This window comes from Anguilla anguilla, chromosome 5, assembly GCF_013347855.1.
Source record: "Anguilla anguilla isolate fAngAng1 chromosome 5, fAngAng1.pri, whole genome shotgun sequence".
Taxonomy (NCBI): Eukaryota; Metazoa; Chordata; class Actinopteri; order Anguilliformes; family Anguillidae; genus Anguilla; species Anguilla anguilla.
The window spans coordinates 46,026,022-46,145,462 of NC_049205.1; the positions used below are offsets into that span (position 1 = coordinate 46,026,022).

Genomic DNA, 119,441 nt, shown 5'->3' on the forward strand with positions numbered 1-119,441 from the left:
AATGCCTTGGTAGAAGAGCAGGTATGGTTTCAGCCGGAATGGTTCGTTCCACATTCAGTTCAGAATGTCATCGAGTTTGACTGCAGAATTGTTTATTGAAAGTTCTTTGTTTGGTCAGTTTATTTGTATTGAGATTACAGATGAGGTCACTTGAATTTCCGGCCCAGAAATCTTCCCAATGGCCAATTTATTCCAATCTTGATCTTAAAATGGAGTGCTTGGCAAAGGCCTCCCTAAGGAGAAAATGAATTATGAGCTGAGATTGTGTCCTTTATTTAACCTAGTTCATTCAGCCCTGCATATGGTACAGTAATACATTTCTGCTACCACACCCAAAGTCAACAGACACTGGAAACACAACGGGAATCCTGTTTGCGTGTCACTAAAATAACAAGCACCCTATATGAACAGTGTCATTAAAACTGCAATTAGCATAGCCAAAGTTTAAAAAAGCTAAAATTATCATCACATCTGATGTGGACAGATGGTCAAGTATACTCTCATTATATATATCTTTATAGTGTCTTCTCAGATCAGTATAAAGTTATGTTGTTGTTCTGTGGTTTTACTCAGAATATGTGGGTGTAACTACTCAATCTGTGCTTAAAATAGTCACCTTCCTGTCTGTATGGTCTGGGGTTTTGACTTTGTCCTCTGCTTATTTTGTTATAGTTTTTTTAAAACCACATTTAGCTTTGCTATAAAACTGTTTATCCTACTGCACATATTTCTATATAATATAGTACAAAATAGGTTTTAAATTGATTTTAATTGATTTCATTAAAGTTTGCTGGGGATAACTTGCCATGGGTCCATTACCATAGCTTTTCTTTTTCTGTTAATATTCTCCTTTTCTTCATGAATTGACATTACAGTAGCATTATGTGGCCGAACTACAGTTTGTAGCATATTGGCAATAAACATGATATAACATCTTTAAGCAACCTATAGTATCAATTAACTTGATGGCTGAAAAGATCCTTTAGATTCTCTTAAGAGAATGCATGGGGTTTGGTTGCAGTCTAAAAAAGACAATGATGATGACTACACAGAAAATTCACTGCACTACTGAAAAGTTCAGTGGAAGCAATACTGTCTGGGACCTTTGTTTAAGTCATAAAGAACGCCTGCATCTGCTGTATTCACAGAGCTCTGCTGAATTTCCATTCAGTCTGCTAGCTTTGACTGAACTTTGTGCCGTAGCTCCAACAAAGGGTCCACTGTAAGGACTCGTCTTTTCAAAAGGGTGTACTTGCATATGCTAACACGTTTATCCCAGAGCATCAAACAGTGCATGGCGTCCTTCCATTATCGCCTGGTAAGGAGAAGATGTGTTACAGAAGGAAAGAGAAGAAAGCAAAGAAAGCTTTGATTTATACTGTAGCTTTACAGAGGCCATTTGGTTACCAGTATAGTGAGCAGAATAAGCCTGACTGCTAAGTCCAGGCAGTTTTAGCAGCCCTTAGTAAGTTACAACAGTGGACACCTTTCTGACTGTCTATTCCATACCACAAATTGTAGTGACAGTTCAGTTGTAGTAATTTTACTGTTCCAACAAACTTTGAGAATGTATTTGAGCTGGCTGGTCAGGGGATGAATTAAACATGAAAACCTCATAATGTACTGTAATCAGCCCAATGACTATTTTCCACAAGAATAAATAGACCTATTTACTTTTCTAATTTTGCACTTGTCGATTTGCCAGATTTGTGTTGTTCAAGAAATGTGGTCCCTCTGAGATCCAAGATAATAGATAAAATGTGTGTGTCACTTGCCTATATGAAACTATAAAAGACTCAATCTGACTGGCCCAACACACATTGGACACAACATGGCTGTACTCACAGGTCTTGGTTATCAACACTGTGCTTCCAGTAGAAAATTATTCAGTTACTGAATTTTTTTTTCATATTGTGAATTCATTCTGAAGGTTTATTTCATGAATTGATTTTGCAAAACGTAAGTTAAGGCTAGGCTATAAGACGTAGGCCCTAGTTTTGGAGTTCTTTAATAATTCCCTGAAGTTAAACAAAAGGGCCATAAAATGTATGTATTTATAGGTTTTTGTGTCGTCCTAAATATGTCACTGTGTGTTTTTGTTTGCTTTTATCTTTACCGCTGCTGCATTGATATATCGCTGGCTGCGATTTGTCTCTATGCTGTTGTGAAAGCACTGGACAGATCTGTTTGCCAGGGAACAATAGGGTAATTATGGTTCAGGGGTTCAGCGATATCTGCAAACAGTGGCAGTATGGATTTCTTTAAACACGGCTGGATAATATTGCAGTTGTGCTCTGCGTCTGCGCGGTGAGAGCAGATCCTGTTCACGTCTGAAGAGTGGCCCTGGAACAGCCTATTTTTCATAAAAATTAGACTATGATAATGAGCTTTTCTTTTCAGGTTATGACCTATGATACTGTCGCATGCCTGAAGTATGAAATGGAGAAATTCACGTGCACATGCATGGCCGTTACTGTTATGACTCAACGACTGAATGACCAGCAGCGCGTTTCCCCCCCAGAGGAGGAAGGGGTAGACTGGTGATGGAAGCTGCTATCGCGCTATAGCGTCTCACCCTGTAACGTCCGTCGGCTCTGTCCCGCAGACACCTCGGAGGAGTTCTTTGAGTACGACGCAGAGGAGTTCCTGGTGCTCCTGTCGCTGCTGGTAACCGAGGGCCGGACTCCAGAATGTTCCGTGAAAGGACGCACGGAGGGGCTCCACTGCCCGCCGGCGCAGTCCGCCCTGCCAGTCCACTCCAAGCACGAGTGCAGCGACAAGGTGGCACAGGTAAAGGTCCTCTGTAAGGGAAAGGGTAGTGAGATAGATTCAGAACAGAACCTGCCACCTTCACCACTGTCTGGAATGTTCCTCTGTAGATTAGAGTGTGTCAGGTGAGAAATATTTCAGGTTTTTTTTGGGTACTTTAGTAAAACTGTATGTGATTGGGCACAGTCATTAGGCTAGGCTCTGCAGTCATAGTTCATTGGAACATGAGTAGGCTGACTGTGTGTCCTGCTCCGATAGTGCTGCCAGGCGAGAAGGACGCGCTCAGAGGTCATGCTCCTCTGGAGGAACAACATCCCCATCATGATCGAGGTGATGCTGCTCCCAGACTGTTGCTATAGCGATGAAGGTCCCACCACGGAAGGGAATGACATCACCGACCCGGCCATCAAGCAGGACGCGCTGCTGCTGGAGCGGTGGACCCTGCAGCCCGTTCCCAGGCAGTACGTCTTGCTGGGCCTTTCTCTTTGCGCAGCCGTCAACATTAGCAAAGCTGCGGCAATCCCGTAAATGCATCCTCTCAGATGAGGTGGTGTTCTCCACAGACGGCCTTACCCAGAAGGCACAGGGTTCCTGAGAACACGCTGGATGGACAGTAGTCCATCAGACGGTGCATGTGCATGTATGCAACATGCTCAAGAGAAAATATCTATTAGACTGACATAGCAATTGAGAGAAAACTCTCCAATAAAAGTCTTGTGAATGATGTGAATGATGATTAATTACTCACTTTATCACTTTGATATTGCTTCCTCTATGTTTGTAAAGGGGGTGTTTCTGACAGGTCGTATCATATTAAGGCAAGAGGGTTTTGAGGGGAGTGCTAACATGGATCTCTTCGGCGTCTGTGAACAGGAGCGGAGATCGATTCATCGAGGAGAAGACCTTGCTGTTGGCGGTGCGGTCCTACGTGTTCTTCTCCCAGCTCAGCGCCTGGCTGAGCGCTTCGCATGGCATCGTTCCCAGGAACATTCTGTATAGGTGAGCTTCAAAGTAATAGGGTCCCTGGGAAATCAATATAACGCCACCCATGTTAAACCTCAAAACAGAGTTATTTTGAGAGCGCGTTGGCTTCAAAGTGGATGCAGTCCAGTGGCGGTGAATGCGCAACGAATGCAGGAGGAGGTCTTTTTTAGACATGGCGACTGATCCTCTGCCGTTTTCTGTGTCTCCTAGGATCAGCGCGGCTGATGAGGAGCTGCTGTGGGACTTCTCCCAGCCCCCCACTGAGCACGCCTTCCCCGTCCCGAACGTCTCCCACAGTGTCGCCCTCAAAGTCCGCGTCCAGTCCCTCCCCCGACAACCCAACTATCCGGTCCTCAAGTGCAGCATTCACACCAGCCTGACCTTCTACGGGAAGAAGAGCTACGAGCAGGCGAAGCCCAGGCAGGGCGGCGACGTCACCGACGTCGACCAGCGAGGGTCGCCGTCCCGCCATGCCCGGTCCCCTGCCCCGCAGGCCATGGCCCATTCGCGCCAGTACCCGCAACTGGAAGACCTTCCCTCTGGCAAAGCGGTGAAATGGTTGTATTCCAGACTCCACGGTTCCCCAGAGGGCTACGGACCGTCAGTTAATGGGGCAGAAGGCTATAAGAAGCCCACTCCGGAGGAAACCCTCAGAGCCTCCAAGTCTCCCTCCCTGCTAGATCCGCTGGCTCCCCCCAGGCCTGGCAGCAGGCCGCCCCTGATGGAGACCAACCCCCTGATTGGCTCCCTGCTCCAGGAGAGGCAGGAGGTCATCGCCCGCATCGCCCAGCATTTAAATTACTGTGACCCCACCGCCCCCCACATCCCCGACAGCCTGTTCGCCAGTCCAGAGACGCAGGGCCTCAAATCCCTCTGGACGCCCCGCGAGGACGAGGACCTGTTCAGGAAGAGCAAGGAGTCCTGCGGCTCAGGCCAGGCCCAAGCCCCTGGCCGGGACCCCCCACAAGGCGCCCGTGATGGGAGGAGCTGGACTTCTCCCTCAGACACGCCCCAGGGCTTTGCCGGCAAAGCCAGGACGGACGACGAGCCGAGACCTTCCTCTAAACCAGCCGCCTGCAGGAAGCTGCTGCTCCTGGACCCTACGGAAGCTTCTAGAATATCAGAGGCCGTACAGGACATTTCCAGGCTGATCCAGGACACCTTTCAGCAGTCCCAGAACAGGTGTACCAGCCTTCTGCACTGCACATACAAGACCCACAAAGAGGGCAACGCACCAAATAAAGGCGAGAGTGGCCAGAGCAAAGGGAGCGTGCCGCAGCAGGGCTCCTCTCCAGACACCCTTACTGCGAACAGCGGCGACTCGCACATTTGCACAGACTCCACAATTAGCAGAATTAATGTCGCCGACAGCACACGACAAGACTGCCCCCACCGACCTCAGGACCCCACCTGTGTAAAACTTGAAGACGCTGCGACGAATCCGGAGCAGAATGCGCCGCCCGGTTTCCAAAACGCCAAAAAGGGCCCTGGCGCCCTGCCGAGCGGTGAACGGTGTTCTCAACGGCCTGAACGCTCCTCTCCGAAAGACGTCACCCTTTCTGAAGACCGCGAGAAGCCCGATCCACAGGGCGGTCGTTGGCGGGACGAGAACAAGGACCCTTCTGCACGTGGCACTTTGGGCAGCCTTAAGCAGAGAGCCAGCGGACTGGAGCGGGCGGTCCACGCGGAGGGGGCGCAGAACGGGGACGTCCTGGTGAGTCATTGTGCTGGAGCTCTATCAAACCCAGCTGTCATACACACGGCGTGTTTCTTTTACTCTTCTGGAGGTGTATAATGAGAGGGATGAGTCATTTACAATATTACACATCACTTACATCATGGCTCCCCCCAGTGATTTCTTGACACGAATCCTGTAAAAATCTGTTCATTTCCTTTTTTATTCAATTTTCCAGCTACTGATTTGCTTATAAGGTGAAAAGTGCATATCTGCCATGGTTCTGTTAAATGTTGTTATGATTATATAGGGTGTAATATAGTATAGTATATATGGGATTTTTCCCTCCCTGATCTTTATTTCTTTCGCTGTGTTGCGCACAGAGACCAAACAGCCAGTCTCCCTTGAAACCTTGCAATATTTGGAAAAAGCAGAATCGTCACTCCCTGGATGGGACTGCCATAAAAGCCTTCCACCCCCGCACCGGACTACCTCTGCTCTCCAGCCCTGTGAGTGTCACCTTATGAGTGTATTATATTAGACATGAAGATAGTTAAGTTCACTTTAATCATGGTCTAACCTTTAGTTTCCCCCCTGTGGTATGTCACTGTTCTCGTACAGTAGCCTACATGATCTAACACAAGGCTATTTGCTTTATCATTCCTTTACCAAGCCTGTCTGTCATTTATACTTATGTAAGATATAAAAACGCTTCTCGTAAAGATACTCTACCCCTACTATCCTAATCAGCATTGCGTACATACTGTCTGATATATGTAAGGGCTGCACTGTGGTCACTCAGTAATAAGAGCTTCTCTCATTACATGTGGCTTCTTTACCTTCCGATATCATGCCTCCAGGCAGTGTATGGTGAAAGGCTCTGCTCTGATGCCATTTTTACGCATGTTGAATGTGAGCTAAGTTAGAGGCTGATTATCAGCAGAGAGGCCTTCCTGTTTCATGCAATGCCGTCAGGTGCAGCCCTGAGCCAGATGTCTTAACTCATTTTCGTCAGCTAGGCCAAAAAGCCCCTGCTTCCTGTCTGGAGAAGGTAGCTCTGTCCAGGGACAAAGCCTCCATTTTCTGCCGTTGTATCGAGTGCATGACCTGTGGGTAGCGTCTGTACGCTGTGAGTTAGGCTCTCAGGCTCAAACGTGCCTTTTTTTTAGACACTCCCTGATTTCACAGTCAGTTAACACATAGCAGGCCCTCTTCAATTGGTATGCTTTTAAAAGGCCTAAGGGCCCTTTTTAGGATGTTGATAGTGTTTTTTAAAGTAACGTACTTCTGTCTTCGAGATATTTACACATGAATAGGGAACACTGTGTTCAGTTATGATTGATTGCTTATTATTGTTAATGTGTGCTTTTTGGAAATACATTAGTGGAACTTCAGCTGCTTCTTATATAACTGCGTTGCTATAGAAATCTTCCAGAACAATGCTCACTTATAGTGTAGTAACTGCCTGGGGTTTTTCCACTGGTGTTCCCAAATAGAGACAGTTATGAGACATGGGCACTTACTCTGAGCATCTGTCATATAGATTATCTTAATGCCCAAATACTCTCATATAACAAATCAGCTACCTACCTAAATGTAAATTGTGAATTTACATAATGCATTTACTAAAAGTACTTTATTTGCATTTAATACTTTGAATGCAGTGGCAGTGTTCAAAGGGTCATTGCATTAAATGTGGATGCTTTATGCAGAATGCTTTCTTTAAATGTATCCATAATATTATGAGCCATGTCAAGAAAAGGACCGTTTTAAGATGTTTTGTCTTCACTTGTAATTGAACGGGTTTAAAATGTTCTTTTTCAGGTTCCTCAAAGAAGAACACAGACTGGCTACTTTGATTTAGACACATCACTAATTCGCTGCAATGGCTCGCCATGGGCTGCCAACAGAAGGTATGGAGTGATCGTATGCAGTTTGTCCACCATTGACTTTGCAAGCACAGATTATGGATCAGAATGCACAATCTTGCATTAGTTGAAAATGTATTTATACTGATTTGTGTCAGATACTTTATCTTCCTCATTAAGTTGCCAGTCAATATAATTACTAATGTACTGCCGTTATGTCCTGAAATATTCTAATCAAATTGGCCAACTGGCCACATCTAATCTCCTGATATTGTGTGCTGGGCATAGTTCTATGCACTAAGATAAGAAATTAATCTGTTGAGTGCAGGGCCTTTGTTTCTCTCCGATGGTTAAACCCTGTTTAGGGAGGACATTTTGATTTTTGAACGGGATGTCAGTCAATGTACTGACCCTCCATGCAAATATCCTTGTTGAGATGTGCTCTGATTCTCCTTTGTCTGACCATGTGTGCAAACTCTGAAAGCCTGGCCTTCTCATGAACCTCTTTTCAGAGTATGCTTGAACAGACACAGTGACGCAGATGAGCCAAACCAGCAGCTGTTCAGCACAAGCGCTCCCCCCGCGAGCCTCAGCCTTTTGGGGAACTTTGAGGTACCTACTGTACTTTACACAGAAAAATTCCCATACACAAATCTAGGAGAAGTCCAGTTCTTCTTTCGTAAAATCATTTTCGGAAGAAGGTTTTTTTTTGTTACAAACCTGTAACAATGTTAAAGTTGTTTTAAAGGTCTTAAATTAGAAATGGTAACCCCCCCCCCCCCCCCAAATAATGAATAATTTAAAAATCACTTAATGAAAGCATTTAGTTCTTGCATTCCTTCGTTTCTGTTGTTTAAGGGATTCCAGCACCAAAAGGACTCAGTATTTTGGCAAAAGGTTTTGCGAAGTAAAACAAAATGTGACACAAATAGATTATAAATCATACACTCATAGATTTACACTCAAAATTCAAAGGTTCTGGAAGGAGACCCCTTTGTGGTTTGTTTTAGCATTGGGGATACTGATGCATTTCGGAGTAATTGTATGGTTCGAAAAATGCAAAACTGATAGATTGGGATGTCTACTGTAAGACTGAAGTGAAATGCATTGATTACCTCATTAAAAATATAGTAACGATGCTCAAGAGTCAGGCCTGAAACGACTTGTTTTAGCAAATTTGTTGCACTTACTGTCAATCCCAGAATCCTCTGCTTAATAAATTATACAGGTAGTGATAATGTATGTGAATTCTATGCCTGCAGGAGTGTGTGCTGAACTATCGTCTGGAGCCACTAGGAACGATTGAGGGCTTCACTGCAGAGGTGGGTGCCAGTGGAACGTTTTGCCCCAGTCACATGACCCTTCCAGTGGATGTGTCATTCTACAGTGTCTCCGATGACAACGCACCTTCCCCATACATGGTGAGATGCCCTATGATGTTTTGACATCAATTCATTTGAATGGTTCCCAGTTAACATCTTGCAAACACTAGATATAAACTGTTTAAACATCAAATTTCAATTATTGTCTGTAAACCAGCCCTTGTAAATGGGAGGCATAATGATATAATCTATTTTATCATTCTCTTCTTATTTTGTTTAGGGGGTAATAAACTTGGAGTCCCTTGGTAAAAGGGGTTATCGAGTCCCTTCTTCAGGAACAATTCAAGTGGTAAGATTCTCATTTCTGCATTATTTCAACTTCTTTTTGGATTTTTTTTTCATTCCAGTCATAAATGGATAAGTTGGCAATCTGTGATGCTTTAAATGCAAATATCAAGGAAGGAAATGGTAGAAGCTAGTGAATGTAAAAAAAATAAAATAAATTATAAATAAATATGTATTTATCACTTTTGCTTTTTTACATTCATATTAGAAACCAGGCTTAAAGATGTTGTCTCTTGACATTTCTCACACTTTCCAGGTATGAGTGAGCTGAAAATTTTCAAATGACATCCCCTTAATTGCTCAGTACATGCTATTGCTTTTATGAAGTCATAAGCCTATAATACATTAAGAAATCAGGAAACTGCATGTATAATAGTGTAAATGCAGTTAAAACTAGTTGTGGACTATGTCTTATCTCAGTGTTTTGGAGTGTTACAATAATGTCTTAATTACTAGATTAAAAATATGCACTGACACAACCCAGAGAACAAAGGAAAGAGAACAAAGCACAGTGCAGTATTGGCATTTGAGTGGGAAGTGGATTGTTGTGGAACTGGAGGAAAATGTGCCCTCTAGTGTTGTCAAGAAAAATAATGGGTGATCACGATGGTACATAATGCATCCATAGACCGTGCATGAAACTGGGATGGCCTATTGTGAGCTCAGCAATTTAAATCCAGTTTAAACCCAGGAAGTAAGAACAATGCAATCATGTATTTTCCTGAACCTTTTCAAACAAAAAGCTAGCTTCCCACATCCAGCTTGGTAAGAAACATCGCATTGCCACACTAAAGTGTAAAACATGATCAGGAAGATTTATTTTTGTTACAGTGGAAAACAGTGGCCCCATCTTCTCTTCTCTGGGCTTCATATTCCTGGACGATCTCTTCAGCTGTTGTGTACTCTCTGTTGTTATATTTTTACACTATTTCAAAAGGCTGTACTGTAGCTTTTCAGGGAGAATAGTATTAAATAGTATTGGTTTTTTTGTAGGTCATTCAAATAGATGCACATATTAAGTCTAAACAAATTAAGTATCATGGAGTTCTTAGAAAAAATTATTCATATCTGCTTTCTGGTTTCCATTCCTTGTCAGACCTTATTCAATCCCAACAAGACGGTGGTGAAGATGTTTGTGGTGGTCTATGATCTGAGAGAGATGCCTGCCAGTCACCAAACATTCCTCAGACAGAGGACCTTCTCTGTTCCCGTAAAAAGGGAAACCAATGGACATGTTAGCAGGAAGACCCTCCCCCTGAGACAGGAGCGGACCTTGCGTTACCTCGTTCATCTGAGGTAAGGATACAAGCCCCCCCCCCTTCCCAAATCAGCGAGCTTACAACCTATTGACGTTATGTAGTGTTAAACAAATTTCATGTAGTCTTCTGTGGCTAATTATTTACTTTATATTTCTCAAAGGTTCCAGAGCTCAAAATCTGGAAAGATCTACCTCCACAGAGACATCCGGCTCCTGTTTTCACGTAAATCAATGGAAGTGGACAGTGGTGCTGCCTATGAGCTCAAGTCGTTTACAGAGTCCCCTGCTGATCCTCGGTTCTCTCCCAGATGCTAACCCTGTCTACAGTCTATGGACCTTACATTAAATGAAAATCTTGACCTACATATTTGCACATGTGCACACATATATGTGTATGTGTGTGTAAGCCAGTTGGAAATAGCTTGGTGGGCTATTGGAAAGACCCAGAAGCCTTTTAATCTAAAATAATTTAATGGTTGGTTTGATAGGTTCAGTGCATCATTTCTGATCAGGCTGATCAAATCAATTTTGATTACCAACCAATTCCAGTTTAAGACCTAAATATTTTCTTCTGAGGATATGCAGCAAAATGCAACTGACCATGAGCCACTTTGATGAAGAAAATAAACAATCAAGTGAGACAAAGACAAGATGACATCAAAAGAGCACTGTGTATTTCCACAATAACTGGAAATAAAATTAGTCATATTCAATTCTCATGTTTTGTACTGTTACTGAACCACTTTACTGGAAGTGTTGCAATAGAAAGAAAATACATTAGTAGCTTAGTGTTTACATGTTTACTTTGTTGGTTATTTAATATTTAAAATATTTCATTTACTGCACATGTAATGTCTGTTATTCTAAGCATAATGATGTAGTGACAAACTGCGTAAATCACACTATGTATTTTTGACATTAATATTGAGATCTGAAATATATATTAAAACCATGTTTAAAAGTGTACCTCTCTGTTTATTTGTGGTAAATTGAATTTTTGTTTAGCAGCTTTGATACTGCTGTTAAGACATGACACGTTCCACTATACTTGATTAGAATTTATTTAATTATTATATCAGCAGACATACCATTTTGGGGTGCTAATTACTCTGTTGTGTATCCATTCTAATAACAGAAAACCCCTTGACAGACAATAAAATATTTCCTTGCTGAATAGTAGTATTAGTAGTAGCGGTTGTGTTTGTGTGGCAGTTGTCTTCGTGTTGGGTTTCCTGTATGCAGTAGGTGCAAGACAACATAAGTCCAGTAGCAATATTTTAAGAGCACATCCTAGTCCTTTGAAACCAGCAGAAACACAATAATTTAGTATTGAGTAGCGTTTCCATAGTGGCACAGATCCATCCTCTATGCCAGTTATTTTGATCTCAAAGATTCATAATTAGAATTTGAAATGGGGGCGACATAGCTCAGGAGGTAAGACCGATTGTCTGGCAGTCGGAGGGTTGTCGGTTCAAACCCCGCCCTGGGCATGTCGAAGTGTCCTTAAGCAAGACACCTAACCCCTCACCTCTAACTGCCCTGGCGAATGAGAGGCATCAATTGTAAAGCGCTTTGGATAAAAGCGCTATATAAATGCAGTCCATTTACCATTTATTTGGTTGTATTTTAAAAACCACACTGCATTTTAAAATGCTGCACACATTGTGGTACAGATTGACTTTAATTGATTTACAAGTAGCCAACTATATAGATCGGATACGGTGAATTTGATGAACCAATCCGGTCACTTCAAAATAATCAAATATTATAAGAAGAAAAATCGATTACTGCGTACACTACTCGCACTTCTCGGATAATTAAAAGACACCCTGAGCTATTTGAAAGTCACTGTCCCGGTTTGTCCTGGATCGGCTTATGGAAGTGCGCAGGGATAAACCAGAGACGGGATAAACGAAACATTACTATAGTGCTCTGAGCATCAGTATCCACTTACAAGTCCCCTGTATAGTCGTCAGGTTTGTCCTTTGCACTGATCTGATCAACGGTCTAGTGACGTAGTTAAACCTTGACAGTATCGAACCAACCAATCTGATTGGTGGATTTTGAAAGTTCAAGGTTTATTTGCAAATTCCTACGTCACTGAACTACAATTCCTATATTTTATTTGAAATTTAAACTAAAATGAAATGAACTAAATAATTTAACCATGCATCTATAGAACCATATTTTGCTTCATACGTTTAAAATGGAATGTAACTTCACTCTGAAATATGAACATTTTATATATACATTGGACATGGAAAACCATTGGCTAGGGGAATGACGTTTTAAATCGCGCAGCCATCTTTTTGCGGGAGGAGGTAAAAAACATAAAGCTGTAACAATTTGTCAAGGAAGGACGGAAAGGGTAGCTCTGTTTTTTTCTTATATTAATTTCTATTACTTTGCAACTATGTCCGAGAATATTGAAGGAGCAAAGATTACTGATGAGACTTCGACTGAGGAACAACAGGTAAAAGACCGCAGAATCAGCTTGTTTAGCTAGACTACCGTTATTTGTTATGAGTTAGGTTAATTGTTAGCTTGCAGCCTAAACCTGCTTGTTAGCTAACGTAAGTGCGTGAATAATGATTTAGCTAGGTCATTAGCTGGTTCCGTGATTTTATATTTATCTGAAGGTTAACTACATTGCTCCTTGGTCAAATAAATGACCAAGCCACAGCGTGCTCATTGCATATGAAGGCTCGTGTGCCGGGCAGATGAGGGCTAGCCAGCTCCACTGTTCGTCACGACATGTTCGGGAGTACGGTGGTTGCTGGTATTTTATTTTAAGATGCTCGCTTTGCGCTAGCAGCTAATGATTATGGTCATGATTGGCATTTGATAGTTGGCAACATTAATTATACTTAAACTTTTTGACATGTTGCTTGTCCGTACACATGTTTCTGACACGTTACTGAGATTAGCTAACTGGTTTACTGAGTGAATGGATGCAGAAACGAACAGCCAGGTAGAACCATGATTACAGTGCCTACCAAGCCAGCCGTGCTAACGTTAATTGGCTGTTGGCAAAGTTTTCTGAAATCCTGAAATGGTTTGACATATCCGAAGTAGCTAGCACTAGGATAACTTGGCTTGCTAGATGCCATTCCCAGTTTGCGTGAAAATTACCTTGTTAGTTAACTTATTAGTTACCTTGATGACTTACTTTTATTATAGTAGTAGTTCATAGAAGGAAAAAAAAAACAGTTATGTTAGAAATTATTTACAGTGAGCTGGCTATCAAGATGACTGAGTATCTATTTAGTAAACAGGAAATCTTCAGACCAGAAAAGGACCATGTTGAAATCACAAATACTGCTGTAACGCTGTGTAACCTTACAATTTCTTCTTTTTTTTCCTTTTCGTTTGTAGCTATTTTATTCCAGTGTGTCTAAGTGACACGTTTCAGCAGGTTGTAACTTGCACAAAAAGGGCTTCAGTACATCCTTTTCACATCTTCTAGCTAGCATTTATGTTTCTTTTGCAAGATCGCTCTAAAACAAATAGGCTATAATTTACAGTTTTGTTGCCATTTATATACCCTGCCAGGCTTTGACCAGGCCAGTTTTTTGCGAAGAATTGTGTTAAATGTTACTCCCATAGGCCCTTAGTGGCCATGTGGAACATGTATACTGTAATGGTAATTTATATTTGCAATGGATTTGATTAGGCTTGCGTGGAAATTTTGCACCTAAAACAGTTTTTAAATAGTTGTTTTTAAAAAATATATATCTTTATACTAGGGGTGTGTGAACATGTGGTATTGTGTTCTGAGTGGTATTGTGTTCTGAGCTCTATCTTAAGGTGACCACCCTTGATCATTATTGCATTTTGACAGGACCTCATGTCATTTTCCTGTTCCATCTCCTACCTCCTTTTACCTGAATGCAAATGTTGTATCTTTTGTGTTATTCTCGGTGTGTTTACACTTGTGTTTTTGATCCAAGTCTATATAGTACTCCTGAAATAGTTTATTTCTGTCAGCTGCCATTAAAAAGTCTACTTTGCCATTGGAAAATGAACATTCACTTGATCAGTGTTGGCGTTATGGAGGTTAGTGGTTTGATGGCCTAAATACTCAATATGGGTTTTTTTTTTACTCTGTACAAACTGGTTTTGGGCCAGCACTGTAAATCACCAGGCGCAAAATGATTTTTGTAATGATTGACACCACCTTCTTCCTCTGTCTCTGAATAGGAAATGGACGATAAGGTGATCAGTCCAGAGAAGATGGAGGAGGCTAAGCTGAAGGCCCGGTACCCCAACCTCGGAGCCAAACCCGGGGGCTCTGACCTCCTCAGGAAACGACTTCAGAAGGGGGTGAGTTCTAATGCATTTCTCTGTGTACTCTGAAATTGTGATTCTTAAACCTGAGGTCATAAGACTGGATCCGTATGATTTAAAAAATGAAAGCAAAAAATTAATGCGTACTCCAAAAAAATGTACACATTTAAAGTAAAACTTTGCACTGTGTACGTGTTTATTCATATGATGAACACTTTTGACAAATTCCATATGTGAAGGTGTATTGACTGCCTTTTAAAGTGATGGGTCTCAGAAAATGGGACTCATTAAATGGGTCCTTGGCTTGGAATGTTTGGGAGTCCCTGCTCTAAAAGGATTCTAAAATTCATATTGTGTATTAGTATTAAATTGAATGACAGCGACATTCTGTGTTATATTAATTTATTCAAAAAGGCATTGAATTGAAATGGCTTGTGCGCAAATGTCTGCAGTAAGGAACAAGACTGTCGTAAGTTTACCATTTCTGGCAGAGATATTTTGCCTTACATTTGAACTGAAATTAGGAATTCAATTTCTTATTGGTTTGTATGATACTGACTCCACAGTCATTCTTTTGTTTGTTTTTGAGCCCCTATATTCAATAAGAAATTCTCTGTAGCCAGTTTATTCTGATTCTTTTTCCACATCTTTTTTTTGTGTGGAATTTATAGATGGTCTGAACTTATGTATTTCAACCCATTTCTGTTTTTTATTTTATTTTTTTAAGCACCAATTACTAGAAGCTCTGAAAAGGATCTGTCAGCAGGAGGCAGATTGAATTTCACAAACTCTTGAAAGACAGTTTAGCTTTGAGAAAAGCAAGAAGAAAGGAAAGTGGAGTATTGATTTTGTAGTGCCCTGTCCTGAGAACTTTAAAGATGAAAGATGTATTTTTTGAAAAACATCATTCTTTTGATGCTCATAGCTACCACATTCTCTTGAATTCCCTCAGTAAATACACCACCAGACAAACTGGCCAGTCTATGTTGTTGGTAAATATAGGCTTAATGTCCCGTGAGCCGCACCAGGGCCTGATTGAGTGGTATTCAGTGTAGTTATGGTTATGGCCAATTTCTTCAAGAGAACAACATTGCCGTAAGTGCCCTTCAAAGCGTTTGTGTACAGCAGCCTTTGTGCATTTTGTAAATGGATTCTGTAAGAGGTTTGCAGTCCTGCAGTTTTGTGTCAGCTGGACATATCAGCTCTTGTAATGTGCATCTGCTTTCCCTAACATTGTATTTATTAACCTCTCTTCAGCAAAAGTACTTTGACTCGGGTGACTACAACATGGCCAAGGCCAAGATGAAGAACAAACAGCTACCTGCAGCCATGGCGGAGAAGACGGAGATCACCGGAGACCACATCCCCACCCCTCAGGACCTGCCTCAGAGGAAACCCTCTCTAGTGGCCAGTAAACTGGCTGGTTGATGGCAGCCTTAAACGGTGCTGCTTAGTTCTCCGTTCTGTTCTTTCATCTCCCCAACTTTATCTTTGTCCTCTTTCATGTTAGCTTTCATTCCTTTCCTCATTTCACTTCCATTGAAAGGAACATTTTGAGAAGTGGGCAGAGTGCAGTGAAGTAGTGCTGCTAAAGAACAACTCCAGTGGCGTCTGTCAGCTAGCGACAGAAACAGTCGAAAGCTATCAGTCTGCTCAAATGTTAACTGTACTGTAGTAATATTAATTGGAAGTGTACATAGCTCCTTGTGTGGAAGTTACGGGAGGAATGAATTTTAGAATATTTTACATTTTACTGTACCATTCCTTATGTCCTCATAAATTATGAAGTAATGTGCTCGAATGGTTTAATATAACCCCCAATATTGTCAATTCACTCTTTCTAGTCACGGCCATGTTCTTTGTTTTATATACTTTAAATATAGGTCAGAAAATAAAAGAATGGACCACACGGCTATTGCTTGAGGACCATATTATAAAGAGCATGTGTGACACTAGATTCTAAAAAAGGCTGCTGTTTGTTTGCTCCAATCTTCAATTACAAAATGGCCTTAAACCCTCAGTCAGCATTATCACTCACAGATTCTCTTGGGAAATACATCCGTTTGTGGGAACATCCAAGTTAACCTAGTTAGGAGTGTGCTGAAAATGGATCTGAAACCAGTCTCCTTTGGATTTTGTGGTTGGGTAACTCACTAAATGAAATGTTTGAAGTATGCATGTGCATTGACTGTGCAGTCACTTTTTGTGCCATTTTTGTAAATAAAATAGTTTTGCACTAATGTCTCTGCCCTTTTGCCTTCCAAACAACTGTTCGCAATTAATCCACAATGTAAAAAAACTATGGTACCCTCTGCTACACAGGAATCTGCCGTTTAGGTTTCCATTTACAGACAATAATGCCATGAGTGTACTATGGAGGTGATTTACATCTGACAGGTAAAAATGTGAGTGTTCGAGATGTGTGTTTATGCTGCCTGGAACTACAGTATTTTTTTGTCTTGCACATGACTTGTTAGCTGGTTATTTCTGGCTTGCCCTCCAGGTACATGAGGTTCACTATGTAGTACAGAACAAGCTATATGGTTATAGCCTGCTGAGATATTGGAAAAATTTTAAAGTATGACAACGCCATTCAATTTGAAAACTAAGCAAGGAAGATGGCTTGTGTAGACAACTAATCTAAACATCTTTTGAGGTTCATAGCTCAGATCTGCCAAATGGATTGGTTTATGTCTTTGTGGTGTGATCGATTTTTAACAGCTTTCATTACACATTCAGTAATGATTTTGTGTAATGAAAGTTTATATGAAAGCCGTGCATAAAGTATTACTTATGTTGTCTGCTTCTATCTATGTTTAACTTGCTAAATAAAATAACTGCCGGTTGTTGGATAGATTTTCTCGGAGACTTAATTTACGATTACATATGCTTGAAAATGTCTGAACATAAAGGTTTGAACCTTACAAGTTAAGGTGAATGTGGCCCCACGATATTTTTGGCCTTCAAAGTAGCATTTTGACATAGCTAAGGTCTTCCACAAGTTTAAACAGAAAACCAGACAAACATACACGCACAAATCAGATTCACATAAATATTTATTTTTACCTACATCTGCTGTAAACACACAAAAAATGTGATCTTGAAAATTATGCTAAATGACTTAGTGCTACATTCACTGCTTTAGCACATTCGGTGAAAATGAATCACTGCCGCTGGGAGGCAGCACGCACTAGTTTTATTACAAACCCATAGCAACAACGGATTTTACTGAATCATTTCATCCATCATACCCAGAATGCACAGAGACTTTAAATAGCGTGATTTTAAACTATGGCGATACTTGCTTCATTTTGAAAATTTCCACGTTTCGTTTTTAAAAGATCATTTTCATTCAGAGAAAACCTTATGTTGAAAGTAACGCATTTCTGATGCTGTATCCTGCCTACTAAAACAAGACTGGAGAATGGCTGGGTCGACCGTCATGGCAGCGTCTGAATTGTACACAAAGGTAAAACAGGATTGGATGTGCCCGTGCTACATGTAGCGGCATATTGTTATTTTACCCCTGTGCTGTAACCATTTTCTGTTATCTTTAATTGGTCTAGGATTTGAGCAAATACATCTTTCTTATTGCAATCAGTGTGAACCTGTCACCCACGATGGAGAAAATGTGCCTTATTTAACAATAGCTGAGAATGAATGGAGGGCTTTTTTGGTTTTCTTGAAACGAAAAGCTGTCATACTTGCTATCACGTTTAGTACCGTTACCCAGTTAATTTGTAGGTAGCGAACGGGATTTGTATATGAATACGTGTCAATGCTTTACGTGTACTCAGCAGTGGGATTACTTAATTTTCTGTTGTTAAAGCCAAGGCGAGAACTGCACTCGAGCAAGAACTGGCGCACAGAACCCGGACACGGACCTTCTTCAATGTTAGCGTTAATGCTGCATAGGCTACTGTCGTGTTCGGTTATTAGCTGTTATAGCTAGCAAGATGGCAAGACGTCTGCGAGACGCTGAAAATAACCCTGTCATTTCGTTTGCACGCGCATAAAATAATGTTACCAGCAATTATGAAATCTCTTTTTACATGTGTAGCAACAACGTAGTTTTTGCATTAAGAAATAACGTTTATCCACTGTTAGCCGGCTCGCTTTATACACCTCGGAATGCTAAATGTCGAATATTTCATGACTCATTTTTAACATTTCATGTTAAAGAAAAGAAAACAGAATTGTACGCTTGACTTTAACTTTGTACCAGCGGGGCTTCGTTTTGAGATAACTGTCTTATTGTATAGCCTACACATATCAGACAGACTATTGTCCAAATGGAATGTATATTTCATTGAAGGGATTATTGCAAGCACCGCTGTGAAATGCTGCTGAGGCTGGCTCCGACGTCACCGCGCTGATGACGTTTGTTTTGATTTTTTTTTTTTTCCAAACTCCATTCTTCCAAAGCTTATAAACCGCACTGAAATGGGTTGCTACTGTTCTGTTATCAGAATACGTTCGTTTTTCAGGGCGGCTTAAAACACCGTGCAAGTTTAGACGGCACTTAGAATGGAATATCTGTATCACGCTCAATCTAAAGTATTGTTGCCGTATGTCGCAATCGTAATCAGCATGAAAACAATTCAAACAATGTCACAATCCACTGCACACTTATGCTGGTGAAAAGCCACGGGTTCTTGTAGGGCAGGGGTGCACAACTCCGGTTCTGGGGGTACTTCACGAAGCATGATTACTGAATTAGCTGGATAACTGCGCTAAGTAAAAGCTCTTTTTACTTCAGTCCGCGTACCAGATTTGGGATAGGTCAGATCAAGATATGATTGCGCTAATTAGGACCTAATTAATTAAGAAAATCCTTCAGCGGATCGGCCCTGTTGCTTGCTGTGCACCCCTCAAACGGATTGCTACGTAGCATGAGCTGTCACCACCTTAATTCGTTTATTCAAATGATTTCTTTTTCCCACGGAGTGGGATAAGCACGCCAAATTGTGGTCACTCACTAACTCACTCATGGACGACCTTTGAGGGACGTTTTGTGAGACGCATGCGCAGGTGGTGCCAGCTAAAATGTGTCTGCGGAAGTGAGTTGCGCCGTGGGTCTGGACGGTTACGTGCTTGTTATTTTCTTCAATCATTTATATATTAAACTGCCTGCTTCAACTAACTCTTGCCAATGTGGCTTTCATTGGGTATTTCATGTAGTATGGTAACATGAAGCCCTGGGTAGCTACATTTGAAAGGTGTCTTGAAAGCAGTTATGTGGTTGATCAGGGTTGATTTCAGTTGGGATAATAGTGATTGTTTTTTCAATGGTTAATTTTGGCTAAATACATCATTTTCTACAAAAAAATAATAAATATTAATATACATTACATTCAAGTATTTATTCTCTCTTTTATGGTGTGCCACCCAGATTTTCACTGAATTACTATGATTTATTGCAGTTTTGGAGTTCCAAATGTCAAACGTTTCAAGGTGGTGTAACCATATGAACAGAAGCAGACAGCCACAGTTCTCTAAAAGGTTCTAATTTTGGCTGTTAGAAAAAAAGTTATTTCCAGTGGATGCAAATAAGCAGTAGCAGGCACTGAAAGGGGTCAAGCAAAATTGTGTGTAGGCATTGACATTTTTACAGGCTTTAGGATGCCCACGGGACTACTAACATGTTAAGTATGACTCTGTATCCTCTCTACTGCTGTAGCATGTCAAGGCTTTGCCTCTCTTGGGATTGCAGGGTCTAGAAGGGGATTTGTCATGGAAAATACTATATGTATTCTGGAACAGAACACCTTGCTAATATATGTGAAATGCCATTTAGAATCACCAAAAATGTAACTGCATTCATTTTACATGTCAGTTTAATTTGAATTATGTTATAGAAGTAGAGTGTAGACCTATATAGTGAGTCATTCTTTTGTTGTCTACAGAATGCTGTGAACACTTGGGCTTGGAAGTGTGCTTTGTTCCAGACTTTGAGCATCAGATTTTACTGGATTTTAGCTTCAGCTGAGCTTTTTTCCCTCGTACATTTCTTACATAACTGCAGTCCGCAGTCACAGAAAAACAGATTGTGTAATGAACAAAAATAGTGTACTTGCTTAAATCCATTACTGAAATTCAAGGACAATGCTGAATGTGATTACATTGAATACACACTAAATATAGCTATACACTGACAACAAATGGCCTATGTGACTTTCCTTCCTCATTGTAAGGGTGGGAATAATATGTCAGCAAATTAAAACGAAACCTGACTTGAAGTGAAAGCTGTTAGCCTTGCAGGTTAATTCCATAGTCTTCTGCTGGCCTCAAACTGTTTACAGATGCCGGCACTCTCTCCAGCCCCACTTTCATAACCTCCCTACGGCTGCTGGTGCTACCATGTCCTCTAGCCTAAATGTAAAATGTAGGCTAAGTTTTGCCTCACATATTTATGGGACAATTAAACAGCCTAAATGTAATAGAGTGGCTTTTGATCTGAGTTTAAACCAGTGCAATCCACAGAGGCAATTTTATTAATTTACGCAAAAATTTCTAACAGCAGTGGGCAAGTGATGCTTTTTGGGTGTGATGCATTACATGTCTTTGTGTTGTTTTTATGTAATGCTTCCTCTTTTAGTAGTTGACACATCTGCACAAAGGGTTGGGCCCTTTCATAAGGGTTTCACAGCTGATGAAACTAAGACATCACTATGAGACATGCACTGCAAAACAACATCTCTCTTGATGTTCTGTCTTGCTGTCACTGAGTCGTGTTAGTCTCACTAGTGGACAGATTTAGCAGTGATGCAGCTTTTCAAATGATTAAACCGATATGCTCAAGGAATATTTTGTTAAAATATGTGACCTTTATACTGCTTCATGAAGTCAGCTGTCTGTAAAAAAAAATGTTGTAGTAGTTTTGCAAATCTGTTATGAGGCATTATCCTTACACACTTTCAGTGTAAATTCTAATGCTTCTTTAAGAAATCATTGAATTGGTTCTCAAAATTGTATCTGACCACTGATACAGCATACCTTCATACATCACGGTGGAGGTTAGGTGTTTTGACTTCATGTACAGAGTCTTTATAATTTGGGTTCAGTATTTGGATTACTGTATTTTCTGCAGATGGGTAATCTTTGACATCAATTTGTATTGTGAGTGGTGCTGTCTCTAGCTTTCATGGAATTTCTATTTTAATATTTTCATTTCTTAAAGAATCTGATTAGGATGCTATAATCTGTCAAAATGGCAAGGAAACTAATATATCAAGTGGGGAAATCATTAAAAGGGTGAACGAAGCATTCCACGACACTGCTGTGGGAGCAATGAGCTAATGAACTCAGAAAAAAAACAAGTAGATTGCAAAGCAACTCTGCTGAGGGTAATGAAGTATGTATTGCTGAATTTTCTAAAGAAGTATTAGTGTACTTCCCCCTAGTGTCGATGACCTGTGACCTGTGTGTTCCTGCAGTATGCCCGGGTGTGGATCCCAGATGTAGAGGAGGTGTGGAAATCAGCAGAGCTTACCAAGGACTACAAACAGGGGGACAGCTTGATTCACCTGCAGCTGGACGATGGCAAGGTAATGGAATGGGAGAGCCAGTATGGTCCATTGTCATGGATTTGTGTTGCAAATCTCAGTGTCCTCAGTTGCGCGTTTGAAGGTTGCAGTTGGAACAGTGTCCAGTAGTTTGCTGTGTGTTTGCTTATGTGTAAATTTTGTTGTTACATTCATTCCTCCTCCACAGCTTCACTGTCAGCTTTTAGCTTGTCTGTAGGAGGCTGGGGAATTGCCAACAGATCAGTGAGTGGTGAATTGAAAAGATAAGTGGATTGAAAATATTTAGAGATGTGCCATAAACAATTTTACATTATTGAAACTAATTAGGCCTCCTGAATCTGTATTGTCGCATTAGGTTTCCCATAAAACAAGAAAGTCAAGGGATGCAATGTTAGCTGTACCACAGGGAAGTGCAATTTTGATGAAGGTGTTATAAGGTATCCGAGGCCCCAACGTGACTGGTTTCATGTTGTTTCTGTACTTCTGCTGTTCAGATACTTTTCCTTCATCACAAAAGAAACATACTTTTTCCCCTTATAGTGCATTTTACTTAAGATTAGATCACATACTCAGACAGCCCTGGACACTGGGAGAGGAGATATCTGAAAAAGAAACAAGCTGTGATGCCATGCAGGTTGTTCTGTTTTAGTACTGCTCGTTCAGGGTACTCTGCAGGTGCAGTCGGCTATCATTTGGCCCTTTCCTGTAAACGGCAGCAAATTCTGGATCATACTGAAAGCAAAACATGTACAGGTGTAAGTGTAACAATCCTGCCGTGCCAGTGAGGGTAGACGTGTGCCTACCCTCACTGCTTTATCAGAGAGGAATGCAGACATACACACACACACACACACACTCACACAGTCTTGGGTGAGCTTGCTTTGTTCCTACCTTGAGTGGCCATAAATCAAATGTTCCTCAAATGAAAGGAAGTCTAAGGGTGTATGAAGGAGCGTTATAAAGAGTAATATATATGGATGCTGCAACTATTGCCACAGGGTACATTTCAGCTGTGTCTGTGATATCTCTTTTCAGAATCAGTTACCGTTTCATGAAGTTTCATTTCGTTGCATTTTTCCTGACATTTTCATCACCTGCTGGATTGACTTACCTTTTGCTTTAACCTTACAGCCAGCCCAAATGAAAATGTCTGGTTTCATAGATTTGTCCTGCTTTGAAAAAGACTTGACACACACTCAGACAGTGCAAGCTGACAAGAGGCTCTCAGGGTGACAAGTTGTCAGATCTAACTTCTTTGATTGGTCAGCAGGGAAGGCAGCTTGTTTCCTAAGGCACATTATAAAAGGAGGAACTACGGTATATTACAGTTGTTTTTCTTATATTGCTAAGTGTGCAGAAACTGAGCATTGTTTATATAATTTTTTTCTAGAAAGTTGACCACAAATTAGATCCCACAACCAAGAACCTGCCTCCCCTGCGGAACCCTGACATCCTGGTGGGAGAGAATGACCTCACGGCTCTCAGTTACCTCCACGAGCCTGCCGTCCTGCACAACCTCAGAGTTCGCTTCATTGACTCAAAGCTCATCTACACCTACTGTGGTAAATGTTTTGCGAGTTACACATATACCTTTTCAAGACTGTCTTTGTATGTAAAAGAAACATGCTATCATAGTGTGGAATCCAAATGACCTTTACAAGGTCAATTATTTAATTCCCCTAACTACTTCCAGGCATCGTTTTGGTGGCTATAAACCCTTATGAGAATCTGCCCATCTATGGGAGTGACATCATCAATGCCTACAGTGGACAGAACATGGGGGACATGGACCCCCATATATTTGCAGTGGCTGAGGAGGCCTACAAGCAAATGGCCAGGTCTGTTAACTATCTGTACCCTCTCACAACATGTGATTCTATCAAATTATGTTCATGCTTTTATTATTCAGTTTCTTTAGTTCACACTGCTGATGGACCTCAAAGTAAGAACTGTTGGTTATCATGCTGTCAGCACATCGTGACTGATCTGAAGAAGATGTGGGTGTCATTATTTTTGTAGTGAGGAAATGGTATCACCTCCTTTAGCAACTGGAGGCCTGTATGAGCTAGTTGCCAAAGCAGTGAGTGCCATGGTAGTGCCATGCTTGCCTTCTCACAGGGCATTGTGGGTCATACACTGACTACTAAAATTCAGTCTCAGGTCTTAATTGACATTTTTCCCAATGCCGTTTTTCAATTTCATGTCCGATAAGTCCAATGAGAACATGCAGAGCTTTCTGTAGTAAGTTAGCTGGAAGTACAAAAACGTTTGACTGGGATTTATACATAGTCATGTTATTATTCATTCCAGGGTGTATGAAGTTTTGTAGTACGTAGTTTTGTCTGCACATGAAAGTTCTGTAGAGGCAAAAGCCAATGAATGAATGGGGACCTCCAGCTGATCTGTTGTGCCTGTCTCCCAGAGATGAGAGGAACCAGTCCATCATCGTGAGCGGGGAGTCTGGCGCTGGGAAGACCGTCTCGGCCAAGTACACCATGCGCTACTTCGCCACGGTCAGCGGTTCCACCACCGAGGCCAACGTGGAGCAGAAAGTGCTGGCCTCCAACCCTATCATGGAGGTGAGGGAGGCCTGGTGCACTCCTCTGTATTGCTGTCCTGAATGCTAACCTGTCTGACAGTGCTGCATCACAACTGCATTAAATCTGGGTTTCAGGGTGTCATGTATGTTCTGTGTTTAGATGGTGTTACCAGCATGTTAAGGTTCACCAGCATGTTAAGGTGCATGTAATCGTTTAAAAATATCCTTTACCATTTTTCTGCAGAAGTACAGTATATATGCTACTTTAATAAGTAGTGTTAACAAAGAGTTCTCACATGGGTGCTTAATTGATTTATTTGAGTGTTTATGTGCTATAATAGTGTCATAGCATGTTTTTATTTCAAACCTTCTGTTTTAGTGTTTAGTGGTTTCTTTGTTCAATCCATATTGTTGGTTACATTTTACCAAAGAAAGGTACACCTAGTTAGCAGGTGTAAAACGTAATTTCCTGCTGCAAATTTTCACATGTATATGAAGTGTTACTTATGTTTGATTTGCTCAAAGGTAACTATCTGAACCAATCAATGCAGCCTGCAGCTCACTGCAAAGTAATACATGACAAATTAATTGGTTTTATTGCTGTGGTCTTTGTTCAAAGGTACAAGATTAGAGCCAGAGAGATGATGGGGTAATCTAGCAAGGTTGATGAAGTAGATGGTGATCTTGGTGGAAGTGACTAGTAAAGCTCTTGCCTTCTTCTTCCCGTGCTTTGCATTAGCTGGATATGTGGGTGGAAATGAGCTCTAGTGAGTCAGCACATGCCCAGTGCGTCTGTGTGTGTGGCTGCGTGCGTGAGCTCTGCTTGTCTGCGTCTGCAGCAGGGCCTTGTGGGAAGGGCGAGGCAGGGAGTGGAAATGCTCTCCCCAGTGCCCATATGGCTGGCTCCTCTGCCCTTGTCAGGGTAATTGCATCAGCCTCCTCCCCCTGTGCTGAACTGGCAGCCGGAAATAATGTGGAAATGATAGGAATCAGCTTCTCCCTGTTTGTGGGTTTTTTTTGTTTGTTTTTTTTTATGGTGTCTAACTGCAGTGCACAAATAGCACCAGTGCAGGCCGTGTGCTGTGGAGCTGGTTTCTGTGTGGCGGGGCTGTATCCCACTCGCTAGATTACGTCAGCTGTTCGTGCCACTCCACGCAACGTAGCGGTTATATATGGGGTGATTTGCATACTCCGGTGCATTGCTGAAAAGCCTCACTGTGCGTGAGCTGTGCTGAAGAGATCTCCCCCACTGCTGAGGATGAGTTCATTTCCTCTGCATGTCGCCTGTTTAATGTCTCCTCGGCGACAGCTGGCTGACGTAAATGCGTCCGTCACCTTCGCGTATTCCGCTGTCAGCTGTGGTGACCGGCCCAGCTGGGGGCTTCTGGGATGACTGGGGATTCTGTCCCCTGGTCGAGGCTCTGGAGCCTCCGGCCTCTCAGGTTAACACGTACAAATGCTCCGGCTGCGTGGCCTTGTCATCGGGTTCTGCTGCCAGGATTTATTCCATGTGCTCCCTGTAAGGGGAGTAGTTCCTAGCTGAAAATGTAAGGTTCTCCGTCTACTGGAAGAGGCTCTGTCTGGGCTTGCACATGTGCTTGACAGGAATAGCATAGAGGTTCCTACTATCCTTAGAGATTGAATGTCTCTAAGGAGGTGGCCTGGCGACTTTATGTGTGCCTTCCGCAGTGAAAGCTGAAAGTGGTTTCCTGATTGATGCCTTCCCCCTGTAATGTCTTGGATGCCCCTTCCTTTATAAATGCGCTAACCTCTTTTGGTGGAATTGTTTCTTCTTTTTTTTTCTGAATTAGGCAGTGGACAAACTGAACACAAATAGGCATTTTGTTGATGTCAGTCTGCCGCCCGTGTAAGCATTACCCGCAGACTATTTATAGAAGCCTAATTCCACCCTGCTGTCAGTGATACTGAGCTTAAAGCACTTTCCCCCGCTCCCTCTGTGAGCATCTCTGCAGAGACCTGGCTTATGCCGTATTGGTTGAGCTAGCGCTTTGTTCCCTGCCCGGCCGCTTTCTTCCCACAGGCATCAGCTCCCCCAGTCCCCTGCAGACCGGAGCCTGAATACCCATGGCTCTGAAAGACCTGTAACAAGTCCTCCAAGCCAGGGCTCCTTGGAGAGGCCAAACAGTCTGCTGCCTACAATAAATAACAATCCATTTCGCTTACATTCCACTTCTTGGTCAAAGCTATTTATAGCAAGTAAAATGTGCAGTGTAAAAGAGCACAATAAAATGACGACAGAACAAACAAATATATAAAAATATTTATAAATATAGATATATTATTATTATAATACAATATATATTAAACCGAAGCACAGTTCTAGCGATGCTACTCCTATGGAGATTGGGAGGACATGCTTGGCCTGGGGGAAATTATGGCCTTCAGTCCCATAGTCTGTTAAAGAGCACCTGGGGCTGTTATACGACTCATTTACTTAACTTGTTTTAGTAATAATTAATGAGCCCAATATTCAAATGTGAGCTTGAAATACATTTTTAGCTTTCTGGGGGAAAAAAGCAAGTATTTTGTAACGAATCCCTGGACAAGTTTTTTTTTTAATATCTAAAATCCATGGTATTAATTTTCATACATTTTTTTAGTCTTAATATCAATGCCATTAGTTAACACTGGCAAACACAAGGTTATAAACAAGCTTTTTAATGAAGAAAACATTTAATCAAACTATGAAAACCACTCACTAATTGCAGTGAATAATTGTGTTTAATTTAGGAAATATGATTCCTCATTCTCATTTTATCTTTATTTATATATTTGATCTTCAGGCTATTGGAAATGCTAAAACCACCCGGAATGACAACAGCAGTCGATTTGGGAAGTACATCGAGATCGGTTTTGACAAGCGGTACCACATCATTGGGGCCAACATGAGGACCTACCTCCTGGAGAAATCAAGAGTGGTCTTTCAGGTGAGTGACCCAGCCTGGCATTGTCCACACTTCTGTCAGAATATATGCACTGCTAGCCTGCGACTCACTATAGGTGGCACCCTGTTGATCAGTTCTGTTGACGACCAAAAGAACCAGTGTAGCAGCATAAAAAGGGATGTGCGAATGTGATGATAATACTGTATTTTTAATAGATAATTAACCTTTTTATTTTTTAGGAAAATAATTTTTAAAAAGTTTATTTTGATTGTGGTTGGCATATTCTTAAATGTCTAGAAATATTGATATAATGTTGGCTGCTTGAATGATTCCCCCATGTCTCAGGAAGTAGAAGAACAGAATCTGTGTTTATTATCCCATGCTATGTGGCTGAATCATTCACGTTTTTATGCGCAGATGCATTTCCAGGTGTCAGTCAGTGTTGTTCGGGCAGAAAAGTGGATAGGACTTACAGTGTGAAGAAGCGTGTGTTTGTGTGTGTGTGTGTGTGTGTTGCATGATTGTACCCTAGTTCCCCTGTCACTCAGTGCCCAACCCAAGCGCACAGCTGTGTTGAGACAGTGCCAGGTGGCCCCAAGGAGCCCGGGCAGGTCGCTGACTGCTCCTTTCAGCCATGTTCTCGTCACCAGCTGCAAGACCACTGCAGGCTGGCAGCAGTAGGCAGTATACTCCCCTATATCTGAGTGGTTACTGTCTGTGGGTCTGTGTCCCTGGGGGAAGTCGAATAAAGGGCAGCTGTGTCAGCCCAAAATATACTACAATTGTGAAAGAAATGGACTGTGACATAGTCCTTGGTTTAGAGCTGAGTCATCTCCTGCTGTGATCACCTGTTACTGTTGTGATGGGGCATTTGGATGGACTGGTACTCAGTCCAGTATGCTAAATGGGCCCATGGGCCTGTGGTTACCCATTAACATTTATACAAAGAGTATATAGAACTTTTGCCGAATTTACATAGATGGGTGTGCGTGTTACATGCATGATCTGGATAGCTGTATCAATTGCATAGTTGTAGTTTCACTCATTGATCATTTTCAATTCATTGATCATTCATTGTTATTACGTCCCAGAGTGTGGGAAGAAATTAATTGGGCTATATTTCTGTGATCTGAAGTGTTGAGCATTTTGAATTCCAACAGTGCTATACATTTGTACTGAATGTTAGTAGTGTTGCCATTTATTGTATGAATTCCTTTCGTCTATCCTCATTTGCAGGCAGATGAGGAGAGGAACTACCATATCTTCTACCAGCTGTGTGCCTCATCCCATTTACCTGAATTTCGAGATCTTAAGTTAGGTAGGTGTTTTTCATTGGAAGCCAAAATGAGGAGGAGGCGTCACTTGCAGCAACTGCCTTTAGTTGTTTTATTCTGCTAAAAACTTGATTACTTTTATTATCTCAGTGCAGTATTTGCCCCAAGCTCCTTAATTTCAGTTGTTAGGTATGTAATGTTGAGGGTAGTCAGTTGTTTTTCCAAACCACAAAATAGACAGTGAAGTTTGGTATATTTTATTCCAGCATTCAATTAAAATATTAATGAAATAACATGAAGTAGGACAAAATGCAGTGGCGAATAGATTTTTGAGTGGGCAGGCTGTAGACATGGGTTATCTGAAGGAGCATCTATGAGGGTGGCAGGTGCGTCTCCAGAGAGCAGGAGGGTGAATGGGTTTATCTGCGCCCTCCTACGGAGGAGACACCTGCCCACTCTGCTGACACCATCACGCTGATCTGCCACACTGCTTCTCAGTTCTGCTGGCCGACACTCTGATATTAGGGGTGCTTTGGCACAGATGGGCTTCTGGTTCTGGGCAGCTGGGTAAAGTTACTCGGCAGTTCATTGAGAAAATCTCAATCTCATATATCTAATGTATCTAAGACCTGCCCATCTTTTTTGTAGACAGAATGAATGTATCATGGATCCGCAAAACCATTGATTGGCTTTTGAAAACATTACATTACATTAGGCTGTGGCCATGCATGCATTGCATGGAAAAGCCCCGACCCCGATGTCCGATTTACACCGTAGACCTGGTCTGAGCAGGCGGGTGGCAAGGTCGCAAATCACGCACCAGATGGACTGGAAAATTGCAATGAGCTGCACCAAAATTGTAGTCCGCTTCTCAAAATTGACTGTCACACCCCCAGCAGAAAATGTCCTCCCACTTTGGTGCACAGTGAGTCAGGCTCAGGTGCATCAAAATCCGTGATGAAAATACCATTTCCCCAGTACGACAGCTAGCAACACACCAGCAACACACACCATGTATTTAAAATTAGGTTTGATATGTTGCTCAATATTGGTGTGTCGGACGACATTGCTGACAATCTCCAGGCTTACCCCCTGAACAAAGTGGCATGTAGCTTAATTTCCAATGGATCTCTGGAATTTGGAGTATGAAAACAAACTGTTGTGATCCCCAGCGACCACAGATGTCGCTAAATTTATCAAAACGGAAAAATTACGGAAAGGAGCTTTTAGGGATTAATTTGAATTACTTTAAAAATTGGTTGTTACCAACTCAAAAACATTTGATTATTATGTTCAGAATCTCATTATTTTAAAGGTGAACTGAAATGAACATGGTCATTTAACCTAATTGGCCTTGAAATCTCTTTTGTTTGACTCGGTGATACCTGCCATTAGTAAACAATGCTTGATACTGTCGCTGTTCTTCACCAGGTAAAGCAGATGATTTCCACTTCACTAACCAAAGTGGAAGCCCTGTCATTGATGGATTAGATGATGCCCGTGAATTGTCCACTGCAAGACATGCTTTTTCTTTGTTAGGTAAGGATCCCTGAATATATAAAACAAAAGTATTGTATTGAGTGTGTACTGATATTACTCCATTGTGGAAATTAATATTGTTAGTTTAAAATATACGTTTATTTTGTAGTTAGGTCTATTCCTTAAGAGTGCCAGCAGATTTAAAAATTGAAGACCAGTCAAGTTAGGAATGGCATATTGTGAGCTGTCGTAAGAAGAAACTTCATTGACTATAATTTCAATGTGTCCATTGTGAAGATTGTGTTGGAAATCAGTCATTTAATTTTAATTCAGACAAATTGGGCTTGTTCTTTGACTTCAGTGTCTTTCCTTTTTGTTTCAGGAATTAATGAATCCCATCAGACAGGTATCTTCAAGATATTGGCTTCCATCCTCCATCTGGGCAATGTAGTGGTGAAAGATCGAGATGCAGACAGCAGCACGATAGAGGTGGGTACGGGCACATTGGAACATGATGTGCCAGAGCATCTCACGGGCATGATCCTCCTGCCGATTTCAGTCTGAGCACAGCCTGTGACGCACTCCCAACATTCTCTCATTTCAGCCTAATAACAGAAACCTGACTGTGTTCTGTGAGCTCATGGGCATCACGTATCAGGACATGTCCCACTGGCTGTGCCACAAGAAGCTGAAGACCGCTACGGAGACCTACATCAAGCCCGTCCCCAAACTTCAGGCCATCAACAGCCGGGATGCCCTTGCCAAGCACATATACGCCAAGCTCTTCAACTGGATCGTCGCCCACGTGAACAAGGCCCTGCAGTCTGCGGTCAAGCAGAACTCCTTCATTGGGGTTCTGGACATTTATGGGTGCGTTCCCTCAGTTGGAAAGGCAAAAATGTGTTTGAGTAAAAAACCTGTTTGTCTGCGTAGTAGGATCTTATTAACTAGATTGGGGGAATAGTTTCCCTGATATAAATACCGATCTGACAAATACAAATTTTCATTCTTACATACTTAAATCTATAAGTGGGTGTTGTCTATTGAGGAAGTCACAGAATAAAGCTTTGATTGGTCTTGCATGTATGGGTACTTTAGCAGTCTGGCCATGTAATGGTGCTTACTTAAATCCTACTGTACATTACTTTCAATTTTTTTGTATTTTTTCACCGTTTTCTTTACAGGTTTGAAACATTTGATATCAACAGCTTTGAACAATTTTGTATAAATTACGCCAATGAGAAACTCCAGCAGCAGTTCAACATGGTGAGTGTTGTTTTCTCCCTGTGAGCTTTTTGAAACACACCCATCAACCTCCCAGTTAATCAGTCATCTTTGAAGTGCTGGCTGTCATCTCAGCTCTCCTGTGTTCATCAAAGGGTTTGGTCATTATTAAAACCGTCTTCAAGCCTTGGTGTTACTGTGAGGCTTTCGCATAGAGCAGCCATTTTCTGCCATTGTCAGTATGTGAGACAGATGTTCAGATTTTCCATTATGCATTATTTCTGAATTTGTGGTGCGGGCGATACTGCTGCCAACACGATGTAAGATATTTCTAGAATTATTCGACAGATGGTTTGTCTCAGACTTTGATTTGAATCCAACCTCTGTCTGGCTTCTCCTTTGTGTTTGATGTGCTGACTGTTCTTAACACATTTATATTTGTTACTGATTTTGTCAGATCGCAATGATAAAATTAATCTCGTCCTTGATTAAATTACAGTGAATCAGAGCAGTAACAACTGCATGTACTGCTTTATGCCCCGAAACTACTGCTGTAATTTTTCTTCAATACCCTCCCCTGAGCTTGGTTTCTTGGCTATTGGTTAGTCATGTGAATGATATTGTATTAGAAGATAATGGGAATGAATCATCAAATTTTAAATATAAATTATACTGAACTGGGATTTTTTTTAAGGTGGGTTGGCTGTATCCAGTGCAATTTGTGAATATTACTGCACGTCCACAGGTATTCTGGTGATCAGGTCTGAGACGGATGCTCATGAAATATCTGCCTGCTCCCCTTTTCTCTCTGCAGCATGTCTTCAAACTGGAGCAGGAGGAGTACATGAAGGAGCAGATCCCGTGGACCCTCATCGACTTCTACGACAATCAGCCCTGCATCAACCTCATCGAGGCCAAAATGGGGGTGCTGGCCCTTCTGGACGAGGAGTGCAAGGTTGGACCCCTTTATTTTATAATCAAAATGTACACGCACTGTGGCTCTGGATCCAACTCAGCTCTATCGTCGCGCCAGTGTGATTGACGGGTGGTCAGGCATGCTTGCTGTTGGACCTCTTCCCTCACCCCATTGACCTTTTGACCTCTCCCATTCTCCTCCAGATGCCCAAGGGAACTGACGACACATGGGCTCAGAAGCTGTACAACACACACTTGAAGACGTGTGCGCTTTTTGAAAAGCCCCGCATGTCCAATAAAGCTTTCATCATCCGGCACTTTGCAGACAAGGTAGACGTGTTCCTCAGTCTCAGCATTCTGTTTTCCTTGCACTGTAGAAAAAGCCCAGAGTGTTAGTCAGATATCCTGTGAGAAGCGTATTCGGTTTTGAAAGTTTTTGATGCCTTTTTCTTACGTGACCATAAAGAAGTAAACTGTCAGTGTCCGGTGTGTTATGTGATTCATTTGGGTATGGTAGTGATATGAAAAGTTGGCCTACCACGTGCCACTTGGGCCCATTTTAGCCTCAGTGTCGAGTTACTGTCTGTGCGACATACAAAAGCAAAGGGCTTTCAGAGTTCCTTCTGATCAAGGCACAAGGGACCTTCCCACACATTGAAGCCATAATTTCCTTTAGATTCCTGCAGTCGCTGTGTCCCCCTCCACTCTTTGCTCTCAGAACACTGAGTTCATTCATTTCCCCCCAGTATTCCAACTGTGTACCCATCACAAATGTAAAATCGGCTATCTTTCACTTGTATTGAATATACATAGCTGTTAAATGTCAGCATATTTTTGGATGTGTGAACAAGGGACTTGTGTTATATCAATTAGTGAATTCACGACTGCTGTCTGCAGTCATAATAGTATATTCACTTTCACTAAGGACTGTCAGTCTGACCTCCTCCACTTCTACAATGTGTTCTTCTGTCCACAGGTGGAGTATAAGTGTGAGGGATTCCTGGAGAAAAATAAAGACACTGTCAACGAAGAACAGATCAATGTGCTAAAGGCTAGCAAGGTTTGTCCTTCTTGTTCACCTTCCCAGCCTGCAACTCTATCCTTAGACTTGCTTCCATATTCCTTTATTACCTCCTGGAGGTATATTACTGTTTTATCAGTCTGCATTGGAAACACACTCTATAGAATGTCTGTTCCTTTTTGGTTAGAAGATATTTGTTCATTTAAGTACCCCTTTTTCTAATGATGATTGTTATTTACACTGGACAAGAGTTGTTCAGAGACATGAAAAGAAAGTGCGGATTTGGCTGAACCCTGTTGTTTTAAGATGCATGACCTCAAAAATTGGTTGCAGTGCTGTAAAGGTCAATGGCAACACCGCCACCTGCTGGTCATTTTGTGATTATTAATCTGCCAGTTGGAAAGCAGGCACTATGACCAATCTCCAGATATGTAAAATATTTAGAATCTGGTTACAGTATAGTGCTTTTAATGAATATAGTTTTCGTGTTTATTCATAGTTATATTTTTTCTTAGATATTATTATAGTTTGACCAGGTGGTTAAATTATGTTCCATCTGCTGTACTTCTGTTGACTCCAAAACATTTCAATTTAATGCATTTTATGAAAATGAATTGAGGAACTACTGATTTTGAAGTTCAAACCTCTGATATATGCATAAACTCAAATATATGTTTTCACACTGAGCAGTCAATCTGGTATAATGTACAAAACCAATTTAATTATTTATGTTGACACTATTTGTGGTTGTGAATGAGTACTGATCTGTCTTTGAAGTAAAGCTCCGTGACTTCACATATGTGGATTACAAAAGCAACCAGAGGTCAGCGCTGATCCAAATCAATTGGCATCACATATTTGAAATGTGCTGAAAATAGAAATGATTTTAGTACTGAAATTGCTGTGATAGAAGATTGCCCTTGTGTTTTCTCTGTTTGCAGTTACAGGATTTTCGATGTACGGCATGTGTTAGGGTTTTATAATTCCTATAGGAAAAGGGCTAAGCTTTTAAATCCAATCTTTGATCCTGGCATATGATTACGCGAGGATGAATTAATGAAAGGCCAGCAGCCACTTGCTGGAGTGTTTTTCAAATAGCGTGACAGAAGTCGCTGCCAGCCCATAGGACCAAAATAATCTCTCATAGATGTTGCTGTTATTTGTGTTCCTTGTCTATTTATATGTGAGCATCAATAAACAGACATGTTTTTAAGATTAGCGCTCATTTATTTTTGCAGTCTGTGGATGAAACCCCTGCTTTTCTATTTATTTTGATGCCACAATGATAATACCTGCTAAGGTCCACCATGGAATCTAGTGTTTCTTCTACTCCTTGTGACGCCTTTGAAATGGCTATTTTAGAGGAACAGCATTGCTGTGTTTCTTCAAGGATGACTGCAGTGGTACTTCATTTCTATTGTGAATTGCCATCAGACGCTGTTGCAATTGAGTTGAATATTTTCTTGAGTGAAAGGAAATTGAATCTATTCATAGCTGAAACATAATAAAAAGCTTTCCTGGATTTTCAGTATTGAATCTTTTTTTAGAGAAAGGAATGTGAAATACTGAGGCAGTAACTGATTGTGGTAAGGATTTCAAAATGTCGAAAGAACCAATAACATCTTTAACCTTTTCAATTTAATAAATGTGACAGAAATGTTATTTTACCAACATTAGTGAATTAATGATTAATTTCAGACAATGAAGTGTGAAAGCAGAAGGTCCTTCATTGTATCCATATGCATGCTATATGTACACCTACATTTCTCCTTGTTTTTATTTTGTTCCATTGCACTGTGCTATATGGAAACTATTCCAGCTACCTGGCATCGACAAATTTGGCTGCCTTGTGAGATATGTTATATTTGGTACTTGCATTTACAGCATGTTCAATTGCTATAGTACAGCATTGAGTACGCAAATACTCTTCCATATGCTTGTAATTCAATCAGAAATGTGTTAACTGCTGACAAAATAAGCTGTTTAATTCCAGTAATGATTCCTAATATATCCACGCTATCCTTCAGTGTTGGCAAAGGATGTTGGTAATCATCCAAGGTAGCCTGGATGCTTCCATTTACTCTTATTCCTAGTAAAGTGTATATATAAAGGCAACATGTATAATTTATTATATATATATATATATATACAGTATATAAATAATGTAGACCGTGCATTCCTTTTTTGGGTTACTTCTTAATCACTTGTGCCTGTTGTTTGTTTGTTCATTTTTCCACTCGTTGTGTGTCCCCATCATGACTACCCCTGTGCAGAGGAAGGTAAAGCAGAGCATTGCTGTAAAGCTGTCATTTCTGACTTGCTGTTTTCCCTCTAACCCTGTCTAACTCGCACTGGGGGAATGGCCTTGTTTGTTTGCATCACCATGGTTTCAGAGCTGTTACAGGCAGGGTGAGAGCATTTGGAAACTGCTGAAATGGGGAGGTGGGAGTGGAGGGTAAACATTCCCTCTGAATTTTGTGCTGTGTTGCAAAAGCATGCTGCTAAAAATGCCATTATACACAGAAACAACATCCTATATAAAGCCCTGTGTAATTTGGGTAAGGCCCCATTTACTGCAAAAATTAGGACCTTTTGAGGGACATTGACACTATTTTAGACGATCATGCAGTTATCCACTTAAAAGCTTATTTTGCACTTAACCATTTAAAATGAGTTATGGTACATGGAAAAACTTCACCACTGTGAATACAGTGTGTGTTGGCTGCTATATCTCTTACTGTAAATCAGTGGGCCCAAACCCAGAACCAGTCCATCATCGATGAATGATGATCTTACGATGGTCCAGTACACAATTATACAGGTGTAAAAAAAAAAAAAAAAAAAAAGCAGTGGTTGGTATCAACAATATGCATGTTATGACACCAACAACTGGTTGAGCTATTGAAAGACATGAACATGTGATACTGTTGATTAATTGTTTCCTGTGTTATGCCCTCCTTGCTGGGATAGTTTAATCTCCTGGTGGAGCTGTTCCAAGATGAAGAGAACGCCACCTGCCCCACAGCAGCGCCCTCTGGAGGCCGTACCAAGCTGAGCGTCAAGCCAGAGCCGACCAAGTCTTCTAAAGATCACAAGAAGACTGTGGGGCTACAGGTGAGATCGACCAGTGTCAGAATCTTTTACAGTAATTCAGTTGGCAGTCTTGTTCTTGCAAAGCTCATATTATGTTTTTGATTGTTTGAAATAATCATATTTCTTGTCTCCTAGTTCCGTAACTCTCTGCAGCTGTTGATGGAGACCCTCAACGCCACCACTCCCCACTATGTGCGTTGCATCAAGCCAAATGACCTCAAATTTCCTTTCACGTGAGTTCATTACCCTCAGCCACAGAGTATTACAGTTAGCATGTGTCCACACCAAATGGGCACAATAACACTGTTTTTACCAATACAAATAACTGTGAAATATTAGAAATGGGGTCTGCTGCCTCTGACCATACTTAATTTCCTGGAGTGTGAACTCAGAAGTTTGTTCTCAACCACAATAGTGGGCTGCCTGTACCCTCCCAAGAATGTTTTTGCATGCGAGGTACAGTGTGCTGTGGTCCTTTTTGATGCGTTCAGTGTTAGAAATGTCTCCCTCAGAGTGCCATTTCCAGAGTAACTGAAGCATGCATCTGGAATCGATTTACCTTTTAAAGAAGAGTTGGTTGGTTGGTCTCGGTCAAACTTTGATTCGTAATGCAGGGAACTTTTGTATTCTCCAGGTTTGACCCCAAAAGGGCTGTGCAGCAGCTCAGAGCGTGTGGTGTTCTGGAGACCATTCGGATATCAGCTGCTGGCTTCCCATCCAGGTACACCATCTCCAAACCCTGACCTCCCCCACACTCTTTCGCATACTTCCCTTCCAGGTAAAGATTGAGCTTATACCTCACAATGTCAAAGGTTGGCAAGGGTTCCATGACTTACCACAGCATTGGCTCCTTAAAATGACAGGCCAGGGGCTTAAAGTGTGACTGTTAGTGAGAGTTCAGTATCTCCTCTAACTGGTGCATGTTTTCAGGCTTTACATGCTATGCAGATCTGTCCAGCCTCTGAAACTATCATACATCCCTGCCCCACTATGTACTGTCACTGCCCTTCGCTGAAGTGACACTGTAGCCAGCACGGTACATGGTCAGGTCAAGTGTGAACAAAAGCAGCGCTTTGGTTTGACAGTCCTCTGTTGCCTTGATGTCAGGTGGACCTATCAGGAGTTCTTCAGTCGGTACCGGGTTTTGATGAAGCAGAAGGATGTGCAGACTGACAGGAAGCTGACCTGCAGGAATGTCCTGGAGAAACTAATAGAGGTAGGAGGATGTGGGCATTGTTCTCATAGAAGGCAGCCACACCTGCAGGCCTTATGCTACCAATAGCACAGTTGCTAACGTGAGGAATTCCCTCAAACAATGCATATAGTACGAGCGACTTGAAAGACTTAGCCCAGTGCTGCAATGATTAAGGATGTACTCTAGTAGCAGAGGTCAAGTCCTAGCTTGTTAATTTATTAGTCTGTTTAAGGCCTTAGTTATTTTAAAAGGTTTGCAGCTATATAGCGAACTCAAACATTTGCAAAAAAAATGTAAACTCTGTAATGTTATACGGGCCTCTTTGTTGAGGACTCTGAGATATGGTGAAATGCAGGGCAGCTGCTTGGTCATTGAAGACCACTGAAGACCTCTGAGGCATCTGCTGTCATTGTGTGCCTATGACGACTAATTCATCTTTTAACCAGCCCAGTATAAGGTTTATTTGAGTGTTAATGTGCATACAGTAACACAGAATTTGTTCTTTCCTGTCATTGCACTCGACTTGTAGGATAAAGACAAGTACCAGTTTGGGAAGACGAAGATCTTCTTCCGTGCCGGCCAGGTGGCCTACCTGGAGAAGCTGCGAGCTGACAAGCTGCGGGCTGCCTGCATCCGCATCCAGAAGACCATCCGCTGCTGGCTGGAGCGCAAGAAGTACCTGCGCATGAGGGACGCTGCTATCACCATACAGAGACGCGTGCGGGGGTACCAGGCACGATGGTGAGAGCAGAGAGAGACCGTAGCCTTTGTTTGGGTCCAGTCACGACAGCTTCAGTGTCGCACAAGATCCAATCACAGCTGCTTCCTCTTCATTCAGGGTCCAATCACAGCTGCTTCCTCTTCATTCAGGGTCCAATCACAGATGCTTCCTCTTCATTCAGGGTCCAATCACAGCTACTTCATCTTCATTCAGATTCGTTCTGGGACTGGAAATTAAGCTTTATGAACAACTACCGACAGCGATGCTGTATTTTAACCCACATTTTTACATGTCTGTTTGTCCCTTCCTCCTCCTTTGATTAGCCTCGCCAAGTTCCTTCGCAGGACGAACGCGTCCATCGTCATTCAGAAGTACCAGCGCATGTACGTGGCGAGGGAGCGCTACAAGCGCCTACAGACCGCTGCACTCAACATCCAATGCATCCTGCGGGCCTACCAGGCCAGGCAGCTGTACCAGAGGGTAGGACGCACATCACACCGCAGATTCTGTAGGCTAAACAGATAGTCAGTTCTTGTGTTCATTCCATGCTAGATCGCTCCTAACTGCAGGAGGTTCCATTGTGTAAATGAGAGCTTCTGGTGCTATACCACAGTTTATGAATATTCATGAAAGTGTTCATAATTATGCCTCAGTATTATACTTGGTCTGCATGAATATTCATAAAATGTGTCAAAATGAAAGAAAGCACTGTTGATAATATGCAGTTGAGTATCTGGGTCTGCACAGTCTGTGACAATCTGAGATCCTTTGCACCACTTTTGCATACTTTCTGAAAGAAAGTGAGATCTGGGTGACAGCATCACAACTTTAACTGTGGAAAGCAGATTTTTTCCTGAAATACTCAATGATCACATAGGGCAATGTGCTGTCTGCTAATTATATTATGGCAGACAAACAGAAAAACCAGTGAACACAAAAACTCTGCATTTCCCTTTGCTGTACCTTAGTATAAAATTAACGTACAAACCACATGAATTGCTTAATGTGTGCCTTTTATGTGACATCCAACATATGAGCTTATGGCTGGAGATAATGTATCTCTGGAAGTCTAAGAAATCATTTTAAATTTCAAAAGGGTGTTGGCCTACTGACGTGTAACACCAGTATGTTGTGGTCTCAGCAGCGTAGTGTAGTGATTAGCAAATGGCAGCAGTATGTTATCCAAAATGTTGCAGGTTCAGATTCCTTGCTGCTGTTGCTCCTCGCAGAGTTGTCAGTAGGTGAGCTCAAGTGTGGCCTGTAAGACTATCCATGATAAAAATTATTGACTATGAAATGAGAAAGTGATTGTCCTCTGATCCCACTGAGACTAGGTCCACTGATCTCACAGACTTCTCATCCTTTCTCTGTGCAGCTTCTACGGGAGAACAAGGCGGTCATCATCCAGAAGTGGGTGAGGGGTTGGCTCGCCAGGCAGTGGTACAAGAGGTCGCTGGCCGCCATCGTCTACCTGCAGTGCTGCATCCGCCGCATGCGGGCCAGGCGCGAGCTGAAGAAGCTGAAGATCGAGGCGCGCTCCGTGGAGCACTTCAAGAAGCTCAACATCGGCATGGAGAACAAGATCATGCAGCTGCAGCGCAAGATCGACGAGCAGGTGCGTGTTCCCATAGTGACACTGCCAATGAAGATCTTGTCTAGCTACCACACAGGTACGGTGTATTTTTTCAGTTTCATTTTCCAAGTTCTGCCATTGGATACACTCATTAATTGCAAGGGAACTCCCCCTAGTAAAACGTGAACTTGAAATGCAGAGAATGGTAAATAAAGAATATCTCATTTGTTTACTGTTTCAAAATGGCATACTTTTAAAAATATGTTTGTATGCTTTTGAGCTAGAGAGCCAGAAATCCCATAGTACAATGCTCCATTGTGTGTGCAACCAAAGGTCTTAGCCTCTTAGAATGTGAATAACAAAAATGTTAGTAATTTTGTAATAAGAACCAAATCCGATATTTTGTTTCTCTTCAGTGGAGGTTACCTTTAACAGGGTTTGATTTCAAAGACAAGGTATGGCCTTTGTGAGCTTGTCTCATTGAAAGTAAAGCTGAGTGGTCTCCCTTTCAGAACAAAGAGAACAAGGTCGTGAGCGAACGACTGAGCGTGCTGGAGAGCTCTTACACTGCCGAGAGCGAGAAGCTGCGCGGCGAGCTAGCCCGCCTCCGAGGCGTGGAGGAGGAGGCGCGGAGCAATGCCAAGCAAATCACCTCCCTGCTGGCGGAGCTGGCGCTACTCCACAAGGAGCTGAAGACCACCCAGAGCGAGAAGAAGGTGATCGAAGACCAGGCGAAGACTTACCGCGAGAAAATGGAGCAGGTGGGCAGTTCTCTGTATGAACTGGGAACTGAGATTTCCAATAAAATATTTCCCTACTGCAGTACTATCCTGCGCTACTCCTGGGAGTGCATTCTTTAATTTCTACTGCCTCTAATAAATTAGATGTGACTGCAGTGCTGCGTAAATCTGGTTTTTGACATTGGATCTCTTTTAAGCCCATGGACAGAGGTACTTAATCTAAGAAGTCATGGTTGTAACAGAAAAAAATAGACCAGAATAGGAAAAATTATCAGACAAATCATTTACATGCCCTTTACAACTTACCAGCTAAATCAAGAATAACTATGTTATCACTAATTTGAATGAAGACCTGTATGCACCATTTACCTCAAGGACCAGGACAGGGGAACATTGCTTTTCTGGGTGCTGAATGAGTATGGGAATGGTACTGCAGTCTAAACTTAATGTTATCCTCCTGTCCTCTCCTGACAGATGGTGGCTGAGCTGAAGGACCAGAACAGCCTGCTGAAGAGTGAGAAGGATGATCTGAACCGGCTGATCAAGGAGCAGAGCCAGCAGATGACTGGTAATCATGCTCTCACTGCCTCTCATATGGCCATCATTTGCTCACAATGTTCTTAATGTTGAAACTACTTTGTCACGTTGCTGCAATTTGGCATCCTTGTTTAGAAACTTATTTAATGCGTCTGAAAATGGCTGAGCTGCACTCTTCATACTGTGACTGTGAAAGTACGTACATTATTGTTCACTTGAAAAAGGGCTGTTTAATAGAATCTGCTTCTGTGAAGTGAGCAACTTGTGGAAGCTGCAAACAAATGAAGTTTCTCCTAATTCAATATACTATGAATGTGATTTACCTACCCTTTCATGTCCACTCTACACACTCACAGAGAAAATGGAGAAAGCCCTGAAGGAAGAGACAAGGCAGTTGGAGAACGATCTGAACGAGGAGCGCTCGCGCTACCAGAACCTTCTGGGCGAGCACTTGCGACTGGAGGAGCGCTACGACGACCTGAAGGAGGAGGTGAACCTCACGTTGGTGAGATACTGTAGACCTTTCTCACATAGCATCTTCTGTGGGCATACAGACCCAACATGAGGTTTGGCTTTTACTATGAGTTGGCTAAAGCGCTGTGGCTTTGCTCTGCCAGAACGTCCCCAAGCCGGGTCACAGGAGGACCGACTCCACCCACAGCAGCAATGAATCAGAATACACCTACACCTCTGAGTTGGCAGAGTCTGAGGAAGGCTCCCATGGAGGAGAGGTGAGGAACAGGGTCCTGGTCGTCCCCCCATCTTTTGCTCACTCAGCACAGACATGTCTCTCCCTGTATGGTCATCTTCCAGTTAAAACATGACTTACTAATGTTTGCGTAGGTCGATCATACCGTCAGCATTATGTGCAGCCTATGTGTGTGTGTGAGTTCAGTGTTTTGGGAGGAGAGGGATGGATTATGTTTTGTAGGAGTACATAAAGAAAATTTATAGGCCAGCTATCCCGACGCGATAGACGATTGTTAACTCCAGCGACTCCACAATGCAGCCTGTAGCTAACTCTGTTAGCTAAACAGGAAATTTATTCTGTAACATTAGTTATGATTTGTTTTGCGAGTGGATGTTTTCTTTCTGAAGCTTGTCACTGTCTGAACGAGCTGCATTAATATGGTAAGTTAGCGTCGCGAGCTGAAAGTAGGCTACTTTTGTCATGTGCTGTGTGACTCGGGCTAGCTACAGCTGGTAGGCAGCTGTTAGCTAGCAGGAGTTATGTATTCCTGTTTCCACAGTAATGTAAGATGGCTCTGCATTACCATATTCAACTGTAGCCAGTGCTACAGTATTTTGTAAATCCACAGATCCTTTCTGTGGTGACTATGATTTGGATTGTGATTGATTGTTCGTGCTTGTTGTTGTAAACTTTTTGTATGGATTTAATTTGTTCATTCTAAATTCACGGAATTAATTGTGCTTGCGTTATTGTATAACGCTAAACATTTAGTAACGTGCATGTCATTTATGTAGCCTATTAGCCCAGGATCACTGAATCTAGTTTTTCTGTAGTATTATTACTTGTTATTGTTTGTTGCGTCAAAATTCATTAGCACCTGCTACAAACAATCCAGGCCCCCCGTAGCTCCCCCAGGCACAATTCTCTTTCGCCGTCGCTGTTCCCAGTCCATGTCCTAACTCATTTGACGCACTGTTGGACTCTTCTCAGGATGTCAGCAAGGCCTCCTTGGATGTGTCCCTCTTCCTCAAGCTGCAGAAAAGGGTGACCGAGCTGGAGCACGAGAAGCAGTCTCTGGTGAAGGAGCTGGATCTGAGAGAGGAACAGTTTCAGCAGGCTAGGGCCAGGGTATAAGCCTTTTATATTTCCTGTGTTCATTTTCTCTGCTATCTTCTCTCTACCTGTGCTCGGAGAGGAAGAGAAACCAAGAATAACATCAACCAAACACATACGGTAGCATGCTAACAGCTGATAGAGGCTGCCATTGCCCTTAGGCATTTTTTTAAACTCCGGGGTTGTAGCTATTCAGTGCGTTGAAAACATCCATGTGGATTTCAAGGAACAGAATTGCCATACTGTACTGAATAGACCTTTGTTACATTTCCTTCTTTCTTTGTTTTTTTTCTCTCGGAAGGATGATGAGGATTACAAGAAAGCGCGAGGAGCAGAGCTGGAGTACGAGTCTCTCAAGGTAAATTGAAAGAGAAGTGCTCTCAGGTCTTTAAGCTCTGTTGTGGGTTGCTTGATTAAATGGGAGCTTTTCCCACACTTGGGATTCATCCTCAAGCTTTCCGTTTCTTCTCATAATTGATTAGGAAAATTAAAAGTCTAGCTCTAGCTGAGGGGGCCCATTGTGACTAAGTGCTTTCATTACCATCTCTGGCTTGTAAATCATCAAATGAAATTCGCAACCTCCAGTGAAGGTGATCCAGAGAAATCTTTGGAGCGTACCCAGCTGTTTGTGAGTAATAGGGGTGCTTCAGATTTATTGCAGGAGGACAGCGGAACTGCAAGGGAAGGGGGTTGGACTGCAGGCTTTAAGCCTCGAGCTGGGCTTTGGAAGCTCTAACCAAGCAATTTCCTCCATAGCGGCAGGAGCTGGAGTCTGAGAACAAGAAGCTGAAGCGCAATCTGAACGAGATGCGGGAGGCCATGGCAGGGAAAGCTGGAGCTGGGCCCGGAGCCGGGGGCACCTCGCCCTACAGGGTGCTCCTGGAGCAGCTCAACGCCTCCAACGAGGAGCTAGAGGTTCGAAAGGAGGAAGTGTTGATCCTCCGTTCCCAGCTAGTCAGCCAAAAGGAGGCCATGCAGCACAAGGTATGTCTGCTCTTATATGCAGTCAGTGTGGAATTAACGGCATAAAACAGTTTATATGTAAGACAAGGTGGTCTTAAGAGTATGAAACAGGAAACACCCACACAAGTTGTGTCTGAAACTATTCCTATTAAACCTCCTTTTAGGATGTGTTGTTTTTAATACTCATTTTTCCCATTGTTTTCTCCCATAATGCCTTGCTTCCAGGATGAGAAGGTAATTCTTTCTTCTCCTTTTGTGTTTAACTATCTGAAATATGCATTATTCAGCTTTGAGTGGAAAACATTTTGAATATAGCAAATGGCTATGTTCATTTGTTCATTTTTAAACCGAAGGAACTTAATTTGACTTAATGTTGTTGAGCAGTTTTCTTTGGGCAATTAATTTTACCACGTGGTGTAAGACTAAAATAGGAATTCATATTTTCTAATGATTGCACATTTTATGCTGCGTCTGCTCTTCAGCACTTCAGCACAACTAGATTGTAGAATTTGTCCTTAGGCCCACTGTATAGGACTGAAAATGTAATAATATCAGTCATTTTCTGCTTCCAAATTGGGCCAAGAAGGGAGGAAACATTGACTGAATGTCTTGTTTCTATTCACCAAATGAAAGAAGCAAGTCAAAGAGCATCCAGAAATCCTGTTGTTGGTGTAAGAACAAGAAAAAAAAAAAAACTGTTTCCAAACTGCTGTTTCACACGTTCTGCCTTTTCCCCCCTTTCACAGGAGACCATGACGGATACCGTGTCGTACGTGGAGGACATCCGGAAGATGAACGCGGGCGAAATGGCTCAGGCTTACACGGGGCTCAAAGACACGAGCAGGTACCTCCCGCGGCCTCCCCCCTCGTGCCCCAGCCCCCGTCTGGGTCCAGCTGGGCGTTATTCGAACTGCCCGCGGTGCTTCCTCTTAACGCCCCCAGGGGACGCTGCGTCACGGGGAGGCCTGCCTCTGCAGGGTGGCAGAGGGGCAGCGTTTCTTACATTCCATACCCCAGACGGTGTTTGCTCAGCGCATACCGAGCCTATCCTATCAGAGGAGGGACTGCAGGTCATCTTAGGACGCTGCATTCAGCGGAACTGGAGGGGGAGGGGGGAGGTGGCCAGGCGTAGTGAGGCGTTGTATAGCTTGTGATAGCATCTGAAGGTTATATCATACCCCCCTCACAAACCCCCACAGAACTCCTCTTCCACGTTGTCTGTCATTTTAACTGGCCCATTGCTCCATAAAATTTAGTTTGCGGTGTAACCGTACTGCAGTTTTTCTCAGGTTTTCTCTGCCCAGTGGACATTCTGGGTGATAACAGGCCTTTTCTCTGTTACATTTTCTTCATACATTGACTTATATATGCCCTTAATAATAATAAGACCAGCTTTCACATACTGTTAATATGCTCAGTCCTCTCGTTTTTCATCCCATACCACATTTTTATTACCTCCTTCAGTTTTATTGCAGATTGGGAGGTAATGGTTTAGTCAAAAAATGTAAGAGATCACCTGTCTGCAACGTATAGGTGATGATGAATAAAGTCATTTTTATGTTCTGGAAAAGCGCTGTAGGCTGTAGCTTTAGTGCCAGCTGACAGCTCTGATGCTATTAAATTATTTCTGCATTCGGAGTAATATGGAGATAAAGAACTGTTCATATTACAACCAAAGAGCTATTTATATCCAGAAACATGCTGAGTGTACAAATTATCCAGTGATGTCATCGGTGCTGTGGTGTCAGGTGCCTCTCAAATAGCATTATACAATCTGTTTTTCCTGGCGCTCAAGAAGTGACTTAACAAATATCCTTTTCAATATACAGTGAACTCCACAACATCAGGGACAAAGACATTTTCATGATTTGTCTGAACCACAATGTGCTTGTGATCCATATAAATTTTTTCGTCCAGATCGCCCGGGTTTTTGCATAATCCCCTTGAAGTGAATGAGCTCATGATTAAGTTCAGGTAATTGACGTGTGATTTTGCACCATGCCTGAACATGATGCCTTTTTGAGATCATGTATTTGAAACTTGTTAAAAGTTCAGACTGCAGTTACTCATTAAGCGGCCCTACTGTACAGGAAGTCAGGTGATCTGCTCTACTGCGTATTCCTCTGACAAGTGCATGAAAAATGGCCACTGTTAGTAACTCACTGCATCAGAGAAAATGGCTCTCCCCTTGTTTTCTCAGCAGCTCAGCTCCCTGTCTGTCCTTTATTCTTCTGCAAACACAAGCCAGCTTTAATATTGTCTCAGTTCTTTTTTCGGGGGGTTGTTGGGTAAACACAAGTTCAGAAGTACATTAAATGCATTTAACATACAACTAATAATGAAGGCTAAAAAATTAAGCATCCATCAATATGCATGCTAAGAAAATTTTTTATTACTCTTGTTAAATCAGTAGACCTGGGCTGTGTTAAGTGTCTCAGAGTAGCAGTGCTGATCTAGGATCAGATTTCCGCTGACCACATTATAACCTGATCCATTATGATTTAAGACACAACTGGTCCCAGATCAGCCCTCCTATTTGAGATCGTTTGTCAATGGATATGCAGACGTTCTTAGTAGAATAATCTTTATCGTTGCTAGGATGGAATCAGGGAGTGTGAGGCTGTATTAAAGTGCATGCTATAGACCACTTATCAGTCTCATCAGTATTTTTGCAATATAGTGGAATGTCACTTGCTTATTGGTTCCTGGGGATGTGTATTACTTATGGCCAATTGCTCAACCTTCATTATTATCTCCGCCAGGTGGAGCCTGGAGGGGGTCATGCGTTTGGTCGCGCGCGTGTGTGTGTGTTTGTGTCTCTGTCCACAGCTAATCTCGCATACTACTGGGCATATTAGACTAATACTTGTGTATGCTGACTGCAGGCCAAGGACCTGAATTCAGTCAACGACAAGTATTTTATTTGAATAAATTGCCATCATTGTTGTCCATTGAAATACATTGATTTTGAAACTGAGGCTTTTTTCCATTAACAGCATCGTAGCACATAGCCAACATTTTTTCAAATTGATTGGCTTTAAACAAGTGAATTTAGAATATTTTTCATATGCAGTGCATTATTTTTTCAACTCATTTTTGATTTGTGTTATTCATATCAGTTATTTCTGTTTTATTCATTCTGTTTCATCTTCAGTTTGCAGTATTGAATTGAGTACAGCTTGACTGTACTGAATCAAATGCAAATTATAAATCTGTGTCACTGATTCTTGCTGGTTCCTCAAAAAATATCAGAATAATCTTTGTGTTGGATCTTTCCTTTTCATTCTCAACTCACACCCCCACTCACCTCCATCACCACCCCTCCCCCCTTTTTCTTTTTCTTTTTGGTTTTCGTTTTATTTCTTTGTTTTGTTTGTCAGATCCCCCACTCCAGACTACCATCAGCTGAATGAGGATGGAGAGCTTTGGCTGGCTTATGAAGGGTTAAAGGAGACCAACAGGTTAACAATGTTTCAGAAAAGTGTGTGCGGGGGGCTGTGGGCCCTTTCTCTCTCTCTTTCTGACTGTGTCATACTCGTTCCCTGCTGTTATTCGGCTGTGTGTCCTTTACTAACCCACCTGCCCTACTGCCCTCTCCACAAGTTTCCGTATCCTTTTACAGCATTCCCTCTATAGCTGAGCTCCTTGAGCAAACCTCTGTATACATTGTGCACACACTAAGTCTGTTCACAGTTAATATTCTGTGCTAGGGCAGAGACCCTTGGAGGACCACGGCTTTGTTCTTTTCTGTACTAATATGGTTCTAAATGCCCCCCATCCCCCCTCATCCCGCCTCATCGTGGTCTCCCTCCCCATATCTGTTCCATCTAGGTTACGTAGAGCGTGTTTGGAAGTGTTGGTCCAATTATCTCTGAGAGATGTCCTCCATCATAGCCTTAGTGTAGCTGCGTGTTTACTGGTACGTCCCTGATGTCTTTAGGAGTCTGAATGCCTGGTTTGGCCCTGGCTTGCAGGCGCAGTCCGCTGCATGTGTAACGGCTGAGATTCGCCTTTGTGTTTTTGTCTTACTCTGTAGAATAATTTGTTCCTTTTTTTGAGTTCACTATCAAAATTCTGTTTTAAGAATCTGTTATCTGTTAAGGATCTGTTATTTTCGAACGAACATGCATCTTCAAAGACGCCATTCAGTTAAAGATCTCCATTACAAGCAAGTATTCTCTTCTAATGCTATGAGCTCTGATGATTAAGCGAGAAACGAAAACACAGAGGCAGAGCTTAAGGCCTGTTCTTAAGGGCTCTCGAATGAAAGCGGCAGCTGCTTTGCTACTCTGCATCTGTAGCTCCTGCTGAATGGCTAAAGCTCCTGCCTGCTTCCATCATGATTGGAGGCTTACACTGTTGCTAACTGTCACTTCTCTCCCTGAACCCCCAAAACTCTTCCCCCTCTCCTTCTCTCATCTCTTCCCTTCTGGCCTTTCCTGTCTTCTCAACTCTCCTCTTCCCTCCACTTCTATTGTATCTCATTCCGTTCCCCATTCCCCTGCTCGCATGCCCTCCTCTCTCTCCTCTACTGGCCTCCACTCCACCCCACACCGCTGCCTTCTCTGCTCCTGTCCCCCTCCTGTCCTTCGCAATCCTCCGCAGGCTCTTGGAGTCCCAGCTGCAGATGCAGAAGAGGTCCCATGACGGCCAGATGGAGGTGGTCCGCAAGGAGCTGCAGAGCCTGAAGGAGGAGAACACTCGCCAGCAGCAGCTCCTGACCCAGAACCTGCAGCTGCCCCCGGAGGCACGCATCGAGGCCAGCCTGCAGCACGAGATCACCCGCCTCACCAACGAGAACCTGGTGGGTGCCCACTGTCTGCCGTCGAGCTCTGTCCCCCTACGCAAACTAAACTTTTTTTTTTAGTCGCCCTCATATTCATACTCAGGTTCCTCCTGTCTGTCTACATTGTGTACTGTTGATAGCAGTGTTAATACTGAAATGGGTGTTTGTTGTTGAAATGTTAGTGTCTCCCACTCATTCACCTGTTCACTGACTGATTGGCTCACTGTAATGAGATTTACTGGCAGAATGAAAAATACTGGCAAATTTACAAGTAATGTTTGGTTATTTTTTTCCAGCCCAAATGTTTTATTCTTACGTTATGTGGGTTTGCTGATTTATTGTGTTTAATTAGGTCATTCTTACATGCCATGCTGGATTTCAGATATTTAGGTCAGCTTAACCACATTATAAAATTGGCAAGATGCTGCATATCATCAGCTTGGTTGAGTAAAACTCAAACTTTATCTTTGGCTGTGTGGACTATATCTGTTATCATTATCTGCAGTATTTTAGTATTGTTAACCCAGCATCTTCTGCTGTTGATTATGCATTCTGTGGATTTCACCTCACAGGACGTATATAGGGATGACCCAGACAAATATAAGAAGAGGCTGACTTTCATTGATCAGCAGCGCTTTGTATGTAGGGAAGTTGGTGTGTGTGTGTCACTAACAGCATAGCACTGGGTGTGCTTCACAAAGGGGTGTGTATCAACAGAGCTGCACTAACTGCAAGAGTGATCTCTGTATTTACCCACAGCTGTCTTATCCTACACCCACCCTTTCTGATAAACACTCAGGTTGATGTAGGCACAGGTTTTCCCAATGTAAATAATATTTTGGAATATCATAGTCTATACATTATAGCTTTTGTGGAATGGTTGTTTTTAAAGAAGCTCCAAAAATGAAATGTATGTCCAGGTGCCACCGTGAACTACAGAGCTTGTGCTTTTGGTTTGATGCCGAATCTGAGGCACATCATCTCTCTCATGTGAGGCTAACAGTCCCTAATCTCATAGGAACTCCTGGGCCAGCTTGAGAAGCAGGAAAAGATGATCCGTAAATTAAAGAAACAGCTCAAGGTCTTCTCCAAAAAGATTGAAGAACGGGAAGGTGAGTGCCAGTGCTGTAGTTCTCAAGTTAATGTCATTGAAACAATCCCTTCTAAAACACAGACATTTTTTTAACTACCGATGGATGTTTTTGTATAATACCGAACATTTTTACAGAAATTCCTGCATTTTTGTGCCTGAAACTTAACCACAGCCCCCCGCTGTTCTTCCCTGTGATCTGTTTCAGTGGGTCAGATGGACAGCATTTCTCCTGGACAGATAATGGAGGAGCCCATCCTCACAGTGAACATCCCCCGCCGGGAGAAGGACTTCCAGGGCATGCTGGAATACAAGATGGACGACGAGCCCAAACTGGTGAAGAACCTCATTCTAGGTGTGTGATTTCCCGCCCAGATCACAAGTCATTATGTCTGTGCTCTGCTCTGAGATGCTGAACATTGGTGATTGAGTAGAATTATGCCCCTTCCCACACTATTATAGGTTCTATGTAATGCAATACATTATTATTTTTACAGCTATGTTTTCTGGTCTTATGAGTATTACTATAAATTAGCTTGTCATTCTGAGGGACTGCAATGAGGCTCTGCTCACCTCTTCAGCCTGTTGACTCTCTGTGTCCTTGTTCGGCCCGGGCAGAGCTGAAGCCTCGGGGTGTGGCGGTCAACTTTATCCCAGGCCTGCCGGCCTACATCCTCTTCATGTGTCTGCGCCATGCCGACTATCTCAACGATGACCAGAAGGTGCGCTCGCTGCTCACATCCACCATCAACAGCATCAAGAAGATCCTGAAGGTACGTGAGGCTTTGCTCTGTGCACTGTCACTTGTTCAGTGTGGCCATTTTGTCTTTAAATACTTTTAGGTTCCTTGCACTGTGAAATCCTTGAATCGTTGTGCACATTATCAAAGGGGGCTCACAAGCGTCAGTGCAAACCTGTCTGTCCAGGCTTGTTTTAATGGTAACACCAGATGGCTGAAAAGGGACATGGTTGAAGCCTTCGATCACATTCACCGGCGTATGCATCAGTTGGAAGAGGGTACTGTAGAGTCATTGATTTTGAGCTAGACTACCACCATGGGGCCTAGTTCGCTGAGGTTGTGTCAGTTACAAGTTAGGTAGACTTACAACAGGAACTTCACTTTCATGTTACTGTTCAGTAAAGTAAGGTTATTCATACTCTACCCCGATGGACATATATGACACTTTAAGAGTTGATTATCATAACTTGTCCTGAATGTTGCTGTGGAACAGGCAGTGTAGTTTTTTTGCCAACAGTTTTTTGGCAAATGTGTTTGGTTTGACACTTGCATACAGCATAGAGTAAATTGCTATCTGATTTTCATAACCAGTAATTTCAAGCCTGGAAAGAAAATCAAAGCCAAACCCTGTCTGTCAATAATCATTATGTGTTAGTGGCGTGTTGTGTTTGGTGTTAATATTGTGCCAGGTTAGAAGGTTCCGAAGTTACAGTGTACTGTACTTGACTATCAAACAGAACACAGCTTGGCACAAAAGCATGTTCTCTCAGAAAGATATTGTGTTTATGTTGCAGTCTGTATCACTCAACAATATCACATAAATGTGTATCACATAATTAATCGAAACGACCTGGAATTATCTACATTTCCTCTTTGAAGAACTTTGAACATTTCTCTCTTTTTCTGGTTGTAGAAAAGAGGGGAAGACTTTGAAGTGGTCTCTTTTTGGCTGTCCAACACGTGTCGCCTCCTGCACTGTCTGAAGCAGTACAGCGGAGAGGAGGTGAGGGGAGGCCCGGCCTGCAGGAGTGGTGTGTAGCCAACGGCCATTTTCTGCTGCCTCTCCTGACCTGCTTATTGTGCTCTGTGTCCGTGCAGTCATTCATGAAGTACAACACTCCCAGGCAGAACGAGCACTGCCTGTCTAACTTCGACCTGGCCGAGTACCAGCAGGTTCTCAGCGACCTGGCCATTCAGATTTACCAGCAGCTCATCAGATGCATGGAGAGCCTTTTGCAGCCAATGATAGGTAAATCAAGAATCTCTGTATTATTCCACGGGAGTATGGCTTGCTTCTGAGACTTTCATTAAAATGCCCTTCTGAAATCATATTGCGTGTGCTGTACTAACACTGTGGAAATTCTAGGAAATTATTGTATGTACCTTTTTGATCCATTAACTTTGGAGGATATGAATCATTTACTCCTCATGCAAAAAATCTTGATTATAAAAAAAGAAAAAAGCTGTACATCTTAATGACTCATTCACTAAATCAGCCCAGTAATGTTAATATTGACAGTGGTTGTGTACTGCCAGAACATATGATACACAGTTTTTGCTACCTGATAGCACTGGAAATACTTTATGATATTACCTCAGTTTAAGTATACTACCAAATCATATATTTCCTTAACTTAAGTTGTCTATGAATCCTAAATACATTCTGTCATTAGCTTTGAATCATGCTGCTGTCATTTTCATTGCTGTGGTATGGTGACTCAAGCCTCTTGTGGCAAAATAAATACGTAAATACTTGATAAATACGTAAGCTGACCAATTTGGCAGGAGAACTTTAGCTCCTCAGATTATGTTAACATTCTCTAAATTATCATTTTATTTGCACTGTTTGGGCAGCATTTTAAAGAAAAATGGCATCACAAGGTACAAGCACAAACATTGAAATGAGGAGCCCTAGGAACTCATAAATGATATATACTGTACACCATTGTATCCACGAGCCCTGTGTCCACATAAACGATATGTATTGTGCGATATGGTAATGTCTTGATTATCACACTCTGTTTGCTGCCCTGTTTGGCCTATAGTCTCTGGAATGCTGGAGCATGAAACGATTCAGGGCGTGTCGGGGGTGAAGCCCACGGGCCTTCGCAAGAGGACCTCCAGCATCGCGGACGAGGGCACCTACACCCTGGAGTCCATCCTCCGCCAGCTCTCCACCTTCCACTCCATCATGTGCCAGCACGGCATCGACCCGGACCTCATCAAGCAGGTGGTCAAGCAGCAGTTCTACATCATCGGCGCCGTCACCCTCAACAACCTGCTGCTGCGCAAGGACATGTGCTCCTGGAGCAAAGGCATGCAGATCAGGTGTGTGCAGGATGGCCAAACGGGCAGCGGGCCCAGGAGGCCCAGTTTACACCTGCAGCAGGGCTTCCTGATAACACTGAGCTCCACATCATTTCAATTCAGTCCATTCAGGAAATGTTATTTCATTTAATTGACTGAAAAATCTTTATAGAACATCATGTGAGATTTTCAGGTCTTGAATTTAGCAACAATTAATTTCTGGAATTGAGTGAATTACCGTGGTTTTGACCCCAACAGGTACGCAGCCGTGCACTTGCCAGCCAGTGTCTGCAGGCTTTCGTATCAGCCAAACACTTGGTCTGCAGTTTCATTGTCTTCACTGAACTAATTTTGCTTCTCCACAATTATACAGTAGTATATACTAATATAGTAACTTGAGATGTATATATAGTGAGCTTGAAGGTTACTGTCCTTCATAACTAGGATTAGATAGGGCTTGTCTGAAAGGAAATGGCTCAAAACAAGCAAGCTGAGTAAAATAAGGATAGATTAGGTGAAGTAGGTGAGAGTCCAAGTGAAATAATGGGACGGGAACAGTCTGTGTGGAAATGTGTGTGTTCGTAGAGCTTCTGTTGGTCACTGCTGTCCCCTCTGGCCCCCTGAACACCAGGTACAATGTGAGCCAGCTGGAAGAGTGGCTCAGGGACAAGAGCCTGATGAACTGCGGGGCCAAGGACACGCTGGAGCCCCTCATCCAAGCTGCGCAGCTGCTGCAGGTGAAGAAGAAGACTGACGAGGACGCAGACGCCATCTGCAGCATGTGCAGCGCCCTCACCACTGCGCAGGTACGTCTGCCTGGGATACCGTCTGAGAGTGGAGAGAAATAAAGCCCTTCCGTCAGATGTAATCATGTCTGTTTGTCCTTTGTGGCGTTATAAGTCACTTAATAATGAGACTAACATTAATCGCTCCACATTAACATTTGAAAGTGCTGAGTAGTTCTGTTGCGTTTTCTCACCAGATTGTCAGAGTGCTGAACTTGTACACCCCTGTGAATGAATTCGAGGAAAGGGTTACAATAACATTCATTGAAACGATTCAGGTGAGTTCTTGGGAGTGTGTGTTTATTGCACAAATTGGCTGTTTTTCAGTATTTGTTGATTCTGTGTCTCATTGTTTTTTTCCTCCTCTTTCAGAACCGTTTGCCAGACAGAAAGCAATCACCTCAGCTCCTAATGAACACCAGAGTCATCTACCCTGTCACATTCCCCTTCAACCCCTCCTCTCTAGTCCTTGACACCATCCACATTCCTAACAGTCTAAACCTGTCCTTCCTAGCACGCGTGTAGAGGCAGTCTGAACCTGGCCTTCCTCACGTGTGTAGAAGCAGTCTGAATGCAGCCTTCCTCACACACATGTAGAAGCCCGGTCTTCTTCACATGCGTGTAGTCTATATCTTCTGATCCCGGCCTTTCTCACATGTATGTAGTGGATGCCTGAACCCAGCCTTCCTCCCATGCAGGTGGAGAGTGTGAACCTGGCCTAACTTGTGTGTATGTGTGTGTGTGTGTGTGTGTGTGTGGAGGTCCTGGACTCTTAAAGAAACCTAAGTCTGGATATCTTGTACAGGGATAAATAGTTTGTGACTGCTGAGTAATTAAATATGTACCCTGTGGTAACAGTTTGAACACTTTGAAGTACCCTTAACAGGGGCTGCTGGGTGGTTCACCCTGTTAAGGCACATTTTTTAGTGCATGGATGGTCCCTACAGTCTAATAACGAATCGGAAACTTGCCAGTGCCAACTGTGACCCAGCAGCCCCAAAGGGCAATGCACAATATTTCTAGCCTCACCCAAGGTTTCATTTGGCCAGAATGACAGCATTTCGTTGCACAGCAGCAACCCCTGCTGATTGATGGGGTACCCGCCTGTCTGCCTCTTCAGCTGCAGGTGAATGGTCTTCCACCATCTCATGTCTGTGTGGCAGACTCGCGAACTGCAGAATAATGAGAAGCAGCAGCTGACATAACATTCCTCTCCTGAATAAGTAGGAAAGGTTGCGGCAATGAGCGCTGATAAAAATACGATTGGGCATTCCAAACTGAGGAGAAAAAGGAGTACTCAAAGCAAGCTGGAAGTTGCTTGGGTTTTATTACTTGATATTAACAGTATAAATATGTGCACTGGTGATCTCAGTCTGGGATTCTGATTGGTACATGGTGGTACACTGAAAAAATGTGTGATGAGAAATGCATTTTGATGTATTACATTTGTAAACATTGCTGAACTTGTCTGTTCTGGTTAATGCATCATAATGGCCAATGCCTATACCATAGTACATAATCCAATATTTTGGATGTGTATGTTTTTCTTTACTATATATTCTATATGTAGTACAGAAATCATGGATAGGTGTTTCTTGTGTATTAAATCATTTCAGATTGAAAAGGAATACTGTCTGCATATATTTATTATACATGTATACCAGATAAACATGAGTATAAAAATGATTAGTCAGTTATTTAAGGTAGATGTTTACTTTTCTGTACATACATTGTGATTTTTTTTATTATTGAGTACACTCAAATTATAGCCGTCTTGTGTAACTAGCATATCCACAAATGTTGTACTCCAGCATTACGTTTTTCCGGTTTAAGGTAAATAACAATGTTGTTTGTAAATCAGAGTTTGATAATGAGAGGATTCATTGTTACTAATGAAACCAACTGGTCAAATAATTAGTGAGTCATGGTAGAGGCCCAAATCTTTAGCCCCATATTTTTTAAAGCCTTTTTAAGTGGTTGATTGCCATATTAATGAAAACCAGCACACCTGCAAAGGTGTGTGTGTGTGTGTGTGTATGTGCGTGTGTGTGTATGTGTGTACCTTGAGTTAGAGATATTATTAGTCCAATTAATGTTCTGTGAGTGTTGCCCAAAATAAATGCCTTACACTGACTGTGGGAGGAGTCCCCTCAGACATAATCATTCTGGGAACAGCTAATGAGCTCCCTTTTAGTTGTTCTACCATGGGATTGAACATCTTTCCAGCACAAACTTACGCTCTGTTCAGTGTATGACAGGGTGCTGTCTCGATCAGGAGACCTAAAAATGTTTTTGAACCCAACACCTGCAGTCACTTTGAAAGCATTTTTGAAGCATATCATCAAGCAAGTAGGATGAAAGTCATACCTTTTACAGATTCGTTGGCAACAAACTAGATGTAAGCACTACTGTGTGCACTGTCCTTTTAACTGCTTAAAGCTTTATTCCCAGAAATCGTAAAAGCTAAATGGACCATTTGCCTACATTCTCCTTCATTTTCTGAAGGTTGAAAATGTCGCTGCATTGTCTGTTGCTGGGGTCATATTTGTGCACACTGGATAGAATAAAATACATATTTCAAATCAATCTGCATGCTATTAGTTTTACAGGTTATACAGAGATTTGTGGAATGTGACACTGGATCTCAAAGCTCTTAACTTTAAGAGCAAGCCTGTAATCAGATATGGTAGCTGTTATCTTGAGACACTATAGACTTACATGTTCTTCATCATCCCTTGCCTTACACATTGTTTTGTTTTAGTGAAAATAAATTGTCCATTCTTAAGGAAATTACCAAACTGTAGGCATACTGTTTCCTCCCATTTCTTGTGCCGTCAGTTCTTGAGTGATATCTTTTTCCTCACAAATGTTAAAAATCTGACTTTAACACCAATTCACTTGTGTTCTGATAGAAAATAATAATGACTATTTTGCCATAATATGACAACTCACAATAATGGCACGATAAATGAATGTCGTTCATAATTTTATGACACTTGTGACATTAAACAGGATTAAATACAATAATGTTAAGGCGTTCTCATCAAACCGAATTTTACCACACTGGCTAATAATAATAAACCCTGGAAGCCATTTATATTTGATTTACTCATGCTGCGCATGCTGCAGTGCGTAGTCAGAAATACATTTTTTGGAAGGCCAGTGAAAAATTGGGTAGACTGACTAGGTTGTTTATTCATTTCAGAGAAGGGGAAGAGATGTCTGTTGCGTAGTTGTGTAGTTTTAAACAGTAGCCTTGTTAATCTGAAGATAATATTCAATAAAATATATATATTTTTTTTTTAAATCGACTGAACTTATAGACTGAAGTTTTAATTGGCTATAATACAAAGATGACAAGCAGAGAAAACGAATAAAATGCATTATCTTAAAAAAGCTATATAGACCATGACATCTCATTTTCAACTTTTCATTAAAATTAAGTGCTTTCTCTTTGAATCTTGCAATACTACCACGGCTGTGTAAATATGATCAATACATAACACAAATGCCAGATACCCAAAATGATTCGCTGAAAGAAACAGGGGTAATTATTTTGTTGTGGTTCAAGTCCATAATCCTGCATTAACGCAGCTTCTGTTCCATATTCACAGGGCTCAGAATCTTAATGGGAACGAGTAGGCTATAATATAACAAATTCGTGTTCACTCTACCGCATTGGTTGATTTTTCAAAACTATTACATTCATTTGCATCACACACTTAAGACATCTGAGAAATGGAGTATTAGGAGACGGGTATTCTTTATTTATTGATTGATTTATTTTAATCTGCAAACCGCAGCTTTATACCAGCACCATTGTGCATTTTACAAAATGGCCTCCTTTCCCCTTTGGTTCTTTCAACCTATGGTAATTTCTAGCAGATGTGCACTTGGCTTTACTTAAAGCCTTTTGCACAAAGACAATTAGCGGTTTTAAGGTGGACCTGACAATTCTAGCAAATTCATAACTACTTGAAAACTGGAAAGATGCGTTTCCTTACCGAGGAATATTTTCAACCATTTAAAAAAAAAAGTTTATTGTGAAGATAAAACCTTTTTCTTCACAAAGCTTCTGCCATTATATTATGCGAGTGGAGGGCACAGGTGTCAAACCTCACTCCTGGAGGGCTGCACCGTCTGCTGGTTTTTGGGGTGTTCACGGCACATGTTTTAAGTCATTCATTTGCTAAGGAATCGACACACTTTGTTCTCAAGGCCTTAACTGGCAGCTGATTGAAAGGAAAACACAAAGACCCAGACACTGTGGCCCTCTTGGCATTCAGTTTGACACCCCTAGTGTAGCGTGAATGCAAATGAAATATGGATTATACTGGAAAATAATGCACTACTGAAAGTCATTTTGAATGTTTTGTTTCCTGTATTTCATGTACTGTATCTTGAGATTTTTATTATTAACATTTTTTTTTAAAAGCCTTACCTGATTATAGAACATATAGCACACAATCTGTGATATTCATTTTTTCCTTTCTGTTGTGTTTTCTTACATTTGCAGTGTTTATAAAATATTACATAGTGTCTGTAAATAATTATTAATCCTTGATCTGACATAGAATGAATTGTCTTTGCCTTGTGAGATGCCCTTCATATTACCTTAAACAGTGTATTTTTATTTTGGTGGGGAGTTTAAATAAATGCTGACAAAGGAAGGTTTTCTTTCAAAGTATTGCATATTTAATATTTTTCAGCTATTAGTAATTATTACTGTTTTGTTTTGTCCATATCACAGAATTGATTGTACCACATTGATTTAACATACCCTTCAGACGCCATCCACAGAGGTATAAGTTCATTAATTTTTACAATTTTGGTTATTTAAATACATTATTACATTCCACATGTTGAGTTTTGAACTTGAAAACCTTATGTTCCGGTGGTTCCAAAACCTCTGCATGAGCATCAGATGTGCTTGAGATGGAACACATTTGGGAACAGGTTTGGGAACCACTGTTCTTTTGGTTTTGTTACCATTGCACATCAATTCATTATTGGAACAAGATTTGTCCCTGACATCTACATGTGATCATCATTGGTTTTTCAATATCAGTTTTATATCTTTACTTGAATATGCAATTTCTTACTGTGCAATTTCTTACCTGTATTGCTGAGGTTCTTGACAGCTACTGTCACATATTGTTGATTGACACCTGCCAAACCGTGGCACACATCCTCTGTGGGATGTACCTGTAGTGTAGGTGGTAATATTTATCTTAGTCACTGCTAGATATGTATAGAGTCTTGAAGATAATTAAAGAGTTTGCTTGTGAGAGCAATTGTATACCCACTTTCCTTTCCATGATTCATGATTCAGTGTCATAAATACAACGTGATTCAGCTTGTTTTAAAGATTGGCTTTGAAATATTCCCAACCTTTTTTCAGGAGGACAAGACCGATTGATTATTTTAATCCAATAGTGTTTTAGGCCTTCATAAGTTTAAATCCCTAAACAAAAAATAATGAAAATGTACAGTCCCTTAACACACTGTCCACCTCAACTGTTCATCTGAAGAACTGGTGTTAAAATGTGAAGATCCCAAATTTGTTGTTGTAATTACTATGTGTTCACCATGGTAAATCATGTGATGAAAGTACAAAACTTGTCATAACTGTATAGGCAAATAAAAAAATCCTAAAAGTATGGGAGCTGTGAAGTGAAATTTGTTATTACTGCTATACTTCGGGCATTTGGATTTGAGATCAAAAGACAAATATGAGACAAAAGTACAGTCAGTTTTTATTTCATGGTATTTGCATGCATATATGTTTAATTTTACAGTAACAGTCATTTTTGTGTTGAGTCCCCCTATTTTCAGCTGTGCAAAATTAAGTTACTGGATGACTGACAGGTATTAACTGTTTGCTCAGGTGTTTCCTTTTACATTAATTGTTCACACGTAAGAGTAGTCAGTGTCTACTTTGAGGTTTCAGCCTTTGTTTTTCTCTGTGGAGATTGCATTTGGAGATTGCGTCATGAGGACCAGAGAACTATTGCTGAAAAACAACCACATTCACTTTTGAATTTCCACAATTTTTATACAGTACCCAATGTACCACACCATCAACGTCTTCCACATGACATCAGCTTTCCAACAACACCAAGCATGATTACACTGTATATGGAAAACTTGAGTTTTACATAATGCTGATCCAGTAGAATGTTTTGCGACTCTATCAAACCCTGCTGACTCCCTGTCAGCACTATAAACACAGTCTGTTTTACTTCGGCGGTTATATAAGGGTTATACTTCTGTAAACCACCCTACACAGACAATAATTGTTTATGTCATAGTTTTTAAATGCGTGTATGTTCACCATTTTACAGAAATGGCTGTTTTTGTGTTGAGTCCCCTATTTTCAGCTGCAAAGGTATGTCAATGGATGAACCTACAAGTAAATCAAAGCAATAGTGTAATATTTGGTTGCATAGCCCTTAAATGCAATAACTACATCAAGTCTATGGCCCACTGACATCAGCAATTGTTTGGTATCCTCTTTGGAAATTCCTTTCCTGGCCTTCACTGCTTTGAGTTGTTTGTTTCAGGGGTTTCTGTCTGTAGTTTTCTGTTCAGAAATATAAATGTATGCTCTATTGGATTTAAATCAGGTAAATGACTTGGCCAATCCAAAACTTTCCACTTTTTCCCCCATTGATGAATGTTTTGGTTGCATAGTGTATTTGGGGTTATTGTCTTGCTGCAGGATGAAACGCCAGCCAATGAGGTAGGAGGAATTTCTTTGGACACAGCCATACAGAATCTGTTGTACAGTTCTGAATTCATCATACTGCTGTCATCCTCTGTTACATTATCAATAAAGATGAGTGAGCATGTTCCAGAAGCAGCTATACATGCCCAAGCCATGACACTACCTCCTTCATATTTCACAGATGAGGTCGATCAGTCCATAAAACTTTGTTTCAGAACTCTTGTTCCAGTACTGTAAAATAGTAAAACATGCACGCATTGAAAGACCATTAAATAAAAGTTGACAGCTGGTAGGCCTACTTTTGTCTCAAATTCCTCTTTTGATCACCAATACAAATTCCTTAAGTATACAGCAAAAATAACAAATTTCACTTCACCGTTACCATACCCTTGGATGGCACTGTAATTTTTGCTTTGTTCATATCCACGAATCATTAAAAACAGCCATCCATATAGTAAAATGACTGTTGTGATATTGTACATCGAGATACGTGTTTCTGCTCCACACTGCATTTAAATAGATTTTTCCCGTGCAATACACAACATATAACCAAAACAATTTATTACAATATCAGTAAAAAAAGAGGCTTAAAATCAATTTGCTGTAATTAGTTTTAAGTGCGCGACCGGGTTTGTCATGTAGCGTATCCTGTTTGACGTGTCCTCGCTGTGTAAACAAACACGCCCGGTCTGTAAAGCTCCTGTCACAAGACGGCATGGGCGGAAAAAGGAGGAACAAAGTCCGCAGAACAGGTAGGCGAGTGAGGCCAGCTTGCGCCGTCTGATCAGTTTCCCAAAAGAGCCACTGACGCGTTAAAAAAAATCTCCATGTGTTGGAATCTCGCTTTCTAGTAAAAGAGGAACAAAGCGTCGAAGCTGGATGTAAACACTTTCCTCAATAAAACGTTTCCCTATCAGAAGTTTTTGAAGAAGGTTTTTGTTTCTGTTTCAAGAAACTGTTGCCATGGCTCTATCCGAGCTATACACCAAGGTAGGATTGTTTTGAATGAGCTATAAAGTGACAAAAGTTTGGTGAAGTTGTAACATAACGACATATAACCTACACGTCCTTGTCTGTTACTCTATGGATACCCTCCATCTGGTTTTACAAAATTAAATTCTCCTAGTTGCTTTGGATACTCAGTCTGCTCTTATGGAATGCTGTAACATATGGCGAACACTAAGGATGTTGGTACACTGACTGTTGGGAGGACGTAGGCGGTTCTCCATTGCTGTCAGCAGCTTGTTGGGTATATGAGACTCAAGTTAACTCCCTTCGTTTATGTTGTTATTTCTGATATATTAATCGAACCCCTTGCTTTTATGGTTACAAACCGAACTGCTTATTTGACATATTTTGTAGCAATAAAGACAACAGAATTAGGAATCGTGCTAATTTAATGGCTGCGTCTCAAATTATTTGGAGAATGTAGCTCTGTCAGTTTGAAATGATGTAATCTCACTTTCACCTTACCTTTTCTGCTTAGTACAACAGAGTATGGATACCGGATTCAGAGGAAGTATGGAAGTCAGCAGAAATCTTAAAAGACTACAGAGCTGGGGATAGTGAACTCGAATTGCAACTTGAAGACGGTACTGTAAGTAGGGCTGTGAATTACGCTGACATATTTTTAATATGTAAATATGTGCAACGAATAACACTAATACGGCTCATAGGATAGTTAGTCAGATCAAAGTGCATGGTTCTGAGTTATTCTGTGAAAGAAAATTGCTGTTGGTCAAATGCTTCGAACTAAATTAAAATTAAAATGTGGGCTGTAAATGACCTACTACAGCGTATCTGATTATTATATTTAAATATTGGTAAGAATACAAAATAAAAATAAAAAAGGAATTCTTGGTGGGAAGTTTATGCAATTTTAAGCTCTTGCAGTAGATGCCATTTAAAATCTATTCTTATTTTGTGTATTGACTATTTTGAAGGAATTGAAATATCCTCTGGACTCACAACTACCTCACCTGCGGAACCCTGACATCCTAGTGGGAGAGAATGACCTCACAGCTCTCAGTTACCTCCACGAGCCTGCCGTCCTGCACAACCTCAAAGTTCGCTTTGTGGAATCAAAAATCATCTACACCTATTGTGGTGGGAACAGATTTAAAGAGTCACCATCCTTTAAACACATTGCCTGGTTCAAATTCAGTTGAAGGATTTTTCATTGTGTCATGTAAATGACCTCATGCCACAATGTATCAAGGCTTTTAATTTTTTTGTTTTGACTTTCAGGGATTATTCTTGTTGCTGTTAACCCATACAAGCAGCTGCCCATTTACGGAGATGCTGTTATCCATGCATATTCCGGACAGAACATGGGAGACATGGACCCCCATATATTCGCTGTGGCAGAGGAAGCGTACAAACAGATGGCTAGGTATGAACTTAATGTGACCACAAATTCCACATTACTTTGTTGGTTCATACATATTGCAAGTGAGGGTATTTGTTTCTTTAAACTGTTTACAAAATTATTCAGAAACAACAAAGCTGCAGACAGAAAATGGATCTTTAGTGCTATGGTTCACGGTCATAGTGGATTGTCATAAGAGTTTCATTTTCGTTTCTAGGAACAACAAAAACCAGTCCATTATTGTTAGTGGAGAGTCTGGAGCAGGGAAGACTGTTTCTGCAAGATACACCATGAGATATTTTGCAGTGGTCAGCAAGTCTGGCAGCAATACACGTGTGGAGGACAAGGTTCTTGCATCTAACCCAGTAACAGAGGTAGGTGCCCATTGCGAAACATAACCAATGTTTCTATTCTAACTTGCTTATTTCATGTTTCTGTTTCATTACAATATAGAGGTCAAAGACCATAATACCGGAGGCCATGACATGGTCAGTTTCCATTTATGTTCAATGAGAAAGTTGAATACTTATTTCTTGTGTTTCATCAGTAATGTTTTGTAATTTGCAGGCATTCGGCAATGCAAAGACAACCAGAAATGATAACAGCAGTCGTTTTGGGAAGTACACAGAGATCAGCTTTGATAAGAGGCATCAAATCATTGGAGCAAACATGAGGACATACCTTCTGGAGAAATCCAGAGTAGTTTTTCAGGTATTATAAAAGCATATGACCAAAGTCAAATTCGTTTAGAAAATGGTTTAAGTAAAATAAAATTTTATTTTGTATGCATTTAAAAATAGTTTAGAAAGGTATCCCTGTGTGCCAGTTTTGTGTTTTTTATTAATTGCAGAAAAATGTATTTAATAAGTGGCAGTCTTTACTAGAGGTCGGAGATTTATTGTTTGGCAAATAAATATGAAAATAGCTCTAGCTTTTTCTGATAGTTCCTCTTGCTGAGACTGAAATAAAATGTAAATAAGTACCAAACTGACATTGCAACTCAAAATTCTTCATTCATTCACCAAAGGAGCGTTGGTGGGTTAAAAGTGTATTTCCATCCAATAATTTGGTCTTTTCCTCAGTCAGAGAATGAGAGGAATTATCACATATTCTACCAGATGTGTGCCTCTGCGGACCAGCCAGAATTTAAGCACCTGAGGCTGAGTGAGTATCTGTGGGTGGAAGGTGGCAGGGTAGGAAACTCATGAAAGACGAACTGTCAAAACCGGTTTAATAAACTCTACTAGCCTGCAAAAAAGCACTTAGCCTATCTGTTGTAATCCGAATACTCTTGCCATATGCCACATGCCATATATGGAGGTGAGTTTTTTCGGATCGCCTTTGAGTGACTTCATTAAATGTATATTAATAGAAGTTCTGCACACTTGTGTAGAAGCATCTGCAAGTTAAAACGGCAATTCATGCATGGGGGACCATTTAAGACCCACTTGGTGGTGTGGCTATGTGGCTGTGCTCCTGTGTGCTATGTGTGTGTGTGTGTGTGTGTGTGCGCGCGTGTGTGCATGTGTGTGTGTGCGTGCCTGTATGGTGGGGGTGAGAGTAAGGGGGAGGAGCTCTACTTTTGTAATCATCTTTTGTTACCAATGTGCAAGTGAATTATTTTATGAATCTAGTGATTTAACTCTGTATTCAAATACAAACCTCAATAGTGCCTGAAGTGTACAGACACGGTGCATGCTTTGCGGCTATGGATAATGCCTTTGTTCAGCAGGGTAGAGACTGCAATAGCTTGATTGAGGATGCTGCATAGTTTTGCTCTTTTTTGTCCCTGTCAGTGCCTAAATATGACATACTGGTCTGTATGAACTCTCTTGGGCAAAGGTTTGTGTAGTGACTATCAATACTACTGTCATCTGATAAATAATTGAAATGTTTACTATGAGTGTTTGTTTGGCAACATTAAGATTATTTTGTTTGGTCAGATAAAGTATTTGGCATGCCACCCTCTTTTATGTTGTATAGTAATCCCTTATATATCCAACATTGTTGGGACAACGGAGAGGATCAGAATTTGAGAATGGATTGCCTTGCAACATTCAAAGTTCTTTTTCCACCAGGTTATTGGCTTTAACTGTTCATTCCAAATTAACAGAGGTGAATGCGCCATAGTGTCAGATAATGTGAAGGATTGCTGCGCTGTATTTGAAACGCACTTGAGAACGGCATCCCTGATTCTTCCTCTTTGCTGGGCATGCAGTGAGCGCGGATGAGTTCAGGTACACCTGCATGGGGGGCCAGACGGACATCGACGGTGTGGATGACAGGGCGGACATGGCAGAGACACGCAGGACCTTTTCTCTGTTGGGTGAGTGTTAGTGACTCGCTGAGTCAGTCACAGGATTGTAACTGTTATCAATCACACGCAGATGCTGCCTTGCCCAGTGCTCCCGCTCCTTGTATTTACATGTGATTAATGCTGCGGCCCTTCCTTTGTAGGGTTAAAGGAGGACTTTCAGATGGATGTCTTCAAGGTTTTGGCTGCGATTCTGCACTTAGGCAATGTAGAAATCAAAGCTGTCGGGAGTGACCAGTCGTCAGTCAGTGTGAGTTTCATTTCCCCTTATTTTGAAGTGTGAAGAGGGAAGGAGAGTGAAGATTATAGTCGCATTTGACTAGCATCAAGGTTCATAAATCTAGACTTGTGAGTGCCATCATGGATCTTCTATGAATTCTCATCTTGGGAACTTTGGTGACTGTTTAGGTGTGGTGCTATTAGATGTTACATTATATATTACACATTAGACAAGTCATCGTTCAGTTTGAATTTTATTCCCCCAGTTTTGGCATGATCGCAGGGTAAGAGGATGGTTATTATATAATTATAATAATTATTTTAGACCAGGGTTACTCAAATCTGGCCCATGAGGCCAGTAGTACTGCTGGTTTTTTTCTACCTGATAATTGATTGATAGATTGTTGCCTCTGATTTACCCCATCTGATGCATCAGGTTTAAATCATTTCTGATTAGAGGAGAAGAATTATGAAAACCAGCAGTACCCCGGGCCTCATGGGCCAGATTTCAGTACATCTGTGTTAAGACTATAATGGATAATTAAACGTACGATGGGCATCAACGGTACCATCTAGATTTGCTTCAGAATTGTTCCACTCCCACTGATAGATTTAGCACAATGACTGCTAGCGGAACCATAACCCGCGTCTCTAACGGTGCTCCTGCAGTCTAATGACCAGCACCTGGCAGCGGTCAGCGATCTGCTGGCAGTGAGTGGCGAGAGCTTGTGCCGCTGGCTCTGCCATCGTAGGATCGTTCTGAGGGCCGAGACGGTGGTCAAGCCGATGCCCAGGGAGCACGCCACAAACGCCCGCGATGCCCTGGCCAAGCAGATCTACGCCCACCTGTTCGACTGCGTCATCCACAGCATCAACTCCGCGCTGCGCGTCCCCGGCAAGCCGCACACCTTCATCGGAGTGCTGGACATATATGGGTAAAGAGGACAGTAGCATTGCACTGGTGCTGATGGGAGCTTGTTTTTATCTGGGCTGACTCCTAGCATAATGCGAGTTTTGATTGCATCACTCTTATTCGGTGATTCCCACCCCCTTTCCCCCTTTGTTTCAGCTTTGAAACATTTGAAATCAACAGTTTTGAGCAGTTTTGCATCAACTATGCAAACGAGAAGCTGCAGCAGCAGTTTAACCTGGTAAAACCTTTTTCCCGTGTTCTTATTATGGTTAAACCACAATGCTTCAGTGTCTATTTATAGAGCGCCAATTGTCGTGCTGCTGAATTAAACATGGTTATGTGCCAACAGCACGTGTTCAAACTGGAACAAGAGGAATACATGAAAGAAGACATCCCTTGGACGTTGATTGATTTCTATGACAACCAGCCTGTCATTGACTTGATTGAAGCCAAGATGGGTATACTGGACCTGTTGGATGAGGAATGCTTGGTGAGACCTGCTCCAATTTGTTGTGCTGTGTAAACAAGCAGGAAAGAGGAAAAATAACTAGCAGGTCTATTGCTTTGTTTGAAAATATTCTTATTAATGTGCGTTTGTAGTATTTGTACTTTGTCATGCCAGATACATTGTACACACTATCCAGTGTATTTTTGCTTTTATTATCCAACCATTTCTGTGTGAGATTATTGAGGAGATTGGAGGGGGAATGCAATGGCCATAGAAACCTACTGCAGCTGTGAATGGTTATTTCTCAGTTGTTCCTCTGCTCTACAGTTTCCACAGGGCACTGATCAAAACTGGCTTCAGAAACTTTACAACAACCATCTGGATAAGAACACCTTGTTTGAAAAACCCAGGATGTCAAACGAAGCTTTCGTAATTAAACATTTTGCTGATAAGGTAAAATGTTTTTGAATTTTTTATTTATTTATCCAAGCCAGTTCTGTCCTGCAGATGGCACCCTTGTATTAAAAAATGTGTGTTCTTCTTCCTGCTTTCACAGGTGGAATATCAGTGCTGGGGCTTTCTAGAGAAGAACAGAGACACAATGTATGAAGAACTAGTCGACATTATGAGGGACAGTAAGGTACCAGCCAAAAATCAATTTTGTGCACATCAGCAGTTTAAATCAATTCAGAGTTGGGCACCTAAACAGTGTACTCGTGAAGAGAAGGTAGATACACGCATGGGTTGGAGATTGTGCGGGTGTATCATGTCCAATCGTGTTAAGCATGTTCAGACATTGATTTGCAAAATAGATTTTTAATTAAGAATGCACAAAATCACTGATGTGATCTTGAGCTTTTTGTACTTCAGTATCTTGTGCTTATGTGGGTGCATGTATTCCCATGGTGCAAACTGTGGACTTGCTTTGGCTGCTCTGAGAGGTGTCACTGCCTGCTGCGGCCTTATGGGATTCTGCAAAGTGGCTGTTTTCAGCCAAAGTCATTTGTTGATTAAAGCTTACCCGCCAATGATCTGACACATTTTCTGAGGCGGTTTGCAACTTAATTTTTTTTTAAATAATAAATGATCAGTTTCACCACAATCATTTCAACATTCAAGCCTTCCACAGAGAGTGCAAGAAGAATGTACTCTCATTACATTGATCAAAAAGAAACAAACTTGTACTGCAAATCTGCTCTTAACACAGTGAGGGGTTAGTTACTTAATAGCCTGCTGTTTCAAATGGGCTTTGAAAACAATTCCAAATACTGGAAGATTTATTTACCATTGTTTTGTTGTCTTTTATTCTTTTCTAATTAATTTTCAGCTTTGATGTTGAACGCCTGTAATGTAATGTAATGCAATGATGAATTATGGTGATACTTCACTACCAATGCACAGAAACCACCGCTTTCTTTTGCCAATGCTTTAATTTCATATTTTTGCAAGTCACTTAGAGGAGTCGGAGATACTAGAAGTGTAAATAGAATTCCAGAGCCAGTATTTTGTCCTCCCATGGGTGTGTACTTAACTTGAGCTAATGTGCATTTTCAACTATATGCGGGGAAGCACCTATCAATATTGAAGATAAGCATGTGTGCAAGGCGGGTCTGCATACCTGTGTAGATAATGCAAGTACTGTCAACTTGGCAAAATCAGGCTTATGCAGGTGCATAAATCTGCCTGAAGTTTGAATAGGGCCATTAACTAAAGAGTTAAAGATTTCTACTCACTAAGTCTTGAGAATATTTGACAGGCTGGTGGCATTGTGGTGTATCCAATTAACCCCACTTTATTTTTTATCAGCTTTTACTGCTGGCAAGCTTTTTCCAAGAGGAAGAGCTCACTACTGCCTTAAACAAGGGCATCAAAGTTAGGCCTGCCAGACCGAGCCTTAAGCCTACCAACAAACAGCTGAAGACTACTGTGGGCAACAAGGTACTAGTGCTAAAAGTTTAAATAATGTAAGGTGAGAGCAGTTTCGCCATTCTGTTCTCTCTGCTTTACTGCCTGTGTGTCTCCTGGGTCTTGTTTGTAGTTTCGCAGCTCTCTGTATTTGCTGATGGAGACTCTAAATGCCACGACTCCCCATTATGTGCGCTGCATTAAGCCTAATGAAGAGAAACAGCCGTTTGAGTAAGTTCACCTGCGAAATCTTCAGGAGTTTGCACTTGCATTAGAAAGGTTTCTATGATGAAGAAACTCTACCGCCTTTTATTATTTGTTGCATTTACATCAAAAAAGAAAAATAGGAACTTTGCAACACAGACGCTAGGAGCATGCCAAAGAAAAACAAAAACACGTCCCTGTGAATTGTTTGGTTATCTGATGTCATTATCCAGGACATCTCACACAGCTTTCATTTACTATTACCATTGAAAAAAACATTTAATACATTTATTCACCTTGACATGTCTGTATAAATATCTTCAAGTAGCTGTTTCAGTAGCATCGTCCCAGTATTGAAGCCTGTAACCTGCATGGGCTAATGTGGAGTGTTGGGCTGTGTGGCTTCCTGGGCAGTGGAGCATGGTGCTTGTCTCTCCTGTTTTATCAGGTACGACTCAAAGAGAGTGGTTCAGCAGCTGCGTGCCTGCGGCGTCCTGGAGACCATTCATATCAGCGCCCAGAGTTACCCCTCAAGGTGACCTCAGATCAAGCTTTGCCTTGTTTTTTTCACCATGTGTAGTGTTGGTTTGGCCTCCCAGTCTATGGCCCATACTGAATAAGTTTGCTGCTTCAGTGCAGCGCTTCCTCTAATACGAGCACATGCGCATGTTCTGTGGTTTTACACTGAGTTTATTAGACTTGGGGCAGTCTCCCTGGGCCCTGCTCTGCTCCCCAGCGGCAGTTGAAAGGGAATTTGCCTTTTGATTGGCAGGTGGACCTACATTGAGTTTTACAGCCGGTACAGCATACTGATGACACAGCCAGAGCTGGAGATAAACGACAAAAAACAGACGTGTAAGACGGTGCTACAGAGGCTAATTCAAGTGAGTGTTGCTCCCATTGATACTTGCCAAAGAGGTTTGAAAGATGAATAAGCTGAGCTATTTTTAAAGCCTAGGAGGTGTTTTATTTTGCTTCTTGCTTTTGTAGTGGCTTGTGTTCAAAAGACCGATTTTATGTTTTATGTGCCAATATCTGTCCCATGTCCTCCTGCTCAATGTTTTAGGACTGCAACCAGTACAAGTTCGGGAGGACCAAGATCTTCTTCCGGGCGGGCCAGGTGGCCTACCTGGAGAAGCTGCGGTCAGACCGGCTGAGAGGGGCCTGCATCACCATCCAGAAGCATGTCCGTGGCTGGAGGCAACGCAGGGAGTACCTGCGCATGCGCCACGCAGCCTTCGTCATCCAGCAGTATGTGCGCGGGAGGAAGCGCATCCGGTGAGCCTAGCACTCGTCCTGAGGAGCATATTCTACACTACTGCACATTCTTAGTTCTGCATAGCACACACACCTACATGCACATATATGCATGCACCTGTACACACACACACACAAATTAGCAAAGCATGGCTGGTCCAAGGTTTTAAGGTTTTAAAGTTGTATTCCTCATTTGCAATGTTTCCCTAGCAAAGCTATCACGGCTGCTGCCCTGAAGCAGGCCTGGGCAGCCGTAGTGTTCCAGAAGCACTGCCGTGGTTTCTTGGTGCGCCGCGTCTTCCTGTTGCTGCAGGTCGCCACGGTGACCATTCAGGCCTTCACAAGGGGATGGTTGGCTCGTAGAGACTACAGAAAGGTAGACTGTAATATGATGTTACGGTGGAATAAAATGCCCATCTGTGTGAGTGTGCGTGCGTTCGTACGTGCATGCGCGTGTGTGTGTGTGTGTGTATGTGTGTGTGTGTGTAGAGCCCCATTTTTCCTGGAAGTGGAAGTTAAATCCCCTCCCTATGTGTGTGATGGTCTTTCAGATGGTGGCAGAGCAGAAGGCTCTGATCCTGCAGAAGTACGCCCGGGCCTGGCTGGCCAGGCGGCGCTTCCAGACGATCCGACGGCTGATTCTGAATGTGCAACTGTCCTACAGGGTCCAGCAGCTGAGGAAGAAGCTGGAAGAGAAGGTAAAAATGAGAAATTGTCCAGGACACTGGCATCCCCCCATACTGTTTGTGAAGACTGGCATTGCTATCTTTGGTTATAATACACACAGTAAGTGTTTCCCTGTCATCTGACAGAGTAAAGAGTATAATGGCCTCCTGGAGAGGTTGACAGGCTTGGCCACTTCCCATGCTAATGGCATGGACAAGCTTCAGAGGCTGGAGGCGGAGCTTAGCAGATCAGCCAAAGAGAAGACATCTCTGGAAGAAAGAGAGAAGAAGTCCAAGGAGGATGCTAACCAGGTGCCATGCAACCAACCTAATTCTAAACCAGCTTCATTTTCTCTTAATTTATTGGCAATGCAATTAAAACCCCCATGCATGTGATATGTGGGCTTCAAAATATTTTGTTTAGCCTCTATACTTATTTATGTTTATTGTAGCATTATGAGAACAGATGCCAACTTTGGTACTATCAATAGATTATTCATGAAAGTTGATGAGGTAATTGAGTCCCAAAGTACAGAATATTAGTAGCACAATTTATTTAAGTTATTTATGTATTCATTAGGCAATCAGTCAGCTTCAAGCTCAAAATCACAGCCTTTTGCAAGAAAAACAGGACCTGGAGAAGAAATTCTCTGATTCAGCTAAGGAAATGAAAGGTAAGAAAAAAGGTCAAATGTGCGTTAATGTTGTTCTTAGTAAAAAAACCAAAAAAAACAAGATTGACCTACTTGTTAAATACTTCAATTCGTATCTTTTCTGCCAGAAAACTTTGATAATTTAAAGAAAAAACTCCAAGAGGATCTAGAAAGAGAAGAAAGACAAAGAAAGTAAGATGTGCATTCTTGATTAAATTTTGTGATCAAAGATGAGCTGTGATACTGTGTGTTTGCAGTGTTTTGATGACAAACAGTTCTTCATGACATTTTTGTCAACAATGATAGATTGAGTTCTCAGAAAGTGTATAGCCGTTGATAGAAATAATCAGCCAGACATAACATACAGTAGTGATGTGCAGCTGGATGATGTTACTGTTTTCTCTGATTCAGGCAAAAGGTGCAGCTAAATGGCTTGTTCCTAAGAGGCAGCACTGGTGTTACTGGCTGAAAGTTGCTTTCTGTCAGCATTTGTCCAAAATATTTTGTCATCAAAAATATGACAGATAAAGACGTACCAAGGTTGATTGAAAACCTGAGACAAACAATTCCAATAATGATAATATGGTACAATAAAATGGTAGTAGTTTCGATGAATGCTCCTTTAATGTTCTTAATTTCCCATGTCAGGATTGTGGAGAATAACTTTGAAATCCAGAAGGAGGACTATGAAAAACATATACAGGCCTTGAAAGAGGAGAACAGACGACTGAGAGAGGAGAAGATCGCTCTCCAGCAGCAGATTGAAGAAGCGGGCCAGGTCAATGATGACATACAAGCGCAGATGATGCAGCTCACAAAGCACGTCAAGGTAAAGCCAGGAGGTGCCACTTTTGTTTTTGCTTTTATTACAGGAGAATCTTGGTTCATGGCAGGAGTTATGAGAATAGGACCTTTTTTAATTGGTTTTCTTTTCTCTTGAACAAATAAATTGAAGACTAAACGGTCGTAAACACAGACCTTAGATCTAGGATAGCATTATTCTGTATACATTTTACAGTTTTAAATTCTGTTATGTTTGTAACAGCCTAATGTACCATTCAGCATTTAAAATACCTTTGAATCCAGTTATTCAGATTAAAGCCCATCCCTATTTTCTAGAGTTGCAGATACACATATATTATGGCTTCTATTGATACCATAAACAACACCATATAAAGGCCTTCATAATCAAGAGATTCGTGGCATCTATGGGTAATCTGTGCCATAGATCACCTAACCATATGATCTGTCCTGTGGTACATCTAGAAAGCTAGCCCAGCTTTTAAATTGTCTTTATATTGGCTGTACAACACCTGAAAATGGAGCATACAGTCCAATATTTAGCCAATAATCTTTTTGGAAAAGAAAATTTGCATTCACATTATAGGTGAGTAGCAGAACATATTCACTTTTGGGGAAATCATGTTATAGGCTATTGTGCATCTTTGAAGGTTATACCAGAGTTGCGGAAAGAGATCCACACTCTGCAGCTCCAGAGAGCTGAGCTGGACAGAAAAATGAAGGAACAAACACTGGAAGTCCAAGGTACACTCAAACAATGTGCATTCTTTTCTCCGTTCATGTCAGTATTGTTTGAAATTACTATAAGATCTCCTAATAACATTACCTTAAGCACTACTACAGTTCCATTTCCTCCCTTATATTCTTATGATATGTGATATTTGATCAGTAGGTACAAGAGTTGGCATTATTTTGACAGTTATTTGGCATTTATGGTATATATCCCATCATAATGTCCCTATTATTTTCAATAAGATGTAGTAACTAATGATATTCTGTTCTTCTGTAGTGAAAATGACTGAGGTTACAAGACAGCTCCTAGGTGGTGTACAGGAAGAGATGCACATTTCCAGGTATACCTTTGGTGGAAAAGGCATCTTCATTCTGTCAGAATATGAACCCCAGGGAAAAAAATCTGGTTGGACAGACAAAGCATATCTTTTCAGGGCCACTGAAGTGGTCCACTTTCCCTCTAGGTTATTTTCAAGATTGACTCCCCCTAGAAGTCTCATATTAAATATACAATTGTATATATATTTTTTCATTGATCATTACAATGCACGTTTGTGAGTGTTGAGAACCCTGTGTGACCACAATAGAAGTGACACACTATTCAGTTGTACTTACTCAATTCATTTTATTCATAGTTTAAATGAAAATGGTCTTGAGCAGATTAATGAAGATGAGACATTGTTCTCTGCTTTTGCCGACCTGGGGAAAGCTGCAAGGTTTGTAGCCTTTTTTTCTGTATTAAATTACATTGGAGAAAAGTCTCAAGATATTGCATTCAGTCGTCTTGGCACAGCCCTGGGAAATGCACGTTCTCTGAACATCCTCTTTGTCTGGCCTGTTCCCAATCCATTTGACTCAAAGGATGGTTGAGAGCCACTCTCAGGCAGAGAGAGAGCGCTACGTAAGTGAGATGGAGAGCCTGAAGTATAAAGCAGAGCACCTGGAAAGCGAGAACAGCCAGCTGCAGAAGCTCTTCCAGGAGGAAAACAGCACTAACGACAACATCCGAATGGAGGTCACCAGGCTGACTTCTGAGAACTTGGTAGGGTTGAGTGTTGGGTGCATATACACATATTTGCACACACCCCCCCATTTCATTTCCTCATTTCTTTCCTATTTCCTATGCTGGGAAATAATATTTGGCTGGACCTCAACTGTCGCTCCTTCCAGGCTTCCTGGGGGTGCAGTTTCAAGACCTCAGGAACTTTTAACAGGTGTCCCCCCTGGTTCAGTCCTTGGCCCTCTCCTCTTTATACCGAATCTCTTGGCTCTGTCATCTCCTCACATGACCTTTCTTATCATTCACATCATTCCTATACTGATAATACACAACTCTTTGAACCCCCCCCCCCTTCTGGATATATTGTGATTTCTGGATGTACCTCAGCTTGCCTGCAAGGCTTCTCAAGCTTCATGGCTAATCATCGACTTAGCTAAAACCCAGATTTTCTACTACTCTACTTCCAAACTAAGTCTCCCCGCTTGCCGGACCTATCCCTCAGCCTGGATGACACCACAGTGTCATCCTCTCCATCTGCCAGGAATCCCAGAGTGGTAATGGACGGTTAAATGGACAGTCCACAGATTCTTCCTGTAAAACATCTGGGAAATCTGTTCCTTCCGCACCACCTACCTCTCAACCCCGCTCGTAGTCTAGGCACCGATCATCTCCTGCTTGAACTACTGCAAGTCCCTCCTTACTGGCCTCCCTTCCTCCTCCATCAGACATCTGCAACTCGCCTGATCCACAGCCTCCCCAGATTTGTCACTCCCCATCTCATCTCGCTCCACTGGCTACCTATATCAAATTCAAATCCTTGGTGCTGAACTGTCAGGCAGCAAAAGGCACGACTCTGGTATATCTTCAAAAGATCATGTGGTGGTGGCATGAGCTTTCCACTGCAGTCAACACAGCAGAAACCCTGCGCATATTCCCATGCAGACTGGAGACTCACCTCTGCACATTGCATCACAGCTCCCCTGACTACCTTTACATCTTTTTCCCTCTTTCTTTTCTTTGGATTTTCTTTTGGACAATGCTATAAATATTGTGGTGTGAGGTTATCTGACTAATCATACCTCATGGTTACAATCCAAATTGTTGTCTGTTAGGTTAATATTACACTTGGTGATTAATTGAATGGACCTCTGTGTCTTCTAAGTGATACTGCATTTTTGCATTGCTGAGAGTAACTCTGATGTTCGCTACTACTGTTTGGCGCTCGGGATAAAAGCATTGTAATGTATGCAAAGTCTGTCTTGTTGAAGAGCACAAACTGAACATGAACTGCAAAGGAAACTATGATTCTTGCTCCTGTATCCACTGATCATTGGTGTAATGGCTGAAAAGTTTAATTATGCAGTATCATTTTTTCATTAGGATGCTGCTGTGATGGCACTGATTTCTAACTACTGATATGAACGGAGAGAGTGGTGTACACATTGCTGGGTGTATGAGCCACTTGTCTCTAGCTAATGTGTGTGTGTGTGTGTTTGTCTCGATGAACAGGTGATCCCCCAGCTGAAGCAGCAGGTGTCAGAGCTGCAGATGCAGAAGGGGGAGCTGGAGACCCGTCTGAATGCACAGGGCACAAAGATGAAAGGTGCTAGCCAATTACAAAACAGTACAGAACAGCAATACAGTCACACACACAACAGTGTCAGTGAACCTGTGAAGCACAAGACCTGCCAGTCAACCCTGGAAATTGTAATTTTCTGCAGCCTTTTTCTCTCTGGATGCGTATCAACCTGGCTCACATAAAATTTTTACTTTGAGTGAACTAATTTATTGTACTCCTTATGAGAGCGTTAGTCATAAAAACACTGCATGATATCAGCATTTTGCAGTGTACCTGGACCAGAGGGAAGAGCAGGCTGTTAACATGGTGATGGGAGAGTGAGGCTCTGGAAAACTTTACATGTGTTGAAGCTAACATTATCTACTGGTCTGTTTTAACCAATCAAAGTAAGATTTTTTTAGTTTATTAATTTTATTTACAGTTTATGTTTTCTTTTCTCCTGCAGAAAAAATGGATGAAATTTCGACTGAGCTCAACAGTACTCTGAATGAGGAACTGGACAAGCGTAGGTGAGGGGCAATTCATGGATGAATGTGTGATTGAGAGATTAAGTCAAAATGCAGAAAAATTGAAGCTGCTAAAAAAAGTTTTGTATATATCCATTTTTGATAGAAATTAAGAACTCAAAAGAATTTATAAAATTGCTGCACATTTATAAATGATATATACAGCCTCCTTCTGTGAAGTAATACAGTAACAACTAACAAGAAAATGAACAGAATTTCACCTAGCTTATGTCTAGCTCTTATGACATGCACAGAAGTACCCATCTGTATTCTATAATGTTGCTATAATGACTAATTGAGTACAGCTTCTGTCCAGTTCCTTGGTTGTGTACAGCAGTCTTCATCAGGCAGTTGGCAATGTTCCGTGAACTACAGAACTGCTGTTTACTGTATGCGTTTGCTGCTCTTGCGTAGATAGTGTTTATTTTAAATGACTGCTTTGAATCATAGCATTGCTGTTTGAATCCTGCAGGTTGTTGGAGCGGCAAAAGGCAGACTATGAGAGGGAGAAAGAGGAGATGGAGAGGAGGATAGAGGACATGGAAGAGGAGAATAAGCAACTGAAGAAACAGCACCAGACAGAGAGCGAGGCCAAGATCCGGATGAGGCAGGAGGCTTCGCGACTGATTGCAGAGAACATGGTGTGTGTGCGTGTCTGCATGCATGTATATGTGCATGTTTCACAAACATAATCTGGACTTTTCAAGCAGATATTTAACTGTTTTCATTTTGAAGATTACCTTAGATTTGTGGAACCAGTAAAGCTGGTTTTAAAAGTAGTTTGTGTTTCATTCCAGGACTTTGAGGAACAGCTTGACTTGAAGGACCGGATGATAAGGAAACTACAAAAGCAGATCAAAGCCCTAAGGGCATCAGAGATTGGTAACTGAGAAAAAGCACAGATTTTACTATTTGATATGAATACTTCTTTCCAGAATAATACTTTTGGTATTGATGAGCATTCGTGTTTACATTTATTTCTCCAGCCAATCAAATCCCAGCAGCTGCTGTCCCAAAAGAGTACCTCGGAATGCTGGAATACAAGAGAGACGATGAATCCAAGCTTATTCAAAATATTATTCTAGGTATCGAGACAGTGCTACCATCTTGGTCTTTGATTTGGCTGCCAGTGTTCTTGTTATGCTGTTATCAATGAGTATTAGCCATGTTTGCATGAATATGTCATGGAGAGTTCTTGTGTGATGACACTCACCAACAGACAGAAAGCTTGATTACAGATTTAAAGTAGGGTGCTGGATGGAGGTACATGTAAAGTGGTACAAGAGTTACATGTGTAACATGAAAATGTTACATGTGTAAAAAGTGTACACTCAATGACAGATCTGAGGTGGGATCTCTCTTTGTGAATTGGAATGTGTTAGTGCATTTGGAGGTCCTGTTGAAGTTGGTCATGTTGAGTGTTAGCTGTCTTGTATAGTGGTGGTATTGGCTATGTGTAGGAGTGTTCTGCTGAATTTGATTTCGTGTGGATCTCCTGCGCTCACTGCCCTGTGCACTTCTTACAGACTTAAAGCCACGGGGGGTGGTGGTCAGCATGATTCCTGGCCTGGTTGCCCATATTCTCTTCATGTGCATTCGTCACGCCGACTACCTTAGTGATGATGGCAAACTCAAGTCGCTCATGAATGCTATAGTTGGTGGTATTAAACAGGTCGTTACGGTAAGACAGCATTTTGTCTTTTGTAATTACCTAAATTCAACTGACAGATTATCAGCATTGAGTTCTCATTCTAATTAGTGTTGGTATTTTGCTTCTGGACTGACCTGAAATCTGTTCAATCCCTTCATCATATTTTTGCTCACAGTGATAAATTGTTTTGTGCATAGGAGTGCAGGCCATTGATGCATAGAGAGAACTTATGCGCTTAACATGATCCAGTGTACCAGCATACAGAGGATATCCATACACTGCACTACACAGACCTTAGAAATACTGTAACTGCATAGAAATATTTCACATTTCCTGCTGGTATTTTATTTAACCCGGACAGGAGATGCAGCTGTGATTTTGAATGATTGCTGTTACCATGACTGTCATTGTCCTTCCTCCCTAATCCAGGACCACCGGGAAGACTTTGAGATGCTGTCCTTCTGGCTGGCTAATACGTACCACCTGATCAACTCTCTGAAGCAATACAGTGGGGAGGAGGTACAACACTGTGCAAACAGGAACAGGACTAATCTCCATCACTCATGTGCCCACAATGGGCACAGACTGTACCTTACATCTCCCCCCAGTTCATCTGGCACAAAGTGTATAGAAATTTATTTTTACACAGTCCGGTATCAAATCCAGATGGTGGAATTCTCATTTAATCTCTGTGAATGTTTTCACAGTGATGGAAATTCAAATGCTGTACATACATACTGTATACTGTATGAATATTACAGTAATATGAAATTAAATTCTTAAATTTGTGTATTAGAACACGCAAATACACACAAACAATAAATTTGGGTTTATAAATCAGTTTGCAGTCAACTTATTTTAGGTTACCTTGGATTCATTTAATTTATCCTTGAATTACACTAGACATTTGTTTTTTACGTAGTACAGCATGCATTATATGTCATTATATGAGAGTGACCTGAAGATGTTGGTTTTCTTCCTTAAAGGAATTCTTGAAACACAACACCCCTCGTCAGAACAAAAACTGCCTGCAGCATTTCGACCTGTCCGAACACAGACAGATCTTCAGTGACCTCGCCATCCGCATCTACCACCAGTTCATTACTGTCATTGAGAAAAACCTCATTCCTATGATAGGTGAGAGGAGTATTTAATGTCATATGTGTACCTCAAATAATGAGTGGCAAAAAAACTCCATGTTGTTATGGTGACCTTGCAATAGGTCCAAGAAACTGAGACGTAGGCATACAGTTTTGTTCCAACTGAATGGCGTTCAGTGCAGGCTTCCTCTTGTGGATGCGTTAGTAATACCCACTTGATTGCAGGTCCTTTGATCATGTTTTCACATTGTACAACTAACCTGCTTTATAATACTTCAGAATTGGGGATAATACCTTTGTAATGGTAATGGATGAGAAATATATGACACTTTCCATAGTCCAAGCAGTTTAGGTTTACAGACAAAAATGAGACTGTAGACTTTTAAGGGATTAGTATATTTCCCAGACCAATGTGATTGTCATATAAGCCAAACAAACAAAATTAGTAGTCTCCTCTAATATAGATCAAGATCAAAGGACATGCCTAGCATTCCATCTACTCAGTAAATGTGCCATTGAATTTCCCCTTCATTTTACTTCAGTGCCTGGGATGCTTGAGCATGAAAGCCTGCAGGGAATCTCCAGCATGAAGCCCACGGGATTCCGCAAGCGTTCTTCCAGCACCTACGAGGACACAGAGGCCTACACCATCTCCTCTATCTTACAGCAGCTCAGCTACTTCCACTCCACCATGAGCCAGCATGGAACGGACCCTGAGCTCATCAAGCAGGTGGTCAAGCAGCAGTTCTTTCTTGTGGGGGCGTCCACGCTCAACAATATCCTGCTGCGCAAGGACATGTGCTCCTGCAGGAAGGGCATGCAGATCAGGTGACATGCTAGGAATATTTCTATGAGATTTTGTTTTTATTAACATGGTTGCTTTTTAAGCTTATGCTTGCTATTATATAATGAAACTCAGGCTACTCATTTCATTCAAAAAACAGACTGCAAAAAAACTAGATCGTCAGACAAGTACAATTGTATTCATGTGTCAGTGTTGCATTATGATACAGCAACAGTTATCATATTTTAGGGGTCCAAGCATGAAGCCTGCTGTTTTTGTTCTGATTTTTATTAGGGGTCCAAGTGATTTGGCCACTGAGGGATTCTGACACTGACTGGCCACATGATAAGTGGATTAATATTGGCTGTGTGTGCTTGGACCCTGTGTATCACTGCTTGCAAATAGTTCATTTGTTTTTTTCTGTTACCACTGCTCTGTTTTTTATCATAAGGCGGTTTGATTAATGACGTGTGTGTGTATGGCAGGTGTAACATTAGTTATCTGGAGGAGTGGCTAAAGGAGAAAGATTTGCAGCACTCCAACGCCATGGACACCATGGAGCCACTGTCCCAGGTTGCCTGGCTTCTCCAGGTCAACAAGTCCACCGATGAGGATGCCAAGGAAATCTCCACAAAGTGTACTGAGCTCAACGCTGTGCAGGTAACAGCCAATATCAGCAAGCTTCTCCACCCACCCCTTTCACATGGGGGAATCCCAGTAGCAGTGTCGATTAATGGATAGGGATTTGGACTTGCAACACCAAGGTTGTAGGTGGAATTCCCAGAGCGCTTGCAGGGCCATGTGGGTTGGCCACTGCCATTGTACCCCAGAGTAAAGTACTTAACCCGGATTGTCTCCGTAACTATTGAGTTGTGTACATGGATTGTATGTATAAAAAAACATAATCTGTGGAAGTCATTCTGAATCAGAGAAATCTGCTAGATTCCTTGAAAAGAATTACACTATTAAAAGTTAAACTCTCTGTAAATTTGTCTGTTATGTTGTCACATTCCAGATTATCAAGATTTTGAACTCTTACACACCCATAGATGATTTTGAGAAAAGAGTGTCACCGTCTTTCGTTCGGAAGGTTCAGGTGAGATTTCATTGAATATGCATGCCATCTTTATTCTAACTGAACAAAAGGTATGGGCAGATAATTACACATTTTCAGTTTCATTTTAGTATTGCAGGTGATTTGACAATTTTATGTGATTATATATTTTGCTGCAGTCATTACTACAGGGTCGTGGAGGATCCACACAGCTGATGCTGGATGCTCAGTACCACTTCCAGGTCACCTTCCCATTTAGCCCCTCCCCTCAAGCCCTGGAACTGGTCCAGGTTCCCAGCAGCCTCAAACTGGGCTTCCTCACCAAGATCTGATATCCACACTCACCCACCCATTAATCAGTCAGTGCTGGGCTCATTTTAAAGCTAAGTGTTTGGTCCTAAATCATGGATTAGCAATACATATTTCTGTATATAAAGTGATCAGATGTATGGAGGATGTCTTTGTAAAAATCATAATTGTTTTTAAATCTAATGTAAAATGTTTTACAAAAATGCATTGAGAGATGTTCATGCTTCACTGCCTTTAAGTGCTGATCAGTCAGTGTTAATTTCACTCCAGATTGTTTTTACTTATCATTAGTAATTTTGTAAGGATGAATTATAATTGTGTACTCTGTGATTGAGATGGAGGGGATCATGATCACGATCATCACTGTCTTTGTTAGAATTGTAAACAATTTGATTTCCAGGACTGTGACATAGAATTAAAAAAGGATTGTGGTGTCCTTTTTTAATTCTGTGTATACAAAATGCATCAACCTTCCCTGTGTAATACTGTAGGAAGTTTTCATTGTCATATGGTTGCACATGTGAACATTCAAATGTAATATTCACAACAACTAAGGTCAAATCTCTTCCTGTATTGCTAGTCACAACATTCTCTTTCTTTTAACATTGAATAACTGTGTGAACATGTTTCAGATATAGTTTAAAACCCCACTAACACACTGAAAGTATTCTAATGTACAGCGTGGCAATGTATAAACTACATACAGTAGATGTAAATATTAGATGTATAGACTATTCATAAAAAATAAAAAAATGATCCAAATATTTTAATATAATGTTTCAATAACCTTTAGTTGTATCTTTTGTTACACCGTAACTAAAATAACATTTCATCTCAAAGCGTTCATTTATATTTAAATATCTTAAATTGTTTGTTGATTCTGTGAAGTCATATAATTTCCTGTCATCTTTGATGTGATTGATACCATGTTGTTTTAGCGATGCGTTGCACTTCTGTTCATTTACTCCGTTTATGTAACCCCAAATAGTCACAGTCTCAATATCTCGGCATTTGAAATGAAGTACAGTATTTAAAGTCAAAGGCTGAAACAAAAGTATGCTCGACATTTTATAGTTCTTATGAGAAGATGCTATTTTTGTCAGTTGACCCTATAACCTACACTAATGCCAAGGCAATGCAAAAACTTTAATGCTTCTCTAAGTAGCTTACAGTTTCAGTACCACAGGTTCAATCTGCTTTCCCTGTCAGACACAGCACAGGCTTCTGTGAGTGTAGGTCCACTAAAGCATCTTCTAAGGTATGGGCTTTATTTTACTTTTGTTTAATGTATGGGTCTGTCTGGATTGAATTGTAATGCTGTTATTGAGGCTTCCATTTAATGTGTGACACTTGACGATGAAGGTTGAGATTAGTCTGTTTGATAGCTAGATATAACGCAAGACTTGTTTACTTTCTTGAGAAATGTGTGAATGTGTTTCAGTTCATTTTAATTCACTTTAAGATTTTTGTCCAGCTAAAGTAAATCCACTGAGATGCATGTACTGCATAGAGCTGGCTGTAGAAACAGGCCTGTTCAACATCTGTTTAGGCTGTCAAGACAGTGTTCATAGAATAAAGCACAATGAATTAAATGCTTGGAATATTTATTTGATCACACCGAATCATTTTTATTGTCAGTGTGACTGTATTACCTTCGTCAGAATACAGTCTAATCTTTAATGTGTGAAAGCAATAACTGATGCTATGATCAGGTATCTAAGCACCAGGGTTGGAGTTGTTTCTATTTCAATTTAGCCAGTTGTAATCCACTTCCTGAATTGACGGAACTGAAATGGAATTGACCTCAACCCTGCTAAGCACCCACCACAGAATAGAGACACTGTGCATGATTACATTTATATGGAAGTAGTAGATGACAGTTAAAAGCTGAATCCTATTCTGGTCTGCAGTGGGAGCGAACCAAAGAGTTAAGGCTCTAATGTACAATGTAAATAGGATTCCCCCAGAATAGGAACACTGCCTTTTGCTTGTGCTGCGACGGCCTGATCCTTATCGGGCTGCCCAGGAGATTATACCCTGCTTATCCCATATACAGCTGTCAGCTCACTAGCAGACCACAGTGTGCTGAAAGAGACCAGTGGGGAAAGGGCCATCACTGTAGTATGAGGTGCATGCTTCTCTTTATCTAGAGAACTGGTCATTTTATTTTAGACCAACGACTCTAGGCCTGGTATTATATAGCAAATGGATTCAGTGCTGCAGTGATGTATAGCAAGTGGATTCAGTGCTGAGTGCAATCAAATTGACATGTACACAAATGCGCATTAAAAATAGCACATGAAAGATTTCAGGTTGGCTCAAAGTATTTATCTGTGACAAAGATAATGTTTTGAGCATAATTCAGAAAGTTATATTTTTTGTTAATCGTGTGTTTCACATTCAGACTATTTTGATTGTTCTAAGGTGTTCCATGTTGAAGCAGTGTCATGGGAGGAAAATTTTATAGAGACTTTCAGACGTGAAGCACCTCATGGACGTTCAGCAGGCTGAAGTTTCTCCACAAGGGGGAGCAATTAACACTCATGGAGTGTCACAACAATGACACTGTATGTCATTTTGTATTTTTCCCCCTCCTGTTTCAGGACTAAGTGTGTAACCATTCCCCAAGATGTGTGACCAAACTTTCCTGGCCGTTACATTCGGCCCTTGCGATAAGTGCTCCCTGACCAAGCCTCTGATGAACATCTACCTGAAGAATGAACCAATCAATTACTGCTCCCTGTGTGTGGAGGAGGTAGGAACCTGCCCCATCACCCGAATCTACAGTCCATTTTATCACAACACAGCTGTACTGCACCATTGGAGATCACACCTTGAACAAACATTCCCTAATTATGCTTCTTTATACACCAGGGTATCACTTTCGATTTCAGGTCTAGTTAACTATGATTTCATTTGATGACAGAAAAACCGAACGTCGGGCCAGTGGCGCAATGGATAACGCGTCTGACTACGGATCAGAAGATTCTAGGTTCGACTCCTGGCTGGCTCGATTCTTTTTCATCGAGACTGTTCGTTCGAATGGACCACGTTGCAGGCTAATATTTATAACACTAGCGTGCTCAGGAAATGTTCCGGTAGTTCAATACGGATGTTTATTATGTAAATATACTATATAAAGTATATACTCTTAGGTGATGAGACGCTCGTGTGATTCGTTTGGGCTTTTGTGCATGTTCAACAACACCCTCATGATAATAACGTTGTACCACCGTGAACCAATTTAAAGCCTCATAGACTATCGTCCGCGGCACTAGTAAGCGGCAGGGTGCTTACCGGATACGCCAGACCTAATCTCACACGCCAGCAGTGTACCAGATAGCTCAGAGAGCTACTGTTATCGCGCTCGTTTAGAGAGGTCCAGAGCGCTGACGTTCTGACAGCCGACACATGCCTTCACGAACCCTTACACCAATAAGAGCTCGGGTAAGGGGATGTTATATTATGAATACCATTGCATGTGTTCCATGTATTGCATGCAGCTCAGTATTAATTAAGTTAATACAAAACACATAACTGCGCGTCTGATTGTAGTGAATGAATGTTCCCAGAAGATGCTCCTAATCGACTATATCAAACCCTAGAAAGTGAATTCGTTTCTGAATTTCATATACTCAACAAACTCACTGGAATTGCATGCGAAATTGATCATCAACTCAATATCCAAAATAGGAAAACTGTAAGTACCACAACAACCCTATTCTGCTGCTCGCCTTGTTTGCTGTTGAAAGCAGCGTCGTGCAAGTGACGTCATTGCAGCTGCATCAGCTGCGAGTGCAAGGCAGAACCTTGTCACAAGCACTGTCCGCGACAAAACATCTTATTCCTTTCGCCTCACTTTTCTTTTAAAGATGGCATGTCAGGGACTAGCGCCAAATGAGACCCTGACGACACTGAAAACGGAGTCGGATAACCTGAAGACGAAGCTGGAGGAGGAGAGAGCCAAACTACACGATGTTGAACGTGAGTGCTGGGGATGAGAAGGCCCTCGCAAATCACATCTCTTCTACAGAAGGATGTAATGATGAAGGCAACCGAGCTGAAAAACATAAAACATTTCTAAATCGTAGCCTAAATTGTATGGGTATGTGACAGATCATTTTCGGATTCGGTTTATAATAGGCTAACGCTTTGATTAGAGAAGGTAGGTTATTGCCTTGTTATTCCAACGAATGCTCGATGTTGGAGTGAACACTGTGAATTATAGGCTACCGGTGCTTTTTATGCGTGTGGATTAAAATTGGTAATGGTAAATGGTAGGTTGTTGAGCTGAGTAAAACTGACGGTTGCGGGCGAAAGTCTTGATCACCATATTTGAAAAATATTTTATTCAGAAATGTTCTATTCTGTCATCTCCATGGACAGGAAATACAAGAGGGGTGAGCATTTAATGATTATTCAAATGAATGCACTGACAGTGTCCTTATTGCAAACTCACCAAGGGGTATTATTATTTTGCGTCTGTAGAGACACTGGCGAGAATGATTGGCCGATTGTTTAAAACGATCAAGTAGTCTGTCAATGTGTACCACATTGTTTACCATCGCACCGCGTTAGATAGGCTATCAGGTTCTAGTAATGCTAAACGTAATACAATGTGACAAAAGTGAACACAAATTGTAAGAACTGTTACACAAATATTTGAGTGGAATGGCTAAATTGCTGTTGCATTGTTAATCCTTGTCTCTGCTTCTGATCAGTGCATCAGGTGGCAGAGAAGGTGGAGGCGCTGGGACAATTTGTCATGAAAACAAGGCGAACGCTTAAGGGCCACGGAAATAAAGTTCTGTGCATGGATTGGTGCAAAGACAAACGAAGGATTGTCAGTTCCTCTCAGGTGAGCCCAGGCTGTGCGCGAGCATTCCCTCTTGTGTACAGAAAGCGATCCCTCACAAATCTGAATCCTGATCACTGGGATAATTGGGTACATGTTATGTTTCGTTTTGATTCCCTAATTCAGTAGTAATGGATTGCCTCTGACAATGGCATTGAATGTCTGTAAATATGTTTTTTAAAGGTCAATATTTTTGGCGTGCAAGGCTTTTGGGTCGTATTAACATTTCATAAATCTGGCTATAATAGCACCCCTAATGCAGCAGCTATTCCCTGTAATGCTTGGCATTAAAATCCAATCAAATCCTTTCCTAAACCAAGAATATACCAGGAATCGATTGTATGTTGTATCGTATGGCCAATCAGAGCTCGTACCAATAAGGGACCGCGTCGGTATTAACATTAGTGTAACCAATCGCAGCCATATCTATACTAGGAACTTACCAAAAAGCCAATAGTATTGGAGTTCACATAAAGTATTGTATGAGAAAGTTAGAAAAAGCGAACTGGCAAGCTAACAACACAGAAGTCAATGTACCAACTATGACATTAACTAGCAAGAAAGAAATTAGACTAGCTAGCTAGCAACATTAATATTTTGCTTTCTAGCTCATATGACACTGCACTTAACTTACAGTAGGTTAGCTAACTTGAGTTCACTGTATTCAGGTAGACTGAAGTTACTAAAAAATGTGTTGACTGGGTATCAGTCTTCGGTTATCTGTAACTAGCTAACGTAGACCTAGCAGCAACCTCTAGACTTCTTAACATCTTATCACATTAACAGCCGAGACAAATATCTGGTTGATATGACGAAATCATGCTTGGCTAATTTGTGACCATCTCAGTGGCATCTCGATTCGAGTTTTCGTGGGGTATCTTCTACAATTCTTGGTGTTCCCTGGTAGACTAGCTGAACAAGGACGTTTTTGTTGCAATGGCTCCCCGAGGAAGCCGTGAGTCTCTGTAATTCTTGGTAGTAATATCCAATCATATCCCCGTTCGCTACGAAGATTCTACCAAAAATGGAAGGTGGTAGCCAATCAGTGCGCGTATCGCTACCAAGAATTGAAGGATGCGACCAATCAGAGCGCGTATGTCCACCAAGCTTTTAACAAGAATTAACCAATCGCTTGCTCGAGTGTGTCGGGCTGAGAGACGTGCGAATCTTGAATGAGTTAAATCGCTGTTTTATTTTCCTGCGTCGTTAGGTAGCCTTAAGATGACTGAAAATTTCACAGAATGATAACTGGGAAGAAGTTATGACAAGCAAATTTACTTTGCCAGCTAGCTGGCCAGCTACGGATAAGTACGGTAACGTTACCAAATGTAAAGAAGTATTAATTTTAACAGTGTTTCAGCAAGCTTGTTACCTTGTCCTGGCGTGTGTAATACATGTCACTGTCAGCTTCAAATAAAGTAGCCAAATAACGTTCACGGTAGACGATATAATCTGAAGAACTGTTCTTAATTTACATCGGCAACAACAAGGTAAATATATTTATAACCTTCAAGTGCATTTTCTCTGGCATTTTAAATGGCTTGTTTTATGAGTTAATTTAGCAGTTTTTATGCATTTAATTTCTCTGAATGATCCTTTGTAGCTACCTATTTGGATTGAACTCTGGCCATTTTCTGTCATATATACTATAATATAGCTAACAAAATAACCAAGCTCACACTAAGAAAGTAAAATGTCTTAGTTTGCTATACCTATAGCTTGCTACATATTTATTTATTTATTATGCACCTGATCAGTCATTTTCATGTGTATCACCTGTCACAGTGTCAACTATGTTTTTTTAAGGCCACTATAGTGGCACTAGATGGGACCATTTCTTTTGATATGCCAAAAAAATGAAATATAAACGCAACTGTCACCTATCATGGTTTTACAGTACTGTACAGGGGCAGTATATAATACAATGGCAACTGTAATAGTGTTGATGTTACTTTATGCTACTGTACATGAAATGCTCGGTCACGTTTGCTGAAATTTAGAGGGCCTTGTGGGAATTTTGTCCTTTGTAAAGTTAAATTTGTTGTTCCAAAGTTTAAGTCAATAACAGTTTATTAATAAAATCAAAGTAGTCTCCTTTACAGCATGAAACATACCGGGTAAAAGCTGGACATTTACAATTATACTTGTGTTATTCAAGCAGCTGCTTTGTAATATAAAAAAAATATTGTATATGCAAATTGACACTTTTAATAGCCTATATGACGATTTTACTCGTACTGTTACACTAATAGTTTTATTCCCCTGACATCGTTTGTTAACTTTTTAACGGCGTTTAGTTTCCAGCTTTAAAAAAAAAAGGGGGAAAAAGCGTGATTTGCGGTGCCCTCGGTTGTATTCTAACGTAGGCTACGTCATCGCGAAGTCATTTTCGGTTACTCGTTTCTATTTTTGGCAGCCCAACGCGCTATTTCCTTGGCTCAATGAATAACGTATCTGATGCAACGCAGACAGTTGTTCGACTTCTAAATCGCTTGGAGCTTTTTCGAGACGACAGATTCTTAAGAATCAAATTTCATCCTTGTGTGTCAGTTGATTTTCGGTGTGGTTTGATGGTGGTTAAATGAACTGGCACTCAATTCGATAACTTACAGTTCTTTCATTTTCTAAAGTGCAAATCTTTAATTGATTCAGCTGGATATGAATACAAAGTGCAGATTCAACCGAATAAATCCGAGATATGGACATGTGCAGCCTCTGTCCATGGTTCTAGTGCCTATAGAAAAAAGGGACTTTTTACGTTCTCTGCAAGGGTTAGTTGAAATTCGTCACATTAAACAGCAGTTCACAACGGGCCAGTGGCGCAATGGATAACGCGTCTGACTACGGATCAGAAGATTCTAGGTTCGACTCCTGGCTGGCTCGGATTCATTTTTGCGAATTTTCTTAAAATCTTTATCGTCTTGCAGAATAGAAGGGCTAAATGAACGAACATTAAACTTAATTAAATTCCAACTGAACGGATGAAAGAGGAAGTATTTATTGGTACACAGACTGAATTTAACACTTTGAACTTAGTCATATACATTAATGTTATGTTTAACAGTAGTAGAAGGGTGATCAGTTATTTGTGTGAGGGTGGCCAGACCTTATGCAAAAAGCAGGACAGAATTTGTCTCCCCTGCGCCATAATGAGAAGGTGCCATGTACTATACAATCACAGTATGAACATGAAAATGTATGGCCTTTTTCATCATTTGGGTATTTTTGTCTAGTATTTACATTGTTGGATGTTGTCATTCAATTTGGCATTCATTCAATATAGTTGAGCAAATGATAGAAAATGCCATTCTGAAAACCTTCCTTTTATTACATAAACACATCAAATGTATTGACTCACTTAAAAAGCTATTTTGATAAAGGTTGTACATGGCTATTCTAAGGTTGCAAATTATTTACATTTAACAAGGTTATATTTCCTCCCCTTGCAACTGTACTTGCTTATATAATGAAAACATATGTCTATACTTTCGTATAGTTTTCATCATAAAAACAATATTTAAAAACATTGTCCTTGACAATTAAGTTTTACTTTTCTTTTAGGATGGAAAAGTGATTGTATGGGATGCTTTCACAACGAATAAGGTAACCCTAAGCAAATGTCAATGTTCATGTGTGTCATTTTCATCTGTATCACCTGTCACTGTGTCACCTATGTTTTTTAAGGCCACTATGTGTGGGAAAAAATGAATTAGTCCATGTATAATAATACATTAAAAAAATGACCAGACATGATGTTGTCAACCAGAAAAAAAACAATGTTCTTAGAGCACCTTTAATACATGCTAAGGGCTTTTTTCTATTAAACCTATCTAGTACCTAACCTATCTAGTTGAATGATCTCTAGCATGTTTAAAGTAAAGCATATTTAGTGAGCTTACAGTATCAAGTCTGTTTTGGGACCAGGAGCAGTTCAGGAGTGCTCACTGTGTTTGTGTGTGTGTGTGCGTGCGCGTCTGTGTTTGTTTCTGTGTGTTTAACAGGAACATGCAGTGACCATGCCCTGCACCTGGGTGATGGCATGTGCTTACGCCCCCTCTGGCTGTGCAGTGGCCTGTGGGTGAGTGCCCCTCCTCCTAGGTCCTAGTGTAAATTCCCATCTGCACACATCAGATTATCAGCAGCTTGGCTTAAAGAACCATCTCTAATGGCTAAACCTACTCAGTCTTCCCTCTGGAAACTGTTTTCATGGAAAGCCACATTCCATTAACAAGCTCTTCTAACAGCCATCTTGTGCAGCTTTGATTTGTGTGAAATGAATTTATTGAGAAAAAGGTTATCAGCATGGACATATACCTAAAAAGTGCATTAAAAATATTTCTTACAAGTAAGGACTAGATACATGTTGGTTAATTTCTTTTTTAAGAACAGGAACATCAGGAACCTTCATCCTTATTTCAATTCTCATACCTGCTCCTTTGTCTTTTCAGAGGTTTGGACAACAAGTGTTCTGTGTACCCTCTGTCTCTGGACAAGAATGAGAACTTGGCTGCCAAGAAGAAGTCTGTGGCCATGCACACCAACTATCTGTCAGCATGCAGCTTTACGAACTCTGACATGCAGGTGAGGCTGCCTTGAGACTACTCAATTGAGGAAAATAAATACTACAACCCCAAAACACAAACAAATACACTTTATAGCACACACGCATACACACGCACCCACACACAGTTACTGGACTGATTCAGGACTGTGCTAGCCATTTATCAAACTCACTGAAAGAAAAGTTCCAAATGTATTACACAGATGCTGTCACTTTGTCACTTCTACTTGTGTATGTTATTTTGTGTGATTATAGAAGCACTTGAGGCATGTTGAACAAGCAGGAGTCCCTTAAAGAAGGCAGAGCTTGTTGAATCTTTACGCAGCAAGTCCACAGAACTCTTCCATTCGAAAACAAACACTACTTTAAATGTACCAGAGGAACAGATCTGCGCGCTTTTGAATAATTCATAACAATTAAGCCAACCCCCTTTGAAGCTCCAGAGTCACATGTGATGGCCTACCAGTTCATATCTATTTATAGACTCTAGGCAGCAGTTATCTGAAGGATAACTGAAGTCCCTGTTTAAAACATATATGCATTAATTGGAACAGGATTTTTGTAACGCTGTATCTTAACTGTAAATTAGAAAGACTTTAAAAAGACAACTGAACACTCTCAAAACAGATGTGTTAAAACAACATATACCATAAAGTAAGCATATTTTATGTTACTTACAACACAACCTGTTAAAGTCTCCCTTTGTGACACATAAATTGTAGATTTTTAATACAAACGTAGTAACTTTGACACAAAATGTGTTGAAAGTAACACAAAAGTGATAACAAAAAGCGTGTTGGATATGACACATTCTTTTTGAGAGTGAAGTCAGAGGTTCTTCATCCACTGTACTTTTCCCCCAAAATATATTCATATTTGAATTACATTCATATAAAATGCTATACATACTAATTTGTTCTGGCTATGATGGTAACAAAATGTAAAGCATTTTAAAATAATGAAAACTTTGTAGATGGAACCCTATCTAGTGTCCACAAGGGAGAACTGCAATACCAATTCACGCACGCTGGCTAGTTGCTTTTGGTGGAAACTCCCGTCCCTGCGAGTTGTTGCCAGGTTCTCTCGCAACATGTGTGTTTGTAGGCGGTGTTGGCACAACGCTGACCATAGCATGACAGCAAACTGGTTAGTGTAGTATCAAAAGTGTCAAGCGATGAGTCGAGATAAGTATTGAGTGAGACATTTATATAGCAACTTTTCAATATATTATAGCAATGGAACTGCACAGCATACGCCTACCGCGTGTTTGGTTTGGGAAAAAGTCACTCAACAGCCAAGGGACGTGGTTATGGCAGAACAGAAGTTCGTTGGGGAAAAAAGGCGACACTAGTCTTGTGGATTCCCAATCTCCAGCAGCTAGAATGGTATGCCACAGCGCGCTAACCTGCTGTCAGTGTACATGTTTTCCGGTGGCTAAGTCACAGGGAAACATAGTTTGAAGGACATGATTTTCGAATGGGTGTTTTTTTTTTTTATTATTAAAGTGAAAAGCAGACATGCATCTGGATGGTCTGGCCTAACAGATTTTGTTGTTGACCGGATGAAAATTTCGGTTTCCAGTAGGTGGCGGTAAAACGCTTTGCAGCGCTCAATATGCCATTAAAACCTGAAAAGAAGAGACATGCGCCATGTGGATTCTAAATCTCCAAGAGCTAGAATAGAATGCTACAGCCAGGTAGCGTACATGTTTTCTGGTAGCTAGGTCACCGGGAAACCTAGTTTGAACGACGAGAATATTACATGTAGATCTTCACCAAGATCTGTAAGGTGTGGTATAAAGAATTTGTTTTATCGAATTTGTTTTATTGTTTATTTATCGAAAGAAAAATTCCGAACATCACTCAAAATTCCACTCGTTAGCAAAGAAGAATTGACGGATATTAGAAGACCAAGAAAAATGGCTCACGTACAAGTCAAATCAAATTAGCTATCTGGTTTATGCCTATGGATATGTATTACAATTGACATAAGAGAAACTGTAATTACCTCCCTTCTCAATGTTACAACTAGAGGAAAGTATGAGAATGACACGATCGTTAAAAACGTGCTCAAAAATATATTCGGATATAGATTTAATAGTAGTTTAATAATTTTCTGTGTAATTAAGAAATGGCAAACACAAAGAACATATAAGTATGTATGCGTATGAGGCCCTGATATGTATAGAGACTGTATTGATGCATCAAGTGTATGTGTGATGAAGCCTGTATTATGCAACCTGTGTGCGGGTGTGTGTGTGTTCCTGAAAGGTAATGAAAAAGGTATGTTGTAACATTGCAGATTCTGACATCGAGCGGAGATGGGACATGTGCCCTGTGGGATGTGGAGAGTGGGCAGCTGCTGCAGAGTTTCCATGGCCACGCTGCAGATGTCCTCTGCCTAGACTTGGCCCCCTCAGAGACAGGCAACACCTTTGTCTCAGGAGTAAGGACAGTCCCCCTCTACCCTTAAATTGCATTGCACATGTGCTCCATTTTACCATCCAGCAAATGCCTTTGTCCGTTGCTCCTCTTTGCTGGGTTGCTTATCGATGAGAAAGGTCGAGTGAGCTTTTTTTTATGTCCTGCAGGGCTGCGACAAGAAGGCCAATGTGTGGGACATGCGCTCAGGGCAGTGCATCCAGTCCTTTGAAACCCACGAATCAGACATCAACAGTGTCAGGTCAGTTCACATGGAGAACTGGAACTGGAATATCGATATGCGTCTGTCCCAGGGCGGCCAATCCATATCAACCGCACTCATTTAAGAATCACATTTAAAAATGATTGACATGAGAGCAGATTGTAGGCACCTCTGATCTCATGCATTATATTTCTCATTCATAAAACAATGTGCGTATATTTTCTATTTTCTCATTTCTATTTCTCATCTCACTTTGATAATATACAGTAGCCTGATATCAGCTGACAAGTAGCAGTCATCTGATACCAGGCTACTACATCAGGAACTACTGACTCCAGGCAGAGGAAGTTTTTTAAATTGTTGTCTTTATTCCTTCACTAGGTACTATCCCAGTGGAGATGCATTTGCATCTGGCTCAGATGATGCCACTGTGAGTTCTTTTTATTATTTGATCATTTTTAAACACCATTTGATTTCAGTTTATTGTAAACCAGTAAGACCGCTGGTGTGCTGGTGTGTTTTCCCTGTATAGATCATTAAGTTGAACTGTACCACCTGTACTATCATACTGAGTGGTTGAACTTACCAAGTGGGAGGATTGATTTATTGAAATCTGTAATCGCTAATGGTAATGCTAATTAACTTTACTGACCATTTTATGAGTGTCTGCTCGGAGACCTGCATGCTTGAAACTGAAAAGTATGTTTAATTTGTCTGGTGAATTTACCTCTTCCCAAAAAAAATCCCCCCAAAACGTTTTAATGTTTTTTTTTTAGTGTCGTCTTTTTGACCTCCGCGCAGACAGGGAAGTAGCGATCTATTCTAAAGACAGCATCATCTTTGGAGTGTCCAGTGTTGACTTCTCTCTCAGTGGTAAGGGTTGTATTAAAGCAGTTCTGAATGTTGCATCTGCTTCTCACTATACTTTGTTTGGCCAGTTGATTTTTAAGTCCTGAAACATGACAGCCTTGTTACGTCCTCCCAGCTTGTTTTGAAGTTCCTATGAATAAACACACTTTTCCTAAATACAGTCATCTTAGTTGATGTGTTGCCATAAATGATAAGATATTAAAAGGATCCCATCTGAACCAAATAAGTAAAGTAGCGCACTTCACAGCCCTTGCCTGTACACTTGTATAAGCATGTCGATATTAGGTCCATATGAGCAAGCCTGAACATGCTTTTGGTCACAAAATGACCACACTGGACAAGAGATGACTCCTCTAGCTCAATACTGAACAGCACATCGTTCAAAGTCCAACAGTCAGCTGATTACATACAACGTCATTTAATTTGATCTTCTCTTTAGCTGTCCAATTAGTCCTGAAGTATGTAGTCAATAACAAGTATCGCCACTCCTTAAATAATGTTTTACATTATTTAGTTTTCTGTTTGTTCAGGTGCACTTGCACTCACCACTGATAAGCATCAGCCAGCTCATCCTGTTGAAGGACAGGACGATGTACAGTGCATCTGAAACAGAAAATAACTGTTCTTAGCTAATTTATCTCAATGTAGAGGGACCCATTAATTGAATCGTTTTACGAAAACTTGTCTCCATTCCTCAGTTGTCTCAAGCCAAAACACTTTTGAATACACACTTCTGTGTATCATTTCAAAGGCAGAACTTCCTCATGCTGCTTATATTTTCATTACATTGCATATAATGAGACAGTACTGTCCAAAGGGCCCTGTGGTGATGGTGCACCAGGCAGGGAAAGAAGGGCTTTCATGAGAACTTTTTTTTTAGAGAACTAGAGTGTCCCACTTTCATTTGTCTTCTGTTTTTTAACTGAAGTCCAGCTGGGTGAATGGGATGCATGTAAATCTCAAAGGGCAAATGGGGGAAGTGCCAGTTGAAAGGGGAATTCCAAAAAAAAAAAAAATAAGGAAAAATTTATATTCTGGGGACTTCCAGTGCAGCATGGAATTTAGCTACAATCTTTAGTCCGTTTCATGGGACCCACTGAAATATAATACAGTATATTCCCCCCAAAGACACAACCTAAATACATGATGTAGAAATAAAGCACTCTCTATGTTGTCTGCGGATATTTGGCAGGTTTACGTTTGGGCCCTGTGTTTCATTTCACAACAACACAGATATTTTGCATGATTTTCTTTCCTAGGTCGCCTTCTATTTGGTGGGTACAATGATTATACCATCAACGTGTGGGATGTGCTGAAAGGAACTAGAGTGTCAATCCTCTTCGGACATGAGAATCGTGTCAGCACCCTCCGTGTTTCCCCAGATGGAACAGCTTTCTGCTCTGGATCCTGGGACCATACTCTTAGGGTGAGAAAAAGGGAGAATCTTCTGGATATCTGTGGTGCTACCAGCATTGACGGGGGACATGGGATCAGTCGATGTCCAAGTGAAGGGGCAGCACTTTAACTTTAGTCATGTCCATGTAGGGTCATTCAGAAAAGGGAAAATTTTGAGTGTGTATTCCTCTTAGGGCATCTGGCCTTATTACTTGGTTTCTTTTTGAAAAAGCTCTAACACTTTTTTTATTATCATTCCAGATCTGGGCTTAACCAGTTTCACTGAGGACAAGGATCCAGACCTTGCAGATTTCTATTAGTCAACCAGGATGCACAGTCACTGTAAAGGCATAAAGGAATGTCTCTGGATATGCACAGGAAGTCCACTTTGTAGACAAGCATGTGTAGAGATTGGATGTTGTTTAAATTTATAAGCACATGCACAGTTCCTTGGACTGAGCACACTCCTCAACGTACATTAAGTTTTACACATTACAACAGTGGCACTCTTACCTCTCACTCATATACAGGTATTTCTGTCTATATGCAGGAATTTCTTTTTTGGAATAAGAACCATATATTTTCAACAGTTAATTTGCAGTCCTGGGATATTCATTATTTTAAAGCCCCTTTAAAAGCTCAGAAACAGTCATCGTCAATTGCTGTAATTCTGTGGTGTAAAAGAAAGAATATGTCAGGTGTGAAATAGTTGTTGTACGAAAGGTAATGAATTATATTGGATTATGTGTTTTACAGCGTTTGCAAAAACATTAAGAAGCACATTTTAGTTCTTATTGGAGGGTGTAAGATTTCAGTAACTCATTTGAGGGCAAAAATGAGAACATGCAAACATGGTGTCTCTGTGATGCTCTAAGTGAAGAGAAAGACATCAATATCTGCGGGACTGCCCACGCTCTGTATTATGTGGATTCTACTGGAGATCCCTATTAAGTCAATATTTTACCCTTGTATTATGTGAAAATAAACAAACACTCATACTAAATAAATGAACATTTAGCAGCATAATCTTGTATGTGTCTGTGTGAATAAACCTATTGTATGCAGGCATTCCCTCTTATCCTTTGACTGGGATTCCAGATGAAAAAAAGGTGTTATTATAGTAATAATAATAATATACTTTTTGTTATTGTTGTTAATTATATTAATAATTATTATATTATAATAATTAATAATTGTATACAGGACAGGCCAAAAGTATTGGCCAACTGTAGTAAAAAAATAAAAATACTTTAGGTATATTATATTAATATATATTTTAATATATGCTCATTTTTAAAATAAAAATCCAAAGTACAAACTATTTTTTTCCATTTCTACCTACAATAATATAAAAATATGACTTTTTGCAACTTGCAACTTTAGGGGCTATTTTACTTACACTAAAAGCCAATGGTATTTTGCTATCTGTGATTTAAAAAAACTTAAGGTAGATAAGATTTCACTCAATTTAACTACACCTCAACATCTCTCCCATTCTCCCATTTGCAAAATGATTGGATAGACTTCTAACACTTTGTTTTATTGTAATTAAAACCAAAGGAGGTTATTTTTAAGAAAGCCATGTCTGTAATTATTTTTTATGTAAAACTCATCCTTTTTGTGTTATTATAGGTAGAAACTGAAAAAAAGTTTGGTTTGTTATTCAATAAATGCACATATTTGAAATGAATTCTCTACAAACAAACACAGGTCCAATACTTTTGGCCTGTACTGTGATATATATATATATATATATATATATATATATATATATATGTGTGTGTGTGTGTGTGCGCGTGTGTGTGTGTGTGTGTATCTATATATAATATAATATATTTATGTGTACATAAGACAAAAAAAGAAAAACAGAACAGAACCCATTACCCATACATAGGTTTATAGGATGTAGACACAGGCTGTAGACAGGCCAGAGCTAGGCTACTTTTTATCTAAACGAAACCACAGTTCTAAACCTTCCTACTGGGGCAAATGAAAATGAGTGAGTTTTCCGGCAAATACTCTCCCTACTCTGGCCTAACTATCTAAAAAGGTGTTAAAACAAAAAATAAAAGAAACTGCCTGACCACCTGTAACCTACAACAGAAAAGTACCAACACAATACTTAAACTGGAAGCAAAACATGGAAGCTGCAAATTCTAAAATAACAAGGGAGTGTTAAAAAGAGTTTCAGAGTCAAATGGAATATGTAGCACTGCAGTTTCTTCAGGATTTTATTCATTCTGGGGTGTCAGGTAGACATGTGCATGATCAGAAATAAGGTCCTCAGTCAGCCCCACCTGCAGGACCCAAACGCAGGCAAGGAGAGACTCCAAAAAACGAGCACTAAACTGTTTTGTTGTTTCACTATTCATAAGCTTGAGATGTTTGAATTATTAGATTTGCCTAAAACAATGGGGACAGTATGCCTGTTAGGCTACGGTGAATGGATTTATTGTGTAGTACTGTGTCAATGCACAATAGAAATAGTCCACAGTTGTTCAATACATGGTTTGTATTATTGATCAGAGAATTATTTGAGGGTTATGCTATTTGATGATCCTACATATTTAAAAAAGGTCCATGGTTTATATGTACACAGCTCGCCTGCGTATAAATGCAGTGAGAATTACATAGGCTACTTCTAACGACACTGGAGTATCATGTTTGTCTAAATCACCTTGGAGTTGGTGTACGTTTTTTTCAGGAATAACACGGCAGTGACCTTCCTAATCCATACCACAATATTCTAGTCAATAACCATTGCCCCATCAATTTGTACGCGCGTTAATATGTAGTAATAAAGGGCTACTTTTTGATTTCTACAAGTGTAGTATGCGACAATCAATTACTAATGTTACATATAAGATGGCCTTAGTCGAAACCATAACAAGAGCTATAGAGACTGTATTTTTTGTCTCTCGCTCCGATCAATTCAGTTAACGAAATTAATTATTTTACCGTTTTATTACAGTTTATTTTATTTTGTATCAACTGGGCTTGACTGAGTTTGGGGATTACCAAAGCATAACGGCAACACAAAAAGGAAAGCAAGCGGATGGAAATTACGGGAAGTACCCGCATGAACCTTTCTGTGACGTAACGGGAGGAGGAACAGGAAGTGAGATTTTTTTTTTGAAAAAGGCTATCCTTTCCAATCCGTCCGAGGAGAAAGGGCTATCATCGCTGGGAGGGTGAGTTTCATTTCGTTTTATGTAAAAATTGCATTTCTTTTGTATAGCTTTGTGACATGATGTTCTAAAGTAGTTTTCATAGCATAGCGTTTTCGGTGTCAAATTAGCCTGCCGGCGTAGTTAAATATGTTAAAATCGACTGTTTGACAGTATTTAGCTAGTCTGTGTGAACTCGCTAACGTTAGCTCTAGTCTTTGTGGCATGCCATCCAAGGCTTTGTGTCTCAGTTCATTGACAGATGAAAATCCACCGAGCTAGCTTCGCTGTATTGAATATCGCACCAGTGTAAGTTTGCTTGCAGACCACGTAGCTAATTGACCAATGTTAATCATCTGGCCAAAGTGAGTAAGCTAGGTACACTTGGTATAGCTAGCTATTTGTAATATTACGGTTGCCTGTTGGTACTTGGTATTTCCTGATGTTTCAGTTGCAATGCTTTACAAGCTGTACATCCTCTTTAGTCCATAGTCTACAAATGTTGCTGATTATACCACTAGCTCTAGCTCCAACCTTGTAAGCTTGGCTAGCTAACGTTAGCGACTACACTGTTCGCCGTGCTTTGCTTTAACATTGTTTAAAATGGACGACAAACCACTGACCTCCTCGGTTAATATTATGAATATTATTTCGAATGGTTGCTTTAGCCAACATTACATGTAAATTAACGTCGAAATGTTGACCAAGTTGTCAAGTATGCAAGCGCAATATCTACGTGGATGAGCCTGTTTCGCCTTAATTTTTTAACCCAGACATTGGTGCCGGTCCAACTTCAAGCCATTTGGGTACTATTATTAGTTAGCTAATTGATGTTAGCTATCTCAATATGGGTTAAAGCTATTTTATTTTTCAGGTGAGGTTGGTACCTAGTCTTAGCCAACAGCGAGCATTAACGTAGTGTCCACGTATTTTTTGTTAAACCATAGGACGTTCTGTCTGTCTCGACTAGACTGACGTTTGCTGAACTTGATTCTACTTGGTTAGATAGTAAAATAATCTAAGCGGCTGCGCTAGAAAAATAGTCTAACTCTATTTTTCTACATTTGCTGGATACATTTGCTGACACTAAAAAGTCCTCAGTTATCTCGCTAAATAAACATTGCGAAAAGTAAAACGGGCGAACGTTAGCATGAGCTGAACGTTAAATGCAGCAAATTTAAGAATAATTTTGGCATTTTGACTGAAATGCATCCAGATTAATTTTTACGCTTAGGCTATGGCCTTTGTCAGACAACCGTTTTTGCAGAGACAAAAATGCACCGTGCAATGGCAGCGTCTACCGTTACTTTTCTGGTCTTAACGCTTATCTCCCAGCTTTTATGTGACTTAGAGTAGATAGTCTAACTGTAAACCTAATGTTAATGCAGTGGTCAGTAGATTTGTTAGCGGTAGGTAAGTACAGTCATTAGCAAGCTATGATCGTTTCCCGTAGTCCCAGCCATTAATTACATGCGTTTTCTCCCTGCTGATTTAGGGAAAATGTCCAGTTGGTTGTGGAAAGAAACTTTGATTTTGGCAGAAGATTACATCGACTTCTGTGTTGGAAACAAAAGGACACCTCCCAGCGAGCAAGCCGAAGCTATGCGCCACCTCGCCAGCGAAATGGAGCAGAAATACCAATGCAGATTCCACTCTCTTCTGCAAACGTTCCTGGGGGCTTGTGGACCGGAGCCCAGCACAAGTTTGAAAAAGGTGATGGTAGAGCTAGTAGGAGATGGAAAATTAAATTGGGGAAGGGTCGTGTCTCTCTTCACTTTCACGGGAGTCCTGGCAAGGGAACTGTACTCCCGAGGAGAGGATAAAGACTGCAGCAGAAGACTTGCGGAGACTATTGCTGACTACCTTGGAAGGGAACAACAAGATTGGCTGGTCCAAAATGAAGGCTGGGTAAGTAGAAATATATTTGGTCGTTGCTTTACAACTTAGCCGGGGTAACGTTTATTTTAATAGTGTATATTCCAAGTCAAGTAGACTCAAAGCTGTCCATATTTATTTTAGAAATGATGAAACATGTGTTATTGAATTAAAGCTTCCGCAGCTCAACTTTGGGAGAAACCCTTCAGTCACAAACACACAACCTCTAATTTAGACGTCTTTTTTTAGCGGCAATCTTGTCTATTTTAAAATTAGAGAGGTACAAACCATGGAATTTCAGGAATGCTTTGGGTGCATTGAAACTGGTCTTCTGGCATTCCGAGTTTTAAAGGAAATTCTAGTAAAACTATAAAGCAGTTTCCCTAATCCAATTTGTTTCAGATTCTGAAATCATTAAAGCATTATTTGTAGTAAATGTACATCCCCCCACACACTTTTTGTTGAAGGAGGTGTGTGTTGCGTGAACCTTTTAAACATTGTAAAACCGTTTTCTGCATTAGGGATAGCTTTCCAGAAATCATAGTGACTTAATCTCTTGAAAACATTGGGAAGTATCTCTGTATAAAACATTATATTTAAAAAAAAATTGGGAGCATGTAACAGACCACTGGCGGGCATAAGTAACATTTACCTTGTGCACCACAGCCATATGAAGGGCGTATAGCCTTCCAGTAATATGATTCCCCGAAAGGAATGCAGGTTGCTCATTCAGAAACTTGGCACCAGTGGTTGTAGATGAGATGAAAGGAACAGCTCTTGCACTAAGTAGCATATGCAAACATATGCTAGGTTATGTGGGCATGTGTAGTCTAGCTTTCTTGTTGTAACTTGCACCAAAGCTTTAATTTTTTGGGGGGTCTTTTCTTACCAGAGTTCACACACCTACTGATGAATGATCACAGAAGCACCACTTGCAGCTGCTCCTCTAGGTCTTCTCACAAAAGCCAACTGCTCAAAACAAAACATCAATGCAGTGCTGGATGTTTTATTTAAAAACTGGGTTGGTTTCAGTGGCTGAAGTATAATCCCTCCATGAATATAGCATGAAAGGCAATAGAATTCAAGGGCACATTCTCACCACCTAAATGAAAAAAAAAGAAACGCAACAGCATGTTACACCTCTGAAGTGCCACTGTATAAATATTGTGCAGTTTCTGAATTGGGCAAATTATTCTTTGGATGTTTGGAAAAGAAATTAAATAGTTACCAATAACACCTGTCTCCCTTGTTCCTGCTGTGGATATTCTTGGTTTTTAATTTAAAATGTATTCAAATGAAAGCAAATGTGTTAAGAACTACAATTGCCTTTTCAACTTAGTCTGTCAGTGTGCTGAAGAAACACTAGTTATAGTTTTTATTTGTAATTCTGCTTCCACAACCTCTGCTTTTTAATATTTTCTGTAAGGTTTTGAATCGATTCTGGTGTCACTAAGTGACATAGGTAAAAGATGGGTGTAGGAAAGCAGAGAAAGTGAACATTAATTACAGTAGTCAAGGTGTGAAGGGCTGATATTGATATACCGTACTTTCCTTGACACAAGGGACATGGAACAGTTTGCTTCAAGAAGACACTGTGGTGACTTGTTTTTGTTTGTTTTAGCACTGAAATGTAGGATATCTTAACCTTTTTCAAGTTTTCACTCATAGTTTGCTGCTTGTATTTACTGTATCCTGTTTGCTATGTCTCTTTTGTAGGAGGGATTCAACAAGTTTTTCCGCAGGAGAGGGGAGGTGAGCCAGGAATCGTCCATGAAGACTGCACTGTTCGCTGCAGCCGGTGTGGGGATTGCAGGGCTGACTTTTCTCCTTGTGCGCTAGTGTAGAATATCCCTTTTATTTTCCTCCTTATCTTACAAGAATTGGTTGCTAACATTTCAAAACTTTTTTTTTTTTTTGAAGTCATGATCACAGGTGCTCATTTCATGGGATTTTTACCAGTAGGTTTGGTTCAGTACTTACAGCACTGCATTGTTGCATAGCCAGATAATGGAAGACTAAGTAAGGAAAGGACTGCTATTGTAAGATATATTCAGTTCTTTCCTCACTTTTGTAATTGGCATATTTTCTATCATAAATGAATGTTGTATTTTACATATTTGAAAGCACTGGGTCCGAAATTTCTAATTCAGAGCACCCTATAGTTTGTATTTTTGTGCTTGCACCCACATAGATCAAACATTAACATCAAAATTAAGGGACACTCTTACCTTTTTTTTTTTTTCCTTTGGCTGCAATTCGTATATGGAGTGATTGACAGATTTTAAATGTATGGAAACTTTTTTTTAGTTTAATAAAATTACAAATTAATATATTTATATGAAATAAAAAATGTAAACAAGCCCATTTGTTGTTTACAAGCTACTTGACTTATTTTGTTACATCTTTTTTTGGAAATCATGTGTAGTTTGTTCTTCAAGGCATAGTACACTTTCTGTTTTTTGAGGTCATTCTAATTTTGGTGTATGCTTTTTGTTGGCCCGGACAGTTTTTGGGTGAGGAAGGATATTTTGGATACTTGCAAAAGTTTCTGTTGACCTGCCAGCTTTTTAGTGGTGGGTATAGGGGCATTCGGGAGTTTCTGAGCCAAATCAGGAAAATAAAATAAGCAACTTAAAAAGCAGCTTGTTCAGCAGTACTGTGTTTCCAGAGGCTATTCATATGAGCAGTTTACTTTTATTGCCTTTATTCACTGTAATAAATCTAAAAATCAGTTTGTAATATTGTTCTGGTAGGTCCTCCCTTCTCAGTTCTTAAGCTTTTCAGTAGTAATTGTGTAGTAGTGTAGATGCAAGAAGCTGTGTGTCAGTTTCCTTAAGTGGACCAAAATTAGTGCAGGTTGTCAGAAACTACTCTAAGTATGTAACATATCCTTCATTGTTCACGAAAACAGTCTAGGCCAATTGGAAACACGCACTAAACCTGAAATCATATTTTAAAACAACCCAGAAAACGAACTGTGGTTTAATAGTCAACAGTAGCATCGGAGGTGCTCGTTTGTAAAATGTCAAGATTTTTTTGTGTAATTGAACAGCAGTTTTATCATGACCAAAATTAAATGTTCCTCAGGCAACATTCAACATATAAACATTATATTTTTGCATCACATTATTTATTTATTAAACACCATTTCTTAATAAAAATATGAATGCAAACATAAATATTGTTTGTCTCAATTTTTCAGATGACCTAGCTACAGCATGTATGTATTATGGCAGTCTCAAGATGTTCTATGTTTGTTTAAAAAAAAACAAAAAAAAACTGGACTTTAACATATTTTTGTCAAGTTCTTTACTTGATATAATGTGCATTGGACCACATTAAGTGGTTAAAGCCTTTATTTAGGACATTTATGGCATTCTGCTGTGTCTTGTTCTCTCTTGGACATGATTAGCGTGCTATCTGATCTGAGTCGTGTTTCCACTGTGCGGTGTTCAAATGAACAACAGTCATGTGACGAAGTTGAGTGTGCAGTAAAATCACATGAAACAAGTAAATGACGTCTTTTCCCTTGTCTCGTGGAAATGGGCAGTCAGGTGATTGGTCATGAATACCAGGGTGATTGGTGCCATATAGGCTATATATGTCCTGTCTGCATGTTTTTCTTACTGAATATCTGAGCTGTGAAATGCTGAGAGAAGCCAACCCTTTTTTCCTGATTCCCTTTCTTATTGTTTCACAGTCACTGGCCTCTAATTTACTATTCAAAGACATTTATGAAAGCAGTTTCACCAAAGTGCTTTTTAGAAGTTCAGACATAAAACAGTTGTGTTTCGCCGCAATATTGCTACTGACTACACACATGAAAATTCTGAACAGTCCTACTCCAGTAAAATACAGCATGCAATGCCATCTTACCTAGTGGTATTTAATACTTTTCTATGACTTCTTTCGAAGGTTGACTGCTGATTTCTTTTACCCCCCCCCCACACCCCTGACAACGAACCCTTTGCCCTCAAGTGAGACAGGTAGACTGCAGGGAAAAAAAATAAGCTGGAGACATTGTTCAAATGTATGCCTAGTTACTTGCTTACCCTTCTTTAGTTTCATGTCTAAGTGGAATGAAGAACTTCTCTAAGGAATGGTGATAACACATCAGTAGGGTTGCTGAGGGTCAGACACAGTCTGCTGGTGTGTGATAAATGTTCTGTGTGGCTTTGTGACTACTCCAAGGATACAAGATGGGCTGATGTAATGCGGTGGAATATACCAAGCCTTGGTTTAGATGTGAAATGGGCTACTGTAGTGTCAGTGATGTAATTTAAATGAGTGTCTCTGTGTGCATCCATTGCTTTGTCAAATGGTTGGGGTGCTAGGCACAGTGTCACTAATCATGTTAAAAGCCACATAGCCCCCACTGAAATGGCTGTCAAGCGCAATTAGTTATTCTCTCAAGATTGCAGCGTGGGTTCCTGAGTGTCTCAGTTAGCAGTTCGCAGCACTCAACAGATGCACAGAATTGGCTCTATAGTCACAGCTTTGAGTTATTTCCAGAGCCTACTGTAATCAGTGGCAACGAGCAACAATCAGGCCTCTTGTCCGGACAGGGGTACTGAGGGTTCAATTCAGCCAGGATTCCAAGGTCATTGCTTTATGCAATGATGAATCAGGTACCCTCATCAGTTGTTGTTATGCTTCTCCTGCAATGCTGTGTGCCGTGTAGTGTGTAGAATAGTCACTGGCTTGCAAGGAATGCACATACTTCAGCTGTAGCATTTCTTGCGCAGCTGTGGGTGCCATAGTGCTGATGTGGAAAGAATAATAAAAAGTTGAAAATTGGGGAAAACAAATTAACATCAAACAGCAATGCACCTAGAATTTTGTAACATGTAAATTTTGTAAATTTTAAAATGTGTAAGGTTGTGTGCCTCCCACGAATAGACACGAATAGAAAGATGTTCATTTTTAACTGCTTTGCACTTTACATCATGTGTTGATATGGAGAAGTCTCTTGAGCAGGCAAGCTGCTCTTTGTTCTCCTGTGTCCTCATTCCCCTCTGTTGTTTATAGGGCTCTTCCATTTTCTGATCTCTGTAGGCTGGGGTGGGAAAGCAAAACAGTGAAAGTAAAACTAAGCAGTGTGACATAGTTCAGTTTACAGATCAAATTAGCGGGGGAATTCTATCTCCGATATACTTTCTGACCTATACTCTGTTTTCTGTAGTCCTTTGTTGGGTATGGCACCACAGCATTGTGCATTTCTGACACATGATATTGGATGACACTAGCAAGAATGTGAATTCTGAAGTGCTGTCAGCTTCAGTGCCCTACTAACACACTTCAGCTTTGAACAAAAAAATACAAAATGGAAACCTCCCGGTAGCCAGTAGAAGACATTAGATATCAGACAGTGCAGTTAAAGTCAAAGAGCCTCTCACTATATAACCACTGTGATATTTGCTGGTGTTGTCTTAGATTGTGTTAGTACATCTGCAACATTGACTTTTCCTGAGCTCCTGTAATTCATCTGAATCAATTATAAAAATGCACATTTACAGTAATTGATGATTCCAAAGCTGTGGGGTGTACAGATCCAGTTGGTGTCCGAGGCTTGGATTCATTCAAAATCTGACATTGCGATTTGTCACAAAGCATTCTGTTTTCTTATCAGTAGCCTTGCCTGTCCCATTGCAATCAACGGTATACCCACTGCCTACCAAATAGATAAAACAATCTTTGGCATTTATGCCATACAATAGTTCCTGATACACAGACGGGGCAGCCACGAAACATGATTTACTGCAGCAAACGAGCAGGGACCCAGGTGTGTATGTGTGGTCCCCTTTCAGTCTCTTTTATGCCCTCATCAGAAATGTAATCAATCTGCTCCCATGTGCCATCTTGGCCTTGGTAGATGCAGGCAACTGATCTGATGTAATGAGGCCTGCAGGCTTTGAAGCCATCTGCGACATGATTGTACCCCCTATGTCTGCGATAGTAGAGTGACTTGTCAAGACAGGCATTTGGAGGTCTTCCTCTTGGAGGAGTCATTCCTGAGTTGTATGCTGAAAATGGTACAGTTCTGAAAACAGCTGTTAGGCACCAGTGTTATCTGATTATATTTTGTATCATTCTGACTGTGGGTAGACATGTCCTCATACCAGCCTATCAAAATAAGTTTTTTTTTAAATATGCCATGATGGAGTCACTTCCTTCTAACAGGAATTTATGGGTACAGGAACTGGTGCATTCTTGGCCAAGGTCAGTCTACACAGCGTTTCCTCAAATTATCTGCAAAATATGCGAACAAATGCTTGTTCTCGGAAAGAACCTCTGGTTCTGTAAAGCACACTTTAATTTGCATTACTGTGTGTAGTGAAGTACAAGCCATAACATGGATATAATTTACTGTATTTGGGGTAGGTTTCCACCTCATCGCTTAATAACCGTGTGCCTTCCTTAAAGTAGTCTTGTTTCTCGTGTTAGATGCCACGGACAGGCAGTCACAAGTCATACATTTATGGCCAGGCTGCAGGTGAATGACACAAGAGATCAGTAAAACTAAGAAAACTGCCATGCTTGAATGATTTGTTTTTGCTAGTATTTTGTTCAACATGGGCCATTTGGCATATCTTGACAAGACTCCCCTTATGTAAGCCAAACCCAGAGCTCTTGAACTCACGCATATGGCTCACAGTCATAGTTTTTTCCTGGTGTGTTGAGTTTCTTATTTGGAAGATTTGCATGGGAACTCTGCCACCTATGGCTACCACACACCGTGCTGACAGACTTTTGTCAAATCTAAAGTGTGTGTGCTAATTGTAAGGATATGCATCAATGGCATTGATGATAAGACCAAGCCAAACTCATTGTTCTAACATTCTATAAATATATATCCTGAAAGGGCATGCTTGGACAGTGACAGTACTGAAGCGAGCACTGAGAATAGTACACTGTAGTTGTTGATGTTGGTGTCTCTGCTAATGTCTGGAGTTTAATAATAGGAGCTCTCTGGGTGGGTAAATGGCTTGATGGCTGTCATGCCTACTGTGAGGCCATGTTGTTGCTGTAGTCTTATTGCTATTGTTGAAAGCAGGGTGGGACTCCTTCCAGACAGACATTCCAGATTTATTTTGGACAGTGTTCTCATGCTGTTCCCAGGCAAGCCCCCCCTCACCCCGTCAGAGCTTTCGTCATCAGCCTAAATGCAGAGCCTGGTCTGAGAACTACCAAAACAAATCACTCATAAAGGGACACCACAATGTATGGAACAGATGTCTTATCATTATACGCAACCTTTGTGTTTGGGGTTCCAAAATAATGAATTTTATTCTTTATACAAATATGTACTGTAGAGAATAGAAATGCAACAATTTTAACAATAGAGTATTTCAATAATAATTTTTCCATGGACTTATTTATTTAGGAATGATCAGTAAATGGCATTTAATTGACCAAAGCCGTATTAGCGACACACCGTATGCTGTGGAAAGGCTTGCAGTCATGAAAATGTGGACATGACCTTGATGATGTTCATGTTTTTCTGAACATGTAATCAGTTTAGGACAACACACAGCATTTAAACAGAAAGTGTCCTTAAGTAAATTCAACAAATTTTGTTAATCAAGTCTGGCTAAATGGCTAAATCTTACGCAATGGCAGTAATGAGAGAGTGAATCACAGTGTGAACAATGTTAATGAATGTGTAATATTGTAGAGGCAATGTTCTTGCCGCACACATTGCACCTTATTTGGTCCAAAAATAAAGCTCCAAATGAATGTGTTATACAGCTCACATCCACATCAATCCTGGGCACCTGATGGACTTTTCCTTGTGTGAGGGTGAAGGCAGACCCTTCTTGAGAGCACAGACAAGCACATGCTCTCCACTGAACACACATGATGCCAGCTGCTGTCAAGGGAAGACGCTTCACGTGCAGCTAAAACAGATGAACTTGTGTGCAGCCGATCAATCACTGATGTGCGGTGAGATAATGGCTGACTGAAACCATCCCCTACCTAGGTGGCACTAGAGCCAATTTTGCATTGCCTTGCAGAACTGCTGGCCACAGGTGGCACTAGCATGGTCCGGATTCAATACCAGACTGTGGGCTCCATCCATGTGCTTGAACAATGTCTTAAGAGGATGAGCTACCTTGTAATACACCTTTTAAAGCCCTTTTAATATTGTTGTATCTAAGCATTGCTTGTGGAAAATTGAAGACTTAATTGAAGATATAGAACTTAATTGATACAATTGTTAATTGAATAAAATTACGCCATTAGATATGTAATCTTTTGATATTGGACGTTAATGCTCATCTTTAAAGCATTATATGCTTTAAAAAGGTTTAGATAAAATTAGTACTTGAGGGCATGTTATAAGAGATGGCCAATTAGTTACTGGACACTCTTGCTCTGTTGAAACCTGTATTGTTTATGCAAACGTCAGCGGCCTTTTCTTATTTCTTCCAGGTCCTAGCCTGCGTTGACCTCTGTGTCAGTAGAGCTCTCTCCTTGTCAAGGCCATCACAGAGATTGGGGTATGTGGCAATGAATGCCTTCAACTCTGTTCTTCCTCTCTCAGTGGTCACAGGGCCATGTAGTGCTTGGTTGTTCACAGTCCAACATTTGACTCCCTAACATGTTCTCATCATTCTGTCCGCCTTGCTGTTCTCTTCTTGTTGAGCCTCCCAGTCACATGCAGCTATTGTAATGGAGCCAGCTGTGTTGTTCAGGAAAGAACCATGTAGAGTGTTTACGCTTCAAATTAGTCTGCACAATAAGACTACTGTAGCCTTCTGGCAGTCATTCTTTACGCTATTCTTTACTATATTTACAGACACGTTAGAGTACATTATTTGACAAACATGACCTAGAAGCAGCCAGAGCTCAGGGTTCCTAATAGCAGGTAGATGCAATGCAAGCAGCAGGCATAACTTGAAGAAAATAACATATCTGGCCAGACGTATAGTCACTCCAAGCGTGAGTCCTCAAAGCTCTGGCGAAGCACTAAAGCTAATCACACTGCAAACACAGTCTGGTCCAAGACCCTGTGTCTGAGCAGCTTGATCTTAAAGTAAACATGAATTTCTTCAAAAAGATCAAGTCATCAAGAGACCCAGCGACATGTCTCCACATTGTTTGCACCTTCATGCCTCTTGCCTTCGAGCAGGTCTGTTGGAATTTGCCCCTTTCCCCATCCTAATGAATCTTATTTTGCATCCCTTCTGTCAATATAAGCAGTATTCAGTTTAATCTTATCCCACATGATCAACAGAAAGCGTATACTAAGATTTACTCTGGAATTGCTTTTTATATGTAATGCTCTGAAGTTCTAACATAATTGAAATATAATCAAGAAAAGGGATCACATCCATGCCTGTATAAAAGTTCCCCTTCCCCTTTTCACCAGAACAGTCAGTCACACTTATCAGGCATATTAAAAGACTGGTTCCACTGCCTAACATACCAAACTTATCAACTGTAGAGGATTTCCACATCTAGACAATGATTGCTTTGTTCTTGCAGTGACATCAGTCTGCTGGGGGAAAATTCAGATTAATCTGGTGCATTGTTTGAAATCATTGTCTTTGTAAGAACAGAGTCTGTGTGTTACAGGCTATGTTAGTACTGGATAAAAGTGACCTCATTTTCTGGTATGACAGAAAAACAGATAGTAGGGTTTTTTTTACAAACTACACAGGTACTGTACTGAATATGCCCTTTGTTTATTGGTTACAGTGCCATGTCCTGTTTATACATTGTGCTTACTCCAAGAAGAACGCAAAAATATCAGACTAGCTGAATACTCAATAAGAGATTAATTCCATTTACTGTTTGTTTTTCACATGGATTACAGAGATTATTACAAAAAGGGGAATTTAACACTCGATTCAAAAAGCCACCCCCTGACAAGATCATGACCTTATTGTACATAGGGACTTATGTTCATGCAGGGCTTGAAGGTAGAAGCTGTAAATCTGACTTAATTTTGTAAGCTGATTGACATGTTGGGAACTAAAAGCATGTTTGTTAAAAAAAGCTGGAGTCAGCTGTTCTTTGGCTTTAAAGTAGGGGTTACTACATGTCAGAGCTCAGAAGGTTGGTTTTACGGGAAAATGCAACCATGGTGCGTTCCAGGTGTATAGCATAGCCCAACATTAACAAACAAGCCCGTTCAGGACCCACTTACATCACTGATTCCAGTATTTTGCATGAGGTCACAGCTACAGCTGATCCTGTTTATCATCCATCAACACCTGGCTGAAAACTGCCCGGCAACACCCAGAGTAAACCATACATGAGTTCACTGAGTTTAAGTAAAAAAAAACATTACCTTCATATGCAATGACAGCAGGCTAAACTGAACACATGCTACAGCCTTACAGAAATCACAAGCCCTTGGGGACAGTTCCAATTATATGGGAGCAGTCTTCCATGTGACAATGTGGGAAGATTTTCACCAGGCCTTTGAACACCATTAAAGCATTAGTTATTATATCTTCTTGCAAATTGATCAAAATTGGCACGCTAATGTTTACAGATTATTAAAATGCAAAATCATAGCTGTAGTCACAAGTACAACACATGCTGTTATTTTTTGACACGTGGGTGTTGTTGCTTTGGAACTCAATTTATGGATGCTGTGTTTTTCTTTTCTGTTTTTGTAACATTACTTAAGTCAACTGAAAAAAATATGTAAAAAAACAAAAAGAAATAACTGAATAGTGGTCTTTCTAAATATTAGTATCTAAAATGATATATACATACAACAGCTAAATAAAATTTACGTGATTTTCTCAGTCTACTACTGTTCCTATTGCCTTGTTTTAAGCACTTATACGATGGACAAAAGTGTTTGATGTTTGATAAATTCGTATGTGTAAATTTAATGTGAATATTTCCTTATGTTTCCTAATCATAGATAGGAAACATTATTGAATTATGTTATTTAATTCTGTTTCAGAAAAATGGTATACAAACTTGCCTACATTTTTCATATTTTAAAAATAACCTATTTTTGTAGAGTAAAATATTATATATTCCTTTTGGCAGTGTCTTCCCTAGCCTTTGAGAGGCCCAAAGCAGGATTTGATTTGAATGATGCATATATATTCTTGAATAAATCGGAAGCCTCCCTGATGGTCACAGAGCCCTAAGCAGATTTGGGTCAGGCTGGCTTTGCCTTTTGGACTGAAACGTGTTCCATTCAAATAAAAAACAATAACAAACCATGTTTTTCTACTCTTAGTCCCCCATCCACATACCCACAGTCAAAATGTGCCAACTATAGGGGGTTGTTTTCTATCGCTTATTTCACATTTTTATTTAACAGGGTTATTTACAATTCTTTACAATATTCCATGCATTTAACAACCCATCATTTATTTATGTTGAAATAAATGATGGGTTGTTAAATTTGTGTCAACCTGTTACTAGAGTAAACACAGCTTCAAACACAGCTTCAAAAACCTATGGACAAGGCAAAGATATGCAAATAATCAACAAAAAGTGATTTTATCAGATGGTGCAGACAGTTCAAATGTAGATGAATGAACATTGGCTGGGATCGGTTTGGTTACAATGTCTAGTGTGATAAACCCATCGATTTACTTATCTGTGCTACTGTTCTTTTTATTTTGATTGGCTCACAAGACAAGCGATATCTTCAACAGGGCATGGGATTCTAATCATGTAGAGAGGAAGTATTTGATTGATCTAGTTCTCAGATTGTGTGCTTTATCAAAGACAATATGATTAGTACGAACCTCACCTGTTCTGTCAAGCAGCCTCCAGATGTTTGTGAGGCTCCAGGTGGTAGAGTAGGCTAGTTGCTTAGTAACGCACAAGGCTTATCAAGCTGGAGATGAAGTGTGATTGAATGTGCGTGTGAGGTGAGACAAGGGTAATTTTTGACAGAATATATCCAACCCAAAGACATGGAAAGACATTCCATGTCTTTGACCTAATGATCTGTTCAAACCTATGAGGAAAAACGAAAAAAGTTTAGACTATAAAATGATCTGTCACAAAAAAGGATACCCTTAGGAACGAAGCGAACTAATATGGAACACCATGCAAATCAATCAGCGATTACTAGCCTACGTATGGGAATATCAACATTACAACATGATTTGAAGCATTCAAGAAGTATGCATGGTTTCCAGTTGCCCACTTCTTTTGTATAACAGTTCGACATATGAATGTATAAATTCTGCTTTAGCCCACAAGGAGGTGCAACGGCTGTGTTCATCAAAAACGTTCAGTGTAGTAGGCTATGGATCCACGAGCGCTCTATCTTGCCAGTTCCTTAAGGTAACCGATTACTCCCGTGCCATTAGAAGTTATTTAAGGACACAAGCTGTTCGTAGACAGAACACGATTCATTAATAGACGCAGTTTGATTTGTGTAACAGAATACTGACCTATGTGAGTGTGTGTGCGTGCGTGCGTGCGTCCGTGCGTGTGTGTGTTACAGCACTGAGTTAGCTTTATGCTTCGTTGATTTTAAAAGTAACTCCTACATTAATGGAACATATTAATAGAATATATTATAAGCCATTTTATTAATTTCATAATGCAACTGCATACAATATCCCACGTCTAAATAGGTATACAGACGGATGTGGTTAAAGGACGTGGTGCCGTTTCTTTAATTTAACTTGATCGGGATTCAAAGAAATGCGTTTGGAAAGACCATGAACCTGGCACTTAAAAAAGAAGCTATTTAGGCTATTCAGTCAGGTGTCTGTAGAGGCATAGCTAAATATTCAAGCAGAAGTAGGGGAACTGTGCGGCAGAAGTAGCCTAGTATAACAAAAGAGAAAATACATTGGCTTATATTATGGATTCAGGACGCAAACACGTAACAGGCTATTCAAGGAGTCCTGCCTTTGTGAGATAAGTTCTTGTGGACAGCCAGAGCTCTGCGAGGATTCTGTAGGCTACTGCAGTGACGGCGCGGTTAGCCTACTGTATTGCGACATTGTATTGCGTCTGCTGGCTATGCCTACTAGGTCAAGTGATTTCAGCTACGTAACGAATTAATATCGTGAACTCGATGAGGTTGAGCCCATCTTGCTGCGCAGACACGAGCAAACTTTCAGATATAACAGGATAACAATTTAAGCCATTTTCTAGTTAATGAAAGTATCCCTGCTGGTCCCCAGGCAAAGAAGAGTTCTCTTGAGTTTAAGTGTGTATAAATAGATCCTTGGTGGTCACCAGAAAGACCCGCTGTTTTAAATCCTACGATGTATGGAACATTTACATTGGTGATTTATCGCTTTACTAGGCTATTTATTCTTCATTGAAAGTGGAACTTCGATGATAAATAAAGCAACGCTCGCGTACCGATTTAAGTTTGTAGCTTACCAAATTTAAATTTCCTTGGCACATCCACTCGATAGAAACAGTTATCTTGAATCAAATAGATTACTACTTTTCTATAGCCTGTGTTCACTAAATCGGATAGAAATAAAATAAAATAAATACAAACCACAAGATGTGGCCTAAACGATGAAAATACCTAAATTACGTCACTTAGTTGTATGGTTGGGGTCAAATCATAATTTTGGAAATCATTCCAGTATAATTCACAATTTGAATGTAGAACATTGTATTTCAAGGATGCAGACTCTGAATTGGATTTCGATTACAGGAAGAATGCAACTAATTGAATAATCATATATAGACATTACAGCTTGATTCATTGTGACAAGTATCCCTTTGCCAGCTTCTAGAAATGTGCCACTTATCACTGCAAATGATGCTTTTGAAATACTTAACTGGTACATGTCAAATAGTGGGCAGCACTGTCGCCTCACATCAAGATGGTTCTGGGTTAGAATCCGGCGCCTTCCTGTGTGGAGTTTGTTCTCCCCGTGTCTGCATGGGTTTCCTTCGGGTACACGCAGGTACTGTGTGTGGATTGGAGACTGAATTTAAATTGCTCATAGGTATGAGAGTGAATGGTGTGTGTGCCCTGTGATAGATTGACGACAGATGGTGTGTGTGCCCTGTGATACATTAGCGACCTGTCCAGGGTGTATTCCAGCCTCTCGCTCAATATACGCTGGGATAAGCTCCAGCAGCCCCTGTGACCCTGCCCAGGATAACCAGGTATAGATAACAGGTCCAAAAGCAATTCAAAAGTTTTTGAACGAGCTCTGTCTTTTTGGTTCTCTGGATCTAGACTTCTTAGCATCTGCCATTGAAGCAGGTAACTAGCAACAAACACTTCGCTGGAATCTGATCCCAAATCACAGGCTCTGTGACCACACCCACCCCACCCCACACAGAAAAGAGCACCACACCCAGAAATGTCCCAAACACATTTTAGAATAACAAATACAGGTAAAGGATGCCACAGATTTACGTAAAGACTGATAAGAAAATGCATAAAGACCGAGATTACCAGTGCATCATAGATATGCCTTGCCATAGTTATTTTACAATATTTTCAAGTTAAAAATCCTGTATAGTATGCTTTTAAAGTTATATAGCTGATAATTTTCTCCTTGTGCGAGGGCATGCTGTAGGATGCTTGATGGTATGGGTTTTTAAGTTTGCTTGTCTTGTTTTTTACTTGGCTCTGTTGCATAGTATACATCTCAGCTGTCCAATTTTAATTGGTATTTCCCCTTAATTAGGACTAATAAGTTGTGCCTCTCACGAGTGGAGGCGCCCTTTATCGTATATGTGAAGCCTACGCTCTCCTTGTTGTGTACTTAGTCTTGCTGTAATATTGATTTAAAAAAGAAAAATGTATTTACATAATTCTGTTCTTTGTACCAGCATAAGGCAGTAAAGTTGGAACAGTTAGGGCGATGACCGAATTTCCGAATACAGAAGTGTCATAGGATTAGCTGAAAGGAACGCTGGAGCTGGGCATAGTGTGCATGGAAAATGTATTCTGAAAAAATGTACCTAGTTGGCGTACCTACTTTTTCACAGGCCTGCCAAAACATTTGTTTCCGCCTACGCCACTGTAGCTTGCACATAAATAAAACATAAATCGCTCCTAGGGTTTTTTATTGATAGCCTGTGTGGCAAAATTTGTTTTGATCAGAACGCCAAAACATTAGCTTATATCATCCCACTTCTGTTACAAGTGTCATAAAATTATGAACGACAAACATTTATTGTGCCATTATTGTGAGTTGACATGTTACAGCAAAAATATTCAGTGTTCAGTTTTTTTTTAAGTCTTCACATTACATTTTATTGCCCTTGAATATCGTAACAGCTATGCTTGCTCATACATTCTAAATAAATAATCAATCCACCAAACACCAAAACAGTATGATTTAACATGAACTTATTGATTGTTGAAATTAGCTTGCTCATTTACTGGCTGAATTTTAATATGGTAGCTACTGTTGGCTTTTTGATTTATCTTTTGTACCTTTCTCAGCCGTGTATAATGTACATGCTATGAGACTGCCTCAAGATCCAATGGTGGGTGCATGTTAGTGTCCTATTCGCAGACCTTGCACCAGGCTTGTGTAGGCTATAATCATTAGGTTGTTCTGGGATGCAAAAAAGGTTGACAGACTTGAATGCAAATAGCCACTTTCTCACTCGCTTCTGATTATATCTAGCCAGGAAATATATAGGTGCTACAGTTGTGGTGAGGAAGAGAAATGTTTGAGAACAAGGCAGTTTACAATGACACAGAGAGGGCAGTGTGAAAGAACCCGGAAAGTCCAAGCAACAAAAGGTTCAAGCGAGCAACAGATATTTACTGGTTTGAATATTGTCCATCTGCTGTTAGGCAAGTCCTTGAGGTTTCAGATGGGCTGAGTTGGACTTAATTGTGTGGAGTATTCACAGCCATTGAGTGGTAAGAATTTTCATAGGCCACAAATATTACTAGGGAATAACTTATAATTAGGAGGACCAATTAGATCTACTCCTATATTTCTCTGGAGACCATAGTTGGTTTTGGTAGTCTGCAAATGGATGTCCAAGGTCCCCTCATCAAACCAGTATTGCCCTAGCCAATATAACTTACATGATCCATGCTTTACCTAATCAGGCCCTCTGCAACATGCAGTAGAGAGAAGGGACTTAAGAATAGAGACTATTAAAAGCTCACCTTCTTGGTCCTCAGTTTAGGCAATAGGAAGGCCTTCTAAATGGATTCAGATTCACACGGAGTAGCAGTTACAGGCCTGGGGATGGTTGTTCTTCTGTGGCTGTTTCAGCATGGGCTGTTCTTTTTCAAAGGTTGATCATATTAGCCATCTCTGGTCCTCCAGATTTGAGACCTCTTAAAGCCCAAGGTGTGAAGGCGCAAAGAGTCATTATTCTTGCCCAAGTTATGTGTGGCATTCGGTTTGCTGGAGAAGCGGTTTGATCTCGGTCACGCCGGCTGGTGGAGAGAGCACACGCAGCTGGGTTGTGTTAACTAATCAACTAATCAGGTGCTTAAAGGTGTGTTTTTCTCCACGGTTCAGGGCCAAGACCAGGACCTCACACCGAGAGTGTGTTTCCTTATGTAGTTTCTTTATTTAGTTTTGTTTGCGTGTTTGTCTGAGCACCCAAAACAAAAGTGAACCACCACTAGAAAGTAGGAGGACCTGGTCCACTGGAGAGCAGCAAGCAATGAGCGGGGAACTGAAAAGTTACCGCTCTGTTTTGCTGTCTTTTGTCTTTGTTATTTTAGTTTGTTGTTTTAGTAAACCTGTGAGGGAGAAGGGTGAAAGTGTTCATTTATTTCATTTCATGTTTTGTGTGGGTGTGCTTTCTCTCTCTCTCCAAGCGGCAACCAATTGTGTTTCCTGGAACTGCCGCGTCTCCTTCCCAGGGGTATCACGCTGGCGTGTGACAGTATGCAAGCCATCTAAAATGTGCAACCTCCTATTACCATTTATGCACCAGGAGCAATAGCTATACTTAGCTGCTGCCAACTTCAGCAGGTACAAGAATGTGCAGGGGTTTGTGATGCCCCACAAATACTGTAGGTCATCCCAGTATGTTCTTGAGTACCATTTTTGTGGGAGCTTAATATGTCATTAGGTTGCTGTGCAGACACCTGCTACGCCATTGAAATTTGGCATTTTGTCCTGCAAATGACTCACAAAAATTCTCTGTGAACTTCTTAAAACTAGTGTGCCTAATTGGCTGACTCAGTCCTGATTCCAGATAGCACAGTATGGTAAGTGGGCGTACCTCGGACATGTTTTTTATACAACCAAACCAAGTAAACTTTGTGGAATGTCTTTGGTCAATGCAGAACTGTTCCATTTTACAGACCTGGGTCAAATACATTTTTTTTTTTGGATTCAAATACTTTTCTGTGGTCTATTGATCTTGCCTGGTGTAATTGAGCCTGCCAATATGACCAGAAGGCAGGGTTTGCATTTTTTGAGAATATTTCATTGGTTCCAATACACCAGACAAGATCAGCAAAGCGTAGAAAATTATTTGAATCCAAAACAAATAAGTATTTGACCCAGGTCTGACAATGACCTGAAGACAAGGTTGAAGAGTCCCAGACAGAAGGTCACTTCCATTTGTTGGTCTGGGAGGATACTACAACTAGCACAATGGAGCACATGCTGTCATTCACCTCACAACCCCTCAATTTGAATACAGGTCCTGATTGTGCTCTCTTGAGTTTTATAAAACCCACTCGTAACCGTAGGCATCTTAAAGATATTACGTGTGCTTCACTGATTCTTATTGTGATAATCGTAAACTTATCATCATCATGACTGAAAAGGCAGCAATCACAAATATAAAAAAAGCTACAAAAGGATGCCAACCTCATTTTAATTTGATAAGTGTAGCATTATTAAAATTAGTGTAATACTCACTCCAGAAGGAGGGAACCTATGCAAACTGTAGGTACATGTTCATACAAATCACGAGCAGAAACATAATTTGGTTAGACTGAGGCAGCTAGATATAAAGCAAATTTACATACAGCTAAATTAAAGAAAACCAGTCAATTCCATATTCATAATGGCAACAAGCTTCTATGCTTGCAGCACCTATATTATCTAAAGTTAGAATAGTCTAATTATTTTATTTTGAAGAGATGGCATTGCAGGTGTGTCACCAGCTATCCCCCTGCGTTTTTTTCTGTTTAGGACTCTGTCCCAGTCATGGCTAATTTAAGGCACATATTCAAATTGGCATGGCTTTTGGATCACAGATAACGTTTGGACACTCTGCCATGCGTCGTACAGGGGAGGTAACTGGTGAGTCACCTTTACATTCTGGGAGCATTCCTAATAAATAAAAAATGGAACAGCATGCACGAAAGCACATGCACTGCTATGTTGAAACAGAAGCCAATCTTCAGCTGGCATTCAGGCATGCAGTTGGTTAATAATATTTTCCTGTTTATGCATTAAGAGAGCAGTCAGTAATCTGGGGATTATAGACAAGGTCTCTTTTTGAGTAACATCTGTAAGCAAGCAAAACAAATGAAGTACACAAAACATTGCCAAATGGAAATCTGTCAAAATACTGTAATATCCTGTCTTGTCAGGGCTAATCCAGCAATGCCAATGAAGTGCCGTAGAACAGGCATTTTATCTTACCTCGGTCAGCAAAATCTTTTTTATACAATAGATCAATTCATTTATAGACGCTTGAGCATTTTCACAACATGGTCACACAAGGTCCAGCTGAGCTTGTATTATTTAATTAGAGTAATTTGTCACTACACTATTATTACAGAACTTTGTTTTTATACAGTACTGCTTTGCAAAAATGTTCATAGCTTTTGAGTGACGAAGAACCCATGACTGGAAGTGCCCTCTGACCATGCATTGGTCGCTAAAGGTCACATGGTTTAGTGGCCATATTACTGTTTTGATAGAACAATTTGCTGCTGTTCCAAAATTACATTTCTCTCTCAAGGAGTAAATACACAGCCTTGTGTGGCCTGGGTGTGATATTAGTCTAGATTCAATTCAAATTCCTTAGCTTTTGGAAGTAGAGTAAGTATGTGAGAGCAATAGTGGTTGTAGCAGTAGTAGCGATTAAAGGATAGCAAAATGTGAATAAACTCAATGTACAGTACTACAGTATCATTATATCTGTACAGTATGTTATTATTGTACAGATATAGCAGTACAGTGTCAATGTACCTGTTTAAGATATTACTACTATGCCTGAATTACAGAATAATAATTACAGCATTATTCTACCTGTACAACACTACACTGTTGTTATACCTGTACA

The 119,441-nt window shown here is 40.8% G+C and overlaps 6 protein-coding genes and 2 non-coding genes across 15 annotated transcripts in view; all 8 read left to right on the top strand.

Moving 5' to 3' along the window:
* Positions 1 to 11,187, top strand: part of LOC118227727 (protein FAM214A-like) — a 26,889-nt gene extending 15,702 nt beyond the window's left edge. Inside the window, exons 2-12 of one of the 2 annotated variants that reach the window (XM_035418544.1) lie at positions 2,606 to 2,790; positions 3,028 to 3,230; positions 3,643 to 3,768; positions 3,964 to 5,467; positions 5,812 to 5,937; positions 7,253 to 7,341; positions 7,809 to 7,908; positions 8,559 to 8,717; positions 8,899 to 8,967; positions 10,060 to 10,259; positions 10,383 to 11,187. In XM_035418544.1, the coding sequence (XP_035274435.1) occupies positions 2,606 to 2,790; positions 3,028 to 3,230; positions 3,643 to 3,768; positions 3,964 to 5,467; positions 5,812 to 5,937; positions 7,253 to 7,341; positions 7,809 to 7,908; positions 8,559 to 8,717; positions 8,899 to 8,967; positions 10,060 to 10,259; positions 10,383 to 10,536 (2,915 nt within the window). In that variant the 3' untranslated portion in view covers positions 10,537 to 11,187. The remainder of the gene's footprint in view (positions 1 to 2,605; positions 2,791 to 3,027; positions 3,231 to 3,642; positions 3,769 to 3,963; positions 5,468 to 5,811; positions 5,938 to 7,252; positions 7,342 to 7,808; positions 7,909 to 8,558; positions 8,718 to 8,898; positions 8,968 to 10,059; positions 10,260 to 10,382) is intronic. The other variant, XM_035418545.1, reaches the window with a different exon arrangement.
* Positions 11,188 to 12,512: 1,325 nt separating this feature from the next.
* On the top strand, positions 12,513 to 17,101 carry LOC118226743 (cAMP-regulated phosphoprotein 19-like). Its single transcript, XM_035416580.1, has 3 exons — positions 12,513 to 12,694; positions 14,422 to 14,544; positions 15,766 to 17,101. Exons 1-3 carry the CDS (start codon positions 12,635 to 12,637, stop codon positions 15,934 to 15,936), a joined length of 354 nt encoding a protein of 117 aa, XP_035272471.1. The 5' UTR covers positions 12,513 to 12,634; the 3' UTR covers positions 15,937 to 17,101.
* Positions 17,102 to 17,695: 594 nt separating this feature from the next.
* Positions 17,696 to 59,385, top strand: LOC118227865 (unconventional myosin-Va-like). Of its 6 annotated transcripts, XM_035418839.1 has the most exons (42): positions 17,696 to 17,977; positions 21,945 to 22,055; positions 23,425 to 23,596; positions 23,728 to 23,872; positions 24,457 to 24,613; positions 27,378 to 27,521; positions 28,716 to 28,797; positions 30,185 to 30,292; positions 30,615 to 30,721; positions 30,837 to 31,102; positions 31,417 to 31,498; positions 32,271 to 32,411; positions 32,576 to 32,701; positions 33,348 to 33,431; positions 35,666 to 35,671; positions 36,363 to 36,506; positions 36,621 to 36,718; positions 37,120 to 37,206; positions 37,593 to 37,701; positions 38,210 to 38,421; positions 38,725 to 38,881; positions 39,777 to 40,016; positions 40,487 to 40,735; positions 41,189 to 41,282; positions 41,608 to 41,756; positions 41,869 to 41,982; positions 42,933 to 43,070; positions 43,357 to 43,413; positions 43,812 to 44,039; positions 44,244 to 44,252; positions 44,765 to 44,862; positions 48,624 to 48,822; positions 49,377 to 49,442; positions 49,823 to 49,916; positions 50,103 to 50,249; positions 50,513 to 50,667; positions 51,547 to 51,636; positions 51,732 to 51,882; positions 52,679 to 52,961; positions 53,572 to 53,746; positions 53,923 to 54,003; positions 54,098 to 59,385. In XM_035418839.1, the coding sequence occupies exons 1-42, from the start codon at positions 17,933 to 17,935 to the stop codon at positions 54,248 to 54,250; spliced, it is 5,553 nt and encodes a 1,850-aa protein (XP_035274730.1). In that variant the 5' UTR covers positions 17,696 to 17,932; the 3' UTR covers positions 54,251 to 59,385. The 6 variants fall into 6 exon arrangements, with proteins under 6 accessions (XP_035274730.1, XP_035274732.1, XP_035274736.1 ...); XM_035418841.1 differs by lacking the exon at positions 44,244 to 44,252; XM_035418845.1 differs by lacking the exons at positions 35,666 to 35,671; positions 49,377 to 49,442 and adding an exon at positions 47,399 to 47,479.
* A 1,826-nt stretch (positions 59,386 to 61,211) lies between these two features.
* Positions 61,212 to 82,494, top strand: myo5c (myosin VC). The gene is made up of 41 exons (XM_035416569.1): positions 61,212 to 61,442; positions 61,939 to 62,049; positions 62,396 to 62,558; positions 62,700 to 62,844; positions 63,038 to 63,194; positions 63,388 to 63,531; positions 63,903 to 63,984; positions 65,039 to 65,146; positions 65,278 to 65,384; positions 66,023 to 66,288; positions 66,423 to 66,504; positions 66,616 to 66,756; positions 67,042 to 67,167; positions 67,271 to 67,354; positions 68,521 to 68,652; positions 68,753 to 68,850; positions 69,272 to 69,358; positions 69,596 to 69,707; positions 69,890 to 70,101; positions 70,291 to 70,456; positions 70,632 to 70,778; positions 70,893 to 71,057; positions 71,326 to 71,419; positions 71,527 to 71,590; positions 72,047 to 72,227; positions 72,850 to 72,943; positions 73,209 to 73,272; positions 73,567 to 73,647; positions 73,793 to 73,973; positions 75,441 to 75,534; positions 75,956 to 76,019; positions 76,489 to 76,657; positions 76,814 to 76,898; positions 77,003 to 77,101; positions 77,543 to 77,697; positions 78,097 to 78,186; positions 78,654 to 78,804; positions 79,310 to 79,595; positions 80,037 to 80,211; positions 80,567 to 80,647; positions 80,785 to 82,494. The coding sequence occupies exons 1-41, from the start codon at positions 61,416 to 61,418 to the stop codon at positions 80,935 to 80,937; spliced, it is 5,223 nt and encodes a 1,740-aa protein (XP_035272460.1). The 5' UTR covers positions 61,212 to 61,415; the 3' UTR covers positions 80,938 to 82,494.
* A 1,360-nt stretch (positions 82,495 to 83,854) lies between these two features.
* trnar-acg lies at positions 83,855 to 83,927 on the top strand. The gene has a single exon. It is a non-coding gene; the product is annotated as a tRNA-Arg (tRNA).
* On the top strand, positions 83,906 to 96,264 carry LOC118228524 (guanine nucleotide-binding protein subunit beta-5). 2 transcript variants are annotated; one of them, XM_035420098.1, is made up of 12 exons: positions 83,906 to 84,361; positions 84,787 to 84,898; positions 85,636 to 85,772; positions 89,331 to 89,372; positions 89,771 to 89,847; positions 90,218 to 90,350; positions 92,632 to 92,775; positions 92,921 to 93,012; positions 93,355 to 93,403; positions 93,750 to 93,846; positions 95,103 to 95,269; positions 95,500 to 96,264. In XM_035420098.1, the coding sequence occupies exons 1-12, from the start codon at positions 84,326 to 84,328 to the stop codon at positions 95,509 to 95,511; spliced, it is 1,098 nt and encodes a 365-aa protein (XP_035275989.1). In that variant the 5' UTR covers positions 83,906 to 84,325; the 3' UTR covers positions 95,512 to 96,264. The 2 variants fall into 2 exon arrangements, with proteins under 2 accessions (XP_035275989.1, XP_035275987.1); XM_035420096.1 differs by lacking the exon at positions 83,906 to 84,361 and adding an exon at positions 84,427 to 84,614.
* trnar-acg lies at positions 88,580 to 88,652 on the top strand. Its single transcript has one exon. It is a non-coding gene; the product is annotated as a tRNA-Arg (tRNA).
* Positions 96,265 to 98,350: 2,086 nt separating the features above from the next.
* LOC118228431 (anti-apoptotic protein NR13-like) lies at positions 98,351 to 103,459 on the top strand. Its single transcript, XM_035419954.1, has 3 exons — positions 98,351 to 98,429; positions 99,901 to 100,313; positions 101,997 to 103,459. Exons 2-3 carry the CDS (start codon positions 99,906 to 99,908, stop codon positions 102,117 to 102,119), a joined length of 531 nt encoding a protein of 176 aa, XP_035275845.1. The 5' UTR covers positions 98,351 to 98,429; positions 99,901 to 99,905; the 3' UTR covers positions 102,120 to 103,459.
* Positions 103,460 to 119,441: the final 15,982 nt, after the last annotated feature.

Excerpts from the sequence above, each read along its gene's own strand:
- LOC118226743 (XM_035416580.1), top strand. The coding sequence starts at position 12,635 with ATGTCCGAGAATATTGAAGGAGCAAAGATTACTGATGAGACTTCGACT. Across the intron at positions 12,695-14,421 it reads CTTCGACTGAGGAACAACAG|GAAATGGACGATAAGGTGAT; the intron begins GTAAAAGACCGC and ends GTCTCTGAATAG. Across the intron at positions 14,545-15,765 it reads GGAAACGACTTCAGAAGGGG|CAAAAGTACTTTGACTCGGG; the intron begins GTGAGTTCTAAT and ends ACCTCTCTTCAG.
- LOC118227865 (XM_035418845.1), top strand. The coding sequence starts at position 17,933 with ATGGCTGGGTCGACCGTCATGGCAGCGTCTGAATTGTACACAAAG. Across the intron at positions 50,250-50,512 it reads GGTGAAGAACCTCATTCTAG|AGCTGAAGCCTCGGGGTGTG; the intron begins GTGTGTGATTTC and ends CGGCCCGGGCAG. Across the intron at positions 50,668-51,546 it reads GCATCAAGAAGATCCTGAAG|AAAAGAGGGGAAGACTTTGA; the intron begins GTACGTGAGGCT and ends TTCTGGTTGTAG.
- myo5c (XM_035416569.1), top strand. The coding sequence starts at position 61,416 with ATGGCTCTATCCGAGCTATACACCAAG. Across the intron at positions 63,195-63,387 it reads CATCTAACCCAGTAACAGAG|GCATTCGGCAATGCAAAGAC; the intron begins GTAGGTGCCCAT and ends TGTAATTTGCAG. Across the intron at positions 63,532-63,902 it reads AATCCAGAGTAGTTTTTCAG|TCAGAGAATGAGAGGAATTA; the intron begins GTATTATAAAAG and ends TCTTTTCCTCAG.
- LOC118228524 (XM_035420096.1), top strand. The coding sequence starts at position 84,477 with ATGTTCCCAGAAGATGCTCCTAATCGACTATATCAAACCCTAGAAAGT. Across the intron at positions 89,848-90,217 it reads GGCTGTGCAGTGGCCTGTGG|AGGTTTGGACAACAAGTGTT; the intron begins GTGAGTGCCCCT and ends TTGTCTTTTCAG. Across the intron at positions 93,013-93,354 it reads TCAGACATCAACAGTGTCAG|GTACTATCCCAGTGGAGATG; the intron begins GTCAGTTCACAT and ends TTCCTTCACTAG.
- LOC118228431 (XM_035419954.1), top strand. The coding sequence starts at position 99,906 with ATGTCCAGTTGGTTGTGGAAAGAAACTTTGATTTTGGCAGAAGATTAC. Across the intron at positions 100,314-101,996 it reads TGGTCCAAAATGAAGGCTGG|GAGGGATTCAACAAGTTTTT; the intron begins GTAAGTAGAAAT and ends TCTCTTTTGTAG.